The following is a 110,587-nucleotide window of genomic DNA, read 5'->3' on the forward strand; positions in this document are numbered from 1 at the left end:
ATTGCTGTTCATCAAGCAGTGAGTCTTAAGTGATGTCCTTTCAACAGGGAAAATGAAAGGAAAATTGATAGGTTCCTCCCCTCCTATTGTTATGATTTAAATTTAGGCACTGGAGAACGAATCGGCACTGCAGACATTTTTTTCTTGAGAGAGATGGAGAACAAATAGTACGGAGACACAAATGATAAATTGGGTAAAATGTATGGGAAGGAGAAAATGAACATGAATTGGAAATTCAAATGACTTAGGCAGAAGTTAACTGCCATATCACTGAAGTTTTTAAAGTAATGTTTAATATTTGTGACATTATAGGTTATATTGACAAAAGTAAAATCAAGGAACACTAGAACTGGAAGGAATCTTGAGAGGTCATCAAGACTAGTCCCTTGCCCTTACAGCAGGACCAAGCACAATCTAGGTCATTCATGTCAGATGTCTGTCTAACCTGCTCTTAAATATCTCCAATGATGGAGATTCCACAACATTCACAGACAATTTATTCCAGTGCTTCACCGCCTTGACAGAAAGTTTTTCCTAATGTCCAATCTAAACCCCAATTTAAGCCCATTGCTTCTTTTCCTATCATCAGAGTTCAAGGAGAACAATTGTTCTCTCTCCTCCTTGTAACACCCTTTTAGGTACTTGAAAGCTAGTATGTCCCTTCTGTCTTCTCTTTTCTAAACTAATACCCAGTTCTTTCAGTTTTTCCTCATAGGTCATAGTTTCAGCTTTTAATCATTTTTGTTGCTCTTCTCTGGACCTTTTCCAGTTTATCCACAACTTTCTTGAAGTGTGGTGCCCAAAACTGGACACAATACTCCAATTGAGGCCTAATCAATGCAGAGTAGAGCGGAAGAATGACTTCTTGGCTACGTCTACACTGCAGGTTTTTTGTGCAAGAACTGTTTTGCACAAGAGTTCTTATGCAAAAGGTCTTGCAGAAGAGCGCGTCCACACTGCCATGTGCTTTTGCGCAAGAACGCCCAGGGCAGTGTGGACGCTCTCTTGTGCAAGAAAGCTCTGAGGGCCATTTTAGCCATAGGGCTTTCTTTCGCAAGAAACCCGTTGCCGGTCCACACTGCCTCCTTGTGGAAGAGCTCTTGTACAAGAGGGCTTCTTCCTCATGGGGGAGAGGAATAACTTTTGCGCAAGAAGCCCTGTTTTCCAACGCTTTACTGTAAACTTACTTGAGCAAGAACACGGGTGTAGATGCTCTGCAAGTTTCTGTGCAATAACAGCTGTTCTCGCTCAAAAAGCCTGCAGTGTAGACATAGCTCTTGCCAGCTGTCTACACTGGCCGCTTGTTTTTGCAGAAGAACACTGACGGTCTAATGTAAGATTGTCAGTATTCTTCTGCAAATACTATGCTACTCCCATTCAGGGAAAAAGCCCTCTTGCGCAAATATATTTGCGCAAGAGGGCCAGTGTAGACAGCTAAAAACTGTTTTGCGCAAAAAAGCCCCAATGGCGAAAATGGCGATCAGGGCTTTCTTGTGCAAAACCGCGTCTAGATTGGCACGGACGCGTTTCCACAAAAAGTGCTTTTGCACAAAAGCGTCTGTGCCAATCTAGCTGCGCTTTTCCGCAAATGCTTTTCAGGGCAACACTTTTCTGTGACAATCGTGCCCGTCTAGACGCAGCCCTTGCGTTTCGCTCGCCACGCTCCTGGGACTGCGTCTGAGAATCACTTTTGCTTTTTTTGGCAACAGTGTCACGCTGGTGACTCCTATTTAGCTTGTGGGCCCGCTATGAAGGGAGTGGGGGGGGGGCAGACACCTTCAGGGGCTGAATGGGCGGGGGAAGGTTCGGGGGGGGCACCCTTGGGGCGAGGGAACGGTTGAGAACGGTTGGGTTAACCAGTGAAGCGGCGGTTGCAAAGGGGGGGGAATCTGAGGGGGGATTTAAGCCCAGCAGGGGGCGGGGCTGCCTGCGGGGGGCGGGGCCTCGGGCGGGGCTGCCTGCGGGGGGCGGGGCCGGCCGTTGCGGCGGGCGGGGCCGGGGTCCATGGCGGAGACGGACTCGCCGCTGCCCGGCGGGGAAAGTTGCCCGGGCGGCGCCGGCGCGGGGCGGCCCCCCGCCATGGAGCAGCGCAGCCCCTCGCCCGGCGACGCGGCCCCCGACTCGCCCCCCTATTTCCTGCTCTATCCGGGCCACGGAGCCGCCGCCGCCGCGCCCGCCGGGCTGCAGCCGCGCAGCGTGTGGAGACCCCCCGGCGGCGCCGCCCTGCCCGTGCTGCTGCTCAGCTCCCCGGGGCAGGACCGAGCCGGCACCCGTGAGTAGTGACCCGCCCCCCCCCCCCCCATGCCTCGTGCCCTGGCCTGGCCCGCCTCGGTCCCTTTCCGGACCCCAGTCCCAGCTCAGTGCGGGGACTCCCCGCCCCCTGCTCGCCCCTTCCCTGGGCTTGAACGTGGGTCCTGCTGGGGGGTGCAGCTGGAAAGCCCCCCCCCCCTTCCCTGCGGGTTGGCGTCGTTCTTCCAACCCAGGGGCTCTGCCCCTCGAGACGGCCCTGGGCAGCCAGGGTTTGGGGTTCCCCCCCTGCACGGTCTCGTTGGCGAGGGAGAAGGCGGCCCCGCCGGCGTGGGTCACTGCTGGGAAGCTGCCCTCGGGTGGGAAGGTTGGTACCGAAGCGTCAGCTGATTTTTTTTTCAGCAGCCAGCTGGGATATGGGGTCGCCCGGTGGGCTGACTTGGTAGCTTGAGGAGGCTGCAGGGGATCTGTCAGTGGCTTGTGTGTCATAACTTGGATTCGTTGTGTTCAAATTGTTGTGGGCTTTGGGGATCTGCTCTTTCTGGCAGGAAAGAGTGGGTTGTATCCCGAGAGGAATGGCCCCCTCCATTGGCTATGGGGACATCACACCAATAGGCCCTTTAACTGGTTGGCAAAATTTTCGGAAGAGAGGGCCTGTAGCCCTTTGTCCATCATATCACTGTCCTCTCCCCAACAGGAGAGTGACTTGGGAGTACAGTCTGAACTGATGCTGGGAGGCAGGAGGGCTCTGATAGGGCCTTCGAAGTTGTGGAATATGCATGGAAAGGAAATGCTTGGTATGTTCATGCACCAACTCAGTTGCCACTCCTGAGCCTTTTCTTTCCACTCCATTCCCCTTGTTATGGGGAAGGACCTGCCAGTTTTTGACTGCTTCCTGTGACTGGGTCCCAAAGCAAATAGGTGTTATACAGTGTGGGGGGGTTTCTCTCCAGTAGACAAGGTTGAAAAGATCTACATGTATAGTCTCTGATGTGTGTGATGTAACTCTGGGGGTTGTTTTGTAGTCTGAGAGGGGGTACATTATTTTTGATGCGTTAGCACAGACTGGATATGCAGTAGTGTGGAAGTGGCTAGCAAACTCCATTGCAAGCGTATAGAGTTTGGCATTCTTCAAGGTTTTCTTGCTAATATGTAGCATTTTTGAGTAGGAATCTATTGTGCAAATGGGGAAACTAGACCAGAGAGCATCATGGGTTTGCCCATGCCTGAGGGAGTCAAACGAATATAAGAACTCAAGATTCCTAATCATTATGCTTTTCTCTTCCTTGTTGTTGCTCTGCATTAGCTGTTGGTAATACAGGAATCTTTGGATGAAGCCTAGTAACAAATATATAATCTCTGGTGTGCTATACTGTTCCATTTATACAGTGATAGCTGTGTATGTGGCAACCTGTGTCAAGATTCCTGCTTGCTGGCTGAGAGAATGATGTAGTGACCTAGCAGGAAGTAAAGGGAAGAGGAAAATATAAATTGTTCCCATGGTGCTGCTTGTCTGCTTTTCCTGGGTCAAACTTGCATTCAGGTCAACATTCTTCATCCTCGCTCTCATTCTGTCTTTCTGCATCACAAGCTGTAGCAACACTTGTTCATTTGCTGGCACTAGTTTTGGGCAGTGGCACTAGACTTTTCTGCCAAGTCTCATTCTGCGGAATTAACAATAAAACAGTGTTTACAGGGGCGTTTTTCTGGAGGGATTTGCTTTGTTTCAGTCCGCAGACTAGTCCCACTTACCTGCTGGCTTGGTGGTCTCAGAGAATTCACAACTTATTAAGGCATCCCTGAGTTTTATAATTATTCTATTAGTAGTACAGTGCTCTGTGAAGTGGGTGTTTTTAATTGATGGAATGGTATATAAAGATGTTACAGGTATGCCTTGGGTGGTTGGTCTGGCTTTCATGAAACAGTTTGCATGTGCTTTCTCATCTCTCTGTAGTGAAGTAAAAGCTTTGTTTGTTCTTTCCTGAACTGGGAAGGGAGGTATGCCAAAACCCTCCAAACATAAAAATCCCCAAGTCAACATTCAGGTTTTTTCTCCAATGTGCTGTCTTCTGAGGTTTAATGCCAACATAGGAAGCTTAACTGCCCCAGCAGGTTCAGGAAGCTAGTAGTTTGCAGTATTTGATTTAAACCCTTCTAAATTTAGGAGAGCTTCTTTTTATGTGGTCCTTGTTAGCCCCAGACTCTGCTTTCCTCATTAGGGCTTCAGGTTTAAAACAGGACAGTTAGTCCCTGTCTCTTTGCACTATTGGTTTTTCTCAGGTGTGAGAGAACATTCTGGTGCTCACTCCTTTCCTAAAGAAAGGACCTGAATAGAGAGAGGCTTCAGCATAAATATATATAAAAGAAAGGAAGGGAAAAAAGATGATTTTTCATAAGTAATTTGTATCAGAATCATACCACATTTAATGTGAGTTTTATAAAATACAAAAATCTCCCCTAACACACATACCCCACAAAGCCTCTCTCTTTCAGAAGATCTCTGTGTTGATATGTAACAGTGAGGTCCAGCCTTGTTTTACTGAGACTTTTTAATATCCCTTATTCATATTGCCATGGTTTGAGACACAATCCCTGCATCAGACAATATTTTTCTGCTTTGCATTCCTACGCAACCAAAATTGAAACTTTGGCTTGCGTGTGTGGTTCTTTTGGGTTCCCTAACCTTTGCTACCCCCATCGTTTTAGAAATCATGGTAAACAAAAAGGAATAGTGAGATTGTGTGTGTATTTGGCACTTATAATGTCTTTCAGTCAAGACTGTAAAAGCACTTTGTGAGCCTTAATCCCTCCCAGAACAGCAGTAAAGGGAGAAAAGAGTTTTAAATACAGCTACAGTAATGGGAAGGGGTATTTCCTGGCAATTCAAGATTATGGAAGTTGAGGGATTGAGATGTATAAAGGGGCTTTCTCCAGCATTTACTGATCAGCTGAGTTATGCCTGACATCAAGGTTATGATTGTTATAAATAATAATAAAGTACTTTCTGTTGAAATGTAGTTTGCCTTGGTTATGGCATTCGTTTACATTAATAGGCTTTTACTAGTAAGTGACTGTACTGTACTACAAAATGTTTTGAACAAGCATTTAACTTGAAGTGGGTTGTGCCTGCGAAAGCTCATGATACCATCTGCATGTTTTATTAGTCTTTTAAGGTGCTACTAGACTATTCATTGTTTAATTTTTCCAGTTACAGACTAACTCAGTTGACTGGGGAATATTTCATGCAGAAATAATAGTTTCAGGAAGTTTATATTTGTAGAAAGGAAGATAGTACCTCTTGAGCTGTAGGGTAGGCATGCTGCTGTTGCCAATTGAGGTACAGCCACTGAAAGCAAGTGTAGAAATCTGAGGTAAGTCATGCAGAGTGACTATTTTGTCACTGCCTTTTTATATCTTGCCAAGGTAAAAGATGACGGAAAAATTTTTGGACACTGAATGTTAGTGTTGTTCCGTCTGCAAATGACAAAGCTGGGGAATGGGGAAATCTGATTTTTATCAGAATTAATTTCATTTGGAAATTAGGAGCTGCCATGCTGGATCACAATTGATGTCCTGTTTAATCTTAGAGCCTGTTTGTGGCCCTACAAATTCATCAGACACACACACACCAGAAATCCCATTGTGGAAAGTAATGAGTAATTTGTCTGTAGTAGAAGCTTCTTCCTGATTCCTGGCAGTTAGGGGTTAGTTTGCTACTACCATAAAACCTGGAGATATGTGTACACTGTCCAGTTTTATCCTGTTGTTTGCAGTGTTGCATGGATCTTCTTTTGGAGTGGTTACAGTTAATTTAGATACCATTATTGTGTATTTGAGTATTCATCTTCATTGAATTGCATCTGCCAGTGTTGTTCATTTATCTGGCATTGGTAGTATGTTTTGTAATTCCTCAGTTTTCTGACATCTTGAATAACCCCAAACTTTGCCATTTTATTCTACGCCCCATCTCTGAATTTGTACTGAGTTGGCAGGCTCTTCCTTGTTAAGGCTAAGGGCTGATTGACTATCTGATAAGCAAATGATTATCGGATAATCAGTTGACTAGTTGATTTCTCCCCCTTTACCCCCCTTCTTCCTGCCTCTGTCAGATAGAGGCAGCAAAAGGGGGGGAAAGAAGGGATACTTCAAAGTGGCAGCACTGTACAGCTGAGCTAGGGATCAGCTGTGCTGCACTGCCACTTTGAAACCCCTAGGCGGTGTTTCGAAGGGGCAGCTGCCACACAGCTGATCCCTGAGTTCCAGCGCAGCATTTCACAGAACCCGGGATCAGCTGGGGAGTCCCCAGCTGACCCCAGGTTTCGGGGAAATGCTGCGCAGAGCCCAGGATCAGCTGGGGAATCCCCCGTTGTCAGGGATGGTACTTGGTCCTGCTGTGAAGGCAGGGGACTGGACTCAATGACCTCTCAAGGTCCCTTCCAGTTCTAGGAGATAGGCAATCTCCATTAATGAATCCCACAATGCCTGTGTCTATTGCTTTTTTACAGATAAGTATAGTTTTTGCTCTCTCTTGTAGCAGCTGATTTTTGTCATGTAATCATACTTTTTTTTAGCAACTGTTGTTCTTTCAGAACTCTTGGATGTTGTGGATATCAACTTTCATGTAGAATGTGTTTGCAAAGAAAAGATCTGAATATGTTTTAAAATAAAAAGTCAGGACTCCACCAGTACTTTCAATTCCAGAGAACACTAAAAGAATTCTTGGATTCAGAAACATGTATCAAATGCCTTTAAAATAATTCAGCCAGTCTTTCAAATAACATACTCAAGGGCTTCATTCTTTGTTGAATATGACCATATATGAAATTAGAGTTTCTAAGCCTGTTGTAGTTATTTTATAAAAAGGTAGAACAGCCTTAAGGTACCACAGATTTTTTTGCCATATTTTCCAAGTGTCATTTAAAGACCAGTGTTGGTCAAAATTCAGGTTTTGTTTTAATAGTACTAACAAAGCAAAACTGGATTTAACAAAAATGACAGTTAATGCTAATAAATTGATTAATTTTGTGTGGTTTTGTTGCTCAAACATTCACCTACAGTCCTTAAAGTATAAACATTGAAGTATTATGGAATTGCATTTGAACTTGAAAACACAACTAACTGGATAAAGAGTCTGACCATCTAGGTTTGTTGTCCAGTAAGAGCAGTGCTTAAAGAAAGCAAATCAGTGTAGAGAGGAGTGAATTTGATTTCATTTTTTTTAAATTTTAACTGTTGTAAATTGAGATCTTAGCAACATATTCTGTGCAGGTCACATGCCAAGATATTAAAGTCCTGCACCCGTGAAATATTGCAGGATTGTCTGAAGGTGTTAGTCATTTTATAAATATTTTATCTAATTATATTCTACAACATTTTTGGACCTTGAGATAAGTCTGCAAGTTAATTGCTCATGTTTGCAATATTTTATTGAATAAGAAGCATCTAGTTTAAAGGATTATTTGCCAATTTCTCAGTTTTATCAGCTATATCTTTCAAAAACCTTCAAAGAGTTGAGGCTCACATCTTCTAGACTCGCATAGCAAATATGGAGAAACTTTGTGCTTTAGGGTGATGGTAATGATAAAATCCAAATATTGAAAGCTATCTGTAATTGTTACCATGTGCGCTATGTGTATTACCAGTATAATAATACACTACAGAACTGTTTGTTTTATCTAAAAGGAGTCTGTGTGCATATTCTAAATAATCAGTTGTTACACTCCTGATGATATTAGTAAGCAACTTCTTTTCTCTGCCTATTGGAAATAACCACTGCAAACTATTGCTGACTTTTTTTTTCCAGTTCCATGAATACGGTGAAAATAAACTTGATGAGTGTGTTCTGTTCTCTTTTTTGAGACACATTTATTGGGGAACTGAATTTTGTAGTTAAATGTCAGTTTGGACATTTCAAACTGCTGATATTTCTGTACATGCAAATACATTATTCAGGTTTTTCTGTGTACATTTGATTTTTGGGGGGAGAAGGGGGAGGTTTTCTGTGTAATACTTTGTTCCTGTAAGCTTAAATCTAAAATGTCTAGATTGAACTGCGCCCATATCAACAAAATGGCATTCATACGCAACACTGCAGTCAGTGAGGACTGGAATTAATGTAAATCTTGATTAACTTTATTAAAAAACAGGAGGTTATTGTCTGGTACCTTCAGTGGTGGCTATGTCCTGTCATGTAGCTTAACTGTGGTTAGACATTGACCTTGAAATCACTGATTTCTTGAGCTATCAGCTTGGGTAAAGGATAGAGTCATACACAGAATAGGCTGCAGTTCTCGCCTCACCTGAGGAACTGTAAAGGGCACAAAGAGTCCAGTCACCTGTAAGATACCAGGCAGGGTTACTTTTTAAAAAACAAAATTATGTCTTTAAATTTTTACTTAATGTTCAGTGCTAACAGCTTATAGTTGGATTTACCCAAAGTCACCCAGTTTTTAATGGAGAATTTTAATTTTTAGGTAGCAATCTGGCCTGTATAATACCAGGGAAAAAAGTGAGGGCTAAAATCTGGGTCAATGATGCATTTCATATAGGTACCACTAGAAGATTTGTTCTCATTGTGTTACTATCTGAGAGAGTAAATCCATGTAGTAATTGTTTAGGTGGGCCTTACTAGTTTAAAAGGTAGTTATTTAGAAACATTTAAACTGACTGGAAGATGTGCAAATTATGCTTGAGATACACCTAAAAGTAAGGGTATTCAATTTGATTTCTATTGAAGCACCCAGGCATATGAAATGAGTACAACTCTCTCTTTGTAGTTATCACGTTGACATTCTGTTCTCCATCACAGGGACCGATGAGAAATATGTGCAGTATGTTATGCCTGATCGCAGATTGACTAGCATAGTCTGAAAAGAGGCTGTGGCTGATGTGAGCAAGATCAGTCTAATTGCTCTCCCTGCATCAGCAGCATCTATAGAGCATCCTGGGAATTGCTTGCCCTAGGATCTGAGCAGCTGGTCACATGAGTCTGAATTTTCAGTTCAGTTCATTAGTCAGCCATTTTGGTCAACACCCTGCTTGCTGCGCACAACCAATCCTGTTAGCACTCTGTGTCCAGGCTTATCGGGTGAGACAGACTAGTAGGGATTCTAGCAATTCTGGATATCTGTTCTTATAGACTTATATTATTTTGTTTTTTCTTAGTTTTGGTAACTAGCAAAGGAAGCTTTTTTCTAATGCAGTGGCCAGGTTTTCTGTAGTTGCTTAGGATTAATAGCATCTAGCACAGCTGAGGAAAAAGATAGTTAAGGAAGAGAGAGGAGGAGGAGACGGAGAAGAGGAGCATCATTTATACCTTGCTTTTTCATACAGAAGCTGTCGCAGTTTGTGATTTGAGCATATTTGTTCTTACGCAGCCAGGTATTTCTTCTTCTCATCATCAGAAGGCTTTTCCTTTTAGTTCTTTTTTGTTGTACCAGCTGAGTCATCATGTCTGCCCTGACGCCTCAAAGCGATATGCCAACCCCCACTACAGACAAGATCACGCAGGCTGCCATGGAGACCATTTATCTTTGCAAATTCCGAGTGTCTATGGATGGAGAATGGCTTTGCCTGCGCGAGCTGGATGACATCTCACTTACCCCCGACCCAGAACCTACCCATGAAGGTATGGTCAAATTCTCTACCTTGGGAGCCCTGCAGCCGTCTCATTGTTACCACTACAGAGTGAGTGTGTGTGTGTGTGTGTGTGTGTGTGTGTATGTATGAGGGGGAGGGTTCACCACTCAAGGGCTTACATAATCTGGAAAACATGGACAAAATTGCATATGCCTTAGCCAAAAATATATAGATCTAATAAATTCTGACAAGATTCTGAAGTATATTTTAAAATCAGACCTTTTGTTAGAGTGCCAGAAATGTGGTATTTTGGTTTGATGTAGAAACCCAAAGTTGCATCATTATAAGAGGTACGGTTCTGTATTGTCATATCAACACATGCAAAACAAACCATGAATATTTTTATAATGATGCATTTTATTGTGATCTACATATTTAAACACTGGATATTAAGAAATTTGTAGCTGTCTTGTAAACAAGCAGCATTCAAAAAGGGAGCACATCAGTAAAATTCTGATTAATATGTGATTTGAGGAGAAATTTCGAGACGCCCCAAGGAACTGGGCAATTCTATCTCCTATCAGGTGATAATACTATTGGGAATTTTGTGCTCTTATTTAAGATAGCTTTGAAGCCTGCAGTATGGATTTATAAAACACATTTTTTTTAAGTTTTCTAAGGGAATTAATTATTATTTGTGATGTGGCTGGTGGTAAAAGCAGTTTAATGTCTAGGACAAATATAGTCAGATTGGGACAATAGAAAAAACAATATAAAGCTTTGCTAAAACTAAAAAAGAAAACCCTCCCCTATTCTCTTCCAAAGGAAATCATAGTAAATAATGTGTGGAAGCATGTTTAGTGGTCATCAGTTAATCACTTAGCACCAAATTCTGTAAAATGCTCAACTCCTATTGGAATGACTAACACCAATTGAAGTATACCTTTCAGTATTAGACTCTCTATTCACTAACTGTCATGATGTAAATCCATGCCAAACCACTTGATTGCCACTGTAATATTTTATTATTTGATATTTTGCTAGATGGGATTGCCCTTCAAATTAAATAAGATTCTCCCAGGTAAAAAAGATAATTTAAACTTTACCTGTCCAATCATTTTAAAGATAGATAATCTATTAGTTCCAATATACCCACAAAAGCAAAGTAATGCAGAGTGACAGAAGCAAAACACTTTAAAGTAAAAGGCTAAAACTCCATCTTAAGTGTGTCCCATTGTGCTGAGGTGCCATAATACACACATTTGAGACCCCTACAGCTTCTGAAGTAATATAAATAATGGGAGATGTAAGGAGGAACTGACATGCTTGACTTTGAATTTCTGTGTGGGTGTGTGTGTGTTAGCCTTAAACCTAATTCAAATGTTCTTTGAATTTTTCTCTTATAGTATTTGCTTTTCATAGAATGTTCTTTAGAATAGTGTGGGTTACTGTGATGAACCATAGCTACCCCTTTGAGTTGTTAAAGTACTGTACATCTTAATGGTGTTTGGGGGTTCTTGGGCTGTTTCTGATAGTGGAGATGGGAAGGCTGTTATGGCTTTAGAAACCCTATTCAGGTAGATCTTGATTCTCTAACCCATAGATTATTTAGATTCAGATCCCACTTCATATAAACCCTAAAGTTTATGGTGCAATAGAATTTGGATGATTCCAGTTTTGGCCCTCTTCTGCTTAAATTTCATATGACTCCATAGTCCTATTCATAGAAGATGTTGAAAATATATCTTAACTAATATGATTGTGTACCAATTAAACCATATATCTCTAAAGACAACTTTAAGCATTAATACTGAAAGAAAATCTTGTACCAAACTAATTACTTTGGATACACGGTAGCTAATTTTCAAATCTCAATGTTATAACTATATTTTAAATATCAGATGCTAATGGAAAATATTGAAGAATATTCCAAATACGTTTGGTTTTTAAAATTCTTTTCAGATACTTTCATTAATGTATCATAAAACTGAAAGCAGATAGATGTTTATCTCTAATTTTAAAAAACTAGCTTATTTCTTGGGGTATGGACTCTGTCTGGTCCCTTAGAACATGTTTGGGGGAGATAACACCAAGAAAACCTGGTTTATGATGAAAGTGCTGATACAACTTTAACCATAATATTAGTATGCAGTGATAGCAAAGGCACTGGTACCCTCTTCTATATGAAAAAAGGGGGCCAATGACTGACAGAAAAATCAGCCGGAGGCCACACACAATTTGAGAAACAAAAACAAACCCCTCACGTGGCTCCCTGGCTAATAAGGAGAAAGACCCTCCCCACGTTCTCCTCCCACACCAGAGTCTAGGGCAGGGCTACTCAGCGCGTGGCCTGGCTGTTTGCAGCCCACAGTGCAGTTTGGGTTTACATGGGGCTCAACACGTGGCCTGTGGGAGGGAGCCAAAACAAAAAAGTAATCAATATAATGGTTTTCTGTTATATGCGTTTTAGTAGTTAAATTTCTGGATTGTCATTGCTCATTAAAAGTGCTGTCATATGGGTGGAAATCGGGTAAATATTGCATTTTATTAGTATCAGCAGAACTGACTGAAATGGGGCCTGTGTGTTGTGTAATCTTGCCTTAATCTTGGTATTCATGCCCATCAGTGTGAAAAGCTATTTGTATATATATTTGCATGTATATGCAACCACACTTCAGTTGTGGACCTCGGCATGTGCTGTGAGTATCATTGTGGCCCCTGGAGCTTCCAAAGTTGAGTAGCCCTGGTCTAGGGGGAACCAGCGTAGTAGATTTTGTGTGCTCCAGCCCCTCAGTGGGGTAGTCGGGGAGCTGGAGCGCCAGCTTGGGTTCAGTGCTGGGGGGCAGCCCTGAGTCTCAGGAGCCAGATCCAGGCAAGCTGGGGTTGGCATCTGTCCCCTGAGCCTTAGGTTTTCCCACTCCTGCTGTAAGGGATTGAACTATGAAGGCTACCAACACTTGGATGCTGGTTAAGGGAGTGGAGCTGAGAGAACAGGAACATAAGAACAGTTATACTGGGTCAGACCAAAGGTCTATCTCTGACCACTGTCAGAAGACAGGGTACTGGGTCATTTCCAAGTGTCCCAGAGGGAATGAACAGAACAAATAATCATCAAGTAAAGAATGCCAGAAATGCTGTTTTTCTGCAGTACTTTGATTTTCTTTGAAGCCTCCATTCTACCATTAGACATGTCTTACCTTTCTAAGATCCAAGCTTATGGGACTGAGCTGAAGAGATCTGGCAATCACAGCTAAACATGGTTTTGTGAAGGTGCTAGATTTGACACTTTGTTTTCCCTTAAAGCATGTCTCTACAGAAGATCTTACCCTATTACAGACTGAACCTCTATAGGCCAGCACTCTCTGGTCTGGTAACATCTGTGTTCCAGCATGATTTTATCATGGGTGTGGCCAAGTTTCCCATGGTCCCATAAAGTTTGTTTACAGCCACCAGTCCTGGCTCTTAGTGTTCTGTGCTGTTATTTAGCTCTAATTTACCCTTGAATGTCTTCTAAGAGCCCAGGAAGCAGTGGAGGTACTAGTACTGCTGCTAGACAATATTAACCTCCTGAGGGTGGGCCATTTTTCTAGTTTGGCACTGGTCAGGTGCTGACTAGAGAGGTTCAACCTGTAATACAACACTATATTATATTTTAGTCTTTCCAACACTGTCTCCTTTGAGTAGTAATGTTGGCACATTCTCAAGATGCTAGTATAGAGTACAGTGTTCTTATTGACATGTTTGTACATTTTTTTGCCTCATGGTCTCCTTATAGCTATGTCATTATTTAGCTACAAGAGCCATCAAACCACATCTCTTAATGTATTTAGAGTAATAGAATTCACTTTTGAGGCTTTGTGGTAGGGATATGCTAAAGGTCCTTGTAACCTTTGGCAATTTTTTTCATGTAGACATAAACTAAAGCAAATAATAATCTGACACTATGACCATAAAATATTACAGCTTTTCTAGCTGTATTGAGCTGCACTGAATAACATGGAGTAATTACAGCTCAAGATTTATGTGACACTACAAAACATATGAGGAGCACCAATCATTAACTGCTTGCAGTTAATTGTCTTGTGAATTTTCATGGTCCCAGTCTAATCATGTTCCCAGTAAAGTAAATGATAATTCTCCTATTGGCTTTAATAGGACCAGGAGCATATCTATCATCAGAAAACAGGTAATATTCTGAATTAAATGCTTTGAAAAAGTCCTGGTAATAAACAACAAACAAGTGCTCTCTGCAAAAATAGTTTAAAGGAAGTTATGTTCTCTCATATAGCAAAAATGACTCCAGCAAAGTTGTAATGAATAGACGTACCTATGACCCCAATAAACACTGTCTCCCAAGAATAGGGTAAAATCCTGAAATCCTGTTCACTTTCCTCAAGCAAGCAGTCTTATTGAATAAAACTTCCTAATGAAGTGGAGCTGGTGGTTTTGTGTAACACTTCACCCATCTTTTATCCCAAAATGCCTCCCTAAATATAAATTTGGGAGATGGGGATTTTGGTGCAAACTAAAAGGTGTGTTTCACCCAGTGACAAAAACAAAGGTTCCACCCGCCCTTGCTGGGGCTCTTGTACATTACAGAGTGGAAGTGCTGTAGGGAGCCTGGGGCCAGCGAGGAGTGGCACATGCATTCCACATGGCATGCCAACTTTGAAATGTACAGGAGTCCCCAGCGGAGGCTCTTGTGCATTTCAAAGAGAAAGTGCTGCAAGGAGCCTTGGGGCAGCAGGGGACTTAGAGTCCCCTGCTGACCCTAAGCTCTATGCAGCGTTTCTGCTTTGAAATGCACAAGAGCTTCTGCTGTGGCTCTTGTAGATTTCAAAGAAGAAGCGCTGGTGTGGAACCTGGGGTCAGTGGGATTCCCTGCTGTTTCCGGGCTCCACATGCATTTCAGTCTTTGAATTGCACAAGAGCCCCAGCTGGGGCTCTTGTACATTTCAAAGATGGAATGCAGAAGTCCTTAATTACTATTCGAATAGTTGATGTAAATCCCATCGACTATTCAATTAGCTTATTAATCAAAATGTAACATCCTTAGAAAGAAAAGTATCAATTCCCAATGAAAGACTATAGAAGGGACAAGAAAGGGCGATGGAAAAGTAGAATGACAGATACAGTAAGAGAAGACTCAGTGAAAAAAGCTTTTAGTTTAGTGAATTTTTATTTGTTGTTTTGAATGTAGACAAAACCATACATTCAATTGCCCTCATAAAAGTTCCTGTGAGGATTCTGCTGCTGGACCACATTGCAGGTTTTAGTGATTTCCCGATTCTTTTCTCCCAACTTTCTCAGTAGGTGGGTCCTTGAGCATCTTAATTTTCAAACTTATCTCTGTGTGACTGGTTAAGATAGGATTTACATTCTGTTCAGTGCGTTCCTGCTTTCTTTTCGTTATTCTGAAGCTGACACACCAGGATTTTTGATAAACCAGCAAGTTACAAAAATGTTAACGTTAATTTTTTCAAATGGTCCAAAGAAGAGGTTTAAGTTCATTTTGCTCTTGTCATTTTCTGTTGACTTTTTACTGCACATTAATTAGAAAATGTGTTTTAAACATAAAGCAGATAACTGAGAGTATCTGATTCTGTATGTCCCACAAAAACATAGCTTATTGATCATTTGAGACAAAAATACCAGGGAAAAGAGTAAAAAAGTAGTAGTAAGAATCATGTGAATATTAGGGGTGTATATGGTTAACCATTAGGAGCTGGAGCAGCTCCCCTCCCATCCTAGGCAGGGGGCTGCTCCAGCACTGTGGGGCCCACTGTAGCTGGGAGCTGCTCCGACTGGAGCAGCTTCTGTCAGTGGTGGGCCCACTCCTGCCCCTTATCCTCTCTCTCCTCCCCTGGCGGTAAGTTACATACACATTGGCCCTCAGCGAAGCCTCCTCAGCAGTGGGGGAGCCATGTTCGCTGCAGGCTGTCTGTATAAAGCTTTTAAAATATATATATGTTTTGTTAGTCTCTAAGGCACTACAGGACATCTTGTTGTTGCTGGTACTATTGATGGTGGTTAATTTGGTGACCTCAAAAAGCCATTATCTTATCTAGATGCAAAGAACAGACATAAATTTAACAGGTTTTTTTTTTCCCCAGCAGAAAAAGTTTTGTTCATTGAGAGAGTGGAACCTTGTTTTTGTTAAGCAATATAATAAAATAATGAGGTGCACCGTTAGTGGTTATTTGCTGTTTTGTTTTCAATATAGTCCATCTTTTTATGGGTTAAAAAGTAGAAAACACTTGATTTTTAACTACTGATTTGAAAACATGCATGTGCACAAATGGTATTCAAATGGAATTGATAGTTGACCTTTAGTGGGCAATTGTGAAGCACAAAATAATCATGCATTATTGTAATAACTGAAGATGAGTGCACCTGAGGTAGAGTGAAAGGTCTGTTGAATTTCTCCCCCTCTCCCCGGGAAGATATAGCTTCGCTTTTGCCAGAGTTTCACATTAGGTTAATAATTTTAGTACTATTGGGATCAGTTTATGATTGAAAGTATAATTGGTGTGCATCACAGCCTTATGATATGAGACTGTCTTGATAAGAGGAATAATATATTGTATCAAATGCACTACTTCACTTAGCTTCAAAATGCTATATTTAGAAAGCTGAATTACAGTGACTCATTTACATCATAAACGGGTACGTCTTTCATGTTAGTCTAATTTTTGGTAGTTTAAAATCAGCTTGGGTTGAAACATCTTGCTTTTGGCCAGGAGTTTTAAAACATTTTATTTATTCATTTTTGCATGAAGAAGCTTCTACTACTTGAAAAATAAATGCTTTATTTAAATATGGCTGAAATAATATTATTCCATCAACTTAGTGCATCATGTATTGAGTGACCTTTTTAAATTGAAAATTGTTTTTCTGTGGTTTCTTTACCATTTTTCTTCCATCTTTCTTTTAATTCAGAATAAAACAGTATAATCACATCCTAAGTAACATTTTGTTATGTTTTTTGCAAGTGACCTGCATTAAGACCTGACTTGCATGCTTTGGAGCCTACACATGGTAAAATGCATGTGGAGAGACACAGTTGAATAGGTTGAATCTCTGGTCTGGCAACATCTGTGGTCCAGCATGGTTTTAGTTAGCTGTATGTCCACTTACCTTGAGTATAGCCAAGTTTCCTGTAATCCTGTCTCATTTGCTTACACTCAGCCACCAGGCCTGGCTCTCAGTGTTCTGTGCTGTGTTTAGCTCTAAATTACCCCTAAATGCTGTCTTAGGCTATGAGACTACATCCCTCTTTCAAAAGAGGGATGTAAATTAGACAGATTGAAATTGCAAACGAAGCCATGAATTTCCCGCACTTCATTTGCATAATGACGGCCGCGTGTTCTTTTGAAAACAGGTATTTTGAAAGTGACACCGCTGTATAGACGCGGTTCTTTTGAAATAAACCCCTTTTTCGAAAGATCCTGTACTCAAAAAATTCTACAGGATCTTTTTAAAAAGGGTGTTTTTTCTGAAAAAAACTCGTTTAGGCAGCTGTTTTGCTTTCTAAATATTTTCGAAAGAACACGCAGCTTGCCATTATGCAAATGAAGTGCTGGAAATTCAAATCCCGGCTTCATTTGCAATTTTGATCTGTCTAATTTACATCCCTCTTTCGAAAGAGGGATGAGGTCTAGACATGCCCTTAGAGACCAGCAAGCAATGGAAGTGTTGGTAATGCTGCTAAATGTAAGCATGTATTTTATGCTTTATCTACTTGTGCCCATAGAATAAAATTGTGTAATAATACTAACGCTTCGTTATAAAGAGTTAGTAAACCTTGGCTACATATAAGCTTACATAAGGTGTATTAGTACAGTCATAAATTATTAAGCAGCATTGCAAACATTGTTCTGTTTGCTTCAGTGAAATAGAGACCCATTTACTGCAATATTACCCTCCCATGGTTTGGCAAATTCTCTGGTTCAGCAATGGTCAAGCCCTGCGGGTGCCAGACTAGAGAAATTCTATCTGTAAAACTCATTTTGACTTCTTGCTTTCCTCTTGTTATAAGGAGTGGGGCCAGAAGGGGGAGTAACCTATTCAGGGAGGAAGAGTGAGGATTAAATTGCATAATGAACTATGACTTTATGTGCAGTAGAGATGTCAACATGTAGTCGACTACACCATTAACCGATAAGCTTGGTCTTATCAATTAATCCTGTCGACTACATGTAGTTCCCCCCACCTCTTTGCTGCCTCGGATACTGAGGCAGCAAGAGAGGGAGGTGGGAGCTGGTGCCTGGGGGGAACCAGCTCTTGAGCTAGCTTTTAAGCTGGCTCCCCACAAGCATCAGATCCCGCAGAATCACCTGCTCTCCCCCCCCCCCCCGCCCACACACTCTTCTGCCTCTGAGAGGCAGCAGTGCGGAGGGTGAGGGGGACAGGTGGGAGCTGGTACACATGGGAAACTGGCTTTTAAGACAATTCTGTGCATGTGCCAACTCCATGGAGCTGCCTTTCCTGCCTGCTGCCATTCCCCGGTGGCAGCAAGGGAGTGGAACAGGCAGGAGCCAGTGCTCCGGGGAGCTGGCTTTAAAGCTGGGCTCCCCATGGGCACCAGCTCTGGTTTATTTATCTAAAGGTTCCATGGCCATGAAGCCTTGTGACTCCTGCTGGTGCCGGTTCACCATTTACAGCCAAGAAGAGCTGTGGGAGGCGTCATGGCCTGGGCTGTTGCTTCCCTCAAGTCCCCTCTGGCTCCCGTTTGATGGCAAAGGGGAGCTGTGGGAAGCAGCGGCCCAGGCCACGCTGCTTTCCACAGCTCTCCTTGGCTGTAAACAGCGAACTGGCACCAACGGGAGTCACGAGGCTTCGTGGCTGTGGAACCTTTACAAACAAACTGGAGTGGCCCATTAGCAGATCCACTTTGAGAACCAGCAGTGTATAGAGAAGTGATGTCTGTGATGGCAAGGATGATGTTTTGAGGGGGGATGTTAATGTTGCAGAGTTTATGGAGGAAACTGGTTGTGCCCTTGAGAAAGCTGGCTCTTGCGTGGTCAGTGGTTTGAGGATGGTTTCTGAGTCCTGATAATCCTTCGTGTCTGGCCACAACACTCTTCATGAAATGTCTGTCTGGGTTCCCTTGTTTTCTGTATCTTGGGAAGCCCCTAGAATGGGGGTCGGCAACCTTTTCAAACCAAAGAGCTAAACTACATCAAAATTCAGAACAAGTGGGCAACAAAGATCTGCATAAGAATGCCCATTTGCATGACTGAAAATATTCAGCTTAGTATTATTAATTGACATGATTAATAGCATACATGAAACCTTGTACTCACAGACTTTATTTAATGGGACTTCCGCTGCTGCATCTTTTTGCACATTTCTTTGAAGTTTACGTCGTAACTGGTCAAATCCAGCTTCATGCTGTCCTGTCAATCTCATGGCTGGGGATGTCGGGGCTCAGGAGTCTGGGTTGGGGTAGATGAGGGGTTCAGGGCAGGGTGTGTTTGTGTGAGGCACAGGAGGCAGGGCAGGGCTTCAGGGTGGGAAGTAGAGTATGTGAGGGGAGGGGTGCTTGGTGGCCAGGTAACTTTACTTGGCCAGGGCTGGATTGCTGCACCCAGGCAGCAGTGACTGGACAAGGAGACTGGCCAGGATTGCCTCAGCTGGATAGTGGTCTCTCCTCTTACCCATGCTCTTCCTGCAGCCAGATGGGAGCTGGACCGTGGGGCCTGCCTCAGGATTGGGGCTGGAGACAGGATGCTGTCTGATTGGGGTTTTGTTGGCCAGGTTGCCAAGGGAGAAGCTGCACCACAGCACTGGCCCTAGCTCCGGCACATGTCCAGGGTGGGCCGTGTGGTGGATTGTCTGGCTGCTCCCACCCTCGCCACAGCTCCAGCCCTGGGAAGCTTGCGGTGGCTACCTAACTGCTTCTGGGGCGGATTGCAGTCCTACAAGGGGTAATGTAAGTTCATAGATAGAGGGGTTTGACACAGATTTCTTACTTCCCTTTTCATTTTCCTAGTTTTATAGTTTAGTATTTCTGGCTGCTGCAGTGATGTTGGCTTGGAAGGAGTTTTTGGAACTGACACTTTGTGGCCAGCTTCATAATCTTTGAGGCAATTTTTCTTTTTGCCGTAAGTATATGTGCGCACACACTTTTGATTTTGGTTTGTGCAATTCTCAGGTGTGTGTGTCTAAACAATCTTCCCTTTTTGGCATATGATAACATTTTTACTAGAGATTTGATTATGTAATTTCCCCTACCCTGTTTCCCTCCTTTTCTTTTTGTTTTATACCTTCTTGCTCTGAAAGTGTAACTGAACAATTCACAGATTACGATATGCACAGATACGTGGTGTGGACAAATATAAAATATACATGGATAAACGCAAAGTGATTCCAACTTTTTTCATGTTTTGGTATACACAGGAAAATTAGGCCCACTTCTGAGAGAGTTGCTCAGAGTTATAGTACTGTATTTTAGATAACTTTTAATTGGAGAAGGGACCTATTTGAAGCCTAAGTTAAGTTTACAGAGAACAGAAATTAATAGTGACTTTATATTTTAATACCAAAAATAGGTATTTTCCATATTGCACATAAGTAGAAATGAGAGAAGTTTCACTTGATCTTGTAAAAGAAAACGTTTACATTTTGCATAATTCTAATGCTGAGCAGTCTGCTAACCTTCATATTTTCACTCTCCATATGGCTGTGAAAAGGAACTGAAAATACCACATCTTAGGGTTTTTTTCAAAACCTTTTATTCCTCTAACTACTCATGTGAATTCTGATTGAAATTCACCTAGACGTGCTGCCTTTGCCAGCTTAGTCAGTAGATTCTCAAATAATTTTTGTCTGCAGTATTTCTTTAATCCTATATACGTTCATTATTGGCATTTTGAATCACTGTTTCTGGGTCAGGCATTTTATAGTAAGTAACGACAAGCTGGTTTAAGGGCCCTCAGGTTGATTTTTGCTTAAATCCTGCATCGTTAGTTTGGTTTTCCAACATGATGTTGGGTTTTGGTTTTGTTTCATTTTTAAACATAGCATACCTTTTTGGTTCTCTTTACATGTTTATTAACGTACAAAATATTTATTTCTATTTAAACCATGTTCATATGAATGTGACACACAACCTTAAAATGTTCTAACACTTTTTTGGTGAATTTTCATGAGGACTCCAATGCCAGAGCATTGTACTAAGTTGTGACAAGCCATTCTCTTCCATCTGCACAACAGTGTTAGAAAATACGGTGATCCTGGCCAGGGGAGCCACAGAAGATAGAAGGTGTCTCTAGCCTATGTCAGAAGCTGAGAATGGGTGACGAGATGGATGCCTTGATGTTTGCTTGTTCATTCTCTCTGGGGCACCTGGCATTGGCTACTGTCAGAAGACAGGCTAGATGGACCTTTGGACTGACCCTGTAAAAGGCTGATATCATGTTATGTAAACCCTTGTAGAAACCACAGAGCCTAAAGCTTTAAAATATGGACTTCCTACTGCATTGGGAGCCCGCTAAAGGTACTGTAACACTACATGCTGAGCTCCATTGATATCTGAGTAGAAGCTTAAGCAGAGAATGGTCAAACTGTGCCCTGTGTTGGCTTTAAAAAAATGTTGGCATTTTTCATGTCTGCTTGATTTGAAATATACTGTATAGGTATTTATGTGCAAGACAGTGCTATAGGATTTCCTCTATGGGACATTTAAATGAAGAAACATAAAGGAATACCTGTGCTGGGGTTTAGGCCCTGTTGCTTTCCATTTCCTCCCACCAATCATCAGTATCAAACCAGATATTTCAACATTTTACTCTGGTTCGTCCCACCAAGTCACAGGTCACAACTCCTCCCCTCCTCCTTCCTTAATTTGTAGTCAAGTCCTTTGTGTGGATTTTTGAGGCCACGCAGTGTTATGTAATCTCATACTTTTCCACTTGCATGGTCTTTTTGACCAGTTTGTTAGGCAAGGTCTACACTAGATCCAGCAGCTGGGCTTTAAGGTATGCAACTCGAGTTAAGACTTGCTAAATCAAATTCATAGGGTGCCCTCCTCCCCCGGCATCCAGTATTCCTGCTTTTGGCTTCAAGTAAACCGACTCCAGCTATATAATCTACATAGTTGGAGTCATCTTATTTTAAGCTAAGCTTGGCGGTATCCCCCACAGCAGGAGGCCGAGGGGAACAAATGTTCCCATTGGCTTCGCTTATTACTGGCAAGAGCAGGAGTACCGGACGCTGGCGGGGGCACCCTTTGAGTTTGATTTAGAGAGTTTTAACTAAACTCGCTAAAATGAACTCTGGAAGATTGATCATGGCAGCAACGATCTTCCGTTTAGTGTAGACAAGGCCTTTAAACTTATGCTGTCTCCTCTTCACAAAGTGCTGCATAGTCCTGTCTTTTGTTAGTGCGCTCTGTGTTTGGGTTGCATTATACTGAAGTGGATAGTCACAAGGGGCTTGGGCATAGGCATTGGCAATGTAGTTTCCTTGATTTAAAATATTTTAAGAGGTTTCTATCTCAGCACAAGTCTGTCTTCATAATTTTGATTTTTTAGAAAACTGTGCACAACTGTTACATAACATATTGCTATTTTTTTTAATTTATATGTTAGCAATCAACAGATGTGTTGGAAACTTACTGGAGAGTCCCTCCCATTTGAGGGGATTTAATCTTATTTGCTTATGACAATGCAGCTTTTTAAATGCCCTAGTATTTTTTGGCTTTTTAAGAATTGTGGCTTCAGGCTGCTTCTCATAATTTAAAAACCATTTTAAGCATTTATACTTACTACAGCTATCCCAGCATTCCCAATTTTTAATGTTTCCTGTCTTTAATTTTTTTTCTCTTTTTTGCTGTGAGACCCACACAAATGGGCGAAAACTGAAAATAGAGTTAACATAGATATTGACCATACACAAAGTGTTGTCAAATAAACTAAGAAATCAATTGGAAACTCATAGAAACATTTTGCTCTATTTTTGTTAAACCAGTTGTAGGTGTTAGATTTTAGACAAAAATGTAACTTTAAGTTGATTCAGTTTCTCTTAGTACCATTCCCCCCCCCCCCCCACTCACTCATACTCTCTCTTTTCATGAAACCAAATTCATGAAGTAATGGTCCCTTTAATCTCAGATGTCCGCTCAAATTTATGTAGCCTCTGTGCTGCTCCCATGCTCTGAAAGTGAATATGATCAATGCCTATGGTGGCTTGTGAAAGAATTACCTGGAAATGTGGTTTTTCATCTTTATATCTCTGTGCAGACTTCTCATGCATCTTTTCCTAATATTTCTGGTTTTATTAAACATATGGCCTGTGGGCCAGATTTGGCCCATGCAATGGACCAAAAGATTTTTCACCTTCCTTTTGAAGTATTTAATGGCTAACTTTGTCAGAATACTAGACTAGTTGGACTTCACTAATCTAACTTGATATTGCGTTTCGTGTGTTAGAAACTGTTGGCTTTCTAGGATTTTTTGTGTTAGCAGCTAGAGAAAATGGTGGAAATGGCTGAAGGTCACTGCAGAAAGACATACTATATAATATGAAAAACTTAAACAACAACAAATAGTTTTTAAAGTGCTACCAGACTAACAAAACACATATGACCGGAGTGTTGGATGTCCAGAACTAAAAAATAAATAAAGGGGCGGAGGGAATATCTAACTTTAAAAAAAAAAAGAGAGAAATAGAATCTGTTGTTTGTGCGGGCATCAGAAGACAAGTAGACCAGAAGATCATAATTGCAAAGCCCTAGGGTTTGCTGGAAAGCATTTTACAGTATTGTGAATTTTTTTGTAGGGGTCCCTGGGAAGAGAGAGGATTGAGGGAAAGAACTCACCTATAGAATTGGAGACGCACAAGTGTCTTTTACTGTGCATAGAGGGGAGAGCAACAAAATCAAAGCAGAGGAAAAGGAAAGAGTGGATTAAAAATCTGCTGATGCCTAGTGGACACTTTTCTTACCCATTGTTTTTGGAAATTTTTAACATTGTGGAGGTTTTCCTTATTTATTCTTTATTACCACAAGTATTTGCATAAAGAAAGAATGAATCTTTGTTTAATCATCTGCTTCTGACAGTGGGGTGTTTGTGACTCAAAACCTCTGGATTTCCTTTATATGTAAATAAGGATTAGGGAAATTACTAGGGTCTGAGGCTGTTACTTACCCATGCTTGTAAATCTTAATTAACACAAATTAATTTCTAGATGCTTTTTAAGGATTTAAACCACAAAACTTTATATAATGAAACTGAGGTGCCTAATATCTATTGAATAAAGTGTTTCCCAATAATATTACATTTTTCTGACACTATCTTCAGTACCTATAAAGATTCTGTCCTGTGAAATTGAAATGCAGTTTCACTCCATTACTTCCAATATATTCAACAGCTTTCCTTTACAAACAAAACATCTGGAAAATACAAGAATTTATAGGAAAAAATAATTTCCAAAAAAGGATTAGAATGAACTGTAATTTTATGAAGATGAATCTGAAGGTTTGTCAGTCAGAATATTTTATGGGAGCCTTCTGTTCTGCTCAATTTTAGGATCCCTATCACATTTTCACTTTTTTGTGTGTGTAGGGTTTGACTGTCTTTGCTATTTAAATCAACACACAGTTTCTTTGCTGGGAAAGGTTAGCTGTAGTTTTCCGGGGGCGGGGAAAGAGGGCAGGGCAGAAAGGAGGTCTTAGTGGAATGTGTACTTTGCTCACCTTGCCTCTCAGCATATGAGGGAATTCAACCTTCTTTACCCCTCAAACACCAAATAACTGCAAATTGGTGCTCTGGGAAAGATTTAATGTAAGTATGAAGCCCAGAGTCATGATGAGTATGTATGTTCTTGTTTGGTAACTTTGTTTTATAATGTTGAGAACAGAGAATTTTACTGAGCATGTTTAGACAGGTTTTTTTCTTTTGCCATTGTCAGTCCTCTGCCAGGTTCTCTACCTCGGCTCCCTTGCCTATTAGCTGTCTGCTAATTTGCAGGGTAGATTAAGAGACATAGTTGTGGAGAGATGTTGCATAAAGTTAAATGAGAACGCCAGTACTTAGATTTTTATAATTCTAAAATAAAAAGATATGGCTTTCTAGTTGAATTTTTTTTAATAAATGCTTTACAAAAGTATCAGCCTGAAAGCTTAAACAAACAAAAATCTCCAAACCCAACTATGCAATAATTGCTTTCCCTTCTCTAATAAAGCCTTGCTGTATTACTTTGTGCAGACTAATAAATCCTTTTGAATTGCAAATCTTACTACTGCAAACTGAGTTTTATATTACAGAAATCTCCTTTTCGGTTTTCCCTTTCTTATATCTTGATTTTGATTCTTTCCTTTAGATCTTGGCTTGCATGACATTTTATCTTTCTTTTCCTTTCTTTTTGCTGTTTGCAAAGACTCTTGGGAGGATTTGACAGATTTGGTGGAGCAATTGCGGGATGATACTGAAGGTGCGTGCCACACCAACGTCTTTCAGCTATTATTTCTGTTTTTAATTGGCTTTTTAATGTGTTACTTTGATTCTGAGCACCAGCTACAGTATTCCTTTGCAATGGCAATAACTGTGGCTCTGCAAATATACTTGTCTGATTGAACTGGGTTCATAGTTTGAATATACTGAACTAGTTGCTTTCTGGTATTGATTTGTGGTTACTACTGTTAGGGTTCTAAAGAAAATATTTTCAGTCACAATAAGTATATGTGCATGTGGGTTTTTTTTAATTTAGATTATTACACTTTGAAAAGATAATGTGTAGGCTTTTGGTTCCAGATTTGCTCCTACTTGACACTGGTCCCGTATGGACAGTCTTGCCTTCTAAATTCTTTAATTTTTTAAAAAACAACGAGCAAGAAAAAAGCAGTTGATATTGCTTAGAGATAAATTCTGTCATACCTCTCAAGCAGCTAAGACTCCTGTATGTAAAGACTTAAAATGAAAATGAGACAAATAATGGAAACTGTAAAAAATGTGGGACTAACTTGTTCTTTATCTTGATGAATACATGTCTTATCGTCTCCTCTTTTCCTCCCTTTCTTATATCGTGTCTAGCATGGCTACAGCAGCACTGCATAGAATATAGTTACGTAAATTTACAGGGCATAGCAATATAAAAGCAATTTAAAAATCAATTGATTTTAATTAATTTAATCAGTTGTGGATTAAAATAGGTTGAGGCTGTGTGGAACTTACTTAAACTTGTGCTAGTATAACTTTATTGTTACACATTTTAATGTTTTAAAAAATACTTAATGGTAGGATATTCGGATATTATAAAACAGCTATAGGTAAAAACCAAAATACTAAGGCCCTGATCCCACAAACACTTTAAGCAGGTGAGTAACATTACTCACATGAATAATGGGACAACTCATGCTTAAAGTTAGTCTTTACATAATGTTTTCAATGTACAAGGATTAAATTTTATTTCCATAAATATTTTGAAGCTTTTAGTTAGGCTCTTACGCCTAAATTTAGGCATTGAAGATTGGGAATTTTAAATGCACTTAAATGATGTAAGAACTTAGATCCTTTATTTTCAAATTTCAGACCATTATAGTCAAGTATAGCCTCGTTGAAACATTTCAGCTTTTTTGACTTGCAGAAGCTCAGTTAATTATGGGAAGGTAATGTTGATTGTAAATATAGCACAGGCTAATTGCTTATCAATGCTGTGTTTTGAGTTTGTGACACTTCTCATAGTAAGGATGTTAATGAGGCCTTGAATTTGTCAATTTCACAATTTATATGTTCATGTATGCTTTAAAAAGACAATCTTGAAATTCTACTAACAATTATGAAGCTAATTAAAGAAACATCTCGTTGAGCAATTTAAGATTATAAAATGGAACGAAAGTAAAGAACTCTTTATAAGAAAATAATATGTTACTTAAATAAGAAATGGATTTTTATAAACTGCCAAGATTTTTATCTTCTCTGGTGATATATAGTAGTGAAGGGCAAGACACCAAGTCAAGCTTGATGAGAGATGGCTATAGATATACCTCCAGTGAAAAGGGCCTCTTAAGTGTGTAACAGTGGGTTTTACTATTTTGGTTTGGTTTAGGAAGATATTTTATTACTGTAAATAACCCAAAATATCAATGAAGACATTAGTTACATTGACTGGACATGTATGGGTACATCTCTTAATACAGAATTAACAGTATTAAGCAACATATATTGAGCACTGTTATATTATTGTTTCCCTTTTTAAACAGGATTATATAAACACAAACTCAACATGCATGCGCATATATGTATATTTTATACCAGTGGTTCTCAGCCAGGGGTTTGTGTATCCCTGGGGTACTTAAAGTCTTCCCGGAGTACATCAACTCATCTAGATATTTGCTTAGTTTTATAACAAGCTTCATAAAAGGCATTAGGAAAGACAGCACAAATGAAAATTTCAGAGACAGGGTCTTGCTTGTACTGGTTTTTATAACGCACATGATGAAATGTAAGTACAATATTTATAATTCCAGTTTATTTTTTTATAGTTGTATGGTAACAATGCAAATGTAAGCAATTTTTCAATAATAGTGTGGTGTGACACTGTATTTTTATGTTGATTTTGTAAGGGAAGTTGTTTTTAAATGAGGTGCAGCTTGGGTTACCCAAGACTAGAGTGTATTTGTGTAAACAAGTAATCTCTGTGTTTTTTGGTGGTCACTTGTTTACATGCAGGGGAGAAGGCAGGAGCCAGTGCTCCCCACGAGCACCAGCTCCCACCTGTTTCCTTTTCCCCCTCCAGCCCTGCGCCTGCTGCTGCTTTTGCATGGGAAAAGTATCACTTTGTAGCTTTACAGTTACTTAGATATTAAAAGTATTTCAAGGAAAGTATAATCATGGTCAACTGCAAAGGAAAAACATTAAGCTTTTCTGTTTTTTCATCGTGATGTAAAAAAGACATCCTATAGTTTTGGGGGTTTCTTTTTGCTTATTTTTTCCTTGAGATGTGTTAGATTGTCTCTTCTCCCCACTGCTCCTCCTCCTCCTCCTGTTTTTGGGAGGAAAGACTCTTGGATGACTCATACAGGGAGCTTTCCCAGGCCTTAATTGAAGAGGTAAGGTAAATCCTTAAAGAATGTGGTTTTTTTTCCCCCTCAGTTGTCCAAGTTAAATAGATGTTAACGAAAAGAAATTTTAAAAATCCTTTTTTTAAAGTAAAATAAAAATTACTTTCCCTCTAAACAAAGGTTTCCTTTCTTTAATATCTATGCTGTTATCCTGCCAGTTTTCTAGTTCCCCTAGTTTTCCAGAATAGACAAGACCAAAAAGCAAGGAGGAAGAAAAAACTTCTTGCAAAAATATACTCATGCTTTTACATTTTAAAGAAACACGTCACAAGCCTTTTTGCCCCTTCTCTTCCCCCCTTTTTTTTCTGGTCACCTATAAGAACTTTTTTGTGTGTGTGGTGCTCTGAGCATTTATTTCCACTTGTATTCCTTTTCTTTAAAATGGCAGCCTGTGAACTGTAGCACTTGATGAAAGATGAGAAACTGAGAACCTTTCTACACAAGAAGCATCAAAAAAGTTAAATAATTAACTGAAGTTGTGAAGAGAATTCTCTAATTCACAAGTGGCTATAGTTCAGTTTACTTCAGTCTTTCTTCAGTGAATTTAAGGCCACTTTACTTATGACTATGAGTGTCGACATGGGTTTAATGTACTTTAACTTCACAACTTCAGGGTACATCAACACTGGCAAGTTTTTGTGCCAAAATGTTACCACTTCTGTTCAAGCGCTTTAATTAAAAGTGCTGTTGTGTGTCCACACTCGCTCCTTGTGTTGCTGGAGCACATCCACACTAGCAGCTCTTTCAAGGACCAAGAGAGCAGTACACTGTGGTAGCCATGCTGCTGTGAAACTGGCTGCACGGTGCTTTGGGAATGGCTTGCAATGCCTCTTGAGGCAGGTGAAGTGTCGCATGATGCAGGTTTCTCAGTCTCGGTACCAGCTGCTTTTCAAGTGAAGTGTGAGGGAGTGTGACAGACAATGAGGTGCATGGGGAGACCATGTGTGTAGGGGGAGAACAAGTGTATTGGCATGCTGTCCTATAAATTCCGACAGCTGCAGGAAGCAACTGGCCCCAAGACTGGGAGGGGGAGACCCCGCTCTCAGCCCATGCCTCCCTCTCTGGCTCTGCACTGCCCAGTCTCTCTCCTTCTCTCTCTCACTCACACACATGCACCTTTGTCTGCCTGTGCTCCTACTGTGGGAGACAGTAAGCACATTCTACATCAGTGCTACTCAACACATGCCTGCAGCATGTTTGTTTGCGGCCCGCGGTGTCGTTTGGATTTATGCGAGGCTCAACATGCGGCCTACAGGTGGGATCCTCCACAATGGTGATGCGTCTTCAGGTGGGGTGAGCACTGAAAGACACAAGCGGATGGGCTGGCTGGAACAGATGGATGCAGGGTATCCGTGTTTCTAGCCCCCAAGGAGGAGGTGCCAATAGTGCCGGGGCATTGTGTGAAAGAAGCTATTTGCTTATATATTTGTATGTATATGCATCTACACTTAAGTTGTGGCCCTTGGCATGTGCTATGAGTATCATTATGGCTCCTGGGACTTACCAAGTTGAGTAGCCCTGTTCTACATTATTGGTTAGCGTAGTGTCCTGGAGCAGAACAGCACAGAGCTTTGAAAGGGGTGGGGTGCATGCTGCAGGGCTGCTGAGCTCGAAACAGGGAGTATAGAGGACACTCCAGCCATTGTGGGACACCTCTGGAGGGCCATTGTAGCAATAAAAGCAATCAAGGGGCATTCACACTGGCCCCACCACATTTTAAAGCCTCAGTGCAACAAGCTTATGACGCTGGGGATGGTTTTATTACAGTGCTGCAGCTGAGGTGTTTCGGTGCAAAAAGTGGCATGTTAGTGTGGCTGCTTCTTTTGGTTTATCGCAAGAAGCTGATGCTTGGCAAAAAAAAAAAAAAAAAAAAAACTTGCCAGTGTGTAGACCGTGCCTCAGTCAACTGATCTTAACTTTGAGTTGGATTGTCTACATGGGGTTCTGAGACGCATTGGATTTTATAACTTTTTGATAACTCTGTTAATACAGCTGTTGTTTTCTTACATTTTCCATTCCATTTCATAATAATTTTTGGGATTGTCAGAACAGCCTTAATTACTCAAGATTCTCTGTAACTCAGAATTTTCATGTCCCCAAAGTGTCCCTTTCCTACATTGAAAAATTCCTTTGTCCAAACTTATCTAATGCTCTTCCTTACTTCTGAGAAAATGAGGTTGATTTTCTATTAGGAAATTACAGTGCATATTCTAAATTATTTTAGTGCATTTTGAACAAGCCATTGATCAGTGTTGTAGAATGTACATTAAGTGGCAGAAACTGTATTTGGAGGCAGATACAGGATCTTAATCTGCAAGAAGCTGGGCACATGGAGTGAAGTCTCTCTTTTGAAGAACTCGTGTGTTCCTCAAGTTTACGCTTCCCATAAATTTTCCCTGATTCACAGTCTCCTTCAATGTTTCCAGAGAGCTTTACAAACTGTTGACAAAGTACAAAGTGTCACAACAGTGGCTGCCAGAAGGGAAATTAAAATTAAGAGAAAATTCTGAGGTGGAAATTGTATTGTATAAACTAGCAATGGATGTAGTCTCTATAGATACATTTGAAATTCTAACAGACTTCAGAGTTCATTAGTTTGAACTGCTAAAATTAATTGGTATCACAGAAATTAATCTGGATGCTGTCTAGGGATGTAATAGTGTAGTCGATTAACTGATATGTTTATAGGTTAATGCTATAGACTACATGCATTTCCTCCCCACTTGCCAGTAAATTTTCTAGCAGGCTGGCCAGCAGCCCAGCTCAGTCCTGGCTCGCACTGGATCCAGGACCTACCCCCACTGTAGCTCTGCATTTAAAATGTATTAGGTGCCAGGCAGGCAGGCAGCTGCTGCCCAGTCCAGGAACTTGGCCCCTGACTTAAACAGGGGCGGATGCCACCCTGTGCTGCTGCCTCTATCAAATGCTAAAGCGTGGGGTGACAGGCAGCCAGTCCATGAGGGGAACTGGTTTTTAAACTGGCTCCCTTTGTGGACCAGCTCCCGCCTGGCTCCCCATGCTACTGCCTCTGACAGAGGCAGCAGTGTGGAGTGGCAGGGGGCTCCTTGGGATTTGGGGCCGGAGTGCACTGGCTTCTGGCCCCACTCCTGGGGACTACAGAATAGTCGACTAACCAATAAGAATTCATGAGGTTAATCGACTATTCAGTTAACTGATATTTAACATCCTAATGCTGATTTGAGGGTAAGTTTACATTTAAAATACTAAAGCAGCAGCACAGTTGTGCCTCTGTAGTGCTTCAGTGTAGACAGACACAATCTGTTCTGATGGGAGGGCTTCTCCTATTGGCATAGGTAATCCACCTCCTAAGGAAGTAGTAGCTAGGTTGATGGAAGAGCTCTTCATTTGACCTAGCACTGTCTATACTGGGGACTAGGTTGGCTTTACTGTGTCACTCAGAGGTGTTAAAAATCCACACACACCCCTTTCCGATTGGGATAATTAAGTTGTCTTGATTTATCTAGTGTTGACTAGGCCTGATATACAAAGTGACATTTTCTGAGTTGTGGGGCTTGTTCACTGGGGGAAGAATAGTATTTCACAAATATATAATTATATATCAAAATATGTACATGATATAACTTCCAGGTCATTTTGAATACATGGAAATTGTCTTTGTAGTAGTTAAGATTCACACTGCAGATGAAATGTAGGAGAGCATTTAAAAGTAGTCTAATGAATGGGAGTTACCCTAAATAGATTAGATGACATTGACAGAAACATCCCATGATATCCTGTACTTGACAAAGCTTCTGGCTTAATGTTTCTCTTAATTTTTCAAAATGAATTTAGCTGTAGAAAGAAGAGAAATGCAGTCTGGATCAAAAGCACTTGATTCCATTTTTCTAAAGTAATTAAGCCCTTGGGGGTCTAAATTACATTGACTTTGTGTGAGATGTAGGTACCTGAGTGCCTAACTCATCTTTGGAAAAATGTTTTAGGCTCATGAGCTCTTTTGGGGCTTTTGCAATTTTCTGTCTTCTGCCTTACTTAGCTTCTCTGTAGAACAAGATGGGGAGAAGTCTTGGTTCATCCAATGACCAATAGAATATGGGTGACTCGACATATTTTACAAGACTAAAAATACAGAGTCTGTAATCTGAAAGAAGCAGTGTGCTTCACCAGGCTATTTTTGAGGCTTCCTGTAATGTGGGAGTATGTTTGCAACTCTAGTTTATTTATTCTGAACGTTACTACTGGCACTGAATTAGTCAAACTTAAATATGGGTACCAGAAAGCTGTCTGTTCTGTGGAAGTTTCTACTTCTAGATGATAACATCCTCTGAAAGTATATTTGAGAAAACGTAAGGTGAAATCCTGGTCACATTGATTTCAATGGCAAAACATCAGTGGGACCAGAATTTCATCCTTACTGTTTGCTGCTTATTACATATGGTGACAATCAGAGCTGCTTCCAGTGGTAGTGGCAGTGTAAGAAGTTAAAGAGTACAAGGGTTTGGGGGGGGAAGGATAGCTCAGTGGTTTGAGCATGGGCCTGCTAAACCCAGGGTTGTGAGTTCAATCCTTATGGAGGCCATTTAGGGATTTGGGGCAAAAATTTGTCAGGGATGGTACTTGGTTCTGCTGTGAAGGCAGGGGACTGGACTCAATGACCTTTCAAGGTCCCTTCCAGTTCTAGGAGATAGGCAATCTCCATAATAATAATAATAAAATCTAAGATGATGAGCTTAACTATGTATAGTGATGTTAGTTGAACTATCCTTCTTGTAGCTTCAGGCTTAAGCAGTCATTTGTGTTCCAGTTTGAACTGTAGGCAATTCCATAAATCCCTCTAGGCATTTTACAAGTTATATGGAAACTCTCTTCACTCTTACTGCATGCAAGACGGTAGGTTGCAGGGATGGGGAACCTTTCTTGGGTTGGGGGCCACTGACCCACAAAAAATCAGTTGGGGGCCCCACACAGGTGGGGGAAAAAAACAAACCAAAACTAACCCTCACTGATGTGGCCCCCGAATGAGAAGGAGAAACTCCCCACATTCCCCTCCCACATCAGAATCTAGGGGAGTGCAGCCTAATAGATTTTGTGTGCACCAGCCCCACGCTGGGGCAGCAGGCAGTCCTGAACCTTGGGGACCAGATCTAGGCAAGCATCCCCCGAGCCTGAGGGTCCCCACCCCTGTTTTGAACATTGAGCAGTTTAAATAATATAGCAATAGTAGCAACAAGTTACCTGTTAAGTTGTTGTTTATAGTTTCTTTGATTTTTTTTCTCATTAGCAATTTGTATTGTACAATAGAACCTGAGTCATGATAACCGGAGTTTGAACTGACCTGTCAACCACATTTGGAACAAGAAGTACGCAATAAGGCATCAGCAGAGACAAAAAAAAGAAACAAATACAGTGTACTACTGTGTTTAATGTAAACTATTAAACTTACAGGGGAATTTAAAAAAATTGACAAAGTAAGGAATAGGGATGTAACTGGGTTACCAGTTAACTAGTTACCAAGTAAGCATCACCCTTAACTTTAACAGGTTTTATACTACATGAAACCGGTTAAGGAATTAAATGGGATTTTGCATCCCAAGTAAGGAAACTGTTTCTGTATTACCGGTAGTTTAATTTAAATTAAAATACAGGATCTGGGAAGGTCAGTGCTCTCCTCTCTGCTTCCGACTGCTGTCCACTCTGAACAATTTCCATTCCTGAGGTGTTTGTAATTCTGAGGTTCTGCTGTAAATAGAATCTCTTCATGGTCACTGACTTATTTCATACTAATTTGATAAATGGATTCAGCAAAGTACTTTGACATGACAGTTCAATATTGCAGTGGTATATCAGTGAAAAAAACGGACTTGTAGAGACACTCTGATTCCAAAGATACATGCTTCTGTTTACCTACGATAACTTGGTAATCAGTCATTCCCATTGCTGGCAAAGCGATTTAAAAGATTGTGTTAATTTAATGAGATTTAAAGAAAATGTAATATATTCATTCTGTATAGGGGTGGCAGTTTAAAAGAACCTCACGTATTGTTGAGTGGTGAATATGTATGTGTAAAGCAGTACACCATCTGTTCAAATCCCAGGGGAAGCAGACTAAGAATCCTGTCCATCCTTTATTTCAGAATGGGTTTAAATAGTATAAATCGGATTCCTGTAATTTAAAACTTTGTATTAATTTTATGGTTCATACCGAAAATTAATGGAAGGTGGTATTTATTAGCATTTCCCAGAAGCAAACAGAAGGAAATATTCAGAGATATTAACTTTGTTTTTACTATACACACATGCAGTATAGTATGTCTTTGTAATGAACAACACTATTATATTTCTGACTTTTTTTTAAACACCATTTTTAGTATTGCTGATTATCCTCTATCTACATGGCTATATTTATGATTTAATAAACAGTTCAACTTACAAACCAGGTAAACTAATATATTACTAGCACATTTACCTGGCATTGCTTGGGTACTTAACTCTCTTTTTTCCCCCTAAAGAATGTACCTTTTCCTTATTGAAATGATTTTTCAACATTATTTTGATTAACTTAATTTTTATTTTGGATTTCTTAGAGTTGATTACAATGTTTTCATTTAATTGTTTTTAGTAATTTTTAAAAAAATGGGAATTCCATCGTATCTTTTTCTTCATCCTTATAAACAAAGGGCTAGAGTCAGTGTGATTTGCAATAACATTTTCTTCTGATTTTCAACCTATAAGCATTGATTTAGCTGTGCTAAAACAGAGCAGTACTCCACATTTCTCAGTGTTTTATCTCTCTTCTATAAGGTTTATTGAGAAGCAATCCTATTTTTTGTGGCTCATTTTGGTTCAGTCTTTTTCTTACAGGTATTGTTATATTGCACTCCCCATCCCCCGGAGGATCCTCATGACAGAAGGTTGGGGGTGTAATAAAACAGTACATGTAAGAAATGTTAGTATGGGGAGAATGCAGGGGGGCTCAAGGGAGGGGGTTGGGAGTGTTGGTGTGTGGAGGGGCTCAGGATAAGCAGAGGGATGTGGAAGGGGCAGGGGCTTGGGGATGTGCGAGGCTCAGAGCTGAGGGTATGAGGAGGTGCATGAGTCAGGGTTCGGGGATAAGGTAGGGTGTTTGTGTGGGGGTGCAGGAGTTAGGGTTGGGGGATAAGGGATTCAGGGCTAGGGTGTGGGGGTGTGCGTGCAGAGGAGGGGCAGCAAAACCCCCTCTATTTCATGCCAGGGCTGCTTGCTCTACTGCTTCCTGTCCCTGTCAGGGAGCGAGAGCAAAGTGCACAGCTCATCTGCTCACTGCACTCTTCAGCCAGAGTGAAGAATGCAGCAAACTGCACTTTCCCCTCGCACCCTGAGAGTGACAAAGGGGAACAGCCAGCAGCATCCCCATATGAATTGGGAGGAGGGAGCTTCAGCCCCTCTACCCCTACCCCAGGGGTGCCTGGGGGGGGTGGGAGGATTGGGATTGGGATAGACCCAGGTGCAGGGGGGGCACATGCTCCCAGCCAGCCCCTTTCACCTGCCTGGTGATTGTCTCTTTTCTGTTTGGTTTTATGAGCAGCAATCCCATTCCAGGCACTTCCCATTTTCCTGGCACAAGCAATCCCTTACATTGTTTTAAGTTATGATAAATGGAAGCTGTATACCGAATCTGATAGTTTTAGCTCTTACTGTGTTGGAGTTCTTGAGTAGATAGACTAACACACGGCAGGCAGACAAAATCTCTTAAATATATAGTAAAAAACGATAGTTTTCTAAAGGCAATCTGTAAACTTCATTCCCTAAAGTAACTCTTTTTTTATTGAAGCCTTGCCATCTGACAGTTGAATTCTTAAATTGTTACTTGGAAGTTATCTAAAATATATTTACAAATGGATTTTGTTTGTTGCCAGTTCCCGTTTTTAGTCCTTCTTTGTTCCAGGAACAAAGCCACAGTATACTTGGGAGATATTACACTTAGTGCAATAACAGAACACTGAAAGGAAGAGGGGTTATTTATTTTCAGTCCAACTGCTTGGGCAGAGACCAAGAAGGAAAAACTGACTCATGTAGCTGAATTCGACTTTTACTCTGGAGACTAAAAACTAAAAGCACCTATTACAACAATCAGTTACTTCTTTAAATGTCTTTCACAGAGTATAAAATAAACCTTGAATGGGTATTATCATGAGATTGTTATTTTGCTTTCTGAATGGTAGGAAAGGCATAAAAGGAGGCACTGGTAGGCCTCTGAACAAAGTTCCTAGGAAATTTTGTCAGCAATGGAACCCTAAACTTTAGGGTTTCTTAAATAGTGAAAGTTAACCATTATTTCTTTCTTGAAAATAAACATGGACTGGTTCAACTTGAATATTTTTCTCTCAATTATTTTGTGCATAGTAGATTTTCTGAAATTTGAGTTTTAGAAAAGAGGATTTTTTTATTGTGCATGCACAATTTAACTAGGAAAAGCAAAGCTTTTTTCCCATTTCTTATCGAGTAAGTTCTTTCTGCATTTCATTCTCAAATTCCTAATCAAAATAAACATGATCTGCTCTTTGAAAACACCTGTTCCTTCTGTTGTCTAGCTGCCAGACTTATTACATTCATGGTGTCCTGAGCTGCCAAACCACTTCATGGAGATTACATAACACTTTGCAGAACAGAGGAGTATGCTTCATATTCAGTGCTGGATCTTTAGCAGTAGTTGTTTGGCCATTCAGATTTAGGGGTTATTTTCTTGCTGCATTGACAACTCTTCAGTTATGAGACCAGATCTGTTCCTCTCTAGTTCTGCTCTCCCCTGGTGGTAATCTTAAATATTGCCTTCCTTGGATTGTCATGAATTGGGTGTCAGTTTATTGTGCTACCTTTATCAGCCAGCTTCTCAGCCAGTTAGTCTTTGACATTAGTTCTGTTTTATCCTCCAGATAGGTTATAGACAGTTGAAATTTATTTAGCTGTGTGGAAATCTGCATAAATATTAGTATCTAAGGGTATGTCTACACTACAGCACTAATTCGAATTAGTTAATTCGAACTAAGCTATTTCGAACTAGTGCATCTAGACCTAAAAACTAGTTCGAATTAGCGTTTTGCTCATTCGAACTAGCATGTCCACATTGAGTGGACCCTGAACCGAGGTTAAGGATGGCCTGAAGCAGTGCTGGCAGGGCATCAGATTAGGACTTAGAGCGTGGAGCTGCTGTCTCAGGCTAGCCGAGGGCTGTGCTTAAAGGGACCCGACCCCCATCTCGGACAGACAGTTCTCAGGGGTTCCCCGCTCGCTTGTCTAACTCGAAGAGGGACAGCAAAGCAGTCCTAGCTTGGAGTGCCCTGAATGCCCATACTCGGCACATCACAGCACTCGGCCATCAGCCCGGCTGCACTTGCCGCAGGCTGCCCTCCGGGGGGAGGTCAATCAGGGGGCTGCAGGAGAGCTTCCACCCCGAGGAGCCCGCAGAGCCACCCCAGTCCTCCCCATCGGGGGCTCGTACCCCATTCCTCCCTCACCTCCTTCCACTTACCCCTCCCTAGCCTCCCTTCCTGATGTACAAAATAAAGGACACGTGCGTTTAAAAATAGAAACTCTCTTTATTGAACAAAACTCGGGGAGACTGGGAAAAGGAGGTGGGAGAGGGGAAGAGAGAGGGTGGGAGAGGGGAGGGCAACTAAAATGATCAGGGGTTTGGAACAGGTCCCATATGAAGAGAGGCTAAAGAGACTGGGACTTCTCAGCTTAGAAAAGAGGAGACTGAGGGGGGATATGATAGAGGTCTATAAAAGCATGAGTGGTGTGGAGAGGGTGCAAAAAGAAAAGTTCTTCATTGGTTCCCATAATAGAAGGACTAGAGGACACCAAATGAAATGAATGGGTAGCAGGCTTCAAACTAAACTAATAACAAAGTTCTTCTTCACAAAGCAAATAGTCAGCCTGTGGAACTCCTTGCTGCAGGAGGCTATGAAGGCTAGGACTATAACAGAGTTTAAAGAGAAGTTAGATAAATTCATTGAGGCTGGGTCCATGGAGTGGTATTAGCCAGGGGATAGAAATGGTGTCCCTGGCCTCTGTTCGTGGAAGGCTGGAGAGGGATGGCAGGAGACAAATGGCTTGGTCATTGTCTTCGGTCCATCCCCTCCGGGGTAGCTGGTGTTGGCCACTGTCGGCAGACAGGCTACTGGGCTAGATGGACCTTTGGTCTGACCTAGTACGGCCATTCTAAGCTCAGGGTCGGGGGTCTCACTGGACCACCTTGATTTTCATGCAAACCTGCTCCTGGGTGGCCAGGCTGGCAGCTATCCTGCCCTAGACGGCCACTTTCCTGTGCCTAGTGCGGAGGTCGTGGATGAGGTCCACGATCTCCGCGCTAGACCAGGCGGGCACCTGCCTCTTGCGGCCCCGGGCAGGCTCGTGGGAGCCGCCAGCCTGGTCCCAGGAAGAGGCAGAGGGCTGGGTGGCAGCAGGTGGCTGGTTCGTACTGTGCCAGGTGCAGGGTCTGCTGGCTGGGTGTTGGCGGGCTTGCATCTGGCATGGGCACCGTAGCCAGACTGTGACCCTTTAAGGGTTCCGGGGCCGGCAGGGGGGCAAAAGAGTTTGCCTGGTGGTGCCCAGAGTGGCCACCAGGGCAAGCTGGAGAGGGCTAGCCTCCCACTAGTTCGAATTAAGTGGCTACACAGCCCTTAATTCGAACTACTTAATTCGAACTAGGCGTTAGTCCTCGTAGAATGAGGTTTACCTAGTTCGAATTAAGTGCTCCGCTAGTCTGTTAGTCTGTTAGTTCGAATTAACTTTGTAGTGTAGACATATCCTCAGTGTGAAGACAGCTGAAAGTGTGCAAGTGTGAATCCAGGCTTTAATAGTAGTGGCCATTAGGACCATGCATGCATCCTGTTCTTCTTGTGCTTCTAAATCAGGGGTGAGCAATAATTTTTGAAGGGGGTGGGCAATAATTTTTAGAAAGTGGTTGAGGGCCGCACTCTTCCACGGTATTAATGGAGGAGGTGTGGGGTCTGGGATGGAGGCTGGGTGCAGAAGGGAGCTTGGGGTAAGGGATTGGGGTGCAGGAGGGAGACTGGAGTCTTGGAGGGAGTTTGGGTGAAGGAGGCAGTTGTGACCTAGGACAGAGAACTGGGCAAATAACCCATGACGCATGCTGCAGATGACGGCAACTCCTCCTCCTCTTCTCCTCCCCTCCTCCCGAATCTCTGCCAGTCTGACCATGGGGAAGATGCTTTTAAAACCTCAAATATGGCAGTTCATTAGACATTGAACATGTAGGTAAGACCTACCAGGCATATACCTGGGGGAGAATTCTCTGTGGCCCTTCTAGTGACCAATACCCACAAGGTTGGGAATTTTTGCTACTGGCAGTCACCAATGGCATTGTAGGCAGTCCCATTACACCATCTCCACCTTAAACTTATCAAACTCTGTCTTGAAGCCAGTTTGGTTTTTTGGTCCACTGCTCCTCTTGGAAGATTGTTCCAGAACTGTCTTAGATAGAAGAAAAGGCCTGAGTGCAGTGACAAAGGAAAGAAGGCCCTGGAGATTATCTGCAGTTGGACTAGTCGGTGGGCACAAGAAAGATGCGTGTTAGTAATAGTGGTGTAATGGAAACAATTTGAGTGGGAAGCAGCTCACCTTTGGGTGTGTTGCAGTTGAATGAACTACATCAGAGTTGGAGGTGTGAGAGAAAATGTAGGATGGTGGATAAATCCTGAAGGGGATTATGTTTACAAATATCAGCAGTGCTCACAGCAAAATTTTAAAGTGTCAGCTCTGTGGTGCTTTCAGTTATTCACTGTGGGCTCAAACTAGAGATCAGCATAGTACCGCACTGAGGGCCTTGTTCCTGTTTTGTGTATATATAATATTTTGTTTGTTTTTTAAAGACTCATTCTCCTGTATGTGTGTGTTTCACTTAAAGTTTCTGAGTTGAGTTTAGAGTTCTTTGTCTGTAAGAGAAAAGCAAATGACAACCTTCCTTGGGCATTTAATTGTCTGCCCATCTTTTATTCATTTTTCTCTGGATGCAACAAAAGTACAACCTCCTGCCAGATTATGAGTCTTCAGAGCAAGTGACATTTTTATGACATTCAGTAATGCTATATAAGACATTAACGAAGCTATTAATGAATGCCTTCCAACATTGTTCCTGTTAAGATTTGTTTAACTAATTAAATATCAGGGCAGTATCTGTGTGCACCTGGTTATCTTCCTGTCTGTAATATATAGTTTTCCACCTTTAAAAAAGCTTTTGATAGGTTCTGTTATAGAAAATTTTCCTTACGAAAAGCAAAGGCCTGAACCATGTGCCTCAGGTTAAATTGAGCCGCTGCTGCTTGAAAAATGTAGTCCTTAAATTCTTTTGTTTTGAAGACTGGAAATGGATGATGCACTTCAGCTAACTCTGGTTACCAAATTCTGTCTCTTGGTTTCTTACAGATCCTAATTATCTCATGGCTAATGAGCGTATGAATCTGATGAATATGGCCAAACTGAGCATAAAGGGATTGATTGAATCGGCGCTTAACCTGGGCAGAACACTGGACTCTGACTATGCACCTCTTCAGCAGTTCTTTGTAGTGATGGAACACTGCCTTAAACATGGCTTGAAAGGTAAGAGTGTTACAGAAGATGCTTACCTGGCTTCTCTGGGGTTGTGTATAGGGGATGTGAATGCCAAGGACAAGTGTGGTGTTTTTTAAATCTAACACATCTGTACCAAATTAGACTAAATAAGACAAAATATACCATTGCATTTTTCTTAAGCGATGTCATTAAAATAACTGTACCAGTTTTATAGGTAAATAACAGTATCATCCTGCTGGAATTGCACATTGCATCCTATGTGATAAATTAATCATTCCCTTCAGATACTTATTTTAATAATAAAACCTGTTCCTTAAGAAGTATAAGGACTGGGGTCATACAAAGTTATAAGCGTGAAAGAAAGTGACTTCAGAATGTCACGTGTTGTAGAGTTTTGGCATGTTGATGCATTCCTTATAGTCAGGGCTCATCAAACCGCGGCGAGCCCCGTTTGCCAACCGCGCTGTCCGGCGATCTGCACATGTGTAGATCGTTCTGCGCATGTGCAGATCGCCCGAACACGGCTCTTCCGTGTTACAATCTACTCGCTACGGGCGAGTAGATTGTATTATTTGTCGAGCCCTGCTTATAGTACACGAAATAAAATAAAATGCACTGTTGCTCTGTCCTATATGGTATCTACTCAGTCACAAGGGAGATGAGGTGGCTTTATGCTACAGGTTGAAATTCTGTGGTCTGGCAGGACCATGGATGTTGGAGGACCGGAGAGTCTGGGTGAAGATCTAGTGCTAATGCTTGGGAACCCAATGCATGGCAGGGCAATGGGAGTCCCACATGTAGTGGTACTGGGGCTGATGGGCATCGTGGCGGTGGGAGGCTGTGGGGCCAGAGAGGGGGCTGGTGGCAGTGGGAGGCTACAGTTGACCTCCCCTAGTCTGGCAAAACTAGCTCCTGAGGGTGCCAGACCTCGGAGATTCAACCTACTGTATATCTTTTTGCCCCTCTGAACCAGAGAGAGATTTTTTACTTCCCTTTCATGCAGGGAGTCCCACAGAAAAGACCATTACACTGGGATGCCCAGCCTCTCTGGCCTGATTTTAAATATAATCTTGGAACAATGAACAAAGTTCATTTTGATTTTGGTTGACCTGGGACATGAATCGAGAAAAATCTGCTCATGGACATAACCATCTGTTAGAAGTGTGCAGGGTTAACTTTCACAGATTATTGCTGTAATTTTTAAATCGTTTTTGTCAACTGTAGATTGAATACTGTTGGCTAGGAACTGTGGCTGGATGCTTGGTGGGGAAATTACTTGCTCAGCAAACTTAATTCCTAGCTTTCTGTTCCTCTTCATGCATTAAAACTGTAATGTTGTTCCTCTTGCTTACGGTAGCATTATGAGTTTTTATCATTCATTTTGTTATATTTACATAAGAACATAAGAACGGCCGTACTGGGTCAGACCAAAGGTCCTTCTAGCCCAGTATCCTGTCTACCGACAGTGGCCAGCACCAGGTGCCCCAGAGAGGGTGGACCGAAGACAATGATCAAGCGATTTGTCTCCTGCCATCTCTCTCCAGCCTCTGACAAACAGAGGCCAAGGACACCATTTTATCCCCTGGCTAATAGCCTTTTATGGACCTAACATCCATGAAATTATCTAGCTTCTCCTTAAACTCTATTATAGTCCTAGCCTTCACAGCCTCCTCTGGCAAGGAGTTCCACAGGTTGACTACACGCTGTGTGAAGAAGAACTTTCTTTTATTAGTTTTAAACCTGCTCCCCATTAATTTCATTTGGTGTCCTCTAGTTCTTCTATTTATGGAACTAATAACTTTTCTTTATCGGCCCTCTCCATACCACTCATGATTTTATAGACCTCTATCATATCCCCCCTCAATCTCCTCTTTTCTAAACTGAAAAGTCCCAGTCGCTTTAACCTCTCCTCATATGGGACCCGTTCCAAACCCCTAATCATTTTAGTTGCCCTTTTCTGAACCCTTTCCAAGACCAAAATATCTTTTTTGAGGTGAGGAGACCACATCTGTACACAGTATTCAAGATGTGGGCGTACCATAGTTTTATACAGGGGCAGTAAGATTTTCTGTCTTATTTTCTATCCCTTTCCTAATAATTCCTAGCATCCTATTTGCCTTTTTGACCGCTGCTGCACACTGTGTGGAAGTTTTCAGAGAACTGTCCAGGATAACTCCAAGATCCCTTTCCTGATTTGTCATAGCCAAATTAGCCCCCATCATACTGTACGTATAGTTGGGGTTATTTTTCCCAATGTGCATTACTTTACACTTATCCACATTAAATTTCATTTGCCATTTTGCTGCCCAATCACTGAGTTTGGTGAGATCTTCTTGGAGTCCCTCACAGTCTGCTTCTGTCTTGACTATCCTAAACAGTTTGGTATCATCTGCAAACTTTACTACCTCACTGCTTACCCCTTTCTCCAGATCATTTATGAATAAGTTGAAAAGGATTGGTCCCAGGACTGACCGTTGGGGGACACCACTAGTTACTCCCTCCAATCTGAAAATTTACCATTTATTCCTACCCTTTGTTTCCTGTCTTTTAACCAGTTCACAATCCAAGAAAGGACCTACCCTCTTATCCCATGGCTTAAATCTGAAGTGCACTTTTCAGAATGGGCCAGCAGTGTGTATTTACATATACAGATTATAACATCAATCAAAAGTTGACACGTTAGTCTTCACTGATTTTTACTGCCTTTGTAAAATACTGCTTTCTTGAAACAAAAACTGCCGTTGCTTTGAAAAATCAATGAGAGGTTGTGTAAATTCCCTATGGCTTCTATAAGTACCTCCTGCAATGCTATTTTAGTAGCTTTCAGTGATACTTACTAAATTAGTAATTTTTATGCAGGCTGTAGAGGCAGTTTGCTTGTGGTATTAGTTTTGCTTATTTGCGACAGTGGAGTAACATCAGCATTTCAAAGTGGTGCTTCAGTGTAAGTTTAGAAAAATTATCTTCTCTAATCAACAGCGAGTGAAAAAATTTCAGTCATGAGTGTGAATGTCTAAGCCATTAACTTCTGCTTTCAAGTTAGAAACAAAACAAATTAGTTTATGGTAGTTATAGTTGTAATAACTGTCCAGAAGTTACCAGAATGTTATTCAGAGCATAACTACCTAACTTGGCTACCTAACTCAGAGGGAAAGATGGCTCCCTTGCTTCAAGTGCTTTCTATATCTTTGGCACTAACTAATTTTGAATAATTTTCACTGCTGCTGTTCATAATGTCAGGAATTGTTGTGAAATTGTCAACCAAATTAATTGCATGTTGCTGCTGCCTGAGAAAGCTATGAGCAAGAGTGGAGGCAGGCTTTGGGGAGAGGCTATGGGAAGGGTGAAGATCTTATGCTCTTGAAGGAACATTGGCGGCTGCACAGTCATGTAAAGAGACAAGCCTTCTCTCATCTTGTGGCTAGAGAGGATGGAGCTGTAACTAGCAAGATGCTGATCTGACAGATGACACCCGACCTGACACCCTGAAGAAAGTCCCCTGACATCATCCTGGTAGAAATTCTAGCCTGGTAGCTAGATCCGTCTTTGGCTAGTGTGTGTCTGTTTCAAGCCCTGAGCAAGTGCAGTGTCCTTATACATATGGGATATCAGTATCTCTTATGCTTGAAAACAGAAAAAATAGTCAGCCGTACTTGCTCCTTGTCCAGTGTGTAATTTGCAGTTTCTGAATCTATACCTGAACACAACTGTTTACAGGAAGTTATATATAAATTGCAGGAGAGTATTGTTGGTGGTAATTCTGGAAACAGAACTTTTTCAAGTTCTGTACTTGTCGCAGTTCTTCCCTTCCCTGTCTAGAGCAGTATTCCCTTTAACATTTTCTGCCCTTGGGTGGGTTGAGATTTCTTGTGTGCACTACCAATATTGGGGGAGGCGGGTGGACAAACGTGTGGATGTGCACCACCAATATACACACACACACACACACACACACACACACACACACACACACACACACACACATATATATTTTAAGTAGTCCATATGTGTGGAAAAATATATCCAAACAAGGGATATTTAACAAGGAGCAATGGTTACAATTTTAATATGAAATCAGATTTAAAAAAAAAACCGCTACCCTTGGAGTATATGTATCAGCTTTTCTAACAGTTCAAGCTAGTACTTGCTACTTCTGACTCATTAGAGCCAGAACTCTACCACATAGCAAAGATCTGGCCTTAATGCAATACAATATACCCTGTATGATTTAGTAACACAGGATTTAAAAAAAATCATTAAGATCAGAGTTTTAGATATCTGCTATACTCCAAAAAATTCTGTTGAAAGAATTTTATTCTTTTTTATCTTAAGCCATTAACATCTATGTAAATTTTGTTTGAAATGTAATCATGCAAATGTCCTCCAGGTACATGCGTGCACACACTTCTCATGTAACCTGCTTTCTCCCCTCCCCCTCGCCCAACCCAGACAGAGAGGATTGCAGCAAGTGAATTGCTGCATCCCAAACAAGCTGCCCTCTGCCTCCACCTCACTGCACAGATGCCTTCACCCACCTACCCTCTTCCCCCACATAGCCCATGCAGTTAGCCTCTTACCTCCCCCTTCCCAGGAGGCTTGAGAGCACTGAATTTCTGCCTCTGTCTCCTTACATAGAAGGGATTCTCCAAACTCCCCTCCTTTTTGACTTTTCATCAGCCAATTAATTACTTACTTACTTCCTCCCTCCCTCCTCACCCCTGCAACTTATTTTCTCCTTATCTCCCTTTTCCTGCTCTGGGAGCTGCTCCATTTTAAGCAGCTGTTTATCTGCTTGATCAGCGAGACAGCGCTATGCCCCCTGCTGGTCAGCTGAGCTCCCTGCCTGCATGGGAGCTTTGAGCTTCTGGGTGGAGCTCTGCAAACAGCTATGCGACTGTGCAGGCACGCAGCTTGCAGGGAACTTAGGTCCAGCGTCCTCCTAAGTATAAATAGACCCATTGTGGAACTCATTATTAGAAAAGTTCCATATACATAAATCATAACAAAGGTCCCACAACCACAGTCCAAATTTTCCCAGCACAGTCCAAATGGTTCATTCAGTATCCAGCTCCAGCATTCTTCCCAAAGCCCTTCCAACTGGTGTGCAACCTGTCTTCCCAGTGGGAACCCCCACAGCATCTGTGCTGGGAGCATCCTTACAAGGAGAGCATCTCTTACTCCCCAGGCCCCATCATGGTTCCTCTGGATCCAGGTATTTGGCACTGGAGATGCTGCAGAGCCATTGCAACTGATGTGCAACCCTGCTATCACCCCAACTGGTTTAGAGATAGCAGACAGTTCCCTTTGCTGCTCCCTCTGCTTCAGCCTCTTCCAGTGCTGGCTCAAGACATCTCTTTTGCTGCTCTCCCACCTTCAGCCTTGGAATCATAGAATCCCAGGACTGGCAGAAACCTCGGGAGGTCATTGAGTCCAACCCCAACTCAATCATCCCAGCCAGGGCTTTGTCAAACCTCTAGGGATGGAGATTCCACCCCCTCCCTAGGGAACCCATTCCAAGGCTTCACCACCCTCCTAGGGAAATAGTTTTTCCTAATATCCAACCTAGACCTCCCCCACTGTAACTTGAGACCATTGCTCCTTGTTCTGCCACCTGTCGCCACTGAGAGCGGCCTCTCTCCACTCTCTTTGGAACTTCCCTTCAGGAAGTTGAAGGCTGCTATCCAATCCCCCCTCACTCTTCTCTTCTGCAGACTAAATAAGCCCAAATCCCTCAGCCTCTCCTCATAGGTCATGTGCTCCAGCTCCCTCATCATTTTTGTTGCCCTCCGCTGGATGCTCTCCAGTGAATTCACATCTTTTTTGTATTGGGGTGCCCAGAACTGGACACAATACTCCAGATGTGACCTCACCAAAACCGAATAAAGGGGAATAATCACTTCTCTGGATCTACTGGCAATGCTCCTCCTAATGCGCCCTAATATTCTATTCGCCTTCTTGGCTACTAGGGCACACTATTGACTCATGTCCAGCTTCTCATCCACTGTAATCCCCAGGTCCTTTTCTGCAGAACTACTACTTAGCCATACTGTCTCTTAGCCAATTTCTCCTCCTCCTTTCCAAGGAGGGCCTGCAGGTAGGGCTGTAACCAGTAAACTGGTAAGCATTCCCCATATTGGGTGGTGATTACTGATAACTAGTTAACCAGCAGTTTGGCCAGGCTGGAACCACCCTCTGCCAGTGGCGCAGTGGGACTGGCCATGGCATCCACCCCACTGTGGCAAGCTCTGCCTTGCCTGGATGAAGCAACCCACAACTCAGCAGGCTTGGCTGAGCTGGAGCATATCCCTGCCTGCGCTGTGAGTGGGTGGGGGCTGCTCCAGCCTGACCGGGCTCCATGCCCATCGGATCCCAGTTAAGCAGTTAACCAGCGAAAGGTAACGTTTAACTGGTTAACTGATTAAACAGGGTTTTACATCCTTGGCTGCGGGCAGCTTTGTGCTCTCTGTGGCTTTTCTCAGAGACCTTCTCCAGTCTCCTGAATTACTCTGATCAGGGCTTTCCCTGGTCTTACAGCCCCCAGTTGCTGCCTTGCCCTCTTAATTTGTCAAATGCAGCCTCTGTACGGGCATAGGAGAGCTAGATCTGTTTTATTTACCGGGCCAGACACCCAGGGCCAGTCTCACATCTGCTTTTAGTTCCACTTTGAATACATTTGGGAATGTTTTTAAAATCGTACTGATGCAAGAGAAACTAAAAATCTATTTATATCTTCTTGTTATAGCCAAGAAGACTTTTCTTGGACAAAATAAGTCGTTTTGGGGACCTCTGGAGCTGGTAGAGAAGCTTGTTCCTGAAGCTGGAGAGATCACAGCAAGTGTTAAAGATCTGCCGGGGCTTAAGTAAGTGAAATCCTGGGTATGTCTATGCTGCTTCTGTAAAATATTCATGGCTGGCTTATGTCAGCTGACTTGAACTTGCAGGGCTCCAGCTGCAGTGCGATAAAATTGCAGTGTAGTTCAGGCAGAGGCCTGGGCTCTGGGGCCTCCACGAGTGGGAAGGGTTTCAGGGCAAGGGCTCCTACCAGAGCTTGAAAATCAATGTTGCAACTTTATAGCCATACAGCCTGAGTCAGCTGACACTGGCCGCCATGGGTGTTTCATTGCACTGTAGACCTGTCTCTTACCTATTGCTTTCCAGGTAGAATCTTAGAATCCTAGGATTAGAAGGGACCACAAGGGTCATCTAGTCTAGCTCACTGCCAAGACGCAGGATTACTTGAGTCGAAACCATCCAAGACAGAGAGGGCTTTCCAATCTCCTTTTGGAAACCTCCAGAGAAGGTGCTTCCATGGCTTCACTAAGTAGTTTGTTCCATTGTCCTACTGTTCTTACCATAAGACGTTTCTCCTGAAATTTAATCTAAACCTGTAATCCGAACCCACTGTTTCATGTCCTGGCTTCTTTGGCAAGAGAGAACAACTTTTCTCTAATTTTTTTTTTTATTGAAGTCTTTCAAATATGTGAAAAAGTTCAAATAGTTCCCTCCTTAATCGCCTCTATTCCAAACTAAACATACCCAGTTCTTTCAGCCTTTGCTCGTGTTGCTGGCTTTCCATCCCGTTGCTCATCTTTTTCCCTTCCTCTTTGTCCTTTCCAAATTCTGCACAAATTCTATACATTGGTGACCAAAATTGGCCTCAGTGGGAGGACTGTGCCTTGACCAGTGACAAGTAAAGGGCTGGTGACCGATTTGGCCACGTCCTGAGCAATGTCGAAGGTGGGGAAAGTTCAGCTTCCTTCTGGAAGGGGCAGCACCTCTGGTGGAAGGGGCTGGCCTGGGGCTAGCCTCCCCTAACCAACCCTCCGTGCCGTGCTGTACGGGGCTCCTAGGTCATTTAAAGTTCCAGTAGCCATAGTGGTGGTGCGCAGCTTTTAAATCTCATGGCCCTGAGCAATTATCCTTTTTGTCCCTCCTTGTTGGCCACCCTGCATGATATGCCTCTGCAATTTTTTTTTTCAACAGCATTACATTGTTGACTCAGTACTGCAAGCTTTCATTGTAAGTAAGAGATGAAAGTGAAAACAATTATCAGGGCTTTATCCACAGCTTCTAACCAAAACAAATAAAGGTGTTAGTGGTGGAAAATTAAATAAAAGGAAGACTTGGTAGTGACCAAAAAGGACAACAAGATGTTAGATTGCATTAGGGAGACGGAGTAATTCTGGAAATATAGTACTTCTATATTAAATAGCCACCTTAGGTACTGCGTTCAGTTTTGCTTCCCCATTTCAAAAAGAATGTAGCAGAAACAAGATATCTAGAGAAGTGCAACAAAAATGAACAGAGACATAGGAAACTTCACCATGAGGAGGAACTAAGGATTAAGACTGCTTGATTAGGAGTGGAGATGAATAGGGGATATGACAGAGGTACGTGGAATAACAAATCGTATCAGGAGAGTGTCTCCTGTGTTCATAGCTGAGCCTCTTACCCTGAGAGTTGTTCTAAGTGGATAGAGCCTCATGATTTAGGCACCAGACAAGTAAGCTACAATTTAGAGCCTCAGATTATGAGGGGCCTCTAAATAAAAAAAAAAAAAGGTTTTTATTTGCATCCTCGCCTATGTACTGGTATATATGCAAATATGAAACTTTATTATTTCTATTTCCATTGTTCTTTCTGTTAAAATAATACATGTTTGGTAATGCTATGGGGCCCTTAATCTGACATAGCTCAGGGCCTCAGCATGTCTTAGTCAGGTCTTGTCCTCTGATTTCCCTGGACCTCTGTGCAGAGTCTGCCTGCATAGTACAGCAGTAGGATGGGGGTGCATGTGCAGATACGGTCTAGACTCCAGACGGAGCTTTTATTTATCCTTTTCTTTTATAAAAGAACAGGGGGACAGACCAAATTAAAAGGTGACAAAATTAAAACCAATTAACCAAAAAATCTCAATCTTTGTCCATATGTAAACTGATGGCATTCATTGCCATGAAATGTTACAGAGCTCTGGACCTTTGTAGCATTAAAAACAACACTTTATAAGCTTAGATGGAAAAAACCGAAGTCCTCCACAGATACAAGCCAGTTGATTAGGTGCTGGAATCTGAAAGGTAATTTCTCTTTAATCATGCTACTGTTGATATGAGGGAGTTAAATCTTCTTTTGACATGTTGGTCACTGAGACACTGTCCTGATTCAGCCTATTAGTTTCTATATTTCTAAAACTGTGTATGCTCCATCTGCCAGCTAAAATGGGGGAAGAAAGAATGTGTGAAAGAGAGCCATGAAACATTCTTGTTTGTTACTTTCAGAACATAACCCTGCATTAAGAGAATTGTTTTTAATTAGTACTGCAACTCTGCTACTTAGCTCTTTTTCAGGCTGAGGATAGGCTACGTGAGAGAGATTTGGACACCCAAATTGTGTTAAAGTCCATAATGAGTGTGGCCGAATTGCTTTATTAACTTGCTTACAATGACAGTTGCATTTGATCCATTTCTAAAACCATGCCCTACGATTTCTCTGCATATTTCTAATAATCTTTGTATAGGTAAGTATTGCTAGCTCTTTGCAGAAACAGCAGCCAAGAGGAGAAAAAAGGGAAGATGGGAAATAGAAGAAAAAGTCAAATGATTGCCTGGATAAACACTGCATGTGGGCTAGGGATGTTAAGTAACGAGCAATCAGATAATTGTGTAGCGTTTCTATCGACTACACGATTAGTCGATAGGTTTGGAAGCTTCTGGAGCTACTCCTGCTGCGTCTCTGCAGCTTAAATGTAGTAAGATCCGGGCTTACTACAGGCAGCTCAGCTCTTACTACATTTAAAGTGCAGAGCAGCAGCGGGGGTAGCTCCTGGACTGCCACAGCTCACGGGTGGGTTTCACTGGGGACGCAGCTTCCCAGCGCATCTCATTTAACCACCACAGCCACCCCCACCTTCCCATCTGGGGACTAGGGGAGGGGGGGCAGGAGGGACCACAGCAAGTGCTGCCCGCCATGCACATCCCAGAGCTGGAAGAGGAAGCCCAAGGGCTGAGGCATTCCTGGGCAGGCGGGCCAGGCTCTGGGAAGGCAGCGCTGGGTCGGTGAGGGGCGCTTGACCTGCCTATTTGCACCTCTAGCCCCAATGGAGTGAACTGCCAAAGCCATTTCATGGGGGCGACTCCCCCTGGCTGCCCGACAGACTGGGCAGCAGCACCCTGGCACTGCCTGAGTCAGGCAGGGGCTGGCAGAGCCCGGCTGGGAATTACAGGGCCAAGGCGGGCGGATAGTGGAGGCCGGGCTGCAACCTGAGCACTGTCCCTTTGGGCTGCGGTGTACCTGGCTGAACCACACAGCGCCTGCCTGCCCAGGACAAAGCCCTGGCAATGAGTGGGCTCTGGCCCCTGTCCCCAAGCCCAGTAGGCTGTTGCCACCAGTGCGCAGCACTCAGCATCGAGCCTGGACTTGCTCCAGCTGAGCAGAGCCCAGCCACACCAGAGCCTTCTCCCAGGTGACTGCAGGGTGCGGCCTGGCCCCCAAGGCACTGCCCCCTGCTGTCCAGCCCAGAGCTCCACACAGTGCCAGCTGTGGCATCAGCCCAGCTCGCCACAGGAGACCCTGCAGAGTGGTGTCAGCCCAGTCAGTGCGGCTAGCCTGCATCTCCCCGAGCCCAGCCTGGGGGTGCCTGGCTCCTACACTCTGCCCACCTGGACTTCAGTCCTTGGCTCTGGCCCAGCATCAGGCAGCTCCGGCCCCTTCCCTGCCTGCTGGTTGTGAGCAAGGCTCCTGGGGGAGTGGGGCCAGCGTGACTCGTGGGATGGGTAGAGAGCAGTGCCACGGCTGAGCCGCCCCCGGAGCAGCTGGCTTGTCCTGGGCCCTCGTGGCGGTGGGGGGAATGCAAGTAGAGTAGTCGAGTACTCTCTTAGGGTACGTCTACACTGCTGCACTATTCCGAAATAACATAGTCCGTGGCTACACTGCAGGCAGTTATTTCAAAATAGTGTCAAAATCCTGTCAAGCAGGAGGACGTCTTACTTTGACTCCTGTAACCCTCCTTGTACGAGCAATAAGGGAAGTCGGGGGAAGTGCGCTCTCTCTCAAAATAACCGCTGTGTAGACAGCGCCAAAAGTTGAAATAAGCTATTTTGAGTCAAGCTATGCAATTGATGTAGCTCAGTTTGCGTAGCTTATTTTGAGTTAAGTCTGCAGTGTAGACACACCCTTACATCTGTAATGTGGGCACTTGCGGTTGCATACCCAAAATTCTACCTACAGAAATTGCTGAAAACTGCAGTGTTGAGGTGTAGATTGCAGAGTAAGGTACTAAGAGTTTGTGTGAATATATGTGAGTAATTTCTTGGTTTGGTTTCTGGGCTTTGGTAGGACACCTGCAGGTAGAGGAAGAGCTTGGCTTCGCTTGGCCTTAATGCAGAAGAAACTTTCAGAATATATGAAGGCTTTGATTAATAGAAAGGATCTTCTCAGGTGAGCAATTCTTTCTCTTGAATCTGAGAGCTTCGTTTCATCCACTGTTATTGGGGGATGTAGGTTCATTGCACTCAAAGGATATTTTATAAGGCATTTTTGTTACTCTGCAACACTGAAATAAATGCTATACTTGCACTTCTGTTTTGGGAAGGTGGCATTGGTGAAATGAAGGGCTTGTTTTGAGTGATAGATTTTTTTCTGTTTTGCAATGCAAAAGCCATTATCTGCACACAATTATCAGCATGCAAAAGAGCCACACCTTTCATTTATTATAAAAAGGTGCTGTAACATACGTAATTAGAGTAATGGCCCAGTACAGAGGGGAGGTAGTGCTGTCCAATGTGTAGGTCCAGAGTTCTTTATTGCCAGATTCCTTTATGTGTATTCTCTTAAGATGGGCAAGGCAGTTTCAAAGGTCAGCTGCAGACAGACTGATTGCTTTCCATTCCTTCAATAGACTTCCCTTCCCTCCCGCCCCTCTACCTCTCCTCCACCCATCCACCCACCCACCGAAGGTGGGAACCCTTTGTTCAATCTCACTTTTCCATGGAGAGAGGATCAGATTTAAGATGAACTTCAGATCTAGGTGGCACAGTCACACGTCTTTCTGGTACCAACCACAGTTTGAGTTTATAGGACAAATAAGACTATTCACAAGCCATTGGCTGGAGTACTGAGCCATTATTCCATTATTTTCCTAACATATCCCTTATAGCCCTCATTAGCACATTCAGAATTAAAACCAGATTCATACTTCATATTTCTAACTTAACATACACAAATTATATATGCACAAAAATAGGATAACCAGATTTAGTAGATTGTAACACATCAATTTTCAAGTTCCATGACCAGTTTTACATAAAGCATCTTCAAGTTATGCATATTGATTTAGCTAGATAGATATAAAAGCCAATTTTCATAAAACATGGAGGGACGTTACAGGGCTTATGACAATTTACCGCTGTCTCTTCAAACTGCAGCTTGTTTTTAAAGCTTTTAGTGATGTAACGCTTTTTACTTTCTTTTGGTGCTTCCGGCAGTGAATTTTATGAACCTAATGCTCTCATAATGGAAGAAGAAGGTCACATAATTGCTGGCCTCCTAGTAGGATTGAATGTCATAGATGCAAACTTCTGCATGAAAGGAGAAGACTTGGATTCACAGGTATTGTATATTAATAATAGTAATAATACCTAGTTCTTCAGTATTCTGGGATGAATTGCACTCACTGAAATTATGCTGTTTTTTATTGTATACTTTTAGATTATATCAAATACTTTAAATGAAGGGAAACTGTAAGTTTTTACTTCTGGGATTATATTGGCTACAAACGGTGAAATGGGTTTTGCAGAACTTTTCTTCGTGTTTTATTTGCTCTCATTTATTCTACCTTTTCCCTACTTTAATATTCGCCACTGAAGGTGAATCATTTTGTACTTGGTTTAGTCATTTGGATATAACATCTTTTTTTACATGGTTGTGCTGCCAAAAAATTTTCCACTACTTACTGTGCAGCACTGATCTGTCTCATACTGGCAGAGTGCCATTGCCTCTGTTTCCTTTGTTCCTTTGTTGTTTTTTTAATGAGGAGCCTGAGAGACCATCCTTTCTGTTGCTTTTGGCGGCTGCTGCTGCTCATTGTGCACCGGCCACAAACAGCAGAGTAAAACTTATTACAAGGCAAAGGAGGTGGAAGTGAGAACTGAAAAGAAGGGGAATGTTGTTCTGAGCAGGGGGTCAAAGGTACTAGCTTTTTCAGAAGTGTGTGTTAGGCAATTGTTCATAGCAGTTAACAAAAGGGAAGTAAGTTGACATGCATGCCTGTATAGGAGTGTATTCATCAATATCTGCTGTCCTTCCCTCCTTCCAGTACTCCACGTGCATTTCAAAGGGTTGCAAGATGACCTTTTACTTGACCTAATCCTTGTTTTTATCAGTTCTAGGTAGATGGTTGGTATAATGGATTAATCCTAATAAATGCATTGATCTTATAAACACACCCATGACACTGAAATTGTGTAGGTAAAAAGAGTAATATTTAGGAAGAGTTAAAGAGCCATATGTAAAATACGAAAATCTTCCTTTGTAGGTTGGAGTTATTGATTTTTCAATGTACTTGAAGGATGGGAATAGCAGTAAGGGCAATGAAGGGTAAGTACAAAGGGAAACTTGTGTCCTTTTTAATTTGGGATGTTTGGTTTTGAGTAATATTACAAGTTACCCCACAATACTGTAGTTTTAAATAAAACAGTGCAGTCATGCTGAATTCTGCTCTTGTTCTAATTCTAGTTCTGTGATGGATATCAGAAAACTAACAAAGGAAAGCATGCAGAATCTGAGAGGGATGTGTGGCTTTTATTGACTCAACCAGCAATTAAATGAGAGAGCATTTTATAAAGTAAAAAAGGTTCAGTGATCAAACTGGTGGCAGGTCACTTTCTAAAGCTCTTTCCATTTGAGCTACATGGTTGGTTTTTTTTCAAGCAATTGTATGACCAGTAAAAAAGGTCCTTTGGTCTCATACCTCAGAAGGGGATGCATATGAACTAAATCCCCCAAGTGTATATGAAGCCGTATATTAAATCAGTTTGCGTTCTTTTGCCTCCATGTATGCATATAGATACATAACACTGTGTATAGGAACAGGAGATTGGAAAAAGTACGGGGTGGGGGGATATGATACATAATATGACTTATTGTACTTCTGAAGTTCATTAAATCCTCTTCATTGGTCAGAAGTGCTGTCATTTTCCATTTATTTGGTATTACCTTGATTCTGCAGAGTGAGACAATTTACATTTTCTTCTTGTATTTGTCACTTGAAAATTAAGTTATTTAACTTTTCATTTTGGAAATGCATGAAACAGTCTGTTTTTAGCTTTTGTTGAGTAGATTGCAAGTGGGTGACTGTTTAGTTAGGCATTAAGGTAGAATACTGAAAAAATATTGGTACTTGTTTGTTTGAATTTTCTTGCTAGTCAAAATGTCTGTCTTGATTAATTGGGCATTCTGTTGTGTAAGTTGTGCAAACTTTGTCCTACTAAAGATTGTACTGATAACCTGTCTGAAATCCAAGTCTAACTAATTTATATAAAGGCACAGATCATAACTACTCTCATCTTTTAATACACATTTGTTACATGGAGTCTGCAGATTCCTCCATTATAATCCAAACAGCTTTCTGCTCACGTATAGATAGTTCTTAGACAGCAATGTTGTCTGCACTGACCGTCTGCTCTCAGAATTTTATAGATGAATATTCTTGACCTTAGAATTTGAAGGTGAGAGATGGCAGCAGAGAAAAATTGGTTTTTCTCTCTCCCCTCCATCAGTTAAATTATCCCAGTATATATTCTTTTGGCCCCATGTAAGATTTGAAGTGACAGCATACCGTATTTTCCGGCGTATAGGGCGACTGGGTGTATAAGACGACCCCCTATCTTTTTAATTAAAAGATAGGGTTTCATCTTATACCCCAGCGCCCCTCCGCCTCCTTTGCTCCTGGTGTCCCTGGTCTGCTGGAGATGGTCCCCAGCAGACCAGAGGCACCGGGAGCAAAGCCGCCAGGAGCGCCTGGGCTGCCCCCCCCACCCGCCGGAGCCCCTCCGCGGCTTTGAAAGCCTCGGGGGAAGCCGGCGGCGGGGCATCCCAGGCGCGCATGGGCTGCCCCCCCGCCGGAGCCCCTCCGCGGCTTTGAAAGCCTCGGGGGAAGCCGGCGGCGGGGCATCCCAGGCGCGCATGGGCTGCCCCCCCGCCGGAGCCCCTCCGCGGCTTTGAAAGCCTCGGGGGAAGCCGGCGGCGGGGCATCCCAGGCGCGCATGGGCTGCCCCCCCGCCGGAGCCCCTCCGCGCCGCTGCCGGAGGGGCTCCGGCGGGGGGGCAGCCCAGGCGCGCCTGGGATGCCCCGCCGCCGGCTTCCCCCGAGGCTTTCAAAGCCGCGGAGGGGCTCCGGCGGGGGGGCAGCCCAGGCGCGCCTGGGATGCCCCGCCGCCGGCTTCCCCCGAGGCTTTCAAAGCCGCGGAGGGGCTCCGGCGGGGGGGCAGCCCATGCGCGCCTGGGATGCCCCGCCGCCGGCTTCCCCCGAGGCTTTCAAAGCCGCGGAGGGGCTCCGGCGGCGGGGCATCCGGCGTACAAGACGACCCCCGATTTTTGGGGGATGTTTTTTAACATCAGAGGTCGTCTTGTACGCTGGAATATACGGTACCTCTGTTGCCTCTGCCTCAGACTGTCCCTTCATCAGAGAACCACATTCCATGCCAGGAATAATCCCTACCTTCAGCAACAACCTAAAGAGGTTAAGATCGAGGGGACATTCTTAGTAGGAAAGACTGGATGAGGTAGATGCTAGCTCTGCCTGGTAGCCCTGGCTTTCCTTCTCACTGGTAACAGACTCTCCCTTCTGTAAAGAACAATTCCTCCCCCTAGAGCTTCAGGAAATATCACACAACTGACCAGTATCTGAAAGCTTGAGGACAAGCTGGCCATGGACTGCCCTTCAGCCATTCCTGTAGTTAGCATGAGACAACTGTTGCTTGCAGCTTGAGAGAGAATTGTGTATTGTGAGGCATTGACTATTCACTGTCTCTCTTTTGCAGAGATGGTCAAATAACTGCTATTCTGGACCAGAAAAATTATGTAGAAGAGCTCAATAGACACTTAAGGTAAAATGTTTGTTTTTTATTATGGTCTGATCCAAGTGACAGAAAATGGTTGTTGTTTATTTTAAAATAACAAGTAGCCTTTTCTCTTTAATTTTACAGTGCTACCGTAAACAATCTGCAGGCAAAAGTGGATGCTTTAGAAAAATCCAACACTAAACTTACTGAGGAGGTAGGTGTAAGAGAAATGGATGCATCTTCATTGTCTTGTGAAGTCCTGAATTAAGGCAGAAGTAAGATCAGTTTCCTGAATAAAGTTGTAACGACTGATGTCAGTTAAGAGTGAACTGGAAAGCTGAAATGAAAACTGAGTTAAGCACAAAATTGTTGATTGTTGTCACTAACCAGGCACTACAGGACCCTCAGTAAAAGAATGCTGTTTTGAAAAATGACTATGAAAAGAAATATTTTCTCCTTTCTGAAATCTTGTTGATACTTTCTGCTTATGTGAAGGTGTCTCAGAATGCATTGTATGCCACTTCTTGGCTTGCTACCGCACTGTGTTCTGATTAAAAAGCACCATAGAAAAATAGTAAAGTATCATGGTACACGTAAAACGAATTAAAAGCTGGCTAACTGTTAGGTCTCAAAATGTAATTGTAAATGGGGACTCATCAAGCAGGTATGATTTTACCAAACTGTTACACAGATTAGTTGTAAGCCTTATGCTGTTTTTTAAATGACAAGGAAAAAACCCATAAAATCATCACTGATAAAGTTTGCAGATGACCCAAAACTTGGGGTAGTAGTAGGCAGTTTTCCCTGTAAATGGAGCTCTTGTGCAGATGCTCAGGGACATTCAAATGTCACCCAGCTGATTAGCAGAGCGTCCACAGCAAGGCTTTTGTTTCTACTGGTGGTGCATTCATACGTGCCTTGGTTCACATCGAAAAATGTATTCCACATATGGATGTTAAAAATCCACACATGGATGGAAAAGATTAGAGGGAATATTGGTGATAGGTAGTGAAGAGAACAGGTAGTCTAAGTTAGAATTCTCTTATTTTGTTTATAGCTGGCAGTTGCAAACAATAGGATTATAACACTGCAAGAAGAGATGGAGCGAGTTAAAGAAGAAAGTTCTTTCCTCTTGGAATCTAATCGTAAGGTCAGTGTGTATGTTATGATTCAGATTTTTTTTTTAAAGTGGGTATTTCACTTCCTTGTGCCATTAGCATTTTTATTACCCAGTCCCATCTTTTTTCCTAAAATCAAGGGGACTTCAAAGAACTTTAAAGTTTTGACTTGATCAGATAAAAAGATGTTGATATCCACTCTGAAATCTGTTTCTACTTTTAAAATTATAAAGGTATTTTAGTCAGTTTATAAATCGTTCATACTTAAAATCCTATTATATAATGTCTTGAAAATGGCTAGACTGATTAAATCATGTGCAGTGGAGGAGGAAAATAGTAAATTCACAAGGAAATTGCTTGCTGAATTAACTTAGTGAAGGCAATAGATATTTGAAAATGGCAGAAGAAAATCAACAAATATGAGGATTCTGGAAGTTTGTCGTCCACCTGATGTTCTCTTTGTTAACTCTAGGTAACTAAGCAAGACAGAACTACAGATGGAGTTGCACTAAGTGAAGCACGGAAACAGTTAAAGGAGGAGACTCAGTTACGGCTGGTAAGATTGGTCTAAACTCAGAATTCGGTAAAGTATTAAATGTCTCATATAACCACTCATTGTCTAACACGCATCTTTGCAGAGGAGATGTGTTATGTTCAGAGACCCAAGTAGGGTGATAGTTTTCCCAAGTGCCTTGCTTAATAACCATTAGTATCCTTGCCTCATAACTTCACTTTTGTTTTAAAACACTCGACCAGAAGTAATTTCCCTGCTTCACAGCAGCATACTTACCAGAATGGAGGCAACATCACACAGAAAATGTGCACTTACCTTCCATTGTTATATTTAAGAAATGTAAATGATATCCTTGGGTGTGTCTAATCTACAGGGATTTTTTGAAAAAAGTGGCCTTTTTTCAAAAAATCTTTACTTGCGTGTAGACTGCTGCCACGTTCTTTCGAAAGTAAATCGAAAGAACGTGGCAGTTTTTTCGACCACAGAAAACCTCGTTTTACGAGGAAGAACGCCTTTTTTTGAAAGTGCTCTTTTGAAAAAAGGCGCTATGTAATGCAAACTGTGCTTTTTTGAAAGAGAGCATCCAGACTACCTGTTTTTCGAAAGTACTGGTTGTAGTCTAGACGCTTTTTTTCGAAAGAGGCTTGCAGTCTAATCATAGCCCTTGAGTCTACAACATGGATGCCTGTCAACTAATGTTGTACAGCACATGGGATAAGGATAGGGAAAATGGTTAAAAGGGGTATTCTTGTGAAATAAGAGAGCTGCGAACGTTTGATTAATGAAAAATATAAACTTGGCATTAGATGTGAGCCCAAATAGAGCTTTCTGATGGATTGCCAGTAAAGCCATTGACATAGATATAATAATTGATTGTTATGGCTTGTTTTTTTTCATTACCTTAATATCTAAATTCTATTTACAATGACAGTACGATGATTCATGGGGTGGAGGGTAGCATGAATTATCACACATTAGTTCATTTGTGTTCAAGTCTGAAGACTTGTTATAAAACCTATCGTGTGTGTTTCAGGATGTGGAAAAAGAACTAGAGGTGCAGATTGGCATGAGACAGGAGATGGAGCTGGCCATGAAGATGCTGGAAAAAGATGTTTGTGAGAAGCAGGATGCATTAGTGGCACTCAGGCAGCAACTAGATGATCTCAGGGCACTAAAACATGAACTTTCCTTCAAGCTACAGGTAGGGAAGGAAGCCAGTGAAATGGTCCCTTTGTAGTTGTGGCACGTAGGAACGAACTATGCTGCTTCTTTCTTATCAGTAAGTCCTTTATGAGGGAGGACTAGGATCACTTGCATACCCTTTCTTACCATCCTTCCTCCTCTCCTAATCTCACTGTGGATTCCATTTTGTTCCTTCCACACTCAGCCTGCATTGAGACTTGCCTTCCTAACTGAGCAAAGGTGAACATGACTTGGTCCGGAAGCTGTAGACTTCTGTCCAGAGTCAGTTGGATCCACCTTGGATCCCTCACATAATTGTATATTCTGCCAACACTAAGGGCTGGCTCATAACTTTTTAAAAATTAAAAAAACTCACCAGATGCTGGGACTCGTGAGAAAAAAGCGTCCCCTGATAGCTGAACACTCACCTATTGAATAGTAAGAAGACAATTTAGCCCTAATACCTGGCTCTTTGAGAGTTGAGTAGGGGTGTTTCAGCAGCATGCGATCACCGGCTTGCATAGCTGGTCAATGTTCAGTAGTTGTCCTTCTTAATATGCTAGAAATGAAGGAGATCCTTTCCAGCACTTTTGGGAGACTGTGTTTGGGCCAAGTCCCCTTTCTGAAGAATTTCACTTTTATTAGTGCAAATAACTGTGTACAGAATTTTATAATCTCCTTTCTTTAGACTGGAGCCAAAGGTTTTAAAAAACTGTAGAAATGACAAGGTTGGTGGATATAGCAACATTGTCGACATCTGTGGCTTGTGGTTTTAATTGCTTATTTCATTGACCAATTTAAACTTTTGACAGTTCTCAGTCACAGCTTATATGAAGCTTCCTTTTGTGCTCTCTACTGTAATGCACTGAGTATCACGTTATATAATGATAAAATGAAATCATTTGTATGGGCAAAAATTACTATGGAGAGACAGTTTCAAAAGTATTGTTCTTATAACTCCTTCTGGAGTTCAGCCTAGAGCATAACCAAAATTAGTTCTAAAGAAAAGCTCCAATGATGAAACCTAGAAGTAAACCTATAATAATAGTGCACATATTTAAATAAACAAACCCACAAGTGTCTATCCAGTAAAATGTGCAGTTCCACTTACCAATAACATCCACTGGGTCAGAATGCTAAGACAAAACCGGATGGCTAATGTCCAGATAAATAAGTCTTCAACTTAATTTCAAAACCCTGCACAGAATTTGCTGCCGGAGAGTAGATGGTTCAAACAGGTGGCACTCGTATGCCATGTTGGTCCTCCCTGGTCCGGCACCCTTGGGACCTGACCAGTCCTGAACGAGGGAATTTGCTGGACCAGAGAGTTCCAGTTTTAGTTTATTTCATGTTTACCACTGCTTACGGAAGACATTGGGTAACTTTCCTTTCCAGAGTTCAGACCTGGGAGCAAAACAGAAGAGTGAATTAAACAGCCGTTTGGAGGAGAAGACAAATCAGATGGCTGCTACTATAAAACAGCTTGAACAAAGGTAAAAATGAAACTTTTTTTTATTTTGTAATAAAAAATATGTCCCTATGGTTTAATATATATTTTTATAGGTACTAAAATATACACTGTTTTGCAAACTTGTTACACAGAGCTAAATAAATATCCTAGACACCAATAGTTATTCTAAAGAGTCCTTTATAGACATTTTTTTCAAAATGCTAGTATTTTGAATTACATTTATAGTCCTGCTTTCTTTGAAGTTCATGGCAAATTCCCATTGAATAACATGGGAGCACAGCCGGCCATTACAACAGAGGAGCAAATCTACTGTTCTTACTCACCTGAACAGTCCCATGGAAGAAAGTGGAACTATCCAGATGGGTAAGGAGAGCAGGACTTGGCCCTATAGCAGTAATCTGGTGATAGATTGGTAAGAAGGTGCTCAGGAAACCCCCCAATAAATGAGAATATCAGTTACTGCAGATGTTTTATACACATGCGGCGTATACATAGTGGCTACGTCTAGACTGGCATGATTTTCCGCAAATGCTTTTAATAGAAAAGTTTTCCGTTAAAAGCATTTGTGGAAAAGAGCGTCTAGATTGGCATGGATGCTTTTCCGCAAAAGCACTTTTTGCGGAAAAGTGTCCATGCCAATCTAGACGCGCTTTTCCGCAAAAAAGCCCCAATCGCCATTTTCGCGATCGGGGCTTTTTTGCGCAAAACAAATCTGAGCTGCCTACACTGGCCCTTTTGCACAAAAGCTTTGTGAAAAAGGACTTTTGCCCGAATGGGAGCAGCATAGTATTTCAGTGCTTCTTGCGGATTTCAGACAGTAGAAAGTCAGTGTTCTTGAGGAAATTCAAGCGGCCAGTGTAGACAGCTGGCAAGTTTTTCCGCAAAAGCACGTGCTTTTGCAGAAAAGCTTGCCAGTATAGGCACAGCCACTGTGTATAAAAGCTAATTATTGGCCTCTTTCGCAGCCTTGTTGAATATGAAGATGTAACACTGGATAATTAATTGACCATTGTTAATTTAAATGGCCCTGTACAGCACCATTAACACTGTACAAATGGATGATTCACAAAAACATACGGTCTATATTAGTTGCAGCACAGTAGAGATGGCAATCCAGTAGTGGCAGCAAGGAGGACAAGAATTACAGCAATGTCAGATCTGAAATTTGCTTATTGTTATATTTGACTTTAGTTCTGTTTTTAAAACTATCCTATATTAAAATTGGAACCTCTGTCTCCATGAATAACTGAGAGCCCTGTGGTTTCTCAGAGATCTGAGGTGCAAGAAAGCACACTGAAACCAACTTGGGGGCTGGGAGCAGAGGGGACTTTCTGGCACTAGGAGCTGGCAGACATAGCAGAGGGAACAATATCCATTAGCGCTGTGAAGGCACGTTCTCGAACATCTGTCTCACAGTGCTGCCAGCCCATTATCAATCCTTACATAATTGGGATGGACGCTGAGGTGTGATGTAAAACCAGGCAGTCCCAGAGGAGGATCTCAGGAGGGTGTATTCCCATTTTCTTTAGAGTTGAGCCTTAGTGGTTTTCACACAGTTCAGCTGGTGCAAATTGATTTACTGACTGGAAAGTGTCCCCATCTATGCATTCATCCCCTTGCTTGGATCCAAAATGATTACTAGTGGGCATGAGAAGTGCATTTCCTACCGATAATGCTGTTTCATTTGGAAATGAACAAAGATAAGGGGAATGCTTAGAGTTCTTTTCTGTAATCGTTACTTTATTTGGTGTAAAGATGGTTAAGGTAGAGTGTGTAACTTCCATCAAATTCTTCTGAGGTAGTGTTTTCCTGTAGTATTTTGAGTGAATCCGAGGAATGTTTGTCATATCATAATTTACACAAACCTATATTAAAAATGTACCATATCTGTTCAGTTAACTGATCTGAACTTTTCTCTTGCTGTTTTTATTTTTTTCTCTATTTCCCCCATATCATCATTCTGACATGTTTCATGTAGTGAAAAGGATTTGGTGAAACAGGCAAAAACCTTAAATAGTGCAGCAAACAAACTGATCCAGAAGCACCATTAGGCATTTTTGCAACTGGTCACCTTACAACTCTGACATCAAATCTCAGTTATGAGGGAGAAAACTTAAGAATAGTTAAAAGCAACTGTTTAAATGTTTTGTCATTTAAAGTTTATTTGGAATTTGCTGAATTTTTGAAACCATTGGACTTTTTTTTTTCCCAGAGATAGAAAATTTGGTATAAGCTCCCTAATCTGCCACACAAACTTTGTAAAACTATGGATGAGTAGGCTAATAAATACACAAGGAAGGCATAAAGAATGAGAGATGTGTGGCTCTATATATACCTTTGATACTTACTTACTGTATACAGCATAAGTCTTCAACATGAATGGGTACTAGATGCATGATTCATGCCAATATCTGGCCAATTTTGGGGAAGCCAAACTAGATTTCTGTTACCTAGTTGTAAAGTAGATGAAGAAAATGTGTCCCTGGAAGTAGTTGAAAGTAGTTACATGTGTAGTCTGAACCATTACCCTTTTGCTTTTGTTCTCTTGGGTTTTAACCCCAAGATGAGGACAAATCAGCTTTACATTTTAATGTCTCATCACAATGAAGATTCATCCAGTCCTCATTAATTAACACTGCTTGCAACAATTTTGCCTTAGTGAATTGAGGTGGGGAGGTAAATCAACCATAGTTTGCTTTAAACCTCATGTTGAAAAAATTAGTAACTGTATGTCTTGGAGTAGCATTGCATTAAAACCTCTTTATCGTTGCATTGCCTTCTACCTCTGCCATTATTCCTTCTAGAAATATAATACAGTTCTTCCTACTGAAGGAAGCCAAGGAGAGAGTTTTTTTGTTGGTCTCTCCCCTTCTTAGAAAAGGAATAGTTACACCTTTTACAAAAATATTCTGCTCTTTATACCTTAGAGTTAAAAAATGAGAGAGAGAGAGAGGGAGTAGAAGAAGTAGTAGTTTTCTACAGGCCAGTCCTTGTCTCCGAGTAGATGGCCTACAACATTTTTTTACAAAGTAGTTGCCTTTCACTATAACACTTGTTACATTTGCTTCTAGGTTTCTGTTGCTTGATACAGATAGGAAATTTGCTGAGAGTTCTGGCAAAAAAAAAAGAGAGAGAGAGAGAGAGAGAGAAAGTTAGTTCTAGGAAAAATAATCATAAACTTAACATCTCACTTCAAATTTTTTAACACTGTAAATTGGAATGTTGTAAGTTAGTGTCCTCTTCCCTATGGTCGCAAGAGGTCACCGTGATGGTCCCGTACAGGCTTTAGGATGTAAATAATTCTATAAATACTTTGCTTCAAGAAATCAAATTTTGGGGTTTTTTTTTTTTCCTGTTTCATAGTTTTTGTCCTTGTGAATTGCTTGCAAAAATTCTCTCATGTAAATTTCCCACTCTGTCATGTAGAATAAGACTCCTAGACACATAGTGGGAGACTTGTATGACTATAATGCAGCTGGAATAACTTAAATTCCCACTGGACATACTTAAAAATCTATAAGGCTCAATTTTGCCACCCAAGTAGTATCACACCTTATCTTGTAAAAATCGGTGCCTGCATGGCAGACTTGATAAGACCACCTGGAAAATAACACCTAAATATTCAAGGATGGCTATTGAGTCACATGTTTGAAAACACAAAATTAACTTGTGACTTTTTTTATTCTGAATTCATTTGTATTACCTGCAGAATAAAAGTTTTCATCAGGCTATTCAAATGGTTAGGATTGTTACAACACCCCTCCCCTCCCACACCAAATTCTTCATGTGGACAATAAACTTTCTCCTATCACAGCAATGCTATAGCCGGATTGAAGACTATACCTGGTAACTTCACTAATATTTGATCCAGAGCATAGGTTGCTGTGGTGTAAATGCCCGTGTGCTTTATCAGATGTGATAGTTGTGGAAGAGACCAGGAAAATGCACTAATTCTAAATATAGTAGATAACCTATGTTGCAAGTTCCAGTTACATGTGCAAAGCTGAAATGTAACGTACTTTAAAATAAAATTTGACTTAAAATTCAGTGTACTTGAGGTTTGCTTTGAATATGGAGAAAATGTTTTATGTTTATCATCTAATGGCTGTAAACTGTAGTAATAGAATAAAAACATTGAAAATCGGAGTTTCTTCTGCCTGGTTCACCTACGTTTTGTCTTTCTTTAGAATATTTTCATCCTTCCCATTGTTTTATCATACAGTTGGTTTCCTTTTTTGGGTTTATTTTTGTTTGTTTAAATTCAGTCTTCCTCCCCACCATGGCTTTTGTTTTTTATCACAAGTTCATGTGGCTCAAATCCAGATTGCGACAGGCAGAGAGAGAACGGCAATCTGCCGAGGAGGACAACCGGCTTTTCAAGCAAGAATTTGGTGACAAGATCAACAGTCTTCAGATGGAAGTGGAACAGCTCACCAAGCAGCGGTGAAGAGATGGTTTTCTAATGTACTTACTGGGTGTGCTTTCTCTGCCAGGTTGGGAATGTCTGGGAAAACCCATAGTACATGGGGAGGGCGGTTATTCTCAACACAAGGGGAGTTACCTTAGAATGGGGGGGAGTGCTTTGATGCTTTTGTGGACCAAATTTTCAAATGTGGACATCTGAGTTGCAACTGCATTTTTTTAAATGTATCACTTTTAAAGCAAATATGTGATCGTAAAAATAACAAGAATAATACAAGTCTACTGCTCCATAGAACATTAAAAGAAGACAAATCTTGTTACAAAAACAGGCTGTGGAACACCACCAGTAGAAACGAAATATAAAAATGTTCTCCAAGCAGTGAAAAGTTCCCAATGAGAGGCTGGCAGTGTGCAGTTCTGCTCTAATACGGTAATTTGTATTCTAGAATATAAGAAAGAAAGAGAAACTAGACACCAACAATAATTCATAATATTCGTAATTAGGAATGCTAGAGCTACTATATTATCTAGTTTCCTCCTTTTTTACCATTAAGTAAATCTACTATTTTAGGAAACTGACAGCAAATGTCCTTGGGCACTAAACTAATAAATAAACCTGTATTTTTCTTAATCCACAAATAGCCTTAGGGCAGGACTACACTACAAGAATAGGTCGATCTAAGCTACATATTTTGAGTTATGTTAGTAGCATAACTCCGATCGATACAGCTTATGTTTACTTACCACGAGACCCACAATGCAGGAGGTTGACGGAAGAAACTCTCCTGTTGGCTCCCCTTGCTCATCTCGTTCTGCTGGAGTCAACAGGAGAGTGATCAGTGGTTGATTTAGTGAAGCTTCACTAGAGTCGCTAAATTGACCGTCACTGGATTGATTGCTGCATCATCTGTTCACTCTGTAATGGAGACAAGCCCTTGGTTTTGTTGGGAACCAAACAAAAACCTGAGAGTCTAGGACCGAAAAATCAGCATGGAAAAACTATCATCTTTCTCTTTCAGAGTTGCCAGTTAAATAACATGAGGAAAATACAAACCCTGTTACCATGAAACAGAAGATGGCCTCTCATTTTGCATACACGATGCATTCTCTGTTCCATGACAAGGTCATTACGAAGCATTATTGGATAAAATGTTTTGCATGGTCATCTTTGACCTCTACTAGACCATTACAAGGCAAAGAGAGAGGTGTAAGGGTCCTCAAAGTGAAGAGATGTAAATCAAAATGTTTATAGTGAGTGGGTGGAGTGATGACTGACTTGGCTTTTAGTAGAGTAAATGTAAGATCCCATTTGTGCACTTAAAGGACACAACTGTTTTGCAAGAACATTGCTTTGTGCCCACATTTGAAAATTATGCCCATTGTATAATTTGGTCTGCATCCAACAAGATGAAAATACTAGTCGTTATATCTTTGCTGCTAGCAATTTTATCAGACCCAAAAGGGGATTAGGCCTGGTCTGTGTACAGATTGGTTTACCTAATTCCGCTAAATCAGTAGGAACACCTTGCAGGAACACTTCTGTCACTTTGGTTTAGAAATCAATATTAAGTCAGTATAAAAAATGTAGTTCATTAAGTGAAAATTGTATGTGTGAACAAGTCTCCTGGATTAGCTATAGAGGTGGTGAACTGCTTGCTTGACCTGAATTGCCATATTAGGAAACTGTTTTTTGCTCTGAGTTTTCATACAATCTTAAGGGCAAGATTACACTGACTGGTATGGTATTGAGTGCATCAGTGGGGGCACCGATCCATGTCTCAAGTGATTTTCACCCAGTTCAGTTCCCTGAGGTCTTGGGAATGCTTTGGAAGCTGTGAGCTGTTATGTACTAGCTAGACCTGTGTTCTTTCTGTTTTGTAAAAACTATTGGAGAGGTGAGGGTGGAAATAGAGCATTCTGTTTTAAGGAGGGTGGGTGCTGGTGTCTCTTCTGAGTCGTCATTAACCTCTTTCTTAAAAAACAATCCCTTGATGTAGATTTCCTGTCCTTCACTCTTGGGCTGTGTCCAGACTCGAGGGTTTTTTCGAAAAAAGTAGCCTTTTTTCGAAAAAACTTCTCCTGCGTCTAGACTACAGCCGCGTTCTTTCAAAATTAAATTGAAAGAACGCGGCTTTTCTTTTGACGGCGGAAAACCTAATTTCACGAGGAAGAACGCCTTTTTTCGAAAGTGCTCTTTTGAAAATAGGTGTTCTTGAATGCAAACAGGGCTTTTTCGAAAGAGAGCGTCCAGACTGCCTGGGTGCTCTTTCGAAAAAGCGGCTTGCTTTTTTGAAAGTACTGCTTGCAGTCTAGACGCTCTTTTTCAAAAGAGGCTTTTTCGAAAGATACTTTTGAAAAAGCCTCTTTCAAAAGAGGCTTGCAGTCTAGACGTAGCCTTGGAGCCACGGTTGTTCCCTATAGTATAGTCTCATGTTCTGTCCAGTGTATTTCTAAAAGTACTGAGAAGGAATTTCTATCACTTTCATTGGGTGACTGCCTGTCTTCTCTTGCAGTAATCTGTTGTCTTCATAATCATTCCCCTGGTCAGTGAGGATGTGGGACTGCTGGGGAAGAAAGTGAGACTGTGTGGGCTGTGCTGCCATCAGTATGCTGACGTCCTTTTATTAGAACTAGTCACCACATGGTCACAGCCTTTCAAGTGCCTGGCCAAAATGGATTGGGATGAGCTCAAGATGAGATAAGACCAACCTGATTTTGATGGCTTGGGGGAGGCAACTTGAGTATTTGGGAGGATCTCCCCTTTTTCAGGATCTGCAGTTGTTGGATGTCACTTCACTTCTGACTTCTCAGGCGGTGCCAGTGACCTGAAATGATCTCTGTTTGGCCTGTTTATGATTTATTTCTCCCGAATATGAACTCACTGCTATCACCATACCTTTGTCAACTCCACCTTGGATGCTGCAACACTGGAGGACTAACCTTGAAGCTCTCCATAGCAGCTGGTGTGCAAATGAGAGGCCTGACTGCTGAGTTGGCTAGAGGGAAGGGAGCACGTTACATCTCTACCCCGTGTATTGCATTAGATTGCAAGGTGTAGATCACTATTTATGGAACAGTAGATAATCTCTTTCAGCTACTTGCAATCACACCTCACCCATTTAATATCATGGCACTAGAATCAGCTGATGTGCTCTTGCTTGAACAATCCCTTCACTCAAACACCTGGGATCTGCTAGCGCAGGGTGGTGTTAGCAGAGAACCCGGTTTGAGAACTCAGTTGCTCTAACACAGCCTAATATTAATCTTCAGACATGGTGGAAGCACCCCAGCCACATAAGTTTTGAGTAAGAGGCAGGAAGAGAAGCATCTTTAAGGATGTCCCTGCAAATTGGTCGAAGATGTTGCTTTGGATTTAATGCTGTTTTTACTGTGGTAGTTTTTACTGTTGATGGCAGTCACATGTTAAAAATATGATTACATCTTTTAATTGAAGACCTACTGATTTAATGAACAGGTGCATATTTCATATAGCTAAACAAAATTTAAGCTCGATTGGTTTAGATCCAGAATTTAGATTCAGATTTTATGCATTGTGGGCTTGTTAAACATGCTTTGAGATCATTTTGTTCAGAGATGTACAGTTCTGAAAATTCTGGTAATGGAGATTTCTTTTTTGCCCTCTTATGCTAAAAACATAAATCAGCTTCTTAATAGCTGGGTGTTTTGGGTGTTGTAAAATCAGATATTTTATCCACAATTCCTCTTATTGTAGGAGCCATCTTGAACAAGAATTGAAACGGGAAAGAGACAGATGGTCACCAACCCACCATGGCATCCAAGAAAACAAAAGCATGGTAGCCCAAGAAAAGGGCTGCCAAAAACCACAATTAAAAATGGTATTGCCAGTGTTGGCTCATATCTTTTTGTTCATGTTTAAATATGGTTTCATTTTAGCCACTATCTTACCTTGAGCTTAATATGATTGTACATACGTGTTGCTGTTAGGGTAGAAGTTGGGATAGGAAAAACTCATGTAAATGTTGATTAAATTTGCACACCATGAAATTGAAATTTTTCATTTTCCGCTTGAAGCAGCAAGTCTAGTTGTAATATAAGAGTGTAAACCTCCCTCCCTCGTGTTGGACAGATCTTTAAATTGGTTGTATTCATCGCTGTTTACTAACCGAAAACCACAATATAAAAGATACTCTAATCACTGCATCTCATTAAGAGTAAATAATGTGAAATTATTTTGAAGAGATCATAAACAGGAAGTTACCATCTGAACAGTTTAAGGTAGAACTCAAGAAATGAAGCTGGCTTTTAATGCATAAGAGCTGAATTTCAAAATTGTAACTTCTGTTCTTGAAGAAAAAATTGGTTTTCACGTTTATTAAACTTTTCTTAAAACCGATCTCTCCCTGCTTTGTTGTACACCATTAGACATAGCAGTCTCCTGCAAAATGGCCGTTCTTCCCGAGACACCAGCATTACTCCAGAATGGAGAGTGAAATTGTACAGGGTATTTCTGTACTCTTCATGTACTTTGCCACCCTGTTCTTTCAGGTGGCCAACCTTCACTGGGTTTTCCTAGGAGACCTCATACTTCTCTTTCCGTTGAGGACTGCTTTAGTTCTTCAGTAACTTTTATCAATGCAGATCATTTTAAAAAACGCTTTTAAAAAAAAAAAAAAAGCCAGTAATGCATCTTGATAACTTGATAACATTCTGTATACACAAAACAGCTGTTAGGCCACGATAACAAAAAGGTATCAGAATTTTTAAAAAAATTATTGCAGCTGACTTTGAAAACTGGCTGTTTGATCTGTCCAAACAAAATCAAGCTATTCAGCTGGAAGGGGAAATGGTTCTTTTCTCTACTTGTACTTGTCTCATTGCTTCAGGGTTTGTTTTTTATGATGTGCCTTTTTTTCCATGGAATTACCCTCCTCCGTTTATTTGTCACTATGGGAACACTCATTAGACTGGAACATTCGTCTTTTGTCTTAGGAACCAATGGGTTTAATTTACAGAAATATCTAGTTATATAACACATCTGCTACGTTTATTGTAGCTATAGAAGGTTTCGTTTTATCTAAATGTATCATTTTAACAATACTTTTAAGGTCTTGTTCAAGCTGCAGTTCAGAATTTTAGAAACTGTCATAGGCATTGTAGTGTGCTGGGAAGGTTCTGACATGCTTTCACTGTCACTAATACAGATAGCAATTTGTTTTGTACTTGTGTTGCAAGGTAATGCCCCATTGGTTGGGGATTTGCCTTTGTCTCATTGATATTTATAGAGGAAATCTATAAAATAATATTTTCCTTCCCCTACTTATGCTGTACTAGTCCAGGTAGCTGTTGCTTCCTTTTTCCCAGTTAAAAAAAAAAGTTTGATTACCTCTCCAAAAACCTGAAGCCAGCTTGGATGTCTTTCTGGGAGGGGGTGGGGGGGTGTTTCTGCCCTGGAAGAGGAAAGCAAACAGCTGGTGTGTGAGGGATGCTCTTATACTACACTGGTGCGAGAGGTAAAAGGGATTGAAGTTAAAAACTGCTCAAGTGATTTAGGTACAGATCCCATTGAAAGTCAGTGAGACTTGTGCTTCAAGTGCAGTCAGTAAAATACTCACTCTTAAACATTTTCTTTTGGCAGGATGGGAAGCACAAAATCCAGGAAGAGAATGCTAGACTCGGAGAACCAGGAAGAGGGGAAAATGCTGTTCTTCCCAACAAGTATGCGTTGAAACCTTTCCCCCTTTTTCTCACTGTCTCTGTTTTTCTCTGCAATGTGAAAAGCAATCTGTTGTGCCCTCAGCTAAAAGTATCAGTTACTGTGATGGTGAGAACTTAAGTTTTATTGTGGGCATGGCATACCCTTTCTTTCTCTTGACCAAAAAAAAAATCCCCTTACTGTATGGGAAACTTGCAGTAATTTTCTCTTGTCCTAAGTAAAAGAACATGCTAAAATCTAAGGCCAGGTCTACAGTAGGCCTGAAAGGTCGGATTAAGGTATGCAGGTCCAGCTATGTAAAATAGGTAGCTGGAGTCATTTTACTTAATCTGAGTTTGGCACTGTCTTTACAGAGGGATGCTGATGGGAGCATATGCTCCCATTGGCTTCCCTTATTCCTTGGAGGAATGTGGGAGCTGACTGGAGCTGCCCTCCGTGTTAGATTTAGCGGATCTTAAATAGACCCGCTAAATTAAATTCCAGAGGATTTAGGCCACTTGGCACGTTGGAGATAAGTGAAGTTTAAACTTTTCTGGTTCAAGTGAAGACACCTGTAATTGATGCTTTTACTTCTTAGGCGGTGTGGTCTGCTTTTCCAGGTTTCTATGGAAATGAGAAAAATAGGGATTTTGCTTTCAAGAATAGTGTAGGAAACTTGCATTTCCAGATTTTGGGAGAGGTTTGGGGGTTGGTCCACATGGGAGAGACTTGAAGTTCCCTGTTTTAGAGGTTGCTTTGGGCTTCGTCGGTTGTAGTCTGCCTCATACAAGATCACCACAATGTAGTTTTTCTTGAACTGTTGAAAAAGACTCCACGTTGTCTTTCCCACTGTGCTTTTTGTGGGGAGGAGGGGCATGTAGGGGTGACACGTACACTCAGGAACTGCACGCTACAGTTCTATCAAAGAAAGGATAGTGCCCACTGTTTGAGGTCTCCACTCTGCCTCCTTCATAGTGCTGAGCGGGGAAATGGATTCTGTCGTCAGGCATCAGAATTTTTTGCTCTGGAATGCTAGAGATGAAGAGGCCTGGCCCTCTCCCAGCTGGTGCTGAGTCACCTGATACATAACTGTCATTGTTTTTTCTTCATTTGGGGAATGACGTTTTAGGAGCTCTCTAATCACAAATTTCAAATCGCAAGGACATGCTCCTTTGGCATGCAGCACCTGCACTCACAGCTCTTAAAGGGGCAGCATGTTTCTTTCTGAAAGAGACAGAGCCAGAGTTGCAGTGTCCTTTGCAGACTTCAAAATGGCCGCCTTCAAAGGGCAAAGCCTGCTCTACTCTTAAAAAGGGAAATGTGGTGACTGGGGCTGGTTTTGTGTCTCCCTCCCGCCCCCCCCCCCTTAACTTTTCCCCCTCGGCTCTTCACACTGTATCCACCACTATTCTGGCTCTTCATCTGTAATGGGTTGGCTACCCCTGCATTAGTGCTTCAGGAAAAAAGACCTGTTCTAAAGATTGCGGTTTGTAGGGGTTCCAGAGAGAAATGGCTTCTATAATAAAATTATAATACTTAAACATATTAATGCAAAATCCCATTCAGGTAAGAATTTAGGTTTTGTTTTTTTTTAAATGTACTAATGTGAACTCAACATTACAGTAGAAAGTCAGACTAGCTGTTTTGTCTGAGTTTTTGTTTATCTGGAATAGTTCAAAAAAACCAACAACCTAGAGATGCAGTAAAGACTCATGTTCAAATGGGTGGATGTTTTAAATTTGTATTTCTGTAGTAGGGAGCCAGGTGGATTTTGTTCAAAGCAATAGTAAAGGACACTCACGTAATCCCTTCAAATATCAGTTTGAGAGAACCTGTTCCACACAGCATTTCTATTATAAACGACAGGTAATGATGAAAATGATTTTTTTTATTAATTGGGCTTTTGTGCCCTTTTTATCTGCATTATGTTGTATAAAATGGAAGGGCTTAAGATTTTTTCCTCTGCTTATTTTTACCTGGAATATATCAGAAATATGAACTCCTCCCTTTCCTGGTTTGCTGGAAGACTAATGGGGAAAATCTCAGAGGGAGAATATTGTAAGCTTTCACATCTTGGTTGAAGTTGTGAGGATGTTGAACCTTGAACAAAGGCTTCTTTTCTCCAAAATGTTAATTAGTTCTTGAAGCTAAAGAAATGTACTCAAAAACCATTTTACACAGTCTAACTAAAAATCCCCTCTCTCATTTTTCTGTTTTCACTCTAGGCTCTTGTGATGTTTCACTAATTCTTATCATAAGTCTTCCCAGTTAGGCATGATGTACCTTTCTAATGTAAAAATAATGCAGAAAAAAAAACTTTTTGGGGAGAGGACAAAAAATTTGGGTCTTGCATCATTAGAGGGAAATGGCATGAGCCTAATTTGGCTCTTTTTATTATGCAAATAATAATAAATACATACAAAATGCATGCTGGTCTGGCTAATGGTTATAGTCACATGGGTTTGGGATGGGATAGGCACATAACACTGAAGCAAAATATAACTGAATTAACGGTTTGGCCACTAATGCATAGTGAGACCATCTCAAATTCATGTTGATGCCTATATAACACACAGGTATATATTCCCTAATATATATGAATGATTCTGCATTTTGCAGGCATGTGGAGTTCAGAATAGGTGCTTTTTACAAACCCCAAGAAATACACACACCCAAAAAATAGCATGGGTGTATTTAAAAAAAAAACCCAAAAACAAGAAATGACTTTGGTGAAAATGGATCTGAGACTTGAGCTGTTTTCTTCTGGAAGATGTTAAGCTTGTTTTGCTAAGTTCCCGTGTTCTTTTCTTATTCTAGAATGCAGCCTGTCACACAAGAAGAGCAGGTTAGCATATCTTCTTATTTTGAAACATAAAAGTACAAATGTGAGGGAAATTCTTATGGATTATTACAATTCTTTGATCCATGCACCCTGAAGAGATTCACTATCAAAACTGAGTCTTTTTCTGGTAAAGCACAGTTAGGATCAGAAAAGTGATTGAGAAAGACATGCAAGTTCCATATTCTGCCTGCACGAGTGACTTCAGGGGCAGTCAGGTGGTCTGATTTACACACAGAAAGCTGGTTTAATTTGAAGCATGTGCCCACAGCCCCATGCTTGCAGACTCAGTCTGGACACTGAATGTCAAGCTGTGTTCTTCCCGGCTAGGAATGTAAGAGACTAGTGCCTCTATCAGAGAGGCAGCAAGGAGTAGGAACAGAAGCCAGTGCTGAGGGGAACCATTTTAAAAGCTGGTTCCGCCCCGCAATCTTTGCAGGGGAGGTAGAGACATGGTGAAAAGCCGTGCAAGCGGGGACTGAAGCAGTCTCCATTTGCACCAGTTCTCTTGGGATTCTGCTTTTCAAATGACCAGGAGCCCTGCCAGGTGGGCAGGGTTGGTCCTTCCTGTCCGTCCGTCCCCAGCAGCCTTGTTGGTTTGCTGCAGTGAGCCCTTTCACTCTGGCTTTGGGCACTCTAGGACTCGTGCTTGGAGTACCCAGTGACTGAAGCCAATATTCAGGGAGTCGGTTACACCCAGTGATGTGGATTCTGGAAGCTGACTGGCCAGAGTTAAATACTACTTTCCAGACAAGCAGTTAGTCTTGTGGTTTTCTGAAAGGTTTGAGGTCCTGTTTGTGTGCACAGATCAATGCTTCCTGCAGGCTGATTCCAACTGTGCTGCAAATTAACTAGGAAAATGGAAAGCTGCCTTGAAAGGGTGGTGGAGGGTAGCAGATGCCAGCACTAATGTTGAACAATTGTTTGTTTTCTTAATGATTTAGGAACTCTCACATGGACCTGGGAAATCACAACTATGTCAGCTGTGCCAAGAAGAAGGCAGCCTCATCAAAATAAAGGTAGTTTCAGGGGAGGTTTATGTGTGTCTGTCAGCCTGGTGGCATGTGTCCCTCTAATTTTAAAAAAAGCTGATAAAGTAGATTTCTTTTTAATTACATGGGTACCAGGAAATAAATGTTTGCCCACTTCCCATTAGGACAAGGCTAAGCAACAAGGGCTTAGGAACCCCTATGCCTCTGTTGACACTGGAGAATAGTAATTGCGGGTATGCTGCCCTCATCCACACCTATGAGCACAATCAGCCCTCTCCCTTCCTTAAATTTGCCAATCTCTGCCAGTTAGTAGTGAGCATGTGAACACATTCTCATTTTATTTTTCCTGCCACCTTCCTTTATGCTTGTTTCTTCTCCTCTGCTCCCTTTTCTTGTATCACCCACCTCTTCACCTTCTCCATCTCCTTTCATAACAGAAATAGTGCCATAGAATGGGCCTCAGTCATGTTGAGAAAATGGAGCCCTAATTATGTTTCCTTCCTCAGTGTCCCAAAACTATGGTTTCCTGTGTAGCTGCGTTCTGACTGGACGGCACTTGATTTTTTTGTGTTACATATTGATTGCTTAAATTGACTTGTCAAAATCACATCTGGGTAGAGTCTGGGAGATTTGCCTGTTCAAGGAGTTGAGATGAAGTCCTGGTTTTGATTTTTACACTCTGGCTTTACAAACTTTGCAGAAGTAACGTTCTTGTCCTTTGGAGATAAATACTTCTGTCCCTCAAAGGTTGGAGGAGGGGTACAACAGGTACTCTCTAGTGATGGGTGAGGGATTATAGCTTCAGGTGCCCTTTGCAAAGACAAAGTATAGTCTTTTGGCCAAGTGAATGTTAGTGAGAAAACACTTTGTGTCATGTTATGGGGTCCATCTCATTAACAGTAGTTTCCATTTTTTTGTTCCTCTTTCCCTTTTTCAGAACATCTGCAAGAATTGTGGTGGAGTCTTCTGTGACACCTGTTCAGCTAATGAACTGCCCCTTCCATCCAGCATCAAGCCAGAGTGTGTTTGCAACATGTGTCACAAACAGCTGATGCAGCAGTATTCAACAAGCCCATTGTAGGACTCCACACGAGACATTGCTGACCATTCAAGGCTTGGTGCAGCTATAAAATATTGTAGCTATGCTCAGCTCTGGGGCTGTTCTAGCGAGTTTATAGCAAAGAATCTCTTATCTCTGTACTTGCGAGGTCAAGGAAAGTACATTATTGTACTCACATTGTCACAACTGTCAACTTAAAATACTGACCTGAGCCTTCCTTAAGGAAAACACACCCATTTTCAGGCATGAGCTGCTCTAAAGAACTGTTCAGAAAAGCCTTAATACTATGGCAAGAGGCACAAACACCAGTACAGTTAAGCACTTTGTTGGAAGGTAAAATGGAACAAAACTGATAACTGAAAAGATGAGAAGGTACTTTCACCAGCTTGCGTGGTTCTGCCTGAAACACTTTCCTTTTTCCTTTCTGTCTTCTCTAGTTCTGTTGAACTGAGATGCTCCAGTTAAGAGAGAAATTGCACGAAAGAGCTGAGCAATAAATGTGGGATTTACTTAATTCAGTGCTCAGTTGGTCTTGTTTAGGCATGTGGAGTAAAACATTAAAAGTTGAAAGGAAAGATTTAAAAATATTTGGGGGCTATTTTATTGTTTGAGTGAGATGAGAATTGAATAGCAACCATTTTGCTCAGTATGCTTGAATGTTCTCATAGCAAAATATTATTTAAATATAGCTTATTTTGTTGTAAAAACAGAGGCCTCTGAACTTTGTAGTGGAGGCTTTCATTGTGACTTATGGAAGCTGTGACATTCTAAAGTCCATAAACCTGTTCTGTCTTGATTTGATAATCAGGATTTTGATTCCAAAATATTTAAATGGAAAAAATACTGGTCTTCCTTTAAACAGAATATTTGGGGGCATGTTTGTACAGTGATGTACTGCTCCTGCAAATACAGTGCACATGAATCACTGGCATAATATAGCTGTTATTCAAACAGCCAAGATTTAGTCATGTTAGACTTATGACTTTTTTAGCCACACGAAGTGGCGGCTGCTACCACGGGGTTCAGAGGTGCTGATGTGAAATTCACTTTCAAATAGGCTTTATGGTTTTCATAGAAAGATAACCTGACATAGAAGCCTTAACTGAGACTTTCTGTGCTACAACAAAAGGTGACACCTTCCTTCTGAAGTGTACAGAGGGCTCTGGCCTCCCCTCGTGCCACCATGTTTAAACAGCAAAATCACAAATACTGGTACACATTCCTCCATAAAGAGAAAGATGTAGTTCAAATAAACTAAACCATTAAGACCACAGAATGTATTATAATCTTTAGAAAACAGACATATATATTTATATCTGTTGGGGAGCGTTGCATTAATTTTTGTACAAATCTATAGTTAGAAAACCTGTTCCTCCAAAAGTGATTATATGCAAATTAAATGTTAGAACTACATTGAGAGTTGAAGCCACTTTCCTGAGCCAGTGAGGGTGATGAGCGTATAATCTAGTCTGGGTCTCCCTCTGAGTGCAAGGAGCTAGCTAGGCTTATTTCACATAAGCCAACCAACAACAGCGAGTGAATGGAACTCAGGAAAGCAGGGGGAACAAAGGAATACATTACAAGTTCAACTGGAAGTGCTTTTTATTAAGTTTTCTTGTAAGAATAGTAAATATCTGATCTTTTCCTGCAATTGGTAACTTTAGAAGCATTAAGTTTTTAATTCTTAAGAGGTAAAATAGCTTTGTGTTTGGAATCTGAGTGGGAGATAAAGTGAACCTTTTTTCCAGGAAGAGACAAGATCACCAATAAAAAGTCATGGACAGCCCTCTTGCAGCACTGGAAAAGATACTGGGCTAATCTTAGCCTGAAGGTGAGGTTGATTGCTTTTGCAGGGTGTATGTTTAGTAATGCTCACAAAGCTACAGAACTTAATCTGCTAGTTGAGTTGGTTTTGTTTTTCTGCTAGTCAGAGTAGAAACAAATTTAAGCATTTGAATGTTAAACTGGAAACATAGTATTTAATTTTAATGTATAAATACTGACACGTCTCTAGAGTGTGATTAGAAGCTCAAATAGATTATTCTCCAGTTACTTTTTAAACCTTTTAGACTCTGAAACAGGAAAATTGCTACCACCACTTTTACATAATGTTTCAAAAAGCAAGATAGGAAACTCAGAACTTGGTCATAAGTGACCAACTCTTTGCAATCAACATTGTAGCAAATGAGTTAGTTACAGGTGTAAGTGCAACTTAAATGGAGAGTCAGAATTACAATATGGCCTCTGTCATCCTCAGTATTGGACTTGTAAATGCAATGGTTGTGACATTACTGTATTCACTCTACCACCTAAGGTAATAAATGTAAGCATCTCTGATCTATTTTTGTTTGTAGGTATAACCCTGAAAACTAAAGGGCAGGTGGGAAAGTGTTTTCTACCGGTTCTTCACCAAAATAAAATTGTTTAAAATACTTTTCTGCTTGTCCAGTAGATTCTTGTGTAGTAAACTGAGGAGTTGTTAAATGCATCACTATGGGGAAAGTAGCCCTTTCACTGAAATGCATTGGTTGTTACCTCTGAATACAGACCTACATATGCACCCCCTCATTTCACTTTTGTGCACATACCTATTTATTGTAATGACCTTATTTTACTGGTACTGTAGCTCAGAATGAGCTTGATACCGTTTCCACTAGTACCCCAGGAGATATTTAAAAACTCCATATTACACAGTAAAGACAACAGATTAAACAGCTGTTTGTGTAAGGTTAGTTTAGCCTCTACCACTTACCTGTCCCTTTGAAACCATATGGCTGTGTCTAGAGTGGCCAGTTTTTCCAGAAAATCAGCTGCTTTTCTGGAAAAACTTGCCAGCTGTCTACACTGGCCCCTTGAATTTCCGGAAAAGCACTGACAATCTCATGTAAGATTCAGTGTTTTTGCGGAAACACTATGCTGTTCCTGTTCAGGCAAAAGTCCCTTTTGTGCAAAACTTTTGCGCTAAAGGGCCAGTGTAGACAGCTCAGCTGTGTTTTCCGCAAAAAAGCCCCAACTGCGAAAATGGCGATCGGGGCTTTTTTGCGGAAAAGCGCGTCTAGATTGCCACGGACGCTTTTCCACAAAGTGCTTTTGCAGAAAAGCGTCCATGCCAATCGAGACGCTCTTTTCCAAAAACGCTTTAAACGGAAAACTTTTCTGCTAAAAGCATTTCTGGAAAATCATGCCAGTCTAGACATAGTCTATGAGCCTATCACCACAGCAGATACGGTGATAAGCAGGGCTCGACAGCTGGGTTCAGGTAATCTGCATATGCGCAGAACGATCTGCGCTTGTGCAGCTCGCTGGACAGCATGGCTAGCAAGCAGGGCTTGCTGCTGTTGGGCGAGCCCTGGTGATAAGCATGAAATGCCAGTGAACTCCTCCAAAAAACAGCTGAAAACAAGGCTCACTTGCATCCTTCCACCATGTGAAAAACCACCTGGAGCAACATGCCTAAGCCCTGTCCACATCAGCATGTCAGTAAAAGTCTCCCACCAACAGAATTACTCTGGCAGCTATGCCAATCTAGCACTTCCCATGTCAGAACACACAGTACCCTTAAACTGTCCGTTTGAAAGTTGAGATGAATTACAAGTACAGGAAACCCCTGGCATATCATCGCCCATGTTCTCAGCCCCCACATTTACAACCACTTTTGGGGCTGGGCCAGGCCAACCCCCTTCCCCTCCCCCAAAAAAATTGTCCTCAGCCTGCATTTGACAGTGCCTATCATAAATGAAGGTTTGAGTTACGACATCCCTGACTTCCAGTGCTTCCCCAGCAACCAAGTGCATCCTGAGTTGAGGGCTAAATGTAGGTGTATTGATGCCTCTTTGCAGTACCGTGTATTACTGTGTTATACTCTCTTCCAGTCACTGCCATGCTTTTGCATTTACTAGGGTCTTAAAATTTTGCAAAATTGAGGTAGTTAGGGTTTTTTTGTCATTCAGATGGTGCTCAACTATTGCTAGAACTGCTAATGTCAAAAGTAAGCTGCTCAATAGTAATGTACATAGTATATTTCTCAGGCACCACAACCTTAAACTGGAACTTACCATGGCCTATACTGTAATACAAGAACAGTTTGATCACCTTTATTCTGTTTACAGACAAATTCCAGTGTGAACACAATTTATTGTGCACTTCACTACGCAAACCCATATTGAACAATTTTAGATACAGATTCTGAATTGCCTTTCAAAAAACAAGATGTCCTTTATGATTTATCCTTGCTACTGCACCGGAGCACCTGTTTTCTAGTTCCAAAAAGGATGAGTAAATGAAGCACTTGTTTTATCCTGAAAAGAAAGGGAAAGAATGTTAGTGATTTAGGTATCAGAAACTCTTGTCTAGGAAATGCTAACTTTCCCCCCTTTAACCTCAACACCCTTCCCCTTGTCATGTTTGACAAGTTCTCTGTGAACAACTCCTAAGCACTGAGTGCTGTTCACAGCTCATCTAAATTAAGGCACCTGAAATGAGCAACTCGTTTTAAAATGGTATAGATCAAGTACTCAGAGAACCCTGATGAACTGGAGGAGATCCAAGCACAGAGCTGAACTAAATCATGCTCTGCAAATTAACCCCATTTCAACAGGAGTGCTCATTACCATACAGATTGAACAGGTCAGATGATACTAAACACTCCTGCATGGGTAGAACATTTACCGCTTTCTTATGTAACAAAAGCAGTAGTAGAGGTGGGATAAGTCTGCTATACCTGGCAAAACAAATATTAAAGCCTTGAAACAACAAACCCCTTACCTCCAACTTAATGTAGCACCTCAGAGGATTCCATGTTCCTCAGCATTTGCTACAGATGGACTAAAAGTGGATGGGGGGGGCGTACTCTTATGTGTGGAATATTCTAAATTTCTACTCAAACACTGAAGTCAAAATGTATATTCTTCAGAAGACACTTAAGGGAAGAATCTGCAGTTGTCAAGAGCCCTGTAGCCCAAAAACTCTCCCCCTGCAGAACAGTAGCCTCAAGTTAAATAGGCTTTAATTAGCAACAACTTCAAGTGTGTATGTTTCCTCTTGTCCCTTTTTCTTGGCTCAGATGATCCAAAACTTCACGTGCCTGTGGAGCATCTTGCTTTCTTCCACTTCAATGCTAGAACAAAGCATTGGTTCTGACACGTGGTCTTTAGACTCACCAGTCCAAGGTCAGCCACAATGTGGACTTTAAGGAAGACTAAAAGCCTTACAAGATGTTTACTTGAGCAAACACATTTTTATCCAAGCCAGTGGTAACACCACACTTGACTCTAAGAAAGCTGAAACAAAAAAAGTCAAGAGTGTCTCCCTCAAATTCTCTAGTCTGTCCAGTTCCATTATGTTAACATTTCTCCCATGTCATCAAGACTGAATGTTTAACATGTCAGCTAGTTCAAATGCAATCACAGGTTACAAGTCTTGCATCTCATCGCACTCCAGTGCTGCGGAAATAGTAAATACATTTTTCACTTAACTCTCAAAAATTGGTTCTACAACTGAAACTCCTTATGACCCTACATTTTCACGATACCTTCTATAGTAGTCAGAATTAGTGGATTTTGGTTGTAGACACACACACAAATTTAAAACCTGAATTCTTACATAAGTTCATTGCCTAACTAGATAGTCCTGTAAGTTTCTGTCCAGTTATCAAGTGATGTGCCAAAACATCCCACTCAGTTCTGTCATACTCTAAGTGTTGTCTGCATTAATGAAGTTGGATCAGACCCTAATTAAGAATGTTTTCAATAAGAGTGAAAGTGTTCTATTTGGATGCCTGAAATAAGACATTGAGAAATTCATTATACATTTAGATTAACTTTTAGGTATCTTAAATATTTTAGACTCTACTGGTTTTTAACTGCTACAGTACCGCATACAGACGCTGGTACAAATAACCATGTGAGATAAGGGATAAATTGTCCATCTTTGGGAATAGCATGTATTATGGGGGAAGAAGAGTTAATACACTTACCTAGTTTGGGACTGTGCCATTGTCACTGGTTCTCTTGTTTTCTTTTTGGAGATGAATTCAGGAATAATTCAATATATCTATGTTCTGGGGAATAATTTAAAATGTTGTTTGTAAAGTTTGAGTAACAAAAAATGTCTACTCAGTGTGACTATTCCATGCACTATCGAGTTTTTCAGGCCTGAACAACTCAAAGTTACTTTTGCACTACATAATCAGAAGATGGCTTAAGTCCTCACATGATGTTCCAGGTGACTGGAACTACATGGTTCAATAAAAAAATGCAAGCACTACTTACGCACGTGTGATCTGTCCTTGACCATAGCAGCAACTGCATCTTCGTGACTCTCAAAATATACATCTGCTTCTCCTGTAGCTTTGCCAATAGAATTATATTCCATAGTGATTTTTGCAGGTTTCAGTGGAGCAAAAAACTAAACAAAAAACAAACCTTAAGTGAAAGATCAAGTCTGGGGCTAGTTTGACTCTAATCAGGCAAGAGTCAAACTAAAAGGAAGCAAGCTATATATATAGTTCAATTCTACAAGTTTGCTTCAGAACTGGTTGGACATCATGGCTTTAGACTAAATCTGCTAGTGTGCCTCAACATATACCATCTCACATGGAAAAGTGCCCTGTGTCAGAATAAACTCCATGTCATAAACTGTGTTCTACTTTGTTTCTCACCACAAAAAAAAATCAAGTACTTCCTCAAAACAATCAGCAGCAAGCACTGCAAAGCCATGCTTATCTTAACATGAGGACATATGCTGATTATATTTGACAAATCTTATCAAACTCATTCAATTTTAAAATAAGATTTGATTAAAAGATCTAGCAAGAACATGTACACAGCAGCACTGGTCCCCAGTGGTTTGCCTTAAGCTCTTGTAAAAATTTGTTCACATAGCTCTCCTTTAAAAACACATACAAGATAGACTACAATGCTTTCTTCTCATTCTGTTTTGTTTGTGACAACTTTATTCCGAATGAAGCTCAGCTGTTCTTGCTGCCCTTGGAATTTAGTTTCACCATTCCCCCATGCTCTGGCCTTATGCTAACAGCAGTACTAGCTCAAATAATTTATCAGGGAAAAAAAAAGGCCCGGCAGCAATTCAGAATAGACCATTTGAACAGTGCCTACCCGAGTGGCATACCAATCTAGCTAAAGCCCCTTAGCTCTAAACAAAATGCAGGACTAAAGACAACTATGGAATAATGACTGGCATTACAGCCTCAGATACCCCAAGTCAAATAGAAGATATTTTTAAGAGTGGGAATTTCACACTTTAAAGCAGAAATTGTATGTGCATTTACCAAAAGTTACATTAAATCCTTACAGGTCCTCTCAGTTGTTAATTAGCTACTGAAGCTGTTGTATCCAAACATTCCCATTATGATCATTTCTGCTCCCCCCCTTACAATCCTGTACAGTGTGCCCGAATCTAGGCCTTCCACTTCTTTGTAGACCATCCCCAATTTTCACAAGCAAACCCTTTGGAAATTAGGTAACATTAAAATATTTACAACACAAAGTGTTAATAGGATTTGAAGTGTAATCAGAGCTTAAATTGTCACCAGTGCTGTATATTCTCTTGATCTTACTGCAACGCACATTTACAATGTCTTGGGCACTAGCTTGAAATGGCAGACCCCTCAGATGGACCAAATGCAACGATGAGGAGGTAATCACAAATTCTGAAGCATCCCGAGGCTTTTCAATCACTTCTCTATAAGGTTCTACACAGGTGAACAAAAGCAGCATCATTAGTACTTGGGACATTATGCTCTTCCAAAAACTATGTATACATATGCATTCACAGTGTAGATCAGTGATGGGCATTGCCCTTTGAGGGCGGCCATTTTGAATTCTGCACAGGACACCACAACTCTGTCTCTGTCTTTCAGACAAACGTGCTACCCCTTGAAGAGCCACGGGTGGGGGAGCCACAATTTTTTCTTAGAAGAACCACATGCAGCTCACAAACCACGGGTTGGCTACCCCGACCTAAACTCTTGAAGGGGCTGCAAGATTTTTATCGCCAAGATGGCCTCCTGGGATAAAGTAGCTTTGCTAACTGCACCTGCATACCTAGAATCTGCAGGGTGTGCTGATTGAACCATAGCAGCATTTGACTGGATGCAGGAGCACATGGCTTTCAGAGTCAATGTTGTGTGCAATCAACATACACCTCACTTCACATGCCCTTGCTTTGTGCATGTCACTAACAAAATTGGCAGGAAAAAACCACGTAGATGGAAACCAGCAGAATCTGTCAACCTTGCCCCAATGGGGTGCCCACCACTGCTGCAGAGAAGTGTATATGCAAAGATGCTTCAAAGAACAAATGCAACAAGAACTCACCATTTTCTTTTTCATTTTCACAAGCTGCAGCTGGTCCAAGGGTCTGACTCAATTCGTTTTCTTCAAAGACTGATTCGGTTTCTTTTATCGGTTTAGCATTCGGATATGTAGTCATCTTCTTCCCTCTATATAAACCGCTATGGGTTCGAACTTCACTCCTCCGACTTGGAAATATTTCTATATATCTAGATTTAAAAGAAAAAAAAGGATTGCAAGGTATGCCAACAGACTAGGGACAAACTCCTGTTTAGTTAGTTAACCAGTTCAGTCAATTAACCAATTCAACTTAATGCTTAAGGGGGGCAGTCCAGTCCATAGGGCTGGAGCCGTCCCTGCGCTGCCAGCGGATGTTGCTGCAGCCCAGAAGCAGCAGCAGGAGGGGAAGATGGAGGCTGCCACTTCCAGCCTCTTGCCTGTGGCTGCTCCTAAACAACAATTAACAGGTTACCCATTCACATCCCATTGAATGAATATTTGTGAAAATTCTGTTGTCTATTATTTTAAATTGCCGTACTACCACAGTTCTTACTGGTGCTGCTTTGTGGGCACTAGAAATCCTACACCACAGCTATGTGATTCATTAAGCAGAGACTTCTGGACAGTCATATTAAGCTGGTTTTCAAATAAGCCTGCCTCTGCAACTTAAAAAGAGTCTTTTAAAGATTAAGCCACTTTCTGTTTTTCAGGAATAAATTGAAAATGGTCACAGTGATTACAAGTGTTAATGAGATTTGAAATAAGGAGGTTAACTGGCTAGTCAACTATTCAATAGGCACTTCCGCATTCCTCCTTGGAAACATACAAGAGCCCCCACTGGGGGGCTCTCGTACATTTCCAAGGAGGAATGAGGAACTCCGTGTACAGTCCAGGGTCATCAGGAAGTCCCGCTTACTCCAGGCTGCATGTGGCGAACCTGCTTTGAAATGCACAAGAATCCCCAGCAGGGGTCTTGTGCATTTCAAAGCCATGGAGCCCAGCATCAGTGGGGGATTCAGTCTCCTGCTGACCCTGAACTCCATGCTACTCTGCATGCCACTAGGAGCCTGGGGTCAGCTAGGAACTCCTCAGCTAACTTGGGTTCTGGGGAGATGCCACTGGAGCCCAGGATCATCTGGGAGTCCCCAGCTGACCCCGGGCTCCACTGTGCCTTTGAAAGGCATGGAGGCAGCAGTTTCAAAGGGGAAGCCGCCGCACAGCTGCCACCTCCGTGCCTTTCAAAGAGGCAGCCACGGAGCACAGGGGTCAGCTGGGGGCCTCCCAGCTCCACAGCTACCCCTTTGAAAGGCATGGAAGTGGCATTTCAAAGGGGTAGCCATTGCATCAGCTGTGGGTTTGGAATGCTGCCTTGGGATTTTCCATTGACTAGTCCATTAGTGGATAAGCAGGAGAGCCACAGTGGGATTAGTTTCTAACCCTAGGAGCTAACCCTGCTGTGGCTCTGCCTTTTAAACGTATTAAGAGCTGGCTGAAGCACTGCAGGGGGGCCTGGTGCAAGCTGGGACAGCTGATTCCCATTAAGGCTGATCAGTTAACCAGTTAAACATTTGCTTCCCTAGCTGGAATTACAAAAAGGAAGAAAAGCAAAAGCAGTTACACTGGGCTGTAACGGATTTTTTATATAACAACATAGTTAACAATCTTGCTTTGATGCAGCCATGCTTAGCATTGTGTACAACTAACAACATACCATTATATAACAAATATCATTACATATAATAATGATACAGTACAAGCAATGCAAAGCCTGAGGTAGCTATGACAATGATCTAAATACTAAACAGAAGGAAAAAGTCAGATATTAAGAAAATGTTAATATGCGGAATATATTTGTCAAGCCATGTTCAAATTAAAGGGGAAGGAGACACCTCCCAGTTTTTTACTCCCCTCCCCAATACTGTCTGGATGCCTCAGAGGGGTAACTCAGACTTCTTTAAAATATATTTCAGAAGAACAAATTTTCTATTTCGCATGCACCAAATTCCATCCAACTCCAGGCATCATAAAAAAAATTGCTATGGAAAGACTATCCAACCCCAGACATTACCCATCCTCCTTCAAATTACTTCATCATGTTCCCATTTAAATTAGATGGGCAGTGTTAAAGCCATAATCCTGGATTAGTGCAGAATCACGGACTACATGTCCCAGAAGCTTTTTTGCTTCTTCACTGTCGCATCAAATTCCCTTAACAACCCTAAATATGACAAACATCCCATCAAGTCTCCACTCTGCACAAAATGTTCTAATGACACTCATGCAAATGTGTATAGTTGGAGTAATACACACATTACCCAGTGAAAAGCAAGGTGATAAACACAAGGATGGGGAGTGAGTGCGCCCACTGTCAATGAACAATCTGAGACAACGCAAAAGGTAAAACCAGTTATGCTTGTACCACTTATATGCTTTTTATAGTCACAAGCTTTAAGTTATCCTTTACTGTTAAAGCCTAATGATGTACACAAACTACTTTGTTACCATACTGAAACACATACCGATTCCCAATTTCCTCCTTATGCTTTAACAGGGCTTGATTTGCCATCTCCGGTGCTGCAAATTGCACAAAAGCTTCTCCTGTTTTCCTTCTTCCTCTCTGATCCATGACAAATGTTATCTCAACTATATCCAGATCTTTAGGGGGGGAAAAGCATTTTCTGTAAGTAGTAGCATATACATTTTTTTCCTTCTCTCATTTTAAATACCTACTTCAGAATTGACTGGTCAAGCAGCCCTGAACAGAACTGATCAAGTATTGAATTTTTCTAATTTTCTACCTTTTCTTTGATTTGTACATAAAGGATAATTTCCTATGAGTCTTTGTCGGTGAAACGTTGGTCTGCCTGAATTTTCAAAGGGAATAAGTGATTACTACAAGATTTCAATTCTCTATATTCTTCTGTTTAGGGTTTTGATTTTTAAACAGTACCCAAACAGCATGAACAAGTTCTCCTTACTCCAAAGCTGGCAGCTGCTGGTTTTGTGGGAAACTTAATCTGAATTTCTACCAGCCCACACAGAAGTCAGAGGAAGTTTCAAACATTTTTAAAATATAATTAATCATTTTACCCATTGTGCAGGCCTTTCTGGCATACTCTAAAGAAACCAGAGAAAATCATGTTGTTTGGCATACCACACGCTTCCTAGAACTTTACACTAACTCTAATCAAGGCTTGAAATGGACCAGGTTTGGTTGATTTACTCACCTGATTTATTTTTTCAGGAAGGCTGTCATCTTTATCTCCATTATATTCTTCAACAAGTATATATCTAACTATTATGACTTGCAACACATTCTATTAATGTTTTGATGACAACATAACACCTGCCTGAGTTTGCAGACATCCTGAAACAGTGGTTCTGAAAACTGAGCTGTCAGTCATCTCAACCATGCCTTAACTAAAGTATCTAGTGAGCATCATTTAAATATCAACATTGTTTGAAGTACGTAAGAAAGGAAAGGTCATATTATAAAGAGGTGCACAATATACTGTGTCAATGACATTTCATTTTGGCACCATTTTATCTATTATGTGCCTTAGATTTCGCATCTTATTTTCAACCCAATATTGGCCCTACAAAGCGGAAGTCAATCCTGCAGAGCCCAGAAGGGAAGCCACTCTCTCGCCAATCAACATGGGCCACTACTTTAGCTTTGGTGGTGGGCATGCATCAAGTCTTAAAGGGTGCTGCTCCCCTCTCTTCTAGAAGCTGTCTTCAGAATTTGTAACTACTGCACTATTGCCTTCCCCTCAGTCCAGATTTTGAAGCTTCTCTTCACAACCATGAAGATGGCAGAGCTGTTGTATCTGTGCGTGTGACTGTGTAGGTAACCTAGTTACCAAGAGACTAACTATAGTAGGGCTAATGAAAAGTTTACATTAAAGGCTCAGTTAAAACTACATTGGTTTTATTCAGCGAGGGCATACCTTCGCACACACCGGAAAAAACTGCTAAGCAAAGAGATCGGCTTCAAGAGTGCTACATTGTTTCCTACAGAGCAGCGAGGCTTGTGTTACCGGTGTTGTGAGCTACAAAATCAAATAGCTACACACTGTTAAAAATGACAACTTCGCAGCAGTGAAGGAGAGTAATCATAAGACTGAGCAGGATAACACGCTGCCTGGAGTAAAAAGGTAAACTAGTCTGTGAGCTAAGGGCAGGCACTGTTATCCAGACATAAGGGTTTTGGGGTGTCGGCAGGAAAACTAGACTTGCCAGTATCCCCATGTGGAAGATGGATAGACAAGCGTACAGTTGGTTTATTGTTTTAAGATCTTCTCCACTTAAATGCTTTTGGTTTCCTATTTTCTACCTGTGGAGCACAGTAGTTTAGTCTCCTATAGCATTTTGGTCTATTTTTGGTTCTTGGGTTCAGCGTGTGGGTGCTGGTGGCCTATGACCTACAGGAGGTCACACTAAATACTCTGGTGGGACCCTTATGGTCTTAAGCTCTGTGAAACAGTTTGCATTAAGGTGGCTATCAAGTCACTGGATACCACCGGTCACAGCCCTCGGAGGGAAGGGGGCAGCAAGGCTTGACTGGTCCTGCTATGTTCATCCTGGTTAGTACTGGGAGACTGCAACCATAGGCTCAATGTGAGAATGGGAAAATTGCATGCTTCCATCAAGCCGGGTAAGGCGCACACTCCAGCCAGAAGGGGCTAGAGGTGCAATTACCCCAATAACTTTGATAGACAGAAATATCAACATGTCCTATAAACAAAATAAGATGACCTCTCTCCATACTGCATTTAAGAATTTCTGTAACTTAAATTTACATCAACTCAGCAGAAAATATAGTTTAGAAGATATAAATTAAAAGTCGTAAATCACCTGCAAAGAATTCTGAAACCTCTGCTTCGGTACAACTGTAAGGAAGGCCTCGAAGGCGTACAACTCCATCGTTAGCTACAGGGGACGAACTGGTCTGCAGACTCTTCAATATGGCATCTACATCTTCATTATGTATTTCAAAAACTGCAAAGACGACAAGACTAGACTGTATATTTCCCTTTGCATCTCAACCGCTGCAAAGTTACCCTGAAGAAATGTTCTCTTCCTGGTTCTGGGGAGAAGCAATATTCTTTCAACTTTAACTGTAGTTTTTACTTGCGCTCTCTCAGTTCTAACAAATGCTTGATTTGCTAAGTGACAGCGAAAGGCATCACCTTCGAACCTGCAAGCCACAGAGAAATGATAAATCATCTCTGTAGGGTGGCTGAGTGCAGGCACGGGCCCATGTGAAGACAGGAGCAGCTAAGCCCAGTTAACTGGGGAGTGGTAGAGCAGAAATACAGTGATAGCGCAGATGTCTGTGACTAAATAGGGAGCAAGGTGCGGGACTAGGGATGTTAAATGTAGATTAATCGAATACTCGATGTGATTTCCATCGACTATTCGATTAGGCAATAAGGGTGCCTCTGCCTTAGAACTCTAGCAAGAGCCCAGCAATTCAAAAGTTGAAGCCCAGAAAGGAGCCTGGGGCCAGTCCCTGGCCCACTGCTCCCTGCAGCGCCTGAGCCTTCGAAATGGGGCAGGGCTCCTGTACATTTCAAAAGCAGAATTGCAGCAGAACCTGCAGGAATGGAGACAGCTTCAGCCCCTGATCAGTTTCCCACTGTGCCTCTACCTCCCCACCCCCCCGCAGAGACGGTGCTGGAGGGAATCGGTTTTTAAGCTGGCTCCCCCCAGCACCAGCTCCTGCTCCCCGCCACCCCTTGCTGCCTCTCTCTCAGAGGCAGCAAGAGGGGGGAGCAACTAGTCGCTTACATCCCTAGCTGTGACACACAGAGGCAGCAGTAAATGTACCTGACTGAATGGGAGAGGCAAGGGAGATCAGCCAGGGTCTGCAAGGGCAAGACCCCTTAAGCATCTCCCCCCTCCCCCAAAAGTGTGTTCCATACCCAGGGCTCGACAAATCAGTGTATCTACTCGCCCATGACAAGTAGATTTCAGCTGGGCATCCTGTTTACTAGCGGCGCGCGCATGCACTATGCGGGTCTGGCACGTGCACAGTGCGAGGCTGAGGAGTAGATTTCACCACGGTTTGTCAAGCCCTGTCCACCCACATCCTACAACTCTCCAGGTTTTCTCCCTTGGCTCCTCCCTCAACCCCCCAAGCCATTGCATTGTTTCTGAAAGGTGTAGGAAATACGTTTCTGTACGGTAGTTTAAATGAATTACTGAACATTCAGTATTAATATGCCTAGCAACAAATCTATTTGTCAAAAAACATTTCCTGAGCCTTTTTGTTGTCTGTATTGTTAGACATACTTGCTGACAGGTATTTTGAAGTAAATTATCAAAATAATTGAAAGGGTGTTGTTATATTGCTATTTTGACAAGTTAAATCTGCCAACTTTTGCAGTATTTTAAAATACTGTGCACAGAATTCCCCTGGGAGTACATAATGCACCTCAGCCATTTGAATGCAATGATGCAGTGCCTCCCCCACCAAAGGGGAGACATGATGCATCATGGAAGCTGTAATCCAACCAAGGATCCACACCTCCTGAAGAGGACAGGAGCATGAGTCACCCACATTGCAGAGATATTTAGAAAATAATTTATTATTTTTGGACAAAGAATCTTACATTGATTATGTTTGTGGGCACTTCTGAAAAAAAGACAATTTCCTTAGTTGGTATTTTTGATGGGAAAAAAATCATTTTCCAACCAGTTCCATTATAAGTACAATAGGAGAAGAAAGGGTTGAAGTGTGTAAATCCATGAAAAGAAAAATTATAGCCAAAAAATTGTAGAGAAATTCTGGGGGAGGGAGCAATGACTTTTCAGTCCTCTCTCCAGTGTGTTTTGTATTATCAGCCTAACCTTCTTCATAAAATGGAATAACAAAATAAGATAGCATTTGTGCTTTCAAAGGGACTATTTGGTTTTGCTCGCTTTAGATCTAGTTACCCTCCAGCCCGTCCTTAGAAAATTATAATAAGCAATGAACATAAACATAAGAATGCTCATACTGGATCAGACCAAATGTCCATCTAGCCCAGTATCCTTGTCTGCCAACAGTAGACAATACCAGATGCTCCAGAGGGAGGGATCACAACAGGTAATCCTCACATGATCCCTCCCTGTCACCAACCTCCAGAGAAACAGCACCTAGGGACTATTCCTACCCATCCTGGCTAATAGCCATTGATGGACCTAACCTCCATGACTCTAGCTAGCTCTTTTTTTAAGCCTGTTAAAGTCCTAGCCTTCACCACATCCTCTGGCAAGGAGTCCCACAGGTTGACTGTGCACTGACTGAAGAAAAGCTTCCTTCTGTTTGTTTTAAACCTGCTGTCTATTTCATTTGGTGACCCCTAGTTCTTATATTGTGGGAATATGTAAATAACTTTTCCTTATTCACTTTTTTCACACCAGTCATGATTTTACAGACCTCTATCCTCCCCCCCTTAGTCTCCTCTTTTCTAAGATGAAAAGTCCAAGTCTTTTTAATCTCTCTTCATATGGGACCCGTTCCAAACCCCTCATCATTTCTGTTACCCTTTTCTAAACCTTTTCCAATGCCAATATATCTTTTTTGAGATGAGGCGACCACATCTGTATGCAGTATTCAAGATGTGGGCATACCATGGTTTTATACAGAGGCAATGTTTTCTGTCTTATTCTCTATCCCTTTTTTAATGACTCCTAACATTCCATTTGCTTTTTTGACTGCTGCTGCACATTGAGTGGATGTTTACTAAGATCTATCCACAATGACTCCAAGATCTTTCTCTTGAGTAGTTGTAGCCAAATTAGTCCCCATCATATGTATATATACTTGGGATTATTTTTTCCAATATGCATTACTTTACATTTATCAACAATAAATTTCATTTGCCATTTTGTTGCCCAATCAGTTTGGTGAGATCTTTTTGAAGCCCTTCACAGTCTGCTTTGGTGTTAACTATCTTGAACAGTTTGGTATCATCTGCAAATTTTGCCACCTCACTGTTTATCCCGTTCTCGAGATCATTTATAAATGAGTTGAATAGGATGGGTCATAAGACAGACCCTTGGAGGATCCCACTAGTTACCTCTCTCCACTTGGAAAACGTACCATTTATTCCTACCCTTTGTTTCCTGTCTTTTAACCAGTTATCAATCCACAAAAGGAGCTTCCCTCTTATCCCATGACAACTTACTTTACTTAAGAGTCTTTGGTGAGGGACCTTGTCAAAGGTTTTCTGAAAATCTAAATATACTATATGCACTGGATCTCCCTGTCCACACGTTTCTTGACCCCCTTCAAAGAAGTCTAGCAGATTAGTAAGGCATGATTTCCCTTTACAGAAACCATGTTGACTTTCTCCCAACAAATTATATTCATCCATGTGTCTGACAATTTTATTCTTCACTATAGTTTCAACTAATCTGCCCGGTACTGACTTACCAGTCTGGAATTGCCAGGATCACCTCTAGAGCCCTTTTTAAATATTGGTGTCACATGAGCTATCTTCCAATCATTAGGTACAAAAGCAGATTTAAAGGAGAGGTTACAAACCACAGTGAATAGTTCTGCAAATTTCCCATTTGAGTTTTCAGAACTCTTGGGTGAATGCCATCTGGTCACAGTGACTTGTTACTGTTAAATTGATCAATTTGTTCCAAAACTGCCCCTAATGACACCTCAATCTGGGACAATTCCTCAGATTTGTTACCTAAAAAGAATGGCTCAGGTTTGGGAATCGCCCCAATATCCTCAGCCGTGAAGACTGAAGGAAAAAATTAATTTAGCTTCTCTGCTATGACTATCATCTTTGAGTGCTCCTTTAGCATCTCGATCATCTAACAGCCCCACTGGTTGTTTAGCCTGCTTTTCCTGCTTCTGATGTACTTCAAAAACATTTTACTATTATTTTGGGGGGGTTTTGCTAGTGTTCTTCAAACTCCTTTTTTGGCTTTTCTTATATTTTTACACTTAATTTGACAAAGTTTATGGTCTTTTCTATTTTCCTCACAAGGATTTGACTTCCACTTTTTAAAAGATGTCTTTATCTCTCTGCTTCTTTTACCTGGTTAAGCCAAGCCACTGTGACACTTTTTTGGTTCTCTGTGTTTTTTAATTTGGGATATATATTTAAGTTGGGCCTCTATTATGGTCTCTGAAAAGTTAAAATCTTGCAGAGAGTTTACTTTTGTCACTGTACCTTTTAATTTCTGATTAACTAACTTCCTCATTTTGTGTAGTTCCCCTTTCTGAAATTAAATGCCACAGTGTTGGGCTGCTGAGGTGTTTTTCCCAGCACAGGGATGTTAAATTTTATTATATTATGATCACTATTTCCAAGTGGAAATGAACCTCTTGAACCAAATCCTGCACTCCACTTAGGCCCAAATCAAGAATAGCCTCTCCCCTTGCGGGTTCCAGAACCAGCTGCTCCAAGAAGCAGTCATTTAAGGTATCAAGAAATTTTATCTCTGCATCCCATCCTGAGGTGACGTGTGCCCAGTCAATATGGGGATAGTTGAAAACACCCACTATTATCGAGTTTTTTAATTTGATAGCCTCTCTAATCTCTCTTATCTTAAAGATTTTTGCTTATAGATCTTAAATAAAGCTATGTTGACACTATTTGATACAGAACAGTCTTCGCAGCTACCACACTACTTGTAATTACTGTTTTAGTTCTTTTACTTTCTAAAATGCTCTCCCCATTGTTCCACCAACAGCATGCATCTTTAGTTTTGCTCTGAAATATTCTTTTACATTTTAATGTACTGTGTGTAAGTTACCTTCAGAACCTATTGAACGTACCTTCCACATACCGCTGACCCATATATTGCCGGTGCTTTTCTAAGGCATTCCGCACATCGTGTTCTGACTCTAGTTCAATCAAAGCATCTCCTCTGCGTTTGCCATCCCTATTTAAAAGGAAGTGTATCCCACTCTCACCATTTCGAATTCTGCAGTCTAGAAAGTTACACAGAAAAGATAGTTAGAGCAATATTGTGCTTATATTTCTTTCCCCACCATAATCTTCTGATCCAATGAAAACACAACATTCTCATTTTATACAAAAGTTTCACCTAAGCAGCAGAGAATAGTATATCAAACAGAGGGCAGTAAATGTTATTATCCACACACACACACGCGCACACACACACACCCCCATCCATCTAGGTACAGACATTTTCGAGATCAATCCTTAACTGCCTTAATTTTGACTTCTTGTCAATTTAAGGCCTTCATCCTACAATCTGTTTTAAACAAATGGACATTTATAACCACATGGGGGGCGGGGGGAGGTCATCAAAGTCAGCAGAGCTCTGCAAGGATCTACCCACATGGATCAGATTATGGGACTGAAGCCTTCACGGGTTAGCATTTTTTTTTTAGTTTGCAATTCAAATAATTTAAGTGTGTTTTAAAAAATAACTTTAAACACAAAGCTAAATGACTTGCGCCCTCATGAGACAGAGAGACACTAAACACAAAATAATTCCATGGTATTAAGTACTTATCAAAACGTAACTTGAACAATAAACACAAGATTTAAGTTCAATCATTAATATTTAAAGTACATCCAAACATTACATTTGATTAATAGATCTCTGTACAAAGCCAGACATTATACCAGCAAAAAAGCTAAGCACATCTTCAACAGTGCAAGAATATGGCAATCCTTGAGCTCGGATGAGAAACACATCATCTTCCTCTCCTGGTTTAGGTAGATTTGGTTCATACTCAGAGAGTGGAGGATAGTCATCTTGAAATGAAGAGCTTGAATCCTTTGAAAAACAACAACAGGTTTTCTTTTTTTTAAAAATAATAACTGCTACTCAATTACTCTTTTCAATAATTTTAACACAAAAAGGAATTTATATCATGCTGGCTCTTGCCAGCAGCTCATAGAAGTAAACAGATAAAAACAGTCTATTAGATTATCCAGTCAAACTGTAGGATTGTTCCTTATACACATTTTTTTCAGTCCCCGTAGTACTAAATGACGAACAAAAATACTATTGTTTTTCAGGATATCCACTACAGGTAACTCCTACTGACTCAGAGGCATCTGTAATCTTTAGAAGAAAATGCAAAACTACTCAGATTTACATTGTTACAAACACAGAGTGTCTGTGAAAAGTCACCATGTTTTACTTTAAGCTTAAACACAGAATTGAAAGTAATCACATGGGAGAGGTTAGAGCATGGGTTCCCAAATTGGGGGGCATGAAAAAAATCTGGGGGGGAGGCAAGGCAAACCACCCCCCCCGTCAATCCCACCCCAAGTTTTGCTGCTATTTTTGGGGGGGGGGGGCGAGGGTGAGGGTTTCTCAAAAGTCAAAAAAGTGGGCATGATGCTGAAAAGTTTGGGAACCAATGGGCTAGAGGGAATAATGGTGGTGAAATCAATGAGATAAGCAGGTAATGAAAAACTTACTTCTAGGGTCATGATAGTGTAAACAGTGAACAGATGAGCCTGGGCTCAACAGTTAACCTATATAGTTACACACAGGCCTACTCCTGCTTCCCATCCCCCGGCTGCCTCTGTGTTAAAAGTAGCAGTGCAGGGGGAAGATGGGAACCAGAGTGTGTGGGAAGCCAGCTTCCCACCTTCCCTCACGCTCAGAGGCAGTTGTGCCAGGGGGAGCATGCAGCTCCATGGGAGCCACCTCCCTCTCCCCCACTGCATGTAAATATGTAACTGCTCCTCCTGTGTGTAAGTGTGTAACAAAGCAGTTAGACATTTACCTGAATAAATGCTTTTAAAAATCCCTACTAGGGATCCTGACCCAATGGCCTAATAGCAACACAATGCACAAGACTACAGTGCCTTCCTCTCATGTATGCTACAGAGATAGGCTGGAATTAGGTACTTAATCATTTAAAAACATTTGGACTCACAGACTGTGTCAGAAGGGACCATTATGATCATCTAGTCTGACCCCCTGCACAGTGCAGGCCACAGAATGTCACCCACCCTCTCCTAGAATAGTCCTCTCTCCTATATCTCAGATATTGAAGCCTTCAAATAGTTTGAAGACCCCAAGATGCAGAGAATCCTCCAGCTGTGATCTGTACCCCACGCTACAGAGGAAGGTGAAAATCCTCCAGGGCCTCTTCCAATCTACCCTGGAGGAAAATTCCTTCCCGACCCCAAATATGGCGATCAGCTAAACCCTGAGCATGTGGGCAAGACTCACCAGCCAGATACCCAGAAAGTTCTCTATAGTAACTCCTTCTTGCAAAAGTCTCAGTATTCAAGAAACTAACCACAGTAGGGAGGGGGGAGGGACCTATCCACAACAGTCCAGCCATTTTACAGAATGACGGCATTCTACATGAGTTACTTATTTAAAAAAAACAAACACAAAGGCAGCTTCTAATTTCCTAGCTTGGCAAGAGGATGGGTACAGGACCTCTCTGTCCTCTCTGCCCTGGCCACACGATGGAGAAGGTAACAAAGATTGACCTTCAACACCATGGGAGAAGGTCTCCCAAGAGTAGCAAGAGTTTCCTCTTCTAAGGGCTCCAATAATGGGTTTTCCACTCCCCTCCTGGCTAGGAAACAGAAGCAGTGGCCAGCGAAGACTGGGGGCTAACACAAGAGCAGGGACTTGAGGGGGAAAACAAGTCTCTCTCCCTGCTTGAGGAGCTTGTTTGGCTCGCCCCCAGATGGGGTGCCAGGGAGCAGACGGTGACCCCAGCACGGAGGAGGGGAAGCGGCCCCAGGGGCAGGCAGAGCGGATGGGAAAGGGAGTGCGGCCCCCGGGAGAGGGGTGGGATGGGAGCAGGTTTCAGGGGGCAGGGGATCCCAGCAGGGGGCCGGAGGAGACACCACACCCGCCAAGTCCCCCAGAGATGGGGCGCTGGGGGGGGCATTAGTGTGAGGCAGGATGTCGGGGGGGGCAGATGTCGGGGGGGCAGGAGTGAGAGGCAGGATGTGGGGGGGCAGATGTCGGGGGGGGCGGGGGGCAGGAGTGAGAGGCAGGATGTGGGGGGGCAGAGAGAGGCGGGGGGGGGGCAGATGTGGGGGGGCAGGAGTGAGAGGCAGGATGTGGGGGGGGGGCAGGGGGGCAGGAGTGAGAGGCAGGATGTGGGGGGGCAGATGTCAGGGGGGGGGGCAGGAGTGAGAGGCAGGATGTGGGGGGGCAGATGTCGGGGGGGCAGGGGGGGGAGGGCAGTGCGGGGGGCAGGAGAGTGGGGGGGGCAGATGTCGGGGGGGGCAGGAGTGAGAGGCAGGATGTGGGGGGGCAGATGTCGGGGGGCAGGAGTGTGTGGGGAGGGCAGATGTCGGGGGGGCAGGAGTGAGAGGCAGGATGTGGGGGGGGCAGATGTCGGGGGGCAGGAGTGAGAGGCAGGATGTCGGGGGGCAGATGTCGGGGGGGCAGGAGTGAGAGGCAGGATGTGGGGGGGCAGATGTCGGGGGGCAGGAGTGAGAGGCAGGATGTCGGGGGGCAGATGTCGGGGGGCAGGAGTGAGAGGCAGGATGTCGGGGGGCAGATGTCGGGGGGGCAGGAGTGAGAGGCAGGATGTCGGGGGGGCAGATGTGGGGGGGCAGGAGTGAGAGGCAGGATGTCGGGGGGGCAGATGTGGGGGGGCAGGAGTGAGAGGCAGGATGTCGGGGGGGCAGGAGTGAGAGGCAGGATGTGGGGGGGCAGATGTCGGGGGGGCAGGAGGGGGGGGGGGGCAGGAGTGTGAGGCAGGATGTGGGGGGGGCAGATGTCGGGGGGGGGGGCAGGAGGGAGGCAGGAGTGGGGGCAGGAGGGGGGCAGGAGTGTGGGGGGGGCCAGATGTCGGGGGGGGGCAGGAGTGTGAGGCAGGATGTGGGGGGCAGATGTCGGGGGGGCAGGAGGGAGGCAGGATGTGGGGGGGGGCAGGAGTGAGAGGCAGGATGTGGAGGAGAGGGCAGGATGTGGGGGGGCAGATGTCGGGGGGCAGGAGTGTGAGGCAGGATGTCGGGGGGGCAGGAGTGAGGCAGGATGTGGGGGGGGTGGGGGGGGCAGGAGTGAGAGGCAGGATGTGGGGGGGGCAGGAGTGAGAGGCAGGATGTGGGGGGGGCAGATGTCGGGGGGGCAGGAGTGTGAGGCAGGATGTGGGGGGGCAGATGTCGGGGGGGCAGGAGTGAGAGGCAGGATGTGGGGGGGCAGATGTCGGGGGGGCAGGAGGGAGGCAGGAGTGGGGGGGGCAGGAGTGAGAGGCAGGATGTGGGGGGGCAGATGTCGGGGGGGCAGGAGTGTGAGGCAGGATGTGGGGGGCAGATGTCGGGGGGGCAGGAGTGAGAGGCAGGATGTGGGGGGGCAGATGTCGGGGGGGCAGGAGTGAGAGGCAGGATGTGGGGGGCAGATGTGGGGGGGGCAGGAGTGAGAGGCAGGATGTGGGGGGGGGCAGGAGGGGGCAGGATGTGGGGGGGGCAGGGGGGGGGCAGGATGTGGGGGGGCAGGGGGGGGGGCAGGAGTGAGAGGCAGGATGTGGGGGGGCAGATGTCGGGGGGGCAGATGTGGGGGGGGCAGGAGTGAGAGGCAGGAAGAGGGGGGGGCAGGATGTGGGGGGGCAGATGTCGGGGGGGCAGGAGTGAGAGGCAGGATGTGGGGGGCAGATGTCAGGGGGGGGGGGCAGGAGTGAGAGGCAGGATGTGGGGGGCAGATGTCGGGGGGGCAGGAGTGAGAGGCAGGATGTGGGGGGCAGATGTCGGGGGGGCAGGAGTGAGAGGCAGGATGTGGGGGGCAGATGTCGGGGGGGCAGGATGTGGGGGGGGCAGGATGTGGGGGGGCAGATGTCGGGGGGGGGCAGGGCCTGTCGGAAGCGGGGCCCCCGGGGAAGCGGGGGGCGGGGCCGTACCTGCGCGTAGCTCCGCCCCGGGTGGGCCTGGGGCAGCAGCGGGCCCCGCAAGGCCCCGAAGCCGGGCCCGGCCGGGCTGGGCAGGCTGCCGGCGGCCACCGCCACAGGCAGGCCCCGGCGCGGCGCGGCCGCCCCCAGCAGCAGCAGGAGCCGGCGGCGGCCGGAGAGGGCGGCGGCGGGGCGCAGGGGCAGGCAGGCCGCCCCCGTGCGCTGGCAGCTGCTGCAGCTACAGCCGCAGCCCCGCAGCAGCGCGCCCAGCACCCAGCGCGTCCCGGCCATGGGCGGCGGCGGCGGCGAGGCGAGGCGGCGGGGGCGGAGCGGGGCCGGCACATGCGCCGCGAAGGGGGCGCCGGGCGGCCGGGGGGCTCCGCCTCCCCTTCCCGGCAGGCCCTGAGCCGGCGGGGCGGGTCCCGGGCTCCCGGCGGCCATGGCGGGGCGAAGAACCGCCCCTCCCCCCCTCCCGCTCGCAGAGCGCCTGAGGTAACTCGGCTGCACCTGCCCCGTGGGGCGCGACTGAGGAAGGGGGGGGCCGGAGCGGGGTGACCCTGTTTGAACTTGCACAAAAAAGAGGCCGCGCTTGAGAGAGAGGAGCCTCCCCCTCCGGCTGCGTCTGCACTGGCCAGTCGCCTCCCCCTCCGGCTGCGTCTACACTGGCCAGTCGCCTCCCCCTCCGGCTGTGTCTACACTGGCGTGTGGCATCAGGGCTTCGCAAGAACTAGGATGCTGCCGCTCAGGGATCAGCCCTCTTGCTGCAACTGCTCTTGTGCAAGAGGCCGGTGTGGACAGGCAACAGGGATTTCTTGCCCAAGAAAGCCTGATGGTTAAAATGGCCATGGGAGCTTTCTTGCGCAAGAGAGCGTCTACTCTGGCCCGGATGCTCTTGCGCAAAAGCACATCTCCTGCGCAAATACTTGAAGGCAAGAACTCTTGCGTTAAAGAGTGTTTGCGCAAGAGCGTGCCAATGTAGACACAGCCACGGGCTACGTCTAGACTGGCGTGATTTTCCGCAAATGCTTTTAACGGAGACGTTTCCCGTTAAAAGCATTTGCGGAAAAGAGCGTCTAGATTGGCACGGACGCTTTTCCGCAAAAGCACTTTTTGCGGAAAAGCGTCCGTGCCAATCTAGACACGATTTTGCGCACGAAAGCCCCGATCGCCATTTTCGCGATCGGGGCTTTTTTGCGCAAAACAATACTGCGTTGTCTACACTGGCCGTCTTGCGCAAAAGCATTTGTGCAAGAGGGCTTGTGCCCGAACAGGAGCAGCATAGCATTTCCGCAAGAACACTGACAATCTTACATGAGATCGTCAGTGTTCTTGCGGAAATTCAAGCGGCCAGTGCAGACAGCTGGCAAGTTTTTCCGGAAAAACTTGCCAGTCTAGACACAGCCAACGGTGTATTCATGTGAATTAATCAGTGTTACATACATGAATACTGTATAGGGTTGCCAGGTGTCTGGTTTTGAACCGGACAGTCCAGTATTTGAGCTTCCTGTTCAGGAAACAATTTGAGAAAATAGAAATGAGAAAATATAAATGTCTGGTGTTTTCTAAATAAAATTTAATGTAGATTGTGATGTAATATCAAGTGCATCCGTTATTTCTGTTGAAACCATCTGGCAACCCTATGAACACCATGATTTGGTGGCTACTGGTACAGATCTACTTACTCTCAAGAGCATCCTCTTTTGAAAGTTCAAATAGGGTCACGCTACCTAGAAGTTAAATGAGTCAACAGTGTAATAATGCCCCCCTTCGCTTCCCCCCAGAAAGCAAACATCACTCTAGGATGTGTTAAGGAGAGTGTTCAGTTCTACTCCACACTGTTTAGGCCTCCGTGGGAGTATTGGGATCAGTTGTTGGGCACCACATTGTGGCTACGTCTAGACTGCCTGCCGTTTTTGACAGTATCTTTCAAAAAAGCCTCTGTTGAAAAAGAGTGTCTAGACAACAAGAAGATTTTTCTGAAAAAGCTTCTTGATTTTTCAAAAGAGAGTCTAGACGCTCTCTTTCGAAAAAGCTCTGTTTTCATGCAATACCGCCTTTCTTCGAAAGATGACTTTTGAAAAAAGGCGTTATTCCTCGTAGAATAAGGTTTACCGCTGTCAAAACCGTCGCGTTCTGTCTATTTACTGTCGACAGAACACGGCGGTAGTCTAGACGCTGGTATAGTTTTTTCGAAAAAAGGCCACTTTTTTAAAAAAAACCCTGTAGTCTAGACACACCCTTTGGGAAAGATGTGGACCCATTGGAGAAAATCCAGAGAAGAGCAACAAAAAACATCTGTGAAGAGAGATTGACCCAACCTAATTTTTTCAGTCTGGAAAAGAGAAGAATGAGAGGGGACATGATTAAGAGTTTTCAAGTATATAAAAGTTTCCTATAGGGAGGAGGAAGAATTGTTCTTTGCCTCTGAGCAATGGGCTTAAATTGCAGCAAGGGAGGTTTGCCCTAACTGTCAGGGTAGTTAAGCACTGGATTAAATTGCTTAGGGAAATTGTGCACTCTTCATGTTTGCAAAAAATTAAGAGCAGGTTAGATAAACACTTGTCAGGTATGGGCTAGATCAGTGTTTCCCAATTTTATTTAGCCACGGAACCCTTTTAAACTTGAAAGAATTTGGAGGCACCCCTAATAACAGTCTTATATATGGAGCTGAAAAAGTAGACCACAAATAAGTAAGGATAATAATAAACAAATGCTAAATAAGGTAATGAGATCAACATTTAGTTTAATTGCACATATTTAAAAACAAAAATCACATTTAATAGGTACAAAAAATAAAGCTCAAAAACTAATATGCATTATATTGGCAGTTTTTAATGCGAACAGCGTTTTTTCTTCTTGGCAAATTCTTTTTATATTTGGTTTAATACTGGAAGGTTGGATTTGCATATCTGACACAGCATTCAGTCAATTTCTGTATTTCGTTATTGTTGCAGCGTAATTCGAGAACCCAGTTTCACACATGTATGTGCTGGCGAACAGTAACAACGGACGAATTGTATGTCTTGATAAAGCTGAATATTCTTGACATAAGGCGCCCCAAAATGTAATCAGAGAAACTTCTTTAAATGTTTGTATTAATTGGCCATCTGAAGCGATTTCAATTAGGTTTTCATAATCTTGCATAGAAAAACTGATTGGCTTTTCTGTTATACTTCATGGATTTCGAAACTTTGCGGATACAATTTTATGGCTTTTGGCAATTTGGCCTGTAATGTAAATCAGATTTCAGGCCAGGCAGCTTGTTGCTGCAATATCAAATCATTGAGCTTCATTGATGACACCAGTGCTAAATTGATCTTTTTTGCGTATAGATAAATTGTTCTTAAAGATTCTCGAGTAGAACACAAGCAGGGTTCCATTCAGCATCTGTTTTCACCCACCCTGCCTTCAACATATCTGTTCCTGTGTTGTTGTGAAGAATATCAAGGTGGGTAATATCTCATTCCATAACTGGTCTTGCAACTTTTAAAGTATGTGCAAGATCATCTTTAGGGGACAACAGTTTGTTGAAAAAGCAGCCTGTAAGCAATATATGACAATTGCACATATATTATAGCCTTAAAATGACACTATCTTCCAAGTATCACTGTGACTCTGGTAACAAACCCTTTATATGTAACCATTAATATATTTATGAAGCAAAGACCCTACACCTGGGCTAAGAAAATGGTTAATTATATATGTCAAATGCACCTTTTATTTATTCACTCTTCAGAACCCTTGTTTAAGAAAGCCTATCTGAAAAAGAAAATCTGTTATCAAAAGTACAAATATAAAGACTTCTGAGCTTCCCCCACCAATATTATATTTGATTAAAGATTTAGAGGATTTATCTTTTTAGGAAGACAGGGTGTGCATTGTTAATGATGTTACTGATAGCAAAGTAACATGTTAAAATTACTTACACAATATTGTATTCTGTAGCCTGAGATGCAAAAAGAAGTGTCTTAAACAAGTCATGCATCCAAATAGGTGCTACTCTTCGGCTGTGTCTACATTGGTGTGATCTTGCGCCAAAGCGGCCGCTTTTGCGCAAAAACATGCTGCCTGTCTACATTGGTGGGGAGTTCTTGCGCAAGAACACTGACTTTCTAATGTGTGAAATCAGGGCTTCTTGCGCAAGAACTATGATGCTCCCGCTCAGGAATAAGCCCTCTTGCGTAACTGTTCTTGCGCAAGAGGCCAGTGTAGACAGGCAACATGAATTTATTGCGCAAGAAAGCCCGATGGCTAAAATGACCATTGGAGCTTTCTTGCGCAAGAGAGTGTCTATACTGGCACAGATGCTCTTGCGCAAAAGCACATGCCAGTGTAGACGCTCTCTTGCGCAAATACTTTTAACGCAAAAACTCTTGTGTTAAAAGTATTTGCGCTAAATCTTGCCAATGTAGACGTAGCCTTCTAGTAGGATACCCTGTGTATTATCTCGCCAAAGCACAATTGTTGCCTTCATTACAATCATAAGTGATATTACTTTAAATTATTCAAGCAATGGGGATTCCATGATTTTTCTTAGATTATTCTATGTTCTAAAGGCCTAACCTGCAAACCCTGTACATGTGTAGCATCATATGCATACTTGATACTGCAAAATATTCATCAGCTCCGTGAGGGAATACAATTAGCATGAACCCCAGGCAGAGAGACTGACTCCATGTCACAAACACAGCAGAGATTTCTGGCAAAGTTCATCTCAGGGATGCACACCATTAGCATGTCAGGAAGAGGGGGCAACACACAGCATGGTACAAGAAATCCATGTGATGTGTTGGAGGCAACAAATAGCCATATTTATTACACTTCCTGATACCCAGCAGTAAGTGGGCGTGGGCAGTTTGAAGACGTGCTACTTCAGGTGGGGATTATTGCCCATTACATGGTCTTTTGTAATTCCTGGAGTAAAAATCACTTATTCATGCTTTACTTATTTGTTCAGGATTTGATTTAGTACACAAAAATAACTCTAGAGGTATTGACCGTGGAGTCAGTCAGATATCCATATATAAATATTCAGTTACCATCTTAATAAGTCATCTAGTTATCCATTCTCCTGGAGACAAATACTATAAATTAATCAGGAAAACAATACACCTGCTAAAAGACAGCTTGGTACATACTGTAGATTTAGTCTGAGATCTAGGGTACACTATTTCTAAAGTCTGGCATGGATGTACTGAATTGCAGTGGTGGATGTTGTAATTAAACATTGTTTCCTCTCACTAAATGCCTCAGAAATTACATATTATAATGTTAACAATTATTTTTTTTTTTTTTTTTGCTCTAAGCACCAAATTCATCTTTGTCAGTGAAGAGAGTCTGGAAATTTTCAGTTGGAATCAAAGCATTTTATAAATCAACTGTTAGCTGTAGGGCTGTTTCAAAGTAATTCTTTATGCTTTGTGGCACAATGGATAAACCCCCAAAACAGATGTAAGGCTGTTTTGGGGGAGTCTGAGCTAATATTGAAAGCAGGAGCCAAGAAAAGAACTGGTCAGAACCAGACAGAGATGAGGGTCGGGCTTAGGATCAGAATTCAAGAATCAAACCATGGTTTGGACTCAGCAAAAAGGAACAGGAACAGAACTGGGTTGGGCAGGTCTGAAGGCAGGGAATCAAGCTGACAGCACAGAATGTTGTAGTAGGAAACAAAAGATCCATGTTGTTATACAGGTGGCTTTGTATATCTCTCTGGTTTAAATAGTTGAACCTGCTCCAATCAGGCTCCAGAGCTCCTCCAATCAAGTTTCTCTGAGCATTATTTTTAATGGTGCATAGGGCCCTCTGGCTAGCCTCTTAATTTTCCAAGCACTAAGGTTGATGTTGTTGATGTGGCCCAAGAATCTACTAGTGCTAGCCCTCTGTCTCCTCCTATCCTTTGATTCAACATGTCTTTACTTACTCAGTGGAGGAATTTGATGCTTATGTAACACAGCAGTCTGTGGCTGTGTCTAGACTGTCTGCACTGGCCGCTTGAATTTGCGCAAGAACACTGACGATCTAATGTATGATTGTCAGTGTTCTTGCGCAAATACACTGATGCTCCCACTCGGGAAAAAGCCCTCTTGCGCAAATGCTTTTGCGCAAGAGGGCCAGTGTAGACAGGTAAGAACTGTTTTGCGCAAAAAAGCCCTGATGCTGAAAATGGCGATCGGGGCTTTCTTGCGCAAAATTGCGTCTATATTGGCCATAGATGCTTTTGCGCAAAAGCATCCATGCCAATCTAGATGCTCTTTTCCGCAAATGCTTTTAACGGAAAAACTTTTCCGTTAAAAGAATTTGCGGAAAATCATGCCAGTCTAGACGCAGCCCCAGTGTCTGAAATAAGTGCCTCAGCTATCTTTAGGAATTGAAAAATACTACAGAAAGCATAAAGTACACTGGTTATGTAATCATCTCTTGTGACAGTTACCAAGGCAAAGCATCTCCTTTAGTATATTGCAGTAAGACTTTGAAATTTAGCTTGCTACTGAAATACAAAGTTCTGCAGGCAGAAGAGTGTATTTGGGTGGGAGAAGGTAATGGGGATTATTCAGGTCCAAACCAGAGTGCACCTCCCAATATTTCTGAGGATAGAGCCTGATCTACCTGGCTAACAAATTCAGAAATACCTTCTAGATACAACAAATGGTCTGGTAGAACTAAATAGATTAACAAAACATGTAGATGGTATTATGAGCTTTTGTGGACATAGCCCACTTCTTCAGATGACTAGAGTTTTCAGAATAACTCAGCTACCCCCTGAAAATAGCAGAGAAAGAGAGCGTTGGGGAGGGAAAGAGAAGGAAGAAAATAGAGGGGGAAATCTTGTCAATTAGAGTGTCCCTGCTAAATGAGGCTAATAGAGTGGTGCAGTGCATTGCCCAAATGGCATAAAAATGTGGCTTGCAGCTGTTCTCCAATACTAGGGCAGGGGGTCAGGTAAGGGAAATGCTGGCAATTTCCAAGAAGCTTGAGGGCAACAGTTTGCACAAACTGGATTGGATTGTAACTACCTAATCTTCAATTCAGCAATGTGGCCCTGACTGCAGGGTTTAGTACATGCTAATATAGGGTTGCTGTTTAGTCTTGATATTTTAAAGCACTGTTGATTTTTTTACTCAGAATTGTTAAGTGAATAAAGCAAAAATGCAAGAGATAGCAATTGCAGATTCTATTTCTGACCGTCGTAGCTTTCCTGATAGTTGATGAGCAAGTAAATATACCACTGGGTGCCTCAGTGACCCAACCTGTAAAATGGGGACAATGTTCTTTGCGTTCCTCAGATGAAAGGTTCATAGTTTAATTATTATAAAGCCAATAGGGACCATTGTGGTCATCTATATCTTCCAGTATAGGACATAGGAGTTCCCTGAATTAATTCCTATTTGAACTAGAGCACATCTTTCAAGATGGGGGGGGGGAATGTTCTATAAAACTGCTAAGCATGATATTCCTTGTAAACTTAACTCATGGGGCATTAATGGGTTATTAAATTCCTTTTTGTGAGAGAGGGGGACAGGTGGGCATGTATAATGTTATGTTGCATGTTTGTCCCGTAACAATTAGTAAATTAAAGCCATATATTTTCTCACAAGGTTCTATACAGCTATAGTCTTAGTAGGGTGTGCTGCATCCTTATGAAAACATATCTAAAAGAGGGGGCTGAACTTGGGATGCAAACAACAGAGGTAGGATAGCTTCAGTGGTTTATGTGAACCACCTACGGTAATGAATAGTACGCACACTGTTTGGCAGTCCTGATTATGCAGTATGGACTGAGCTGAGGTATGGAGGTTTGGGAGAAGGGGCTTTTGTATGACCTTGCTGTTGGGGTGGCCTGAAATGGGGTAATATGGACTAAAGATGTTAAGTAATGATTAATTGACTAGTCGAGTAGTCGATAGGCACTTCTGCATTCCTCCTTTGAAATATACAAGTCCAGCTGACTCTGGGCTGCACACAGCACACCAGCTTTGAAAAGTACAAGAGTCCCCTCCTCAGCGGGACTGCCGATTTGAAATGCCACGCGGAGTGGGGGTCAGCTGGGAAGTCCTCAGCTGCTCTCCGGCTCCGTGCATTTCAGCGGAACCCGGGTTCAACTGGGGACTCCCCAGATGACCCCAGACCCCGCGGCAGCGCCACACAGCTGATCCCCAGCTCAGTTGTGCGGGGCTGCAACTTTGAAATCGAGGCGGTGTTTCAAAGGGGCAGTGCCGCACAGCTGATCTCCAGCTGCTGCTTTGAAGTGCCCCCTCTACCCCCCTTTGCTGCCTCTATCTGATAGATGCAGCAATGGGGGGGGGATCAACTAATCAACTGACTATCTGATAAGTATTTACTTATCAGATAGTTGACTAGTCAACTAGTCCTTAACATCCCTAATTTGGACAGGATTTTCTATTAGGTGGCATGTTGATGTGTAAAGGGGCATTTGGCTTTAGTGAAGGCTAGGGGGTGATGACAAAATTATTTGAGGTGGTGGGGGCTCGGGTGTTATGTGGGGCTCCTGGAGAAAGGGTGGAGAGGGAGTTGGAGACTTCAGGGATGTAAGGCTTCGGATGGATTAGATATCTACTGAAATGTTTTTTGTCACCAGAAAATCTGAAGCTTCAGAGGGTAGCCGAATTAGTCTGTTACTGAAAAAAACAACAAATGGTCTGGTAGCACTTTCTAGACTAACAAAACATGTAGATGGTATCATGAGCTTTTGTGGGCACAGCCCACTTCTTCAGATGACCAGAGTTATGAATTTAGGATGTGCAGATCCAAAATAAATAACAAAATCTGAGTGTGTCTCTGATTTTATCCCCATAGCACCCTCATGAGATAAGGAGCTATTGTATCGACAACAGTTGGGAAACTGAGGCACGGAGCAATTATGTGATTTAACAAAGGACAACATATGGAGTCTGAGAGTCAGGTGGGAAATGGACCTAGGATTTCAGCATCCCAGTCCAGTGCCTTGTCCACTGTGAATACAATGTTTAATTTATGTTATTATTAATCATGTCAATTATCAATAATATTACATTGTATTTTTTCAGTCATGTACATAGGCATTCTTATACTGGCTCTTTGTTGACCACTTGCTCTGAATTTTGATGTAGCTTGGCTCTCTGGTTTGAAAAGGTTGCCGACCCCTCCACTACGCTACCGTCCTTACTGGGAAATGTTAGTGCAGTATTGGAATGGATGCAGTGGGGGTTTTCAGTTTAGAGAAATACTAATGGGAAGGTGTTGAGGCTATATTATGAGGAAAATACTGGTAGGGGCTTTGGATGGGGCAAGCCCTAATGAACAGAGCTTGCCGAACCGTGGCGAGCCCCGCTCGCCAGCCACGCTGTCCGGCGATCATGCGCAGATCGCCCGAACCCGGCTCTTCCAGGTTACAATCTACTCACCACGGGCAAGTATATTGTATAATTTGTTGAGCCCTGCTAATGAAGGTTTGTGGGAAGGTCTGGAATAGACTGATAGGCTTGTTATGAGGAAAGTGCTATTGGGCATTTGGCAGAGACAGGTGAGGTATTCAGGGGCGGCCCGTGATCCTACGTGAGCTAGGCAGGTGTCTAAGGCGCAGCTGGCCCGGGCGCCCGATGATGACGTCACGGCCATTGATGGCCGTGCAGGCAGGGGCACTAATTGCGCTGCCCTGCCTCGGCACACTCCTGGAGGTATTACAACTGGATTCTTTGAGGTTTGGGAGAAGGCAATAGGGGGAGAGGTGGGAGGTATCTGGAGGAACAGTGGAGGTAGAGGGGTGCCATGATTGGAGAGGGTGCTGTGGGAAGTAGCGTTAGGTGAATGAGGTACTGAGTAGTGATGTTAAATGGCGTTTAATCAGCTAATCGACTAGTCAATGGAATTTCCATCAACTAGTTGATAAGGGAAGAAACTGCAGAGCTGCAGCAGGGTTAGCTCCTAGCCTCAGGAACTAAACCCAGCTGTGGCTCTGCCTTTTAAATGTATTAAGAGCTGCCAGGCTCTTAATACATTTAAAACGCTAAAGTTCAGCACGGGGGGAGCAGGCGAGGGCTGGGACAGCTGATTCCCAGCTCATGCCTGGTCCCCCTGCTACTCCTCTGCCCTGCCCCCACGGAGATGATGCTGGGGGGAACTGGCTTTTAAGCTGGCTCCCCCCCAGCACTGGCTCCTGCTCCCTCCCCCTTGCTGCCTCTCTCTGATAGTTGAGTCACTAGCCGACTCTCTGGTAAGCATTTGCTTATCCGATAGATGACTAGTCGCTTACATCCCTAGTGCTAAAAATGAGTGGTGGGAGGCAGTAGAAGGAGATTTTGTGGAGTGAGGTGTTTGTATGGGAGTTAAAGGAGGTGGTAGTAGCACGTTTTGGGGTGTACTATTTGGATGGGAAGAAGTAGGATATGGGTTGTTTGGAGAGGGGAGTTCAGTATGTAAGGGAGGCAGTGTAGGTGGGTTGGAGGGTGGCAGGACAGAGTTGGAAGAGGTGGGGCGGCAGTGTGGGTGGGTCAGGATGGCAGGGCAGAGTTGGAGGCGGTGGGGTGGGGCAGTTCAGGGGTGTTTGGAGGGCAGTGGGGGAGGCAGTGTGGGTGGGTCTGGGTGGCAGGGCAAAGCTGGAGGTGGTGAGTTGGGTTGGGGTGGCAGTGTTAGAGGAGGTGATGGGGGTGTTTGGAGGGCAGAGTTGGAGGCGGGGGGTGGGGCAGTGTGTGGGGGCGGCAGGAATGTGGGGGGGTAGCGTTGGAGGAGGTGAGGGGGGTGTTGGGAGGGCAGAGTTGGAGGCGGGGGTGGGGTAGTGTGTGGGGGGTGGGGGGTGGTGGGGGGGCAGTGTGTGGGGGGTGGCAGGGACGTGGGGGGCAGCGCTGGAGGAGGTGGGGTGGTGTTGGGAGGGCAGAGTTGGAGGGAGGGTGGGGCAATGTGTGGGAGGGTGGTAGGGACGTGGGGGCAGCGCTGGAGGAGGTGGGGTGGTGTTGGGAGGGCAGAGTTGGAGGGAGGGTGGGGCAATGTGTGGGAGGGTGGTAGGGACGTGGGGGGCAGCGCTGGAGGAGGTGAGGGGGGGTTGGAGGCGGAGGGTGGGGCAATGTGTGGGAGGGTGGTAGGGACGTGGGGGGCAGCGCTGGAGGAGGTGGGGGGGGTTGGAGGCGGAGGGTGGGGCAATGTGTGGGAGGGTGGTAGGGACGTGGGGGGCAGCGCTGGAGGAGGTGAGGGGGGGGGGGTTGGAGGCGGAGGGTGGGGCAATGTGTGGGAGGGTGGTAGGGACGTGGGGGGCAGCGCTGGAGGAGGTGAGGGGGGGTTGGAGGCGGAGGGTGGGGCAATGTGTGGGAGGGTGGTAGGGACGTGGGGGGCAGCGCTGGAGGAGGTGGGGTGGTGTTGGGAGGGTAGAGTTGGAGGGAGGGTGGGGCAATGTGTGGGAGGGTGGTAGGGACGTGGGGGGCAGCGCTGGAGGAGGTGGGGTGGTGTTGGGAGGGTAGAGTTGGAGGGAGGGTGGGGCAGTGTGTGGAGGGTGGTAGGGACGTGGGGGGCAGCGCTGGAGGAGGTGAGGGGGGGTTGGAGGCGGAGGGTGGGGCAATGTGTGGGAGGGTGGTAGGGACGTGGGGGGCAGCGCTGGAGGAGGTGAGGGGGGGTTGGAGGCGGAGGGTGGGGCAATGTGTGGGAGGGTGGTAGGGACGTGGGGGGCAGCGCTGGAGGAGGTGAGGGGGGGTTGGAGGCGGAGGGTGGGGCAATGT

General features: G+C 42.8%; 2 protein-coding genes across 19 annotated transcripts; one reads left to right on the plus strand and one right to left on the minus strand.

The window, feature by feature from the left end:
* Positions 1–1,936: 1,936 nt before the first annotated feature.
* RUFY3 (RUN and FYVE domain containing 3) lies at positions 1,937–78,202 on the plus strand. Of its 18 annotated transcripts, XM_075929415.2 has the most exons (20): positions 2,140–2,272; positions 9,624–9,874; positions 25,207–25,260; positions 40,295–40,468; positions 47,184–47,301; positions 51,773–51,874; positions 52,921–53,044; positions 53,970–54,031; positions 56,475–56,540; positions 56,640–56,709; positions 57,553–57,645; positions 58,086–58,169; positions 59,161–59,328; positions 60,705–60,802; positions 65,104–65,223; positions 68,936–69,059; positions 70,820–70,899; positions 73,694–73,721; positions 74,660–74,734; positions 75,645–78,202. In XM_075929415.2, exons 2-20 carry the CDS (start codon positions 9,697–9,699, stop codon positions 75,786–75,788), a joined length of 1,962 nt encoding a protein of 653 aa, XP_075785530.1. In that variant the 5' UTR covers positions 2,140–2,272; positions 9,624–9,696; the 3' UTR covers positions 75,789–78,202. The 18 variants fall into 18 exon arrangements, 14 of the variants coding, with proteins under 14 accessions (XP_089634264.1, XP_089634263.1, XP_089634265.1 ...); XM_089778133.1 differs by lacking the exon at positions 2,140–2,272 and having other exon boundaries at positions 2,346–9,874; XR_016349507.1 differs by lacking the exons at positions 9,624–9,874; positions 25,207–25,260; positions 75,645–78,202 and adding an exon at positions 72,630–72,742 and having other exon boundaries at positions 1,939–2,272.
* A 1,644-nt stretch (positions 78,203–79,846) lies between these two features.
* GRSF1 (G-rich RNA sequence binding factor 1) lies at positions 79,847–99,223 on the minus strand. Its single transcript, XM_075929427.2, has 10 exons — positions 98,898–99,223; positions 94,690–94,843; positions 93,870–94,025; positions 88,937–89,080; positions 86,599–86,734; positions 84,104–84,288; positions 83,354–83,478; positions 82,037–82,172; positions 81,742–81,825; positions 79,847–80,065 (listed from the first exon to the last, which is right to left on the minus strand). Exons 1-9 carry the CDS (start codon positions 99,174–99,176, stop codon positions 81,764–81,766), a joined length of 1,377 nt encoding a protein of 458 aa, XP_075785542.1. The 5' UTR covers positions 99,177–99,223; the 3' UTR covers positions 79,847–80,065; positions 81,742–81,763.
* Positions 99,224–110,587: the final 11,364 nt, after the last annotated feature.

The sequence above is a fragment of the Pelodiscus sinensis genome, chromosome 4, assembly GCF_052426305.1.
Source record: "Pelodiscus sinensis isolate ZL-2025 chromosome 4, ASM5242630v1, whole genome shotgun sequence".
NCBI classification, from domain to species: Eukaryota; Metazoa; Chordata; order Testudines; family Trionychidae; genus Pelodiscus; species Pelodiscus sinensis.

What these genes read in the sequence shown, in the direction of transcription:
- GRSF1 (XM_075929427.2), bottom strand. Translation starts at nt 99,176, where the DNA reads ATGGCCGGGACGCGCTGGGTGCTGGGCGCGCTGCTGCGGGGCTGCGGC. An exon ending in AAGGAGGAAATTGGGAATCG is followed by an intron (nt 84,289 to 86,598) that starts GTATGTGTTTCA and finishes TTTTAAATCTAG; the next exon opens with ATATATAGAAATATTTCCAA. An exon ending in TGAAAATGAAAAAGAAAATG is followed by an intron (nt 83,479 to 84,103) that starts GTGAGTTCTTGT and finishes TCACCTGTGTAG; the next exon opens with AACCTTATAGAGAAGTGATT.
- RUFY3 (XM_075929414.2), top strand. Translation starts at nt 2,005, where the DNA reads ATGGCGGAGACGGACTCGCCGCTGCCCGGCGGGGAAAGTTGCCCGGGC. An exon ending in AAAGATCTGCCGGGGCTTAA is followed by an intron (nt 47,302 to 51,772) that starts GTAAGTGAAATC and finishes GGGCTTTGGTAG; the next exon opens with GACACCTGCAGGTAGAGGAA. An exon ending in CTGTCACACAAGAAGAGCAG is followed by an intron (nt 73,722 to 74,659) that starts GTTAGCATATCT and finishes TTAATGATTTAG; the next exon opens with GAACTCTCACATGGACCTGG.